At 44.3% G+C, this 144179-nt stretch overlaps 1 long non-coding RNA gene across 1 annotated transcript; it reads right to left on the bottom strand.

The window, feature by feature from the left end:
* Positions 1-37751: 37751 nt before the first annotated feature.
* Positions 37752-86142, bottom strand: LOC117735645. The gene is made up of 4 exons (XR_004609905.1): positions 85435-86142; positions 52398-52463; positions 40391-40455; positions 37752-38542 (listed from the first exon to the last, which is right to left on the bottom strand). It is a non-coding gene; the product is annotated as an uncharacterized LOC117735645 (long non-coding RNA).
* Between the last annotated feature and the right edge of the window lie 58037 nt (positions 86143-144179).

Below are 144179 nucleotides of genomic sequence, written 5' to 3' on the forward strand. Positions count from 1 at the left end.
ATCATTTAGCACAGCCCCAGCTCACATAAGTTAAGATGAAACTCTGCCTTTTTCTGACAGCTGTATTTCTAACAAAAACTTTCATCTTTTTCATCTCCTTTTTTTTTTTTTCTACCAGTGACTTAAACAACATGGAATTACCATCGTGTCCCAGAGTGCCTTGCAGCAACAGCTGTTGGGAACAGGTGTGTGTCATGAGCACATGGTGATGGTGATGAAGTCTGCCACATGTTAAATGCATAAAACCCAACAAGTACAGAGAGAGAGAGAGAGAGAGAGAGAGAGAGAGACCGAAAGAGATGCGTCCATTTATTGGACCAATGTTGTTCTCTATAGATTATGAAAGTAGAGGAAAGTAGCCAACACATTAGGAAAACACTTTGAAAAGACGTCTTTTTGATGTGGGCTTGATAAGGGAGGAATTTGAATCTCTCACTTTGGGGCAGGATGGTCACAAAGTGGGATTTAAATAAATGAGTGAGTGCAGACGTCTCTCTCTCTCTCTCTCTCTCTCTCTCTCTCTAAAGTCACTTTCTGTAACTTGCTGTGAAATTCCGAGGAGACGTCAGGAGGAGGCAGACATTTGGTTTCCATGTGCCCTAAAAAAAAAGCCAACTTCTCCAATGCGAGACTGTATGTTTTACAGATTATTTTATTGTTGCGTCTGTTGCACTTTGACGCTTCAGTTGTCTCCCTACCTGGTAAATGTTATCATCGTTAAGTGTAAACCCAAGCAGGTGAGAGGGAGAGGCCCTTGGTATCAAACTGCAGAAGAGCACACACTAGTTGCCACGGTAATGAAGCCTGTTGCCGTTTGTGGGCCTTCGATGGCCCATTGGCACCGGCCAATGGCATACGAGATGAAGCTCCTAAGCCTGGGAAAAAGCATGCCCTCTCCTGATTTATGATAGCTGTGAAAACTTCAAAATTCTCTCCCAGACGTGTCAACAAACATCACAGCGCAGGTTCAGCTATGCGTGTGCTCATGTGCAAAGATCCAAAGAGCCTGTTTGACACCTTGTTAAGCTTTTCCTCTCCTTCCTCCTGCTTTATCTAGCCTTGCACATCCATGCCTCTCTGGCCCTTTGGACTTTGGGCACTGACCCCGATACTCAAAGAAGCCTCCTAATCACCACAACATTTGGCTTCCAGATTTCTTCCCCTGATGTTTCCCCAATGAACCTCCTTTTAGAGCTTCTCTGTAGTGTTGTACAGACAAATTGGTATGTTTCTTTCAAATGTATATGTTGTTCTGCTATTATTGTAGTAATGATAGACACCAAACACAACTTTATGATCACAAAATCACCGATCCGTAAGATTGTGCTCCAACTGAGAAACAAAACAGATTTCTCTATAGTTGCAATTCCTTTTACAATTTCCATTCAGTTCTACATCTGATAACTCAAGGGTCTGTTAACCTCTACATTACAGGTTCATGTCCATACCTCGACCGTGACAAAAGTCCAATGGACCTGTGTCCCTGTCTCTAATTTGCCAAAGTACTCCACATTATCCATTAGAACAGGCTCTCCTGTAAGATCCAGGAATGCACTGTTGCATATCAATGACCCACATCAACAGAGAAAGACAGAGAGAGACAACACAAAGAGAGGATGAAAGGGCCCCTTTCTAACACAGTCACACACAAATACACTACGAACACACAGAGGCAGGCAACTCCGTGAAATATGACAGCCCCACGGTGAAGAAGGTGGGGTGGGGGGGGGGGCGGGGGAGCCATATTGTAACAATCTTATTCTGTGGTCATTAATCGTATCCTGCTGTTCCAGCCTCCCCGACCGTGTGCACTGAGCGTATGTCAAACACATTTCCCCCTCGCTCTCGGTGGGCACACTCCCAGCCAGCTCCAACGCTGCACAAAGACACAAACCCTGAGAGCTCCTGAAGGCAGACGGGCCAGATATTCTTCCCCCCTCGGACTCCAGCGCCAAGTCCAGGAGCCAGCCGTGAAAGACGCGGAGCGACGAGGCCCACAGGGATCGCGCTCTGGCCCCAGGCCGCTGCTGATGCTACCACGCCACATTCACAACTAATGCCCCGACAAATCAACATGTTGCGAATGAAAAATAAATAGTTTACGACAAACCGCTTCATCTGCGTCGTGAGTAACAGTTGTGAAGTGCTACTGTTTAAATGTTCATTGAGTCACTGTTGCTTTTTTATTTATTTTTTTACCACATGGCTTTCCATAAGTGGCTTCCAAATAACAGATGGCTCAGCTCAAATATCTGTCCTAGGTAGGCTTATTTGATCTGTGTGCAGGGACACTTTAATGTGACATTTGGTTGGAATCGAGAGCAAAAGTAATCATTTGAGATACGCTTTTTGTTATGTAACTGATTACAGTTTCTCCGCAGCAATCCTGAAATCTGTTTATTGATAAATACAGACAATTTCTGGGCAGCCAAGGGTATTTGGCAACAGCAAAGTGGTCTTCCCTTTCTTCCTTTTTTTATCCATCTCTCCCTCCATACTGCCCGTCTTGCTCCCTCTTTCCCCCTCCTGCTGTGAGCCGCCTCATTAGGGAAGTGATAATTTAACCCCTCCGTTTCATCAAGCGCTGCCATTTGTCATTATGACTGACAAGTGCCGAGGTGGGCCAACTGAGTGACAAGAAGAAAGTCCTCCCATTGGCCCATAGTGGTATCTATCTTTCCACCCTTCTTTTCTTTTTAAACAAATATCAAGACACAGACTTACAAATTATAAAATTCCACTATGCTGCTCTCACTATGACTGCTATCGAATATGAATACATAACAAATATTGTTATCATCGATAACTCTGTGCATTTACATGTTGTCTACGTCTCAAACTGCGACTGAGAATTATTGCGTATAGAGTCTCCAGAGCGATGGAACCCATCAATCACAGCACAGGAGGTGAAAGAGCTGCTTTTCACTCACAGCCCGGTCTGAGATCCTGACAAGATAATAGATTGTGAAGCTGTCACAATGGCTTGATCAAGGAGACGTATTGATCGTAGATCAAAGAGTTTTCAGAGTGCAGTGATATATTGGTATGTTAGGAGAAAAACACTTTGTATGGCTTCCATTAGAGCTGTGGAATGGATCAATATGCAGTTTGAAGCGCAGGGTATTATATCTTATCAGACAACCAGGCCTTATGCGACATTTTACACTTACACCACTGCTTCTCTTTTTTTTCCAGAGCGGCCAAAATAAAGTGACACAGAAAAGCTTTACACAGCACAATCGTAGCGAAGGTAAAATGCTAATCTGAATGCGACTGCAACAAATAGATGGACAATGAACACTCCGAGCATAAAGACACTCAAAGTGGTCAAATAAGTTCTCCTATATGGTCAAGGGACGAGTGTGAGGAGCTGAAGATGCCTGGACAGAACCCTTGACCTGTGGGTCTTAGTTTGGGTGGGTGCCCGTCAGTGGGGGGCAGGAGGCGGGAGTGATTGATTGGGTCCCTGTCAGCAAGCTCAGCTGGACATCCTAGAAAGATCTCCCCATCCATCAGAGTGTCCAGACCCAGAAGGAGCTGCTTCCAGATGGGCAGCATTGTTCCAGGGCCACCCTGGCAGACGTCTGGAAGACTCTGCAAGACCCAAAATGCTACTGACGGCAGCCACAGACGACCCACGTCTTCTGCATCTGTGCCTGTCTGTCTGCACGGGAGTCGGAGCACACGCACGACCTAATCAATAGCATACACCAGGATAGGACTTAAACAAAAGCTGTCATTACAATCAAGAGCTGTAGCTCAGTGATCATCCGCACAGCGGAGATAAGAGGTCGCAGTGATGGTGTGATGGTGTGCTGGCAGCGATCACTGCGTCTAGTGCCTAGTGAGGCGTAACTTGGAGACTTAATTGTGGTGCAAGGCCTAATTGCATGGTCAGGACAGGGGGTAATGAGTTAATCCCAAGCCAGTCATCCATGATGAGAAGAAGTCCTCAGCACAGTAATTACACTGCTGATCATTAACCTCTAAGCTTCAGGACACAGCAGAGCGAGCCGCGTTAGGTTTTGATGTTCTTTCACATATTTGATTAGTGGTCCACCAGCCAAGCCAGGAAGGCCCGGAGCTCAGTCAGCGATTTGCCCTGTTGACAGATTCAAAAGTATTTTCTAGCGAGGGCTATTTCGGAGAAGAAGAGCGGGGGAGATATCTAGGGGAATGGGTGGGGATATGTGTGATCCCATGGCCCCGCTATGACAGGCGTCACACCACCCTCTACGTAATGATCTCTTCCATATGGACCGAGGCACGGCCAGTCTGAGTTTACATGAGCCGATACCCAAAAAACGTGTCTCGAAAACTCTGCGGCCCGGGAAGAGAGTAGACGAAAGGCGTTGGGCAATCAGGACACCCCCCCCGACTGAAGGTCCATTAACGCACACTGCACAGTGGCACCAAGCAGAGCAGCACCCCCCCCCACACACAGTTCCACCTACACTTATACACAAAGATTACAGCCATCATATTTTCATAATTGTTGGAGGCACCTGAAGTCAAGGCCAAGTCAACACATTTTGCCTGGCAGCCTGTGAAAAGGGCCATTGATGTGAAATCCATTTCAAATGCATTTCATCTGTGTTTGCTTCGGAAAAATTGAAGAAAAATATCAGGTTGTCACACTCAGGTCACATCCTTAAAGAATCTGTGCCTCTTTGTCAACCTCGGAATGAAGAAAGTGTTAAAATAATTTTAACACGGTGGAAGTCTAAAGTATCTTAAGTTTCACTGCCAAACCAAATCCCGGCAGCTGGACGTGAGACTGGTTCAACCCGTGGAAAAGTTTAAACTGTTTGGCCATCTGCTGCCAGTATACCAAGAAAGGTACATTAGGATTTCTGGGAGATTCATCTTGGTGCAATAAGACGATCTCACAGCGACAGAGAAGTCTGCAACACTGAACATAAATGAGACAGTGATCATTTCTGTGGTGTAAGAAAAGAAAAAAAAGTCTCCGTGATGGCCTCTCCTCTATTAAAAACACCAATTCACTCTCACTCCCCTGTGTGGATGTTTGGAGAAGGGGGCTCTCCCCATAGTCTACTTAAATAACCACTTCCCGTGGAATGAAAACAGATCCATTATAGGACCCTGGTATCTCCTCTCCTACTGGGCCACCTCTCTCAGCCCTGACTGAGTTCAGGGACGGAGCTTAGCGATGGGCGCTGTGATGGTGGAAAGCTGCCCCTTCTCTGTTGACTCAGAGCTGGAAGTGAGTAAGCTGAACTCGGGCCGTGTCTCACTACGGACCGGCCGCACCCCGCTAATGACATCCAGCCCTTGACATTCTTAAAAAAAGTCTCTGGTTATTAAGGAAAACAAACAAGGACATCAGACTCACTCACTCTCAGTGCTAACAAATACCGTCCCCAGGCAATCGGCTAGATTGCTGGTGCAACTCAATATTCCCTCGTTGAAAATCAAATCAGGTTATGGTGATTTGGAATGCACAGCGAGTGTAGCCCGGCATTTATCCTGTAAAGTGAATGAGACATCTGTGGATTTGATAACGCACGTGCAGGAAAGGAGTTCTCAAGTTTTCCAGCTACTACACTGGGAGGAGCAAAGGAGAAAATACACACACACACACACACACACACACACACACACACACACACACACATTTCCTGCTAGCGTAATGTGTCCTCACTGCAAAGGGGTTTTGTGGGATGTGGTTCTCATCCCATTGGAGGGAGCTCTCCCACCCACTCCACCTGCCCCCAAATCCCCCTCCCTCCCCCATCTTGCCACACATCATTGCCCTGCTAAACGCTGACAATTGGTGACAAATGGACTGCACTGCACACTGTGCGTCAGTTGCCCCGGGAGACGGTGGCGGACCTCGGGCAGGGAAGGAGAGCAGAGGAGGAAGGGAGCGGGGAGTCCTTGCAGCAGCAAGACTGCTGGCACAGGTGGCTGAAAATCAATACAGATCCGGCCAATGATTGGGCCTGACAGCACAAGAGCAGTGGAGTGTGGGAATCCACTGAGTGCCACACACAGCTAAATTGGATGATGGAGGGGTAAGAGAGCACTTGAAGTGCAGGAGGGGGAGGGGCATATACACGTTATTCCACATTATCACAATGACATTTTGACAGACTGACAAGGGCACGCTCCGAACGCATGCACACATAACACAAGATAAACGAGAAAGACACTTTAACAGATGGCATCCGAGCACTTGCGCACAATTCATATTTTGCATGTTTGTGCGGCTTGTTTAATGACACTCAAAGTCCCGCGGCTATTGTACTGTTCAGGGTTCACAATGCAGCTGCTGACAGTGACATGTTGAGCTATTAGGAGACTAAATGCTCTGGTTTAGTGCAAATATGCGTGCGTGTATGTACACTTGCTTTCTGTCTTGCACAAACGAACACTTGCTCGGAGACTCACTCATTTCCCCCACGGCTGAGTGCATAAAGCGTAGCACCATGGCTGCTGCTTGGCCTGAACATGTGAACAGCCATTCCTGCAGGAGAGGTGCAGCACAATTATATAGGGAAATAAAAGTCACTGAACAAATAAATAAAAAAATAAACATCAAGAACAAGAAAAGAGTATAACAACACCACAAAACATTTGTTTAGTAGATCATCATTAACACACATGTTCTAATACAGTCCAGGTGACAGGTGATATTTCGTGCAGCGTACACACTGTTTCTCACAGAGAATACAAGATAAGTAACACAAGGAAAGATTTGTGTGCTCACATTCTGATGCGTGTTCACCATGACTAAATATACCATATCACATTAATCTACAGACTGTACTTTCTGGCTGTGGATAAGTCATTCGTGCACATTTGAATCAATACTGATTAACTGAGGCATCAGCCAAAAGTCTTTGAATCAGAGAGTTGGAATCCACTCATGGAGACCTTTACTGTCAGTCTATCTGACAGGGAGGAACCTCGAGTAAGTGACATTCCCACCCTGCACCCCCGGATGAAAGACCCCTCCCACATATGACAGTACAAATTAATCAAGATCCCAGACAAACCCTCACCCTCTATGCAACAAAAGGATTTCCCAAGGCCCTCTATGGGCTCACCAGGCAATTAAAACTACATGTGCGAGTGTATATGTGCATGTGTGCCCGCTCATATGCAGCCATGTCAACACTGCATCCCATGTCCTGGATTCTTATTCATGCATTAAAGATGAGCAAATATTTGTGTCGGAACCAGCAATGCATATTTATGTGCGTGTTTGCTTTGTAAGTGTGTGTGTGTGTGTTTGTACATGCATGTGGAGGAAAGTGTGTTTTGTGTGAAAAGGGGGGGGGGCGCCACAATCAGCTGTGTGCAGGTTGCCGTCTTTGAGGGGTGGCTGGGTGGGGGTTTGAGGACATGTCGGCCCTGTGTGTGGGAACCCCGCGCTCCTCACTTCTCATACATTGTTCTCCTGCTCCTACAAACCGTTAATGCCACAAAAGATGCTCAGCCTATTGTGGCCCAGGACAGCTGAGGGGGGAGGGCAATGGGGCGGAGGCAAGCAAGGGAGGAGGGGTCTGGCCTAGACTGAGCCTAGCATGGCTGCCTAGGATGCTTCCTCTCCTCTCCTCTCCTCTCTCCTCTCTGCTCCCCTATCCTCTCCTCTTCGTTCCTCTTCTCTCTTCACTCAGCTCTGCCACTTAGCCCCTCTCAAGAGGATTTGGTAGGGCCGGATTTAGGGGGCCGATGCTTATCATACAAAAGAATTAAACCAACTCAAGGTCCGAGCTTTCTCTTCTAGTCCGCTATTGCTAATCTGAGAATCTGTGAAGGAGGGCTTAGGTGATGTTACATTTTCATTAGACTTCTGATGGCAAACGGGCCACTAATGGTAAGAGCCCTGGGTGCCATTGTGATGCAAATCCTGATTATTTCTTTAATTAAAGCATCAGAGGGGGGCCAGAGGGGAGAAGGGGCGGAGTTGACACTGACAGAACTGCATGTCCTCACCCCTTCTAGACAAGGATTCTCACGTCCGTCCCAGACTGGAGATCTGGGGCTCTGGGGGATTTGGCTGGTTTTTGAAAGGCTGGTTGGGTTAGGGGATTGAGGCTGAGCCTTTGAAACTGTGACACAGGTCGCCTCTATTGCATGAGAGGCTAAAATTGTATCTAAGCCCCAAACAAGTTACAAGATCTTTCTTGCAGTTACTGCAAAGAAAGCTGGCTTACAGCAATCTCCATTGAAGTGTTCACATATATTAAATGAGGCTCACGCAATTGTTATGATCAATGCCTTGAGGTTTCCACATGTGGGCTCTTTCTATCATACCTTTACGCGTGAGGTCACGTTACCTCACAAGGAAAACATGTTCCTCACCACCGTTTAAACCGTATCATGTTGATCATTGCGATGTTAATTCTCAGGAAAAAACCTAAACCTCAGAGAAGATGGATTCAGGGGGACAGCTGTGAGTTGACCTGGAACCGTTCACAACATAACAGCTAACGATTGATAGTTGCAATGACCGTCTGTTACTGCAGGGTAAAAAATAAATAAATATGAAGGCAGTTGTTGCTTGTCCTGTTCCCTTGAGATGATGTGCTCCACAAAGGAGGAAGACATAACAACATCGAATGTTGGGGTAGATGAGCGATTCACCCTCAGGATCTTTATTGTTTGTCCTCGCCACGGTTTTGGGATTCATAGGAAGGCTGTGTACCCTGTGCGGCTGTGGACCAGATGTGGTCCTGAGCTGAGGAGCAGGACAGGGACCACTGTCGGCACTGGAGACCAAGGGAGAGAAAGAGGGAGAGGGAGAGAAGAATAGAAAAAGATTGGTCGAATGTGTGCAAGACACCTCCCAAAACACCCCCCCTCCAGTAGCGGGTGAGAACTATGTGCTTGTGCATTTGTGTGTGTGCACACGTGTGTCATGGTTGGCGGTGAGCGCGCACTGATGGCGATGACTGTTGGCGGTGGAGGGATGTCGGGAGGGAGGGGGGGGGAGTGGAAGGCGGGAGAGGAAAAGGGGTGTGCGTGGAAACCCTGAGAACTTTTTTTTTTTCTCTCTCTCGCCCCGTATAGCTGCGCCGCTCTCCAGGACCACGGAGTGTTGCCCCCCTGCAGTTTAAGCCTCTGTCTCTTTTTGTCCCCAGCACAACAGCCTGTGGCATTCCATGGCAGCAAATCTGGCTGTGCTGTCACATGGGGGAGATTAGCCAAACTAAGACCTCAATAGAATGCTCACTTTACTCACCCATTCCAGCAGTGGCCGCCCCCCCGCGCCCAAACACCCTCACACACCCAATTTAACCGTTCTTCGTCTAGACAGAGTGCAAAGCGATTATTATTGGCATTATTAAGACTTATAAGCAATGCTCTTTTTTCCTCATTGTCACATTCCCAGCGGTACACATGAGCTGCCAAGCAATGAACCCTATTTCCCACTGTGAAGGGCACTTCCTGGTCGGGCCTGTGCAGCGCTCCACCCGGCTAAGACGTAGCGTCTAAGACGAGACGCAACATATCTTGTGGATTGACATCTATTTCCTATCCTTTTTTTTTTTAGAGACTGTGGTTTCTCCTGCCTTCTGGCCCCTCCGGTCCACCTCCCCTTTGATAATGCAGTTATTCTGGGCTTGGTCACAGATATTTAGAGGTATCCTAGCCACACTGCCACTACCCACATGCACAATCCTTATCTGGCAGAGGGACACACGGAGGAGGATCTTCCAGGAAATAAAGCTCCAGCAGGCTGCAGAGGTCTGCGGCTGCCTGGAGGGACTTAGGATGAACTGGGAAGAGGACAGGAGGAAACAGTGGAGATCTGGGTTGAACAGAACCGTCTCCTAGGGTGTACTGCAAGAACAAAGCCATCTGACTGCATTCATAGACAAAGAGAGAAACACATATGGTTCATGTTTGTAGCATGTCCGACTTACACCATTTGCCCTGTTTACGCAACCCCTCCAGCCTCATTTACATATGTATTCAAGCTCAAAAGGGAATTATTAGATTAAGATTTAGCAGATATATTCCCTGGGTACATTTTTTTCAAACCTGTTTACATCAGGTTGGAGTTAATGCACTGACAGTGTAAAGGTCACAGATTGTAATAGTAAACACAATCTGATGATGGTTATGATTTAAGAGTTAAGACCATTGTTCTAGTTATTGGTTAAGTGAATCAATATTACTCTTTGGTTTAGCTTTACAGTTTGAGGGAGGGCTGAGGTTTGCGAGGCCCAGGAGCTGAGGCCGGAGCAATAGTCTGAGTTTGCAGCTGGAGTCTGGGGGCCACAGTTGCCGCGGCACTGAAAATAATTAGGTTTATTTTCACGTAATGGTCTACTGCCCAGAGCAGCAGCATTGCTAAGCATAGGCAAAAAGCTATTTAATCGCTGCCACATAAAAGGACCTCTCTTACCGCCTCCCAAAATGGATGTCATTAATGGACCAGGTCTGGCTGAAAAAGGGGTGAGGGTGGGGACATCGCAGACGGGGGGGGGGGGGGGGGGGGAGGGTTGATGCATTAAGGAAGGATATATGGGCACGAGCTGCCCAATCCAAACCGGGCCGCTCCTCAGTGGCACTGCCTCCCTCACCTGTTTTGCATTACGGAGCAGAAAAGGCAACGCAAAAGCAACAGTAAAGTGTGAACCGGGACGTTTCATCATTAAATATAATTGCGGTATATTTGTTCTGAAGTCACATACTTGACACACATATTGCTGAACATGAACATCCAGAGTCTGAGCTGCAGACAGACCACGAGGGAGAATACTCAAACCTACACTACAATATGATGTGTTCACCATATTCTGCCAGTACAGGGACACTGCAAGGCATCTGTCTGGATAGCTATAAGCACATCATTCAATGAAATCAGACATCGCAATAACAATGATTTACTCTCATCATTGCAGAGATATCAAATTCGGATAGAAATCAACATATCTTACTTTCTTATGAGGGGCCGTTTAGGACATAACTATTGAGACACTCTCACACACATACTACTGAGACACTCGTACACTCACTACTGAAACACTCGTACACTCACTACTGAAACACTCGTACACTCACTACTGAAACACTCGTACACTCACTAGTGAAACACTCGTACACTCACTACTGAAACACTCGTACACTCACTAGTGAAACACTCGTACACTCACTACTGAAACACTTACACACATACTACTGAAACACTCGTACATTCACTACTGAAACACTTACACACACACTACTGAAACACTCGTACACTCACTACTGAAACACTTACACACATACTACTGAAACACTCGTACATTCACTACTGAAACACTTACACACATACTACTGAAACACTCGTACATTCACTACTGAAACACTTACACACATACTAATGAAACACTCGTACATTCACGATTGAAACATTCGTACATTCACTACTGAAACACTCGTACATTCACTAGTGAAACACTTACACACATACTACTGAAACACTCGTACACTCACTACTGAAACACTCGTACATTCACTACTGAAACACTCGTACATTCACTACTGAAACACTCGTACATTCACTAGTGAAACACTTACACACATACTACTGAAACACTCGTACACTCACTACTGAAACACACACATACTACTGAAACACTCGTACATTCACTACTGAAACACTTACACACATACTAATGAAACACTCGTACACTCACTACTGAAACACTCGTACACTCACTACTGAAACACTCGTACATTCACTACTGAAACACTTACACACATACTACTGAAACACTCGTACATTCACTACTGAAACACTTACACACATACTAATGAAACACTCGTACACTCACTACTGAAACATTCGTACATTCACTATTGAAACACTTACACACATACTACTGAAACACTTACACACATACTACTGAAACACTCGTACACTCACTACTGAAACACTCGTACACTCACTACTGAAACACTGGTACATTCACTACTGAAACACTTACACACATACTACTGAAACACATACACACATACTAATGAAACACTCGTACACTCACTACTGAAACACTTACACACATACTACTGAAACACTCGTACACTCACTACTGAAACACTTACACACATACTAATGAAACACTCGTACATTCACTAGTGAAACACTTACACACATACTACTGAAACACTTACACACATACTAATGAAACACTCGTACACTCACTACTGAAACACTTACACACATACTACTGAAACACTCGTACATTCACTACTGAAACACTTACACACATACTAATGAAACACTCGTACATTCACTATTGAAACATTCGTACATTCACTACTGAAACACTTGTACATTCACTACTGAAACACTCGTACATTCACTAGTGAAACACTTACACACATACTACTGAAACACTTGTACACTCACTACTGAAACACTCGTACATTCACTACTGAAACACTTGTACATTCACTACTGAAACACTCGTACATTCACTAGTGAAACACTTACACACATACTACTGAAACACTTACACACATACTAATGAAACACTTGTACACTCACTACTGAAACACTCGTACATTCACTACTGAAACACTTGTACATTCACTACTGAAACACTCGTACATTCACTAGTGAAACACTTACACACATACTACTGAAACACTCGTACACTCACTACTGAAACACTTACACACATACTAATGAAACACTCGTACATTCACTATTGAAACATTCGTACATTCACTACTGAAACACTTGTACATTCACTACTGAAACACTCGTACATTCACTAGTGAAACACTTACACACATACTACTGAAACACTTGTACACATACTAATGAAACATTCGTACATTCACTACTGAAACACTTACACACATACTACTGAAACACTTTCACACATACTAATGAAACACTCGTACACTCACTACTGAAACACTTACACACATACTACTGAAACACTCGTACATTCACTACTGAAACACTTACACACATACTAATGAAACACTCGTACATTCACTATTGAAACATTCGTACATTCACTACTGAAACACTTGTACATTCACTACTGAAACACTCGTACATTCACTAGTGAAACACTTACACACATACTACTGAAACACTTGTACACTCACTACTGAAACACTCGTACATTCACTACTGAAACACTTGTACATTCACTACTGAAACACTCGTACATTCACTAGTGAAACACTTACACACATACTACTGAAACACTTACACACATACTAATGAAACACTTGTACACTCACTACTGAAACACTCGTACATTCACTACTGAAACACTTGTACATTCACTACTGAAACACTCGTACATTCACTAGTGAAACACTTACACACATACTAATGAAACATTCGTACATTCACTAGTGAAACACTTACACACACTAATGAAACACTTTCACACATACTAATGAAACACTCGTACACTCACTACTGAAACACTCGTACATTCACTAGTGAAACACTTACACACATACTACTGAAACACTCGTACACTCACTACTGAAACACACACATACTACTGAAACACTCGTACATTCACTACTGAAACACTTACACACATACTAATGAAACATTCGTACATTCACTAGTGAAACACTTACACACATACTACTGAAACACTTTCACACATACTAATGAAACACTCGTACACTCACTACTGAAACACTCGTACACTCACTACTGAAACACTTACACACATACTAATGAAACATTCGTACATTCACTAGTGAAACACTTACACACATACTACTGAAACACTTACACACATACTAATGAAACACTCGTACACTCACTACTGAAACACTCGTACACTCACTACTGAAACACTCACACACATACTAATGAAACACTCGTACACTCACTACTGAAACACTCGTACATTCACTACTGAAACACTCGTACACTCACTACTGAAACACTCGTACACTCACTACTGAAACACTCGTACATTCACTACTGAAACACTCGTACACTCACTACTGAAACACTCGTACATTCACTACTGAAACACTTACACACATACTAATGAAACACTTACACACATACTAATGAAACACTCGTACACTAACTACTGAAACACTTACACACATACTACTGAAACACTTACACACATACTACTGAAACACTCGTACACTAACTACTGAAACACTTACACACATACTAATGAAACACTCGTACACTCACTAGTGAAACACTTACACACATACTACTGAAACACTCGTACACTCACTACTGAAACACTCTCACGGTCACTACTGAAATTACTTGTATGAATACATGTGAGACGCTTGCACATCCTCATGTAGGAGCATACATACATATAACTGAAAACAGATAGATACGTATACATGTTTCACTTGTATGCATGTAAGCATTTCATATGTATGTGTATATGACACAGAAGTATATATGTATGCGTGTGTGTTTCTCATATGTATGCGTAAGAGTATTTACAGAGTATGTATGTATGTGTAAGTGTTTCAGTAGTGAGTGTACAAGCATTTCAGTAGTGAATGTACGAGTGTTTCAGTAGTATGTGTGTAAGTGTTTCAGTAGTGAATGTACGAGTGTTTCATTAGTATGTGTGTAAGTGTTTCAATAGTGAATGTACGAGTGTTTCAGTAGTGTGTGTGTAAGTGTTTCAGTAGTGAATGTACGAGTGTTTCAGTAGTGAGTGTGTAAGTGTTTCATTAGTATGTGTGTAAGTGTTTCAGTAGTATGTGTGTAAGTGTTTCAGTAGTATGTGTGTAAGTGTTTCAGTAGTATGTGTGTAAGTGTTTCAATAGTGAATGTACGAGTGTTTCATTAGTATGTGTGTAAGTGTTTCAATAGTGAATGTACGAGTGTTTCAGTAGTGTGTGTGTAAGTGTTTCACTAGTGAGTGTACGAGTGTTTCAGTAGTGTGTGTGTAAGTGTTTCACTAGTGAGTGTACGAGTGTTTCAGTAGTGTGTGTGTAAGTGTTTCACTAGTGAGTGTACGAGTGTTTCATTAGTATGTGTGTAAGTGTTTCAGTAGTGAATGTACGAGTGTTTCAGTAGTGAGTGTGTAAGTGTTTCATTAGTATGTGTGTAAGTGTTTCAGTAGTATGTGTGTAAGTGTTTCAGTAGTGAATGTACGAGTGTTTCAGTAGTGAGTGTGTAAGTGTTTCATTAGTATGTGTGTAAGTGTTTCAATAGTGAATGTACGAGTGTTTCAGTAGTGTGTGTGTAAGTGTTTCACTAGTGAGTGTACGAGTGTTTCATTAGTATGTGTGTAAGTGTTTCAGTAGTGAATGTACGAGTGTTTCAGTAGTGAGTGTGTAAGTGTTTCATTAGTATGTGTGTAAGTGTTTCAGTAGTATGTGTGTAAGTGTTTCAGTAGTGAATGTACGAGTGTTTCAGTAGTGAGTGTACGAGTGTTTCAGTAGTATGTGTGTAAGTGTTTCATTAGTATGTGTGTAAGTGTTTCATTAGTATGTGTGTAAGTGTTTCAATAGTGAATGTACGAGTGTTTCAGTAGTATGTGTGTAAGTGTTTCATTAGTATGTGTGTAAGTGTTTCATTAGTATGTGTGTAAGTGTTTCAATAGTGAATGTACGAGTGTTTCAGTAGTGTGTGTGTAAGTGTTTCAGTAGTGAATGTACGAGTGTTTCAGTAGTGAGTGTGTAAGTGTTTCATTAGTATGTGTGTAAGTGTTTCATTAGTATGTGTGTAAGTGTTTCAATAGTGAATGTACGAGTGTTTCATTAGTATGTGTGTAAGTGTTTCACTAGTGAGTGTACGAGTGTTTCAGTAGTATGTGTGTAAGTGTTTCAGTAGTGAATGTACGAGTGTTTCAGTAGTGAGTGTGTAAGTGTTTCACTAGTGAGTGTACGAGTGTTTCAGTAGTATGTGTGTAAGTGTTTCAGTAGTGAATGTACGAGTGTTTGAGTAGTGAGTGTGTAAGTGTTTCACTAGTGAGTGTACGAGTGTTTCAGTAGTATGTGTGTAAGTGTTTCACTAGTGAGTGTACACTAGTGAGTGTACGAGTGTTTCAGTAGTGAGTGTGTAAGTGTTTCAGTAGTGAATGTATGAGTGTTTCATTAGTATGTGTCTAAGTGTTTCAGTAGTATGTGTGTAAGTGTTTCATTAGTATGTGTCTAAGTGTTTCAGTAGTATGTGTGTAAGTGTTTCATTAGTATGTGTGTAAGTGTTTCATTAGTATGTGTCTAAGTGTTTCAGTAGTATGTGTGTAAGTGTTTCATTAGTATGTGTCTAAGTGTTTCAGTAGTATGTGTGTAAGTGTTTCATTAGTATGTGTGTAAGTGTTTCAGTAGTGCGTGTACGAGTGTCAATAGTGCGTGTGAGAGTGTCTCAATAGTTATGGCCTAAACGGCCCCTCATACTTTCTTGTTCCAAACACATCAGACTTATTTTGTTTATCCTCATCAGTCGGTTGCTTTCTTCTGACGTAGCTGTCTGGCAGCTGCAGCCATCTGCAGCAAACCCAGTGCACCGCAGTCCGAGCCAACCCAAGTCCGGCCTGCTGGAGTTTACTGGACACATCAAGTCATGCTTTTGGACATTGACAACCAGTGGAGGGGTTTACGCCAGTGACGTCAATAAAGCACATCATTTACCCCTGTGTCTCCAACCCACATAGAGCACTATAGAGTGCCTGGCTCACCTTGCACCCTTGACTCCAAAGCTGGAATCTAATGTACATATAAGTCGTGTTTGTCAGCGATTTTTTTTTGCAATAAAACGCTGTATGGTCAAGAAGTGGTAATAATAAAGTAAGGCAGATTGGTCCAAGATGGAAGTAATGGCTTTGGAACGCTGCTGAGCTGGAGGAAATGTGCGTGTAAGGAATCAGAGGGTGGGCCGCCCCACCCTTATGGGCTTTGGGTGGGTGCCTTCATCTTTCACCTCAATGAGAAATAAGGCGCCTGAAATAAGTTAACCTCTCTTTGTCAGGCTTTGGGTGCCTGTCAAACAGACAGACCTTAATCACCTCCACTTGGCAGTTGACCCAGTTATTAGGGGCTCGATTTTTAATATGGAAGCTGTGGGCACATCCAACATATCCATTAAGGAAGGTTTAATCCCAACTCGTTACATCCCCAGGGGCACAGGATTACCAAAACGTCGAGCAAAATAAAGAGCGGATTATTAATGGGGTAACCAGAAAATGCTTTTGTCACGGATGACCTCTTGCCATTCCTGTGACACACAAACACACACACACACACACACACACACACACACACACACACACACAGTCAGGAGCAAGAGTGGAGTCAGTGGGTAGTGTAGGTACCTGTCAAGCTCCTGGCTCCACTGATTCAGGCTGTTATTGCCCCTGCCTCCCATTCCTCCCATCCTTCCCACTTTCCACTCACAACAGCAGTGCTTTTCCAGGCGTGTCACCATCTCACACAACATTCTCACAATGGTGTATTGTCTGGAATATGCTAATATTGGTGGTAAAAGCAAGTGATTTCAGGCAAAAGTTGACTAAAGGTTTGCAATGTTGCTCAAACAATTCTCCGCCTGTTTAACAGATTCCGCTATCGGGCATTTTCCAGCTGTCTCATGTGGTAGTCTTTTGGCTAATAGCACCAAAATTAGTATTCATGAAGCGTCCCACACTTCCCTGCTTGTTTGCTCTCTGCTGTGTTCTCACCATAAATTTGGCCCCCAGAAGAGCAACTTACAATGGTTTAAATACTTCTGTATTTAAACCATGTATTCTGTGTCTGGGTGCATGTGAAAGTGTACATGTGTGCCTGTGTTGGATACACATGCATGAGGTTGTATGTGTTAATATGCTTTTAGAACTCATTGATACACGTTGTCTATAAAAAAACAAACATGCAATCTAAGATGTGAATCTGGAATTTCCATAATAACGTGTGACCTTTTAATGTTTAATTGTTTTTCAGGAAAGCTTTTTTGGAACCGTCTTTCAGTTCTGTTCTTGGTTAAATTCCCTGACCTTTTTTTTCTCGCATGAAGACACACAAACTTTTAATGCAGCTTCGACAGGCAATTGGGAATTTTCAACCCATGCTCTGGTGTGGAAAACATACAACCACGGTCGGCGGGTTGGACTTGGAAACAACGGAGTAAGCACACTCCGGCTGGGATCATGTGATCATTCGTACTCCCCGTGGTATAAAAGGGAATGCACCCCCCGGAAGCCGCAGCACACTCGAGCCCATCTCTGTAGAAAAGAGAAGCACGAACCACGGAGGTTGTCACGGACTACTACGCAGAAAGGAATCGTCACAATAACGGGAATCACTGAGAGGACACACACAGCACAACTTCCCCTTTAAAGGCTGGGTAAAAAAAAAATGAAAATGTGTCTGGGTGATATTATCAGGCAGATGTGACAAAATATGGAGAAGTGAAAGTGTTCAGTCCACAATGATGATGTCAAGCTGAGTCATGAAGATCAGACATCTGATCGCGCTGAGAATGTCTGCACCATGTGGAATTTAGACAAAAAAACATGGCCTTGGATATGAATAAGTTATTCAATTATCCTACTATTACCAACATCTGACGTAATAACGAATGAATGAGATCAGACTTTCCTTGATTTTATAATGAGGAGTGACTCCTTTTAAAAAAAAAAAATTATTGTGTAATCATCATAGTCCTATTTAAAGAGTAATTCACTGAGGTATGTGTTTCTGACATGTAATGAGTCATTATGTGCTTGTTAATGTGTCATTAAAAACGGTATAAACCCAACTGTTTTACTTGAGTTTAATCATTTAAATATAAAAATCGTATAATTATTAAAATGTATACACTTTACATGACTTTTTTATTTCATATAATTACGAGATGAATCTTTAAAGCAAAAAACGTGAAAAAGGGAATACAGTGTATTTTCTAAATTTTGACTTTGAGATCTGAAATTACAACCCAAAATAGAACTTTCACACCATTACCGCTTATTATTCTTTTCTTATTTTACACTTTAACAGAAACCTTGGACGAGCAACAGACACAGAGCAGATGGAAAAGTGCTTTCCTCAGCAAGACTTCTGAAAATGAAGCATAATTGGTGTTCTTGGACGCAGTACTCAGTGTGTGTGTGTTAACAGTATTCCCCCTCAGCGTGTCTCGAATGCTAACAGTAACAGTAACCCCGACATTGCCTGAAGCTGCTCCTGTCCCAGACTCACTCCACACCGGTGTCACCTACTCATCACGACAACTTGTGCAGCACACGTGTCACAAAGTCCACAAACAACAGCGCACGAGGGAGAAACGCAGCTACGGAACAAGGATTTTTCCAGCTTCCTCTCATGGATGCAGTGGAACTTAAGTCTCGTACGGGGGTATCACTTTCCACTTTCCAGCTCCCTATAATTGAACAAATTGCTTTGAATCAGATTTACTGGCACGGTCTGTTCTTTGTTATACGGGTTGAGAGTGATTACAGGATCACGACTGAGCTTTGCCTCAATAGATGACAAACTACACGGATTCTCCTAATGTGTTCTCCCTTGGCCAACTTGATGTTGCTATGTTGCTGGCTTGGTGACGGCGTAAAGCCACGATGGCTCGCTCGGGTCATGGAGGAAGGACGAGGATGTTTGTGTTGCTGTACGGAAAGAAAAAAAACCTCAATAATTAAAAGCGTCAACCCGCAGAGAATTCCCTTTGAAATGTCCATCGAGGTGTTACTGGCTCCAAGAAGCTGCACTTGAATTGAAAACAAATGCTTTTCATTACAAACTTATTTGGAAAATATTTTTCAAGCCAAGCTGCTAAGTAATTAATTGGCCTCTTGCTGCTTGTTACTAACCACGTTACTGAAAAAATGACTTTACAGGGATTACGAGCCAAATGCATATGACCCTGTACCTGAACTCTGCAGTTACATCCAGGTGCTGATACAGGAAAACACACACACACACACACACAGTGTCAGTGTCATTTTTACAAAGCCGATAATATGCCGCGAGGAGACTCTGGCAGACAACCATGACATCCACTTTTCACATTAAATGTCATCAGAGAACCTCAGTAACAACATTTCAATAAAAAAAAGCTCATTTTTATATCATATTACTTTATTTGAAAAGATGTATATCTTCTGTCATCCAAATGATATCATGCTCAATAGGCTTCTTCTTCTTCTTCTTCTTCCTTTCTTTCTTTCATGCCCTAACGGGTGGTGTTATTGAGGTAAATGCAGCATGACGTTTCTGGCTTCATCAATGCGTGCCATTTGAGGAGTGAGGCTTACACTTTGGATCATCGGCTGCGCTGCCCTCCAACAACAAATCTCTGCTAGCATGCGGCTATCAAAACGATTCAGCCAGTGCGGGGAGAAAGAGTTGAATAGGAAGACGAAATGACGAAAGCAAGCGATCTCAACAATCCAGAAATCCTGAGAGCAATCTTGATCAAATCATTAGACAAGGAACGCTCCAACAGGTTCCCCCTTTTCCCCAAAAGAAAACCTCTTCAACGGCGAACACACAATAATGCTGTACAATGCAATAATAGAAGTGCCTAGGGTTTCTATTCACTCGACATTCCCATGGTTTCAGCTGTCCTAGGTGCCTGCCAGGATGTTGCTGGCCCATGCAACAGACAGCCATTTCCTCCCAGGCCCAGGTGATTGACAAAGACACAACAGGCCACAGAGCCAAAGCGAGCCACTGCTCCACTGCCAAGCTCTCTGGGTTATAGTGCCATTCCCATACTGAACAAAAGCGCCAAGCAACTGGAGATAGAGAGCCATATCAATTTCAGTTTTAACGAGCGCCTTCTGTACTCAAGGTTAATAAGTGGAGTCACCAGCTATCATCTGAGTGTCGTCCTTAGAGGAACATAAAAAAATCAAATAAAACATACAATTATTTTATGATTGCAGTGTTTTTAAGGCCAGTCAACCGTTTGGCAGATATGTACTCTGATAATGACAGCAGCATGTATGGAAGTGAGTAAATCACGTCCTTCAGCTATCATATTCACTACAAAACATGTTTTGTGAAGCGAAATGTTTTTTTCCGGAAGGGAGGAAAAAAACTTCAGCGCAATGAAACGAAATGATAATAAGCCGACGCAACAGATCTGGATGCAGGGCTCTAAACGACATGCATGTTATCGAGCTCACGGCAATGAGACGTAACCGAGCCTCGCTTCCTGGTGCACATCACCCAGGATCACATCAAGGTGAGATACCATCAGACAGTGCCGATAGCATCAGATGCAGGCCCCCAAACATCCCTCCGCAAACAATATGGCTAATTTGTTCGGCTCTCACTTCCCCAGAGTTCCAGTGAGCGTACGTAAGCTTTTGTTTTGTCAAGCGGAGACAGCAAGACAGATTCCTTGTCAAAACTCTTCTCCTCCAGGCCTATTTCATGAGGAGTCTGGCTTCCAAACTGTTGACTGCACTGATGACTCCACTCATCTGTAAGGGATCTGTGTGTGTGTGTGTGTGTGTGTGTGCATGACCATACACAAGCATGCCCATTTCCTTGCAGTAGCCGTTGAGCTCATCGGGGCTTTTGAGGAGACGGCTTCTCTGACAGGTGTCGTTAAAGTATGAGTAAGTGTATCTGTGCGCAGGGACGCTCACGGGCTCACAGATGCCTATTATTAAAGAAAACACTCAGCAGTCACCATAGCGATGGCGGTGTTCTGAGATGGCTGCCGGGAGTGCTGACAGGCCTGTGTCAGAGCAGCATTTCCACCATGCCATTAAGGATCACTCCATCTCTCCACCCCTCTTGACATTTCTTTTGTCGAACCACTGAAGCTTTCTCTAATACTATATCTGCTTCCTCCCTCTACAGTGCAGTGTATTCACTCCCCTCGGTCCATATAGGCCCTCCGTGGCAGCACCCCCAGTCTCCAACACACATACGCGCTTGAATAAACACACACACCACAATTAGCTCCTGCGAGACAAGCAGCAGCAGGTAGAAGTGACTCAGTTTTCACACTCTACCGTGGGCAACTACTTCACATGTACCATACAGTTCAATTATTTCACACTAAACCGAGCTGTCATCTCCATCAGGCTCCACAGACCGGAAACAAGGGAAACAAGTCTGCGCCTGAAAAATAACACTGATGTACAACAGGGCTTATGGAACAGCATTGCGATATCGGAGATGAAATTTGAAGCATGTTATTTAAGTGTTCTTGCACCAAATGTGTGACGATCTGAGAAATTGCAGGACTGAATACAAGAGGACAAACAACGCGACAGTAAAGAGTCTGTATCTCAGTACGAAGTTATACTCAGTTAGTGACTGTGATGTTTTTCTAAGTAGACATATAGGTTGCGAAATGTACTTTGTGTGTGTGTGCGTGGAGAACGAGCAGCACATACCGGTTTATGTGTCTCACTCACCCAGCGCAGCCTACTGGGCACAAACTGTCAGCTTATGCGTTCTGCATGACTCAGATGTTCTGATTAGCGGCCTGTTTGCATAGATACAGCACAACAAGAAGCAGATGGGGCTGAAGGATATCTAATGGCGTGCACAAAACGCGAGGAATGATTTCATAAAAATGGAAGGTTCAAAGTGCGGTCGTGTGACAAGGATCTCTAATTTCCGACATCAGAACTGATTGTCATGTATGTGTGCTTTGCATGTTTAACACGTGTCTGCATGTATATGAGAGGGAGAGCAGACATGCCTGATTACATGATGTGACTGAACAGCTTCTCTGCTCATTATGCAATTCTAATGAATACCCACTGAATGGAAATAGTACTTTAGATGTATCACCTCGCAGCAGGATCGGGGCTAATGCATGTCAGTCCACATATGAGCCTTGTAATATATTGACAAACTATGCAATTATTTTCCTGCACGCTTGGTTTGGCTGAAATTGCCAGATCTTTGTAAAGTACGAAGCCGTATAATGTAATAGTTAAATGAAGCATGCGTGTATGTTGTGGCACACGTGTAATCTGTTTCCCTGGCGTTTCGTATTTCCTCGTAAATAACGTGTTCGGATGAAAAGTGGAAAAGCAACGTTACAACAATGTTTAGGGACAACACTGTCGACGCATTGTGTTGACATGTCACTTCACTGAGAGATGACGAGTCTCCACGCCGCTCGCAGGTGTGTCAAAAATGCTCAGTCTCGGTGAAGGTGGGCTCAGTATGCATTGTATCCCCCATAAAATATGCGATGCTTCAAAACATCCTTCCTTTCAACCAGACAGCGTTATGATTCTATGGGATTGATGCACATATGGGGATTAAGAGCAGAGCTTGTACCTCATTATGAACAAAACCCTGACACACAATGCATGCCCATAAGCTGCAGACTAGCACTCCGGCCGTCTGTACAACACGTCAAACCGACATCATTGGTTTGACATTTCAAGGTATTCATGGAGTTTGGAAACCTCACTCAATCTGTGGATGAGCCACAACTGTCAACATACTGGACAGGGAGCAGTTTGTCTCATATTAATATTAATGCAGGGCATCTCACACACACACACACACACACACACACACATACATTATTTCTCTCAAACGCACACCCTTGCTCTCTCACCCAGTTCACTCACATCCATGCCAATACATGCAGGTGTGCAAACACACACACAAGCACGCACACACACGCACACACATACACACGCACGTACACTTGCATGCACGCACGCACGTGCACAAGCGCACACACACACACACACACACACACCATGCACAGAGACATCCAATTGAGCTGCTGACAGCTACTTTGGACTGATACTCTCCAGCTACAGTGACAGGCCAAACAAGTCTGAGCAGTGTATATTCATCTACTTTTCATCCGGCGCAGTAGGTAGTTGCAGAAGGGTGGGGCTCGCGTACCTTTTCCTGTGGCACCAGACCTGGCAAGGCAGCACAATACGGGGGAGTCTTTCAGAATCAGAACACATATGAGTACTGTGTCAAAGGGCAGTCTTAACCGTGAATATTTTAACAGCTCTGTATTATTGTGTGCACGGAGGTTCAACTGCTTCATGCTTCATGACATAAGTACCCCTTGAAAAAAGCTTTGTTAAACACAGGAGATGTGTTATCACAAAGAACTGCACCATTCCCTCATACAGCCATACATGAAATGCCATCATTTGAATCCTGACTCATTGGCAACTGGTTGTGTATCAGCGAGACAACATCTATAAAGGCCTGTCCTCCCAGTGAACTGTGCGCTGTGGCCTGTCGAAGCGAAGGGAAACAACAGCCCTCACGGCTATGGGACAGGTAAATTGCACTGCGAGACAAGGGGCTGTTTGTGTGAGACAGAAACATGACACGTTCTGATGCAGGAAGTGAGTTTTTTTTTTTCCTCTACCACTGTAAAATAAAGAATTAAACCCTGGGAAGAGGGAGCATTATAGAAACAATACTGGCACCTTTGTGTCTGTGAAGGTGTTAGAACAAGGTGATGTATGACTGACAAGCAATACGTTCCCAAGCTGTGCATGTCTCATCATGCGCTGCATAAAAGTGCAGCAGTTTGTACAACACAGGGATATTACCATTCAACACTGTATGGTACAACAAAATTGCCCTTGGAGCTTGCCCAGGCAGTAATGGAGCTGTGGCAGTGTTACAGTCCTCTGTGTGCAAGTCACTGCAGAGCAGACATGGGAGGACATCTAAAGTTCTCCTCTTTCCTATTTACAATTGCTCGGCATGTGTTGTTGCACAGGGCAACGTCGTCGGACCAAATACAAGAAAGCGGGATCCAGCATGAATGATATCTAATTTGCAAGATACAGCTGTTTTATTGTACCTCATTGCCACTTATCAGTTTCCTCTCGTCCCCAGAGAGAAGTCCCCGTGTCTCTGAACATGTAAACCAACACCCTCACCATGCACTGTAAACCTCTGCGTCCTTATGCCTGTCTCATAAAAATAAAAACTTTATGTCCAGTTTAACAAGACAGCAATTTACGAAATGTAAGAGATATGTTGCCTTCTGAGAAAGCTAGTGTTTGGCTCAAGAGTCGATACCCTTATGTGACATGTAACAGTATCTGAATATGAAATCCTGTCGGCCTCACCGTATAGCCCTGTTTTGGCACCGCTTCTGTTACGCAAACATATCACGTCATAGAACCATCTTGTAATGCCAAGATGGAGAGACGCTAATGATTTGTGCTGTGTGGGAAAGCCAGTGCAACATTCGTGGATGGGATCTTGAGAGAGTCACGGATGAGTAATACATGACCATGATATAGATACCATATGTCCGCACATTAAAGGATGATGAGGTGCTAGGATGTCAGATCCTTGACACTCAAGCTGGGTTATAGAGGACAGGAGAGAGATGGAGGAGAGAACGAGGAGGCGATAGGAGGTACGGGTGCTGAGAGAGTTCCAAAGACAGTTCCCATGCATCATGCCAAGCATTAGGCTGGGGCATACAGTCTATGACCACATTGCTCTGCGGCTGGGTAGAGCTGCTCAGCAACCTCACTGCATTAGCCCCTCCACTTCTGTGGTTTTGTTTGGGACGGATCAAGAAAGCCCAAATGGAGCACAAGAACATGGAGGTGGGCTGGCGGCCCAAAAAGTAGCCGGAGCCAGCCAAGTGCTTGTGGTCGTCTAGTCGGGTCAACCCCGGCCAGGGCAGAACATCGCCCCATCCATCCAGCAGAGAAGGCTTGCCCCGGCCTCTGTAATGAGCGCGTCACAAGAGAGGAGCCCCTCTCTCTGACCCAGGCCCTTAGTCTGAGCAACCCCCCTTTTGGACCGGCTGCCATGCTGCCGTACTGGTGCAGATGCTGGAGCCGGAACCAGGATCGCAGCCAACTGGCAATGGGGTTGGAACCACTGCTCCAGCCTTGCACTAATGTGAAAAGTAAGGCTGTATGTGAGAGCAAGGAGAAGGACCATTTTGGGATTAGGGCACGGTACCCTTAGTGGATGAATTAAAGCTGTGACAGAATGCATCCTGCTGAGAGACAAACGGACTTGCGCTCGGGGCGTAATTTACTGTAAATTACTTTTTTTCCCAGAAGGCAGTATTAAACACCACTTTTTACAGTCCAAACGTCTAAAATAACAAAACTCCCACAGCAATGTTGTATATATGACATCAAAATATCCTCAAATTACATTATATAAAGTATCTCTGGAATTCTGCAGTCTAGAAACTCCCTTTAATTAAATTGCCTCTGAATGGTCACCATTGTGAAGTTGTTGTTGCCGTTAGATGTTAGCTGAAGCATACTATATCCCATGATGCATTGGGTTGACTGTGTATGTTGCTGACTTGGCATGTAGATGATCCTGTGTGCACTTGAATAGTATCGTAAGGTAGTAGTGCTTTATAGTGTTGAGGGTATAGATGCACCGCTCAGGGTTTTAAAACCATCATGAAGTGTCTCATTTTGGAGTCAGTATTGGAAGTGGGAATAGTGCTTGTATCTGATACACTTTGTTTTTATTAAAAATGACATGAGATTAAACAGATTAGATATTGTTTGCCCATTTGCTTTGCATTATTTTCTCACAGTGCACAGCTGTATGCAATGGACCTGCCTGGACTAAAATGTGGTTCTGAGTGCGGTGCATCTGCGCCTACTGTATACGATGGCTAGCAACACAGAGATTACGCCGCGCATGTGTGAACTGATTTGTCAATGGGATGTTTGGCAGCATTCACCTCATGCTTATATTATAAAGCCCTCTCTCTCTTCCTAATTTATATTCCTCTCCCACAGAGCTGAACTTTGTCCAGCAGCTCTATCTGGCTCAAGCCGGGATGCTAACCAGTCCCAGGTGCTGTCGGAGTTGGGCTAACACAGTAGGCCCACCTAGACTGCGAGGCCTTGCGTCTCACCTCAAACCGCAGGCAGCCCTCACCCACAGATCCAAACTATACCATAAAAGTACTGCGGCTAAACCGGGTTAGCTCTTTTGCAAGCCCGTCCCATGATGCATTATAAATCTCTTCACATTTCCATCATGCACGATGAATCTCAATCACATTTCTATGGACTAAGGTTGTTTACTTATGTTAATCTCCCTGTAAGCTTTGAACAAAAGGGATTGCTCAACGCTCCCTGTAACCCAAGCAGGCCCTTTCAAACCTAGATATAGTTGTTATCTTTTGTTAACGCTGGTCTTGCTGAACCGGCACAGAGTTTAAGGTCGTCGTCCTAAGTTCCTGTATTACCACAATACTTCCCGTTTCTTTTTGAGGTGTACTGTATGTGTTCAGCTGATAAAAATGAAGAGACAGAACTAACCTGCCCTTTTAGGTTGCGAGTGCCGTCTACATATATTGACTCTTTCAAACCTCAGAAATGTAACATGGGTCAACAAGTGACCGTGCCGTATGCTGCTGAACAGTACAGCGACGCAATGTGGCTGCTACCTTGATGCTCAGGATCCTCTACCTCTATTGTGCCTCAACAGTGCGTCAGGTGTGGGTATTCGGTCATGCAGGCAAATATGGTTGGCACATTGCCTCCGTGGCCTTTTGCCAGCAGTGTGTGAGGGTAATGTTGTTGCAGACAGAGGCAGGTGAAGGGAGGGGTGCAGTGGCTACGTGCCTGCAGAATGTTTTTTACAGGGGAGGAGGAGGAGGAGGAGAGGATGTACTATGATGAATCTCCAATACAGTGCACAAGACTCTGCCACCATTCTCTGCGTATAGAGATGCCAAATGCATTATGCACAAGTGGATACTACGAAGAAGCTACAAAAAAAACACGTAATCCATCACATCCCTCCATGTGAGCACACTCATATAAACACCTACATCCTCCCTCCGTGAGCCCCTTCCAATCTCGTATCTCTCCTTCCTTATCCGCTTTCCTCTTCTGCCCCCTTCCATGAAACCAGTGGTTCCAGATATGGCCCAATGAGCTTCATGACATCACATTATTTCCACAGCAACTATCGCCCCCATCACCCAAAATCCTGTTTGCCAGTGTCATTATCTCTGTTGCCTTTGCTCCCTGCCACACCCCGCATTGCCCCACTAAAATACACAAGCATGTACGTGCACACACACACACACACACACACACACATGCGTACACACACATTAGCACCTCAACCCTGAAGTCTTAGCCAAAGCCTGCAGCAGGCAGCGCCATAGGAACATGTCCCCGCACATCCACAACAGAGGCCATTTTAGCTTGCTTAGTTTGTCCAAGCCGGAACGGAGGCTGTAACACATTTGTCTTCATACACAACATTTTTATGTCACTTTACATCAGCAACACCATGCAATGAAATGCCCGGGGAATGGTATACATCTCCCAGACTTTAGCTTTAACATAAAAAATGATGTCACTGTGCCAAGCGGGGCCCACCCCACAGCTGCAACGCACATCGACGGTGCAAGAAAAATACTATAATTTAATCATCGCAAGAGACACTGCTCTATTCCAACATCATGAGGTAATTGCTTAATCTGTACATGGCCTCGGCTATATCGCTTCATCCTATATGTTTGATGAATATCTCTCCGTGCCTTTGGTTGCCGGGTCACCACACGGGCGAGCTGATGTCATCCGATTATGAAGGTGTTTTTTTTCTTCTTCTTCTTCTTTATTTTTCTGTAGATTCTCTATCAGTAGACATCTTATTCAGCTACTGTTTGCTTTTCAACCCTCACGGAGAGAAGATTCTTGTCAACACTCACACATGACATCATGAGTGAGAAGTAGCTCATTAGGGTGCAAGTCGGGTGTGTTGTTTTGCACGTAAGACAGAAAGAGAAGCAGAGTTACAGAGGGGGAGAAAGAGGAGTGAGATGGAGCACACAGTAGGCCGTGAGTCATGGGGAAATGAAAGAGCCCTTTTAAAGACACATCCTGTGGAGAAAGGTAGAGGCCTTTAGAGCCCTCTGTCACCTCTTTTACATCAAGCATTCACCGTATCCCTCAGCAAATACAAAGATCTGTTTACTCATGCAAATCACATGAAAAGGAATAACCGCCCAATCTCAAAACAACTTAATGAAAGTTATTTTAAGGCAACACCAACATTACAGAAAAGTACGTTACTTGTTTAAATATGGAATATGGCATAGGTGTTGAGGTTATGTTTATTTTATCAAGAAGAAAAGAAAAAAAACACTTAAAAAAAAAGTATCTTGAGATGTCCATCTTACCATTACATGTCACCTCATTGCAAATGCAGTCCGAGGTGATGAGTGAGTGATGAGTGACTGCGTGGGCGAGTAACCGAGGAGGAAGAACATGAAAAACAAGAAGTGTTACCTGTCGGTGACTGGTAAGTTTGACAAAAAAAAAAAAAAGCAAAAACAATGAAGCATTTCCGTTCATGCATTTTTGGCAAACATCCATTCATTTTACAGAAAGTGTTTGGCTATGGAGGTGATCAGAGTGTGTGTGTAACAGGGAAGGAGTAAGAGAGAAAACCAGTTTTAAATGTGACAACATACCTTGGCAGTGCTGTGGAGTGTGTGCGTGTGTGTGTGTGTGTGTGTGTGCGCGTGTGTGTTCTGTCCGACTTCTTACAGGTGTAGAGCAGAAAGTAGGGAGGGAGGAGGTGAAGCGTTGCGTGGGTGGTAGGGGTGGAAGTGCAGTGGAGATAATCCCCAGCTTTTGCCCTAAGTCCTGTGCACGCTGGGCAGATCAGGGACCGAGGGAGGAGTGGTGCTACCCCGTGGTCGTCACCCAGCCCCGAGCCGTCCACCTGACCAGCCTGGCAGCCCAGCAGCCTGCAGGCCCGGAGGCTCAGCCTTCAACTTCCATCAGTTGCGGCTATCTGGCTGAATGGATTTTGAGCCTGCTGTTGGCGTAACTGTGTCCTAAACTGCCCCTGTCCACGCAGCATTAGCATAATCTAAGCTTTTTCCAGTCACCGCAAACGGTTTATCATACCACGTATTTCAAGTTTTTATGTTATTTGCAAATGAGTGTCTTGAGGCATGAAATAATAGCTATTGTTACTACTGAGGGAGGATGCGCTGTGTATCAATAAGCAGGACAGAGGGGGGTTAGCGGGTTAATGTCTTCAGTATGGCTTTGCGTTTAGCCCTGGGGAGAGATGAAGTTGAGAGGTTAACTCAGGGGTCAAAAGGTCAGGTAACCCCAGAGCACCACTCCTGGCCAAACCCAGATTCAGCTGGACACCCCGAGGAGAGACCCCTTCAACCCACACATCACCCTGCATGCAGTTGGGAGCACCAGCTGTTAGGAGGAGCAACAGGAGGGAGAGGTAGAGAGGGAGCTCAGCTGACAGGATGTGCTCCAAGTCCCAAGACACTCTGGGTTTGTTATCAATCATGCTAAGCAGTTTCTTCAAACTATGTTCCCCATTTATATGGAGTCTATTAAAACAGTTATGAATAATGACACCAATGTCTGAGTTAGTTCTGGATGTGAAACCTGAAAACACAGTTAATGAATCCCCACCCCCCCAGTGGCAATAAAGCGTGGCTCTTCCTCAGTCGGCCGTAACCTTTTGGTACCCCCAGCACCACCACTGTCATTATGGCCATCACAAGAGCTCTTATCGTGTGGCATACCAAGCTCGGCTCCAGCTTTAAGGCCACGGCTCCACACCCCAAGTTCATCGGCTCGCTGAGCGACTCCAACCTGGTTGTCAACACACAAACCAGAGCCGAGCACATTATTGTGCTGGAGGGATTCTTCAGATAGCTGAGCTGAATATTTCCCCACAAAGTAACTGATCATTTCCCTCTCTCTGTTATACTGAATAAGTCCCTCTCTTGCAGGGTAGTTCCCAGGTGAATGATTGCAGGGAGGGGGGGGGGCCGGGTGCTTAGACGATGTATCAAAATAGGAAGGACAACTAGTAAGGGGCATTTAATGGTCTGACTCTCAGCATACGCCGAGTATGAGAACGGTGCGATCAGGTCTCTTAGGTGGAGTCTTTACGAGGTGAACAAAGGTTGTGTAACGTAACTGGGTGGGAATAGGTTACGATTGCTTCTCACAGTACAGAAAATGGATGCCAGTACCTTCATACACTAATTTTCTAATTAGACCAGAAGCTATTTGCTATATATATCTGAGACTGGGCCCGATCCCAACAGGTGCCCAATTACACTGGCCTGCAAAGATGACAATGTCATTTAAAGTGCTTGAGGAGTAGATGGGACTATTTGCTTGTGGCTGTTCTCAGGAGCATTCAGCGTGGGAATGTTTTTTTTGATCTGCCGGTGAGAACAATGAAACGGTTTCACTTTTTGCATTCACGGAAAGAGTTGAATCATACCACGCAAGACGCTGTTCAATTAAAACACACCTGACAGGAGCACACAAACAAGTTTCTGCATTTTCTCAAGCTGAACAATATACAGAAGCAAAAATAGGCAGCATTTTTTGGCATAAGCATCTGGCAACCAGATTGTCAGAGGAGGCTGGGAGGCCAGCTCTCCCACACCAACACGTAGAGAGAAGACTCACATCAGGCCGCCACCCTAAAACACCAGCGATGTGCTGCGCTCACGGAGGCTGCAGGAAATCAAAACTGGCCTGTTTTCGTGAGCGTGTAAGCAAACAAATATTCATATTCAGAGGCTGATATTCTGGTTGTGTTGCGTGGCATTTGTTTTGCCGCTGACAGACGCTGCCGCTGCACTTTACACCGGACAAAGGCCAATGCAATGCATTTCTCCATCCAAACAACATCCCCTGAAATAAGTGAATTCATGTTTGTTTCTGAGCACATGAAAGGAAACTCTGGGGAGTATAGTTCAGTTGTTGTTTTAGCAAATGGAACTGTTGAGTCGTGTCCAGACACCTTTGAACTGCTGAAATGCTTTAATTCTACAGATTTCTTATTAAACTCTCCGAGGTGACCTTTACCCAACGCAACGAATACGTCTTTCAATTCCAGTAAACGCTATTGTACTGAGGTCACTATTGCTGTGGGGCGATGTTGTGCCTGTTTCGTTGGTTCCTGTGCCTGACTTAATCCTCACCAATTAGTTTAAGCTTTTAACCACATGAAATGAAATATTACTGTTTATTCAACACATCGTTATGTCCCCTTTATATTAAACTAAGGAGCATAAATTAGCGTTAAAAACGTTAATTTAAAAGAAAACGTACGTGAGGATCTCAAAATGCGTCAATTACAAGACAACGACAACATGTGATTGTGATCATTAAGTGACGCGTTTCTCGAAAATCAATGCATTCGAAAATTCGTTCGACATGATATACTCTGAAGAATTATGAAGGGTGCTGACCCAATTTTTTTTCCGATGAAGTAGGAAGTGTTTTGAATTTCTGGCGAGGACCAGACCATCCAGGGAACTCGGCGATAAGATCACACACAACGTCGACCTTCTGGGCTGCATTTCAAGCAGGATGGACGGGAAGACGAAGCTGCCTTGGAAATACAAACACAAGTGAATACGAAACCCAGAGTCTGCAGCATTTTGATCATCCTCTGTTTCAAGATGAAAGCGATCCGTAAATTGTGTCGTGGATTCAGCCCATTTCTTCAGAATGTATGCTGGGTTTGACCTTTAACCTCTTTGGTGTCATTGTCAGCTATTAGCAGCTTAAATACAAAGTCAATCAAATCAAAGGCAGTTAGAATATTTCATTTGGCCTCTTACTCATTCACTTTTCAGCATATTGAACACTGGTGGATTTAAAAGTGTGCCATGGTTCCCGACAGAAGGAGGGAAAGGCTTGGATGGTGTCGATTTTGTCCGTATCTTTGTTATGTCCTTGACTGTGTGCAAATATGGGTGTCCGACGGTTTTTCCTGGTATATGTACATGTGGCAAGGGGGTGAAGCAACTGATTCAGAAGTGTGTGTTGGTGCTGAGGGCCTCACTGGCTGTGTAAACAGGGCCTGACTTCCCTGAGAGCTGATGGCTATCGACCATTCCAGAGCCAGGAATGACAGGTCTTATCTGGCACTGGGATTGGCTGTGTGAGATACGTGTCAGTGTGTGTGCGCGCCTATGTGTGCGTGCAATAACTACTTTTTTTAACGTACACTCAGTTCAGACTTTGTTCAGGGAGATATTAAATAAATACCCACGTTGCACACAATGCCACTACTGCGTGATTGACACACCGCCATCTTTGTCCGTGCGAGCATTGTGATAGATGTCCGTGTGAGTTACTGTTGTTCCTCACCCGTCTGCCAACTCTGCACATTGAGAAACGAAATTCAAGCGCTGCATGCAAAAAGGAACTTTGAGATTGTGGGTCAAGGGGTCACTGGTTTCTCTGACCAGAGGATTCCTGCAGTGTGGGAGGCAGAGAGAACTGCCAGATGGGTTCAGACAAAAATAATAAAATCCCGATATACAGTTAAATCACAACTCTCATACAAAAGGGGAATAGCTATAGGACTTCAGTTCAGAAATACTACTTAAAATGTCATTATAAACACTTGAAATATACCGAGCAATGAGGTACATTGGCACAGGAAGGGGTAGGGGGGGGGGGGGCGGGGAGCAAAAATAACGAGGCCAACTGATTGTCCCATTTCTTTCTGACAGCTTCACATGAAGACATAATTTATTCCTGCAGCTGACAGGTTGACACCCTCTGGCTAAATTCACCAGAGGCATAATGAGACATCTCTATCTGACTGTTTCCAAAGGTAAACTCCAGAGTACAACCAGACCTTCTAAAGAGGAAGACAAGTGCTGACCTGACCTATGACACGACCCGTCTTTCACAAAGAGAAGAAATGAGCACCTCTAAAAATGTTTGTGTCTTCCATCTAAATCTGAACCTTCCTCTTTGCCAATCAGTTAAAGGTCAGGCCACGAAAAAACTGCCGTGCGGAATCACCCTCCACTGAAAATGTCTAAAATGTTCTTATGTAAAAAAAAAAAAAAAAAAAAAAAGGGAGAAAATAACAAATCATTTGTCATAATTTCCCCCGTCGGACAGACTCGGCTCAGCGGCCAGTCGGCAGCAGTTCAAACGTGGCGTTCGACGGGCTGAGAGTGACGTTCTCACCAAGCAGGGACAACCCGAAGTGTTTGAGGTGGTCTCTCAGCTGGAATTCTGAATCCAGGAGTGAAATGGCTTGTCAGGGTGATGTATGAGGGACAGAGGGCTGGCATCCTGGACTGGAGAATGTCTACCATGCCCCTTTAGTTCCAGGCAAATAGACAGGAAGCACACACGCACAAGAATTATTTTACTGTCTCACACATCTGCATGAAAATTCGTGATGTACTCGCCTGACGAATGTGTTGTAGGAGGCCAACAATTCAAAGATAATGTTCGAAATGAAGTTTTTCAGGACTTGCTGCTATTCAGTGCTTTTTAATGAATTACAGTCAGTCATGTGTGACCTAAAACATGGAACAAAATGACTTAAATATCCACGACAACTGGCTTCACATTTGATGATGTGTTGTGCAGTTCCTCTAGCTATAAATATTTATTTTCTTGTGATCACTTTTCTAGAGACCAGACACGAAGGAAGTGGAACTGCTCCACTGACGAATGCGGCTCACTTCATCTTTGCCACAACTGAAAGTATCCCTGCATGGCTCTCCACCTCACCACGTCTCTCTTCCTCGCGCTCATTACGACCTCTTGGCTCCTCTGCTGATTGATTTCCATCTCCCCCCCCTCCCCGCCCCATCCTGCACAACCCCACCCCCAAAACTCTCCCACACCCCCTTGCCCCCGCCCCTCGCCTTGCGACTGCCTCTTTGCATTGATGCTCATAATTACGAGTGAATGGATCTGCAGATTCCCATGGATGTCAGCGGAGCCTTTGGCCTGTTCTGCTGCTCCCCTCCTCCTCTTCATCCTCTCCTGCTTCCCGAAGTCTCCCCTTCCCCTTCTCAATGGGGATTAGGAGAGAGGGAGAGGGGCGCGGGATGGAGAGGGTGAGAGAGGGTGCTTGCCCAGACTGAGGGATGGTTTCCCATGCAACTGCCTCATCTATGTCACCTTGCCAATCAAGGCAGTCACCGCCGTGATTAAACCAGAAACACTGTGTTTTATTATTTTGGGGGGAGTACATCAACCTTAATGTCACTATCAATTTGCCGTTGACGCATTGATAAGGTTCTTACTTGGGAAAATATGGTCATAATAAGCTCAAGGTAAATCCCACGACACATTAAACAGTGAAAACCTGTTGGAAAATAGGTTACCTCTGAAGAACGGTGGTGGAAAATCCAGAAAAGAGGAAAAATAGTGGATTCCCACCATTTCTCCTGTGCAAGCAGAGCCGAGTGGATCTACGTCATAGTCATGGGAGCCCACGCACCCTTAGCATGCCAGAGGTAACCGATACCCAGTCAGCGCTCATCCAAGCTCAACAACCCACTAAAGTTATGCTTCCAACAGAGTCCAAGGAGTGGCCAACCCGGCACACCACAGTTAATCACATCACACCACAAAGAACGGCAAGAAAGGGAACGCAAGCACACTGTGAAGAGGTGCACTTTAAAGTGGGTAAGAGACTTGGCATGGTGGGCTAGATAAAGACATGAAAGCTGCACGGAAGAAAAGCAAAAAGAGAAACAGAATTTCCCCCATTAAAACCAGTTTGTACCAGCACCATGCGTCATAAGTGACTCTTTAATGCAATAGTGCAACATTCAACATGAAATGTGAAAATGTTCCCAAGACCAAGTGGTAATTGTGTCAATTTTTTTTCTTTCGGACGCAGCTCCAATTTGAGGAAATGGTTTGGAGTGTGTTTAAAGTGTTTGGAACCAACAAGGTTTGGCTCAGAGCTGCATGTCAACCTCACTTCAAATTATCCTCATTTACGACATTTCCAAGGGGAAACGGCAATTTGTATGTATGCGATAGTACTGGAAGTGGCATTTATTAGTCACAGGTTGTAACCAAGCCGAGGCAGCCAATGGCAGCTCGGATGCTGTGGGAGAACCCGAGATTTGGTAGTTGACGTCATAGAGCGACAACATGTCAATTTGTCCAAATTACTGCCCTTTTAATACAACATAGCAAAAGGAAAAATAAATATCTTTGTCCGCTAAAAACAGGTCCTGCATCTTTCTTATTTCCAAACTTGGAAAGTTGAAATGAACTTCAGTCGACATACATATATATATATATATTGGTACTAAAAATCGATGAATATGGTAGAAAATAACACCCAAGCTAGGGAAGATGGAGCAGGCGTTGAATCCTCTGTCTTCATTAATTAAAGAAAATTATTGGTGACTTGTGGGCTGTGCAGGAGCCCCCCCCCCCACCCCTCCCCCTTCCTCCTTCCTCCTTCCTCCATCCAACAGACGCGCACACTCCCTCCTTGAACCTCATGAGAGAGAAAGTGAGACACAATGAAACTTGCACCAAAACCTGGCGCGGCTTCAAGTGAGAGCTCGGCGGCTGACACGAAGCTCGTGTGTGACATTAAAAGGTTTGTGACTCTTCTCGCCGGGAATACATTTATTTTTTTTGCGCTACATCAATGGTGGAATGAAGAGGCCACCATTATGTCCAAGACGGTGTTCCTCATCCCCGGTCCCTTCTTCCCAAGGCTGTTTACCACAAACACAAGAGCAACACCGCCTGAGCTCATTATGGACCGCCAAGTCCTGCCCCAAAGCCTCTGTTGTCTTGGGAACCCAGCATCCAAGAACATGGAGGGGAGGGTTGGTTGTGTGCTGGTGCTGGTTGTGCTCTATTGGGGAGGGGGGGGGGACGGGGGACGGGGGGTGCGCATGATGTCATCCTGTGGCACGGAGGGGGCCAATCAAGCCCTGAGAAAATTATGTCACCTTTTGTTGCGCTGGTCCATTCAGGGCTATAGAAGTGCAGTGAATTGAGAGCTGCAGAGAGGTCATTTTTTCCCCTGAGCTGTGTATGTGTGTGAGAAAAAGCGGGGGAGAAAAAATAAAAGAGGGGGAAGGCAGGCAAGTAGGGAAGTCCATTGTGGACATGCTAATGTTGTTGACCATAAGCAGGGCCATAAAGATGTCATGAAGCTCAACTTCCAAAACATCAGTGCCGGGGCCTTCACACCCCTTTTCTTTTGACAGATGGAGATGACCTCGTCCCCCACAAATGTGATTCTTAATATGATCTCTATGATGCTTTGAACATACTTGTGAGAACATTGTCCAGCGCTCGGATAAAAGCCCGAGCGAACTGCAATGGAGTCTAGCCCGGTCGGCTTTGTTTTATCGTAGCGAGAAAGACAACAATAAGCAAAACCCCTTGAGGAATAATTACCCCCCTTAGCAACTCTGCATTGCCGCGCTCCCGCACCCGCGTCCCATTCCCGGCAGACCTCTCCCCCCCCCCCCCCCCCCCCCCCCCGCCGAGCCAGACCTTATTGAATCACAGCTGAAAATTGACAGTGAAAGACAGTTGAATGGGAAGTCACTGCCGAATTGTTGAACTCACTTAAAATAAAGTGAAAACACGCTGGAATGTCTTTCTGCAGATGACGACGAGCTGCGGGGATTTCCATCTGCAAAAATAGTGAAAACTCCAGTTGAGTTGGACTGTGACATGAAGCACTTCTCCGTCAGCGTCACACACACACACACACACACACACACACACATGCAACGTTCACAGAAACTAAAAAAAAAAACACACATTTTTCCAAGACGTCATCCCTTTGCGATAAAAGTAAAAATAAATGATCTTCCTGCACAATAGATTGTTGTATCAAAGAATTGACCTATTGTTATCACACTAGATTTATCGGCACATTTTTTTCACTTTCACTTTATAGTTCACTTTCACTTCGCTTCTCACTGCCTGAGTGAGTGATACAACTCTCAATGAAACCAGAACAATTCATAATAATAATAATAATACTAATAATACACAAAGAGTGTGCAGCTGCAATGACAAAACAAACCGACAGCGACGTTGGACACACCTTTTGTTTTTATTTCTTCTTCACATACACACAACCAAAAATGATTACGCTGTAAATCATGATCAGAACAAACAGCATGACAAGATTATTAACCAAAACTACAGATGTGGTGTCAATAGTCGTATTCGTAAGCACCTGGATTACAATGGCTTCTTTGTGATCGCAGTTGGAAGCTGTCAGATGTCCATTGACTGAGTAATCCTTTCTGAGAAATGCGTATTAATTACATTTTTACACAACGGGAAACATTTATCGTGCCGCTCGCGAGAAAGTGCACTTTTGTACGTGACTGCATTGGTGCGAGTGCCGCTTTCAGTCCGTCGGACCTCAAAAATGAAAACAACATCTGATTATTTTCCATTTACCGTTCCAGCATTTGTTGATACTGTATCCAGAATAACACAGTATATGTCACATCTGCAGCAAATGAGCCACTGCATGAATAAACACTGATTATCAAAAGCAGATGTACATACAGGGAAATATTAATCCAGGTTCAATTTAGAAAAAGAGTCACACGATGTGTAGATCCATTGAGGTAACCACGGTGATTGGGAACTCCATAGGAGTTGACTTTCCTATCGAGTGCCTTTCCAGACGGGGTCCACTGATCTGTTCCATAATATCCGAGCAGCCGAATACACTCCGCTGTCCTGCTGAGTTTATGTCACAGCTTCTCCAAGGAGAGCCGGATTGTCAGTGATGGAGCAGACACGCCAGGAGCCAACATCTGCTGCAGGGGATGCTGGTCCACGGTCAGGACCGGGGATTTAGTGCGATCCTAGAAACAAAATACAGAAACTAATGATTGAACGAGGCCAAAGAAAACACTCGAACGTTGACACATGTTCCTCGTGCCCTTACTTTTGGGATGGGCATGAGGTTTTGATTCACTTTTAAATGTTAGAAGTAACTGTAAAGGTGAAGCTACTTAAAACAACCAGAGATTCATAAAAAAAACACCCAGAATTGATCAACTCAAAGTTCTTCCACGCTGTTGCCTTCAGCAGGTTTTGGCTACTGAAGGCAACTTTCCACACCAAAAAAAAAAAAAAAAAGGTCTCGGGGATCCAAACTGGCATAAAGAAGATGCGCATGAAGAGCCACATATTCACGTTATGAGAGAAGATAAAGATCACAGAGCTTTCTCAAGTTGGAGCTTGAATACCAGAATTAATATCCGAATATCGCCTCAGGCCCACAGAAAGAAATGTCAAATTTAAATGAATAAATTAATTAAATGAATAAAATGGCAGAAAACGTGTGTGAGAACATCCGAGGAAGAAGATGAGAAACTTGTTTCGAATCTGTTAAAACAGTGGCATAAATATGTTGTTAAGGAGAATGATGATCGGTATAAAACATCTGCTCTTTCCACGACGACGCCAGAACAGCCAGAGGGGTGAGGTAATGCACGGAGGGGTGGGGGTGGGGGGGTCTCTGGACAACCTGTAGCCTGCCTTACCCGCGCTTGTGCAACAATGACACCACGCCGTCTGGCCCGCGAGTCACTCAGTCCGGCCTGCGCCGCTTTGCTCGGGGAAGGAACGACGTGTCAGAGGACGAGTAGACACCCGGCAACGTTTCTCGTCTTCTTTCTGCACCGCCGAGCCGCTTTACCTGCGAGGAGTCGCGTTCATGCAGGACGTGGCCTTACAGGCGTAGCTCTTTCTTCATTTCCCTCCTCCTTCATCATCTCTCTCTCTCTCTCTCTCTGTGTGTCTCTAGATTGCTTATTATGTACACTCATATTTTTCAGCTCCACCACTCAACAATCATCCTTTCACCTGATTTTTCCTCCATCGCTCCCTTTGCCCTCTATTCTGGTTTTTCCCTTCCCACGTTTCTCTCCTATGCCTCACCTTGGAGCAGAGCCATGCACACAGAACCGGGTCCCAACCTGCCTGTGAGTCTCAGCCTGCCCGTGTGCGCCGGTCTGTGCCTGGGGCCTGCGACTAAGGCCGGCCCCTATCGCCCTCCCTCATCAGCACATCTACTGTACCTGTCTGCTGGCACCCTGCCATTCACACACACACACACAGTTCCCCTTCAGTCACCCAGAGAACCGGGAGTGAGAAAAAAAAAAAAAAAAAAAAAGAGATCATGCAAGCCTAAAATCTATAGAAAAAGACTACTCATGGTCAGGGTCAAGCAAGTTTGACCTCCATCGAGAACACCCACGGCGACCCTGAGAAGCACACGTATACAGTACCACGCATTGAGCCTGCTGGCTGCCCCGCGCGAGCCCGTCAACAAGTTTCTTTGAAGGGCACCGACTCAGTGGTGGGCCATCAAAGCATATCTTCATTCATGTCCACTGAAAGGATCTGAGGCTCCTGAGAGACGCCGTGTTTGAAGTGATATCTCTGTGCCACTGCATTCTTCACCGCGCTGTCATGACTCGAGTTACACAATTATAAAAAAAAATTAAAAAAAGCCAAGAACATCGGCGTAAAGCCAGTGCCACCACCCTGATCATGTCTCCCATATATGTGAACCACTGCTATCTTTGTTTGAACAGTGGACGTACCAAACGCTGCTTGTTTACAGCAGCTGCCGGTTCATAATAAGGCTGCACTGTGTGTGATCACAGATTCCACTTCAATGAAGATCAAACAGTCATCCTTACCTGATGCATCTCTTACGATCATGTTTCCATTGCTGAGCCTCTTCTCTGTGCTCACCTGAGATCATCTGAAACAGATTAAGGATAGGGAAATACAATGATTCAGAGGGGAGGTCATTCAAGAGTAAACACTTTCGACAGGAGAACCAGATGGAATTGCTCTGCCCAAACTTGCATTCAATACTCCTTTTTCTTCAGTACAATGAGTTTTCACAGGTAAGATGAGGTTACAGTGCAGTCGTTTCCAACCTTTAAGTCTGAGATGATGAACAGGATACGATAACGAGGAGAAAATGCATGCGTAAGCAGTGATGCTGGGCCACATATACACGGTGCTTTAGTTAAATGGGACATAAGACAAGAGGCTGGGGACCACTGGTCTAGAGGACCAGCTGTTGGCATAAAGACACACTGTATGGCCTAAACACGTGTCGCACCACCATCTAGAGTTATCACCCATCTGCCCCGACTACCTTCTTATCGCAATGTTTTTAGGCTCTTGGTCACACAAACCTGGTTTTATAATGACCACAAGACTCAAGACCTTCTCCGGAATCTTTACAGATCATTAAAAGCGACATATATTTACATAAAACCGATTTTGGGTGATCTAAGAATTCAGTGAAGATCTGCAGAAGCTAGCAATCAAATTGGCTTATCCAAATTACCATTTTAAATGACTTAAAATGACGATATTGGATCAAGAAACTTCTCGTGATGACTCCTCGTTTCTTCTTACGGACAAGTTTAGGACTGAAGCTGTGCTCTCTGGACCGACTGCAGCTCCAGTCCCTCTTCATCCATTCACGGACAAAAGGTGCTCTCTACTTCTGAGTTTCACTGTCCCAGAACTGTTACCTTGGCAACACATGCACTGTTTCCAAGTGACACAAAGCCTGGCCTTAAGAACCTCCTTTCAGATTGAAGGCTCCAAGACTTGAGAGGAAAACAGCAATAACAGGACGACGGGGAGAGAAACTGAATACCGGCAAATTGCTTCCCAAAGTTTCTGGAAGACATAATAAAATGATTCTTTCTTTCCTCTCCCTTTTAAAATACCTTTCCCTGGCACCAGGCACTATAGGTAGCTGTGTCCCATTTCTTTTCTATGCCTTCTTATATTTTCTTCTTTCTAGCTAAGTGAGTTATCATGTAGACCAGCAGGCCGGCGCAGCGTGTGGCTAGGCTAAGCCTCCAGATGAGGTAATGTTTAGAGGGTTGGCGAGCCAGGGGACGGGTTGGTCAGGTCTTGATTAGCTCGGGGGTGTGGGACTCTCTCGAATATTGGACACCCTTTTGTGTGGTGAGATTACCACCTTATGAAAAAATGTCCCTGCTGACACGCCTGATGGGATCAGAGCTTCCTGCCTGCTGCATCGTCCTGCTTATGAGTTCCACACACACACACACACACACACACACACCAACACACACCCCTCAGAAGAGACGTGCATGAACGCTGGGAGATCATACACACAACTCGCATGTCCCTTGCATGCTTATGTGTACAGTACAACAAGCATGAGCAAACATCACCTCCTCCCCTCTCTTCCACTTGTGTAGCCTATAATGACCACAACTAATGACCCCCAGATGGAAAACAACCTGACTTTATTAACGAGGCCAGATGACACACAAACACACGCTCACTTGCTTGTACTGTGGTCGTCTCCTCCGGCCACCCTCCAATGAAAATCACATGATGGACCACGTCCAGCAGAGAATCCTCCCCCCTCGAAAAAAAAACATCAACAAACAAAAGTGAAAAAAAAACGAGAGGATTCAGACGCAAAGCTTTCAGGGGATTTGATTCCAGCAGTCCTCTAAAGAGGGCTGAGGCTATAGGATGATTTCAATTATTTGATATAATTTGTGATGGTCCATTAGTTCAAAATAAAGCTCTGATTATGAGATGTGTATACAAAAAAGTTACAAACAAAACCCGCATCGGAGTCTGAAGCAGAGCTGTACTTTTTCCAGATGTGTAATCGACTGTTAATAAGCAGTGGTCTTACGTTTATAAAACCTTTTCCCCAAATAAAGCTAATTTAAAACGAAATAAATGCAGCATTTTGGTTTGTTAAACCGAATCGCAAAGTTCAACACCTTTCTATTTCTACTGTTTAGGAGGCTGCACAAACAACCGCTCATATGTCTGCAGTGCACTTTGTGAAGGCAAATGAATATTGCATGCAAATGCACGCACGCACGCACACACACACACACACACACACACACACAAACCAGTTAGGCGCATGGCACAACCTTGCGCCAGTGGTCCTTTAAACCAGTCATGTGAAACAACCCGTTAATTTCTGCAAATCAGATTACATCTCCAAGCTGAGGTCTGCAAGTCCACACACACACACACACATTTAAAGCTTGGGGCTCAGGTCCAAGAAGAAACACACACACACACACACACACACACACACACACCTTAAATCAGATTCTGTCACACACACTTTGTTCACGCTCACAAACTGCAAGTATCAGCCAAGGCCAGACTCAAAATGGGAACAATACTTATATATGAACTACACGCGAGTGTGTAGCTAAGGCCACAGATTCCCCACAAAACTATTTCCTTGTCAAGGCCGCTCATCGGCCGCTGTGATAAGCCTCCTTTCAGCAGTACTCGACTGCTGTTTGGCAGCTCTGCGTTGGAATGAGCACATGTGGAAACATGTTCATAGTGTGTTTGGCAGGAATGCAAATGATAGATGATTCGCAAAATGATTCGAGTCCTATTCAGGAGGTCAGAACCTTCTTTGTCATTATTCCACTGAGTTGGCAGATAAATAAGTACTTAAATCGTCGAATGAGCACAGTAATAGTGATACACATATTGAGCAAGATTTCCATAATGTCTGCTTCTACTTTTAACATCTCTTCACATTTTAGCTTCACTGATCAGATTTGCAATACGATGTAAAAGAAGCCGTTTGGCTGGATGGCTGCTGGTGGACCGGTCGGCCTAATTAAACCCAGACGGTTGGAGGAAGTACAAGTCTCTGTCCCTACAGGATCTACATTAAGTCTCCACTCTGCTAATCAGAAAGCCCTTCAACTACATCAGCATGTCCCCCTGGCCCAACAAACAACCAAATCTCATTTGTCTTTGTAACTTTTTGAGGAAGCTTGAATTACTTCTCCATCGAGTCTGGAGAATAAAAATCACGGCTGTCTCTGCGTTCATCGTAATCAGGGACATCCTAAAACAGATCAGCTGTGTAGCTCATTGTCTGAATCTTCTGGTGCCCTTGGTACCGTGGAGGTCAGAGGGTGGGAAGCTGTGGGTGGCAGGAAGTCGAGAGAGTTGCGCCTACAATGGCGTGTCGGGACTCTGTCAGTCAGCCCGACTCAAGTTCAGCTCAAGCGGGTTGATTCTATCTTCACAGTGACATCGGAGAAGTTCAGCGATGGAGACCGGCAGCGAGGCGAACGGAGGAGCAGAGGGACCGCTCCCTGGGTTAGATTGCACTGAAAGCTCCGATAAGACGACAGGAAAGGGCAGGTTGTGGGGGAGCTGGCTGGGGCCACTGTTATCCCAGGAAGCGCTCACTCATCCCTCAGATCACCTGTGGAGGTCAGGACCCGATTCAGTCATGCAGTGCCACCAGCCAGGAGCCGGACTCAATGTAAACGGGTGTGCAGTAGGGTCCCTCCCAGCCACTGTGTACAATCAGTTACTGTGCTGGTGTTTTTACATGTCTATTCAACATGGCTGGCAACCTTTTTTCAAGCTATTGGATTTGGAATATATCCATTAGTTTTCTATTAAATTCAGTGCAGAAACACAAGTGACTTGAAGCATAAATCATTGTAAATTGATGAAATGTGGGCTCTGGCAAAGATGATTATTTCCCCATTATTTTGAGCTGAACAAGTGATCAATTCATTGATAAAAAAAATAAACTGCTGGCATAGTAGGCAACCAGATATGGAAATGCTGTGATGCAATTTGAGAGACATATGGTCAGTCCTGCAGCACACATTCCTGACAACACACACACACACACACACACACACACACACACACACACACACACACACACACACACCGGTAAAATAAACCATGTATCTTCATCTGGAGTGCATTTCCTGTCCTCTGGCTTGGCATATGCAAGTGGCTCCTTTACAACATAACCTTTTCTTTTCTTTTCCTGCCTGCACAGAAACAGCTTTCCAACCATTTGAAGCAGAACTTTAGGGACAAGGACCACAACCTTAGACTTCTGTTCTGGGTGTTGAAAATGTAAAAGTGACGAGATGCACTTCCCACATCTGGAAAAATCCTACACAGTAGATTGTGTTGGTTTAGGGTATAGTTTTGACAAGCACCGTTTCCAGTTTTGCTTAATTCTCTCACCGAGAGGCAGAGAGGTGCAATCATCGGTGTCACACACTGACCCAAAACTCACTTGTGGAATGGAAATTTAAGACGATAATAAAATAACATCGAGCAGCTCTTTAATGAGACACATTTGACAGCACGACCAACCTCCCTCGGTGCACACGCTGTGGGGGAAGAAAAAAAAAAAAACTAATTTTGTGTGTCAAATTGTACAAGGTGAGAAGTGAGAAGACGCTTCAATTCAGAGGAGCAACGGTGGTGATGAAACAAACAAAAATGTCACGAAATGATATCACCCTTTTAACCCTGCAGAGGTAGTCACCAGAAGTGGTCACGGGAGCTGTGAAATGTTAGTTTTGGAGTGAAAGTAAACAGCCTCTCCCATGGTGGGCCTGTACCCAACACAGAGTAAGCACATGTTTCCCATTGTGGTTAAAAGGGAAGGGGATTAAAGTGTAGTGCAGCCGGAGCCACAGCCATACACCCCACGGTGGGATCACAGTACTCTCGGGTCTTTCAGTATTGCTGATGTAGCCCGGTTGGAAGTGGCGGGTGTGTAGGGAGAAGCAGATCTATCAGAGGAACTAGGCCGGGTCCTCTAGAGCCCAAATATGAGGCCTTTCTTTGGGGCTGAGGAGGCAGACATGCTACCATGTTGACAGAAGTGCCTGACTGAGGTTGGCAGACACTCACACAAACACAGGCAAGGTTAGGATTATGAGGAGGTGTTGAAACCGAGCGGAATTGGATTTTCAGAGGCCCTATGAAAAAAAGAGAGATCACCTTCAAAACCGTTCTTGAATACAAAAACAGGAGGTTGAGGGAAAAAAAAATAATACGTTGAGACTGAAAACTAAAAGCAGAAAAAGAATCGTGTTAACGGTCATTGGTTTTGGCTGCAAAATATGCCGTTTTCACCCCAGGGCCTCGGGGTCAAATAGGCCACATGCAGGTGCCACGGGGGACAGTTAAAGCAGGAGACTGTGACTGTGCAGCCAATTAAAGGACACTTTAAAAAAGGCAAATAGTGCAAGGGACATTGAGGAAGATATGCATAGTGGAGCATAACTGCACTTACCAAAAACTGCCAATTAACCAGCACCCCATGAAGCTCAGTTGTGACCGCTTCAGCTGGACGGCTTCCATGTGCAGCGAGAAAAAAACCACTTTCTGAGCAGCGTATGAAAGGATGTGGAGGGAGGGTCAGACACTCGGAGGGTTTACTGAGTCACACAAGTTACAACTTGACTTTGGACCTTTTAAAGACTTGAGAGTTGAAATCAAACTATTAAATCTAAAGTTTTGACCTGATAAAAAAAAGAAATTGCATAATACTTTGAAGGCCTTGCCTTAAATGCAGCGTCTTAATCGAATAGCAGAGACTATTATCTTCACGTCCATGTCTGTCATCACTTCTATTTCATCCTTTCATACATTTGTGTACATTTGTCATAATTAGCATATGGATTCTTGGGTTATGGCCAAAAAAAAAAACATTATTTTGCGAGGTCACAATGACCTTTGACCAACAATTTTATAATCAGTTAATCTTTCAGTGCAAGTAGAGATTTGTGCCAAATATGAAGAAAAAAAAAAAAAAAAAACTTGCCCAAGAGATTCCTGGGATATCACGACACTGGTGCAAAAGGTGAGGTCGCAGTGACCTTGATATTTAGCCTCTCAGGTGGATGGTTGTGCCACTTTTGAAGCAATGTGACCGAAAAAGAATGGACCGCACACAAGCGGTTACTAAACTAAACACATAGTCGAGGTCGTGTTACACCCAGACAAGTCTTCCAGAAAGTTACAAAGTGTCATCCTTAACCTCTTGGCCTCAACGCCCACGACACTTAAACAAAGATAATTACACGTCTATGTCAGTCTTGCGCTGGCGTATCTTCCTCGGTGTAGTCTGTTGGGAGGAATTGGGAAGCAGGGATCGTGTGCAGGGCCTGCAGTACGTTGTTGTGCAGATTTGCAGGACTTTTTCACCCACAAAAACCAGTACGCCGTGCGCATGGTCGTGGTTTTTTTTTGTTGAAACTGCAAACGGATTTATGTAGTGTTAGGGATCAGCTCTTTAAAAGGTCACATTGAACAAGTTAGGTCTGCTCCGTAAGCCCTGTTCCCTCTCTGATCCAGGTGACTCTGGGCCAATGGTTTCACAACAGACACGTAAGCACTCAGACCACTTCATGACATCAGTCGTTTCCGATTCCCCATGACGCCGAGCTGACGTTCAGATGTCTTTGATTGATTAGTTCCTATAGGGCGTTTTATGAGTGTCCTTTTAAAAAAAAGTACACTTTCTGAACCACATCCCTGAATTTTGAGATCCAAATACGCCTTCAACCACAAGCTCGGCTGCAAAGCAAGATGCCCTGGCGTGGGAGGAGATATCTGCTGCGGTAACAGAGTTTTCCTATCGACACTGATCACATAGCGTTACATGAGGAGGGGGTGGGGTGGGGGGTGGGGGGGGGGGGGGGTGGGGGGGGGTGGGGGGGGGTGTATCTGTCAAACTCCCTTGATTACAAACATCCTTCAGCAACACATGTGAAATGGCACGCACATTAAACACACATTCATGCATCGACGCACGACTTTGCATGCGTGTGTGTGTGTGTGTGTGTGCATATTGTCCATGTACATATTACCAAAACACACACACACACACACACACAACTCCTTGTGTAAATGCCAGGGACTGAAACGGTGGAAAAAGGTGGGACGAGGACCACATCAAGTCTAATCCAGCCGGGGATTATAGGAGCGGGCAAATATCACCAATAATAAACAAATGAGTAACATTCTGGGTCTGTGTGGTTGCAAGCCCCCCCGGGGCTCCAGCTAGAACCCGGCAGGATCTGGATCCAATCCCGGCTGTTTATCAGTCAGAGTAGAAGCGACCACTTGGCCCATAATGGCGAACAGAGCAGCGCCTCCTCCCACTTTGATTTACATCTCAGATCTGAGACTTAATATTCAGAACAAAGGGGCCATTTTGTTACCACTACATGATTCACTATGATATCGTCTTCTTGTTAGCAGTATGTTCCGTGAGGCCATTATCGGAGTTTTCCAAAAAACAATCTCCAGTGATTTAGATATGATCATATGCAGGTTTTTTTTTTTAAATTAAACATCGATGGGTTGAGGAACCTCGTTCAAACTAAAAGGTTGATATCAGAACGGTAAGAAACTGTAAAGAAAATGTTCACCTTTCTTACGTTTTACAGACTAAACAATTAAAATCGTAAAAACTGATTGGGCCAGATTAAATAATCAAATCAAATTGGTAGCCCTAGATTAATATCTTGGCCTTAATATGTTCCAATGTGACACAGCTTTTCAATATTACCACTTTGTTACAAACCAGGGAAACAGACCTTTTATGTATCACTCCATGACATTAAATATCATCATCATTTAATGTCTGGAAAGCCCTAACGCTTCATGGCAGAAGGGATTTTATGACACATGTCAACACAAGAAAGGAAGCGGAGCAGCGCACCTGTTTAGCATTATGGACAAATATTGATTACTTGTCGAGGCGTCGCCATGGAGATTATTGCAGAGGAATGTTGGACAGATAAAGTGGGCCATAAATTCCTTTAAGTAGTAACATGGTCGGTAAATTAGCAGAGTGTGATAAAACTGAGATAAAAATTAAAGAAGGGAAAGCGGTTATTAATTCAGTCAGTGCAGTTTTCTGGGACACGGAAAGAGTGTGCAGGAGGTGAGAGGGCTTCCGTTCGTGCGTGTGTGTGCGCGCGAGTGTGTGTGTGTGTGTGTGTGTGTGTTTAGAGCCATGTCTTCCCTTTGCTCTAATCCACCTATTTTGTTCCGCTCTACTGTTCAGATTCAAGGTGGAAAAGTGCCGAGGCCGCAACGTTTTGTCCTCCCAGTCTGTCGGGCCCACAGTGCTTTTACCTGCTGAGCCCCGAGACTCACCAAGCCTTTCGGGACCCCGTCCCCAAACATGTCCCCGGAAACTGCACAAAAGCCATCTGGGGTGCGGCTGAGAGCTTTGGCAACAAAATAACTCTTTCAATCTGCACTCCGCATGGTTCTGACTGCAGGGCGCTGAGGTCGCCAATACCAAGGAGACCCTCACTGGACTTCCTCCTCCTTCTCCTCCACCCCTCTAATCCTGGCCTACATGACTGACTCCAACTGAAAGCCCCACACGCCAGAGGTGGGAGCCAAAAGCACTGTGAGATTCAAAAAAAAAAAAAAAAGAGAGACCACCTGCTCAACAAACTAAATTGCACTCACTCAAGGCAATGGGGTGCAGAGGGAATGAAAAGGAGGGGAGCAAGAGAAAATAAAAAAAGAAAGACAAGTCACTGCTCTCCCTCTGTGATCTTGGCAGACAAAAGAACAAATTGCATTTCTGCGTCATGGCACCCGAGGGTCAAAATCGGCATAGGGTGCCTCTCAGTACTGTTTAAGTGCGAGCACGCTGATAACGGTTCCATCAATTCCCACAAGAGAGGCAGCGAGGTGCACAGGCCCACGTTTCAGCCTTTCATCTTGGCTTCTTTTGTATTCCGCTCCACTCTGTTGTCTCTCTCTCCTCTATTTGGGGCGGAATTGGCTGTTATTATTCCAAACAGCATTATCTTTATTAATGCCACAGGTCTCAGGACTGTGCACTCCCCGGGAGCCGGGTCCGGCGAGAGCTGCAACCAATCTCCCTAGATAAAAGCTCAGCGGAGAGCTGTATGCAAGCCAGACAGCTCCAGCAGGCCTTCATCCTCCCTCCTCATTCCCAGAGAGAGGTTTCGGCCCTACAAAGACTAAGATGTGGCTTTAATCTTAGCACTTTCAGTCAGAAACATTTGAACCGAGAGCAGCTCTCTAGGAGGCTATCAGAAGCCACCGGTCACAACAAACAAATCGTATTTGAGTAAATACATGAAATAATATTTGAAAGTTGCAAAAAGAATATTATCCATAATGGACCAAGTTTTTGAAAAACCTGGATATTGAGAGAAAGGCTCCGGAGTCATAAGCTGTAAAGTCATGGAACTTTATCTTCTGGTGCTACAGCTTATGGGCGGGCCCTCCATTTCTGTTATGGCTTATATTGTTGGTGGCTCGTATGGACTTGGAGCTGAGGCAGTTTCCCGAAGTCAGCCATGCACGACGAGTTATTCTAAAGGTGGTGTGGAGAGCTGACGTGTGGCCAGGCCGGGCCAGGGCAGCGGCTGGGGTCTCGGCTTAGTGCCTCAAGCCCCTCGCTCCAGTGGTCACACAGCATCAGCTCCCGGCCCGAGCCCGGACACTGATTTATGGGACAGGGGGATTACCATCAAACCAGCCGTGAGGACCACCCAGATGGTGGCACAGGACGACAGCCGCACAAACATGACACAGGCACACACGCATTCAAATATAGCACTAACATTGACCTTTTTACACCAGATACACCAGAGAAATCCACAGACTTAAGCAAATAGTGACTTGAACGCAAGCAAAAGCGTTGCTATATAAAAGATGTTAAAAAGTAAAACCCTCTGGAAATAAACAAGCATGAAAAAGCTGCACATGCCATTTGTAATGGCTCCGTTAACCACTCGAGTGCAGTGGGAGGGACTAGTTTGCTGAGGCTTCCTCATTACCACAAAGCGAGGGAGCCAACTTTGCTCATCAGGGTACAGATGTATCTACAGGATGTGCCTGGTTAGAAGTAATTCCTCTCAACCACGTCAGAACTTTTCTCTTTTTTTCTCACTTGGGTTTGCAAAAATGCATAATTAAAAAAAAAAAAAAAAGAGTGGCGACTGCTGTGATTTTCTATCTCAACGGACCCAGGTCCAAAACAAGAGTGTTCCACGTCGTTATGGATGCACGAGCTTCTTTCATCGAAACGTGACATTCAACTCGATGAACAATTCACTTTCCACTTTAGCTCGATAAAAAAAAAAAAAGGCCCCGCATTTAGCATCCTGATACTTTTCCACCAGATCGCATTGTCACCCGAGGACACAGGAATACACCGAGCAAGAGGGGAGAGAAAAACAAACAAGAAAAAGGAAGAAAAACACATATTTCTCACTTAACCGGGGCGCAGTGCAGCTCAACCTCAAGGCACCGGTTGGATGAGCTGAACAATAAGAGTCAATGACAAATCGGACGTGGTGCATTCCTTGGGCAAACACTCACTTCATGAAGGGAGACGGGTAGGCAAACACTCACCTGCCCTGAGCTAATAACTCTTGTGAGGGCAAACACACACACGCACAAAAACAAACACACACACACACTGGGGCAGTGATGGGAATCAAACTGCTCCAAATTGCGTATAGACAAAGTACCACATTTCATCCGAGAGCCGAAATCATAGCAATAAGAAATGCAGGAGGTCTGTACCGAGCTATACGTGAAGTGTGGAAATAGACTGGAACACATCTTGAATGTATAGGCTCGCTGAGTTTAGGGTTTCTCTTCGTCACTGCATTGCAAAAGTAACCGGAAGACGAGATATTTTAACTGGGGCCAACACAACGGCTGCAGGAGGAGAATTTAAAAATGCCGATACCATATGCATGTCATGCTAATCGTCGCATTATAAAAACACATGTCTGTGTGAAGCCTCCTTGTAGTGTTCATTTGTAATTGTGTGTTTAAAAATGTCTACATTATTGTGTGTCGGAAGCTCATCAATGACTGCAATTACTTTTTAAATGAATTACTTTAATTACTTTTTCCCCTTCGGGCATTCTTTCACAGCAGAGTAGAGCGACAGCAGCGCTTCTCTCAGTGGGATGCACCCTCAACACTTCCTCACCATGTGACTTCCTTTCAGCTGCCTTTTGATTGGACGCTCAGAGGCGACGAGGATGAAGAGAAGGGGGCGGGGGGCGCTTGTGGTGGGGAGCTGGTTGGCAGCGGACACATGAGAGAAAACAAATTCCTGCCCCGTTGCCATGGAGATGAGTCAACAGCATGTTGGGGGGGGGGGGGGGGGGGGGGGGCACAGAAAGCCGGGGGTTGTGGGGCACAGGCTGACCTGCTGTAGTTAACAATTCATCCCCGTATCCGGCTCCCAAATGATTGGGCAAACACGGAGTGCTGCGGAGTCAAAAGGACCCCGAGGGGCTGAGAGAGGGGCATCACCCTGGGGTGACATGCTGACAGGCACACACTGGTTGGTAGAGGGTGGACCAGCTGAATGAGGATAGGGGGCACCAGTGGGGAGGAAGGGGGGCTGATGGGATGTGGGAGAGGGGCTAAATACATCGAGTACTGCAGGCTCCAGCACGGCCCCAACACAGTACTGATGGCTGTGCCTTTAAGAAGCTGTGTAATTAATGGCTCGAGTTAAAAAGCCATTTTCAGGGTGAGAACAATCCCTTTGGTACAATCACAACAAACGTATTCCTCATGTGGAGCTAAATGATTCATATTTGGCTCCCAGTTGTGACAATAGTTTCGTGAGATATATTAGCCTAAGAAATAGTCCGGGAGTGAGAACATTCAACAAGAGCTGGAAGGTAAAACACAGACAATAAGAACACAACATGCAGCGTATGGCAGCTAAGCCGGGACACAGCGGGCTCGTAGTGTTTCAGTTCTCTCCTGTTAAACTTCTACTAGAGACCTATTTGCAGTCTTTAGAAAGAAAAAAAAATATAGGCTACTCACCAGAAATTCCCTGGGAAGCAATTAAAAAAAGGTTGACATCTCATTCCAAGAGTTTGGATTCCTTCACTGTGAAAAAAAAGAAAGGACAACAAAAGAGGACAAACGTCACTTCATAAAACTACAGTATTCCATTGCTATATATGCTTAACTCCATTTGTCCAGCTGGGTTCATTTAGGTACAAAACAGTGTCAGAGCACGTAATATGAGGCGCCGATGGAAAAATGGTTAAAAAGTCTCAACCCACAGGACCAGCTTCCAAAACATTGACCGCTTTACAGTGAAGCAGAGCGGCGCTTAACAATAATGGGACCGACGGGCGGATCTCATCAACGCCACATCATACAGAAGAAGAAGAAGAAGAAGCACCACAGATCTTAAATACTGTTCTTATGGGATAGATTGTGCCAGGGTTTGTTTTTTCTTCCAATTGTCCATCTTTACTTTTGAAAGTGTTGCGTGCACCAGTCCAACAGACCAGTCACTGGGCAGCGGTGGTGGGAGGGTGTGTCAGCGGAGAGGATCCGTTACTGGTTCTCCACTGCGACTCACGTCAGAGTACAGGGTGTTCGTAAACATTCCTTCAGTGGGAATTGGTATCCACTCTATAATAATAATCTACCCGACCAATCTCATAAATGAAAACCAGCACTACATCATTTATAATGTTTCTGTCAGAGAGAGAAAAAAGAGGAGCGAAAGGAACAAAAACAGGGGGGGGGGGGGGAAGTAAGATTGTGATAAAAATAGCAGATGTTGAGAGTCACTTCTCGAAAAGGTGTGTCATTCAGGGAGTTTGGGACGGGCCTCTGGCCGCGGCCGAGCTCTAAATTTAGCATATTTACTAAAATAAAATGAGAGTTCAGTCGCTGGCACTGGATGTTTCTCCTCCCCGTTTATGACCTCAGCGGTGCAGCCGGCGTCACTCATGACGAAATACAAACCATATAAAACAACAACAAAAAAAAGACCTCCTCAAATACTCAGAGCACACGAGGAAACGACCGCAATTTAATGTTCCCCCGTAAATGATCTTATTATGGCAATCCAAGTCCAGATCAACAGAAAAATATGGTTTTGCACATTCTAAATTTAGAGTTTGGGCATGAATGACCTTTTTTTCTTTCTTTCAACAGAACAGTCTCTGGTTTGACTAAACTAAACTTTCTATGACTGCACACAAATGAAGGGAATAAAGGATGTATGAGCGCGGCTACTGTGTTTGTGAACCGTCCTCGTACATGCCGGATCAGCCTGTGTGTGGCGGGCTGGGGGAGGATGCCCCTGGGCCAGGCTGAGCAGTAAGTGAAGCAGACGTCCCATCTCAGCTCGAAAGCATGCGAGTATCAGGCCTGGAACTAAAACACGCGCATAAACATAGGCGATGTCAGGGATTACACCCTGCCATACCGCCGCAGGAAACCACACACAGCACAGGTGTAACCGTCACCACGGACACATTCTTCCCCATCTCCGCTCTGGAGGTCTGACGGACAGCTCATCATTTCCCCTCGCTGGCTGTGTGTGAAACTTGTGTAAACATCTGCAGGCGTTTGTGTGTCTGGTGAGCCACAGGTGAGGAGGACACACACACACACACACACACACACACACACACCTACACAACTACACACACACACAGAAGGATTAGAATGGCCTCATGTTATGTCAAAGACAGCACAATACCACACACACACTCGGCAAATCTTTCCTTCGAGAAACTGTTTTATTGATTATATTTCCTATTAATTGTCCCACTTTCTGATACATCAATTAAAAAAAAAAACACACACACACATTTGCTACCGCAGTAGCGATAAATTAAAGAGCTGCAGAAAAAAATAGGATGTTTTGAAATGCTTTGGAGAGAATGGTTAAGATTTAGCAAGAGCAGCAGAGATGAAGGGAGACGTTTCCTCAGTAAACAGCACCCTCTAGAGCAACACCATACATGCAGCCCTGCACCGCTCTCCTATTGTTGCTGCATGTCTTTTCATAAACAGCAGAACATTAGAGTAACAATTACTTCATGTAGAAATACCCCCCCCCCCCCAAAAAAAAATGAGAAAAATCAGACAAGCTCCCACGTTCATGGTTATTTATTAGCAGGTTGTCTCCACACACATGAAGGATCACAGAGGTGAGGTCGGACCACTCATGTTCCCAGTGTGAGTTGATAATGAGGCAGGCCATTATTAAGAAGTTGGCTTTAATCGTGCGCAGGGTTATTAGGGCCGGTTTACTGTGCACGAGAGAGATTAACATGGGCCACGCATGGCGGAAAGAGCTGAGGGGGCCGACGATAAGCCAGCTACCCACAACCGTGAAGCGGGCTGAGAAACATGAGCGCACAGTAGGACATGAAACCCAGCAGGACAAACCTCTCTCTCTCTCCCTCTCTCTCTCTCGCCCTATGCCTCATTCGGCCTCACTCTCTGTTCGCGTCAAATCATGTTACACAACCACAAAGGAATGCCTCGTATATGAGAGACAGATTTAAAACAAGGGGAAAGAAAAGCAACATTAAAGAGGATCGCAGAGGGATCTATAGACGCAGTGGGTGTTGTTTGGTTCCTTTTCTGTGTGTACAGAAGCACAACATGGCAGTATTATGAAGGCACGATGCAGTGGCACGCAAGTCCAGACACATAACCACTTCACACACGCTTACATAAACTAAAAATCAGCCTGAGACACAGTTGTGTGTGCACCAACCAGGGAGCACTACACGCTTCCTCCATATTTTTCCATGCCATTAATAAAAATAGACATTGTGCCGTTTCGATACATTTGGAAATCCATAATTTTATGAGCTTTCAAACTTTCCCACAGAATCCCCACCCCTTTATTTTCCGTGCCTTAGACCCAAATACATTAAAAAGGCAGCACTAAATTAGGACGGCACACTCGTATGCTACTTATTAATGAGACCCGTGTTTAACTTTTTTTTTAAAAAGTAGATTTCCTATAATGTAGACAATGGAAAGTCCTTCATTAAATATAATTACAAGAGAAAAAGTGTTAACGTTGTGAACCGAGGCCAAAACTGAGCTGAACTCATCAGATGTGTGTCATCAACCCTCCAAAGGCTAACGCACGGACTATGCAACATTATGCTGGTCTTGGTTGCTTTATCTCATTCAGTTGCACAATGAATAAACCATAAAAACATGAGATGAAAACCAACATTTCACAAGCACGGTCTGACTGCATTAGGAGAAGGTGTGTGTGTGTGTGTGTGTGTGTGTGTGTATCAAGTTAGCAGAAGGTCATAGTGGTGAAGTATTAGAGCGCTGTTTGCCCTCCTCCATTGGGGACCAACCGGTTTGAGAGTTTGAACAGTGACGTGTGAAACCCGTAGAAACAGGACATAGCGCCGCTCTGTTTGCTTAAGAACACCCAGAGAATGGACTGCCATGACAAAACAAATCCCTCAGCCTGCATTCCTCCCGTCCAATCAAACCCTACCTGTTGAACAAGATATGAGACGGAGCGGAAAAGGTAGTTACAAGAAGTTCTTTTTGGGGGGGTTGGACTTGCATTTTGTTCAAAAGTTGTCCGCTCTCTGGTCTTCATATGCACAGGTTTCCATGAGGAGATATTGACATGCGAGTATGAACATGTGCAAACAATCACAGACATAACATCGGGTTTTTTTAAGCATCCATTAAAATCACAGAGAACTAATATCGTCAATATTTACATTGTACTTCATATATTTCATTTTGTATAAATTGTTTGACAGAAGTTACTTACAGTACATTTTGAGAGTGGCTTTTTGCATTTTGATCATTATATTAAACTACAAAATTAAAGTTGGAATTAATTACACTTTGGTGCACCAAGCCAGAGCTGCATGCAATAATTCAAACTAATAATACATACATATTATTGAATCATACAACATCTAACAGACATTATTTATGCATTGCAGGTTCTAAAATATGGATCGATTGTAAAATGAATAACTTTGGATTGTTAGTCAGATGGCGTCTGAATTTAAATGGTTTTGTCACTATATCTTATGACATTTTCCAGACTAAATAGGAAATAAATAATCAACAGATCAGGGCAAGAATTTGTGATTTTTGTTGTTGTTCTTGTTTAATCCCCCTTTTATTTATTTTTTACTTATTTTAGATGAACTGATTAATGGTAACACAATGTCCTTTACAATTCAAGGTGACTGTTTCAAATCTTTTTATGTCCGACCAACTCAATTACCACGAGATTCCCCATAAATCGCATCTCACGTCTTGAAGGCAGCCCGGCTGTCAACGGCTGCCTTCTGTCCAGTGTCTGTTACACGAAACATTTTAATGATGTTTTTTTTTTTCGGGGCACAGATGCCCAACGTGCCCTTATGTAACATGCGATTCAGCCCGTGAAAACAAACTGATGGATCCGATAGTAAAACTGGGGTGACACTGGGTGGAAATCCATCAATTCCAACGTATGAAAAGGGGGAAAGAGGCACCGCAAGACTCCAGCCCCCGCCCCTCCCTGCCATCATCCTCGTATCAGAGGAGCCATTGGGAGAACTGGATGTGATTTGTATGTGTGTTTTTGAAGAGGGGTGCTCATAAACAGCCATGAAAGGGGCCCCTCTATTCAGCCCGCGAGCAAAGATGCGCTTCATTGGGCCGGTCTTTTGTTTTCCGCTGTTCACAAAACCTTAAGCACAGAAGAAAAAAAAGGGGGTTGATTCTCTGGATGTGTGCTGGCCCAAATGATGCCATTAGATTGGTGCCCGCTTTGGGTGGAGAAAAAAAAAAAAAGGCTTCAGTAGCGCTTGAAGTGATTTAAAAAGGTGCAGGAGAGAGAGCTGCCTGCAAATCCTCTTTGGGAGTAACACTGGAGGAGAATGGGGAGGCAAAATGCCAAGCTGGTAACCATTCCACGGTATGCAAAGATGCTCTCGACGCCGTGAGTGCCGTGGATGTTAAAACAAAAGATGCGGAACATTCCTTTGTCACGTGATGAGGGTCAATGTGCTGCGGTAGTGCGTGGGGTCAGGAAGTTCACCAAAGTTCCCACGCTGCCTCACACCATAAGATTACAGTCAAAGCCTGTAACACTCTTCATTATTGGCAGGGGGAGTCGTGTTTCTGAAAAGGTCCAACGCCCAAGTACTCCGACGGGGGGATGAGCCATCATGAAATACAAAATGAAAACACACAAGACTTCCTCTTCAGCATGAGAAGAAAAGAAAAAATGTTCACATGAAACTTTGCAACTCAGGTACGCTACTGATGTAGCCAGTGAAACAATGTGCAGGTATTTCAGGTATTTAATTTATTAATACAGCACTGTAATGGACAACAAAAAAAAAAGAAGTATTGCACTCAAGCGACCAGGTGATCGTGTGACAAGGACACCCGTTCGGTGGCATTGTGCAGGGCATGTCATCACGGTGCCCGCTCGGCCCGGCAAGCAACCTAATAGGCATGAGAACCTTCGCGGTGTCAACAAAAGGGACGGCGCCAAACAAAACCACTTGTTGTGAGTGAGAGGGGGGGGCTCCTGAACAGACTCGGTCCGGTTCCACTCGGCCTTCATTCCCTTTATTTTTCCATTTTCAGCTCTCAGAATGCGCCGTTTCGTCTTCGTCTTCTTTTCACAAATGATGCGCGATTTTTATTTTTTTTTTTCCAGCAGCCAACCCACGCATTCTCTCAGATGACCTTTTCAGTGTTTTCGTGATTTGGATAAGTTGTATTTGTTTTGTAATTGTTTAGACTCTCTTTTGTTGTTGCTGTTGCCCAATAAAAAAAAAGGACTGGCAATACCATTATAACATTTAGAAATAATAAGCAGGGAGGTAAAAGTTGGTTATTATATTATTACATTAATGGTTATACGATTATTGACCTGTAATTAGTCTCGCAATTACTCGAGGGCTCGCCTCATTCCACAGGGCATGACAATAACAATCGTTTATGTAGAAAACTATTATAAATGCAAAAGTGCCAGAAAATGATCACTAGAAATTGGTCTACAGGTGAGCAGACAGGGAGTTGCTGTCTGGCCTGCAAAGACATCCGATCGCACACGACAGGGCTGTCAAATGCACTAAATGCTCACTCATCAGCGCTCGCTAGCAACACAGTTAGAGATAAAGTTTCTTTTCCGTAGACTACAGTCACATCTGGGCCGTGTGGACAGTAACTTCATGTGGACACGTCGTTTTCTCCTCCGCGGGCATTCGTATCTACAGGAAAGGATACGGGACGAACCAACTCTCGGAGTTCAAGGGAGAAACCAATGCATGGAGCAGAAAGGCTTTGGGGGGAAACGTTAACTCGACAACAGCATTATGTTTCCCCAAATACTGTATGACGAGCCTCTGTCATTGTATTTCCAATATGAATAAAATAAATCATGCATCCCGGGTTTCAGTCAGGCCGCAACCTCCGGGAAGTGTCGTAAAACTCTGCTGGCCAGCAGGGGGCGACTGTCCTGGTCGCAAAAATAAGTTCTCGCTTGCTTTATTACCTCAGCAAACATGGTAAAGATTGGTTTATGGTCTCAACGTTCCTTAAGAGGACACATTTACATGTAGTTAGTCAAATCCTAACTGATTCAAAACAATATGTGGTTTCATTATCTCACGTCTGGGGGATGGGTTATGAGTTTGGTCGTGTGTGTACAGTCAGGTGTGTGTGCACACCTGCCTGTCCGTCCACGGCTAATCTCAAATACGACTGGACCCATGGGCACTAATACTGTTTGGGGCTGATTTATGATTATATGCTCAAGGACTTCTCGTGGATGCAGACTTTTTTTGAAAAAAAAAAAAAACACATTTTATGGACTGTTTTATACCGTCATTAACTGCTGACTCAACAACTGCTTCAGTTTGGAATCGGGGTTTCCGATAGGGAATAGGAATTGTTCCAGTCCAGATTTGTACGCCCTGGTGAGTCGCAAACGTCAGTCCAGTTGTATTCCGTATCTATTTTTCCATCAACCATGATGCATGTGATTGTGTGTGTGTGTGTGTGTGTGTGTGTGTGTCAGCTGTTGGCGATCGGAGCAGAGGGAACGTTTTGCAGTGAAATTGGCAAAAGAAAAATGTGCAGTGTAGGTTACAGTTTGCTCATGAATAAACAATGCTAAAATACTCCCCGATATACCAAAGAAGTTCCCATGTCCTGCTTCCCAGCTGCCGGACGAGAGCGAAGCCCTTTTCTGGTATTGCTAACGCTCCCATGTGAAACTATAACTGGTGTAGAACCAAGAGGTCATGATGTCGGTGGAAGTCTTTACCAGGATGCTTGATATGGCTCCTGTGGGCTCCTGCTGATAAGATTGAGGAGCAGGTCATTAGGAGACCCTCAGCCAACTGCTTGTCGGCTAACAAAGCTGCCTCAGTCTCAGCTATCAGGACATCTCCCCACAGACCTCATGTGGGCTAGCCGGACAAAGGTAATCAGGACTGTCAGAGTGCAACCAGCTCTTCTTGCAGGAAACCATTAACCGCCATCTCCACCCTCTAAAGCTTTTCGTTTCACCGAACATATCGGATAGAAACTTGTGCACAAACACATTTTATTGGTCGGAAAGACACAAAATTCTGATGGTCGCTGGGAACTTCTGCAAGGACTCGCGCTGTGCTTCGTGTCAAGCCAACATTCCCCACTGGTCCTCCCTGAAGTGACCCTCCTTGCACAAGCATCGCCACGGACTCTCTGTGGAACCGGTCGGTGGAGAAATCCCTGTTCGTTGTGATGCCCGTTGTCATGGATACACCCAGGTGTTGCTCACGAGCCCAACGCAAAAGGAATCAGAAAGCCGAGGCGCGCACTAATCCTCCACCATACCAAAGTGTGTCAATAATCAGGAATGCACTGCCTAAACTAAACTATTGTTCCTCTGCCAAGAAAATCACAAATATAAGCTCTGACACTGCCTCTGGGCATTGCCGTCTCTGGGAATGGAAAAGAAATGAAGAGAAACAACAAGACGCAGAGATGGACGAGGGACACTTTGAAACCTCTCCAGACAGCTTAATACTGTCTGAATCATAAAAAAACCTTTCTACTACAGCGCATGGGGGGGGGGGGGGGGGGGGGGGGGGGGTAGTGTTGTCCTGTTGGGGATTGACTAAAGCCGAGTAGTCGCTGTTCTTTTTATACAGTCGGACAAAGTCAAGAGCTCCTGAGCAGAGCAGCCGCTGTCAACAGTTGGAAGGCTTTGAACTCGCACTAAGTCCTGAGACAGCAGGAAATATCCTCTTCACTTCTTTGAACTCGGCCCCATTAGAGATCAATTCAGAACATGAAATGGCAAAGAAAAATAATCTCACGAGGATTTATACAGACGCCCTTTTACAATAGCGTCTGATCTTTGTGGACAAAAGCCACCAAACCCGAAGCAGCGGTTACCCGCTGTTCATCGAGCGCGGAGTACATTTTTATTACTTTGCTCCTGAGAATGGTATGCGGCCTCGTTCGCAACGGCCGGGGACTCGCTCGCAGTCGATTGTCTCCGGTGTCATTACTCTTGTGCATCTTACTTTTAGGTCGGTTGAATGTTAAAGAGTCATCTTCACATAAAGCAGAAGCAGCAACAACAACAACCGTCTTACACAAAACCACAGCTCGTACTTTAAGATCAGACGTGCAGACGTGGGTATGTTCGGAGTCCATCATGTGTCAGACAAGACAATAGCTTGCCTGTTGTCTCTTCTGTGTCTCTGTGTGTGTGTGTGTGTGTGTGATTTTAAATGTTGCGGTATGACAACACGGAATCAGGCAAACGGATGCGGCCAGAGTGGCGAGACCATCGTGGAACGCCCCGGCACCGAAAAGGTCCTCCTGAGAGCTCTATTGTGTGGGGCGGGTAGCCGCAGCCAGTTCCCCGAGATGCAAGGTCTCGCTGCCAGCCTCAACAATGAGCGTCGTTGTCGTGCAGCAGCCATTATCTTCTTTTTTTTTTGCACATTACTGTAAATGACAGGAGAGGGGAGTGTGTCGAAGAGCCCATTTAATGAGCTACAGGTATGCGCTTGTCATTAAATGAGAAACTAATTCTGAGCTCATGCGCCTTTATTTTGAAAAGCTGCTTCTACAAAAAAAATTATAATAATTGTAGCCGTTTTAGCGCTGCGGAAATGTATTCAACAAAATCTGATCTCAAATATATTAACACAAAAATCTTTGGGGCCAACGTACATTTAAAACACCGTTTGTCTTTGGCCCAAATTATGAATGAAATGCCTTTTTGTTTGGTTCACAATTACAAGGGAAACAGGGCTCGAGACTAAAGGTTATATTACATGTTACTTTGAGCAGATCTTTGGTGGACTTTTTGGAAGTTTAGAGACTTTAACCATAGAAGTGGCCATGTTGTTTTTTCCACAGCTGGTGTGTTTTAAGTATCAAACCGACGACGCGCAGCACAACAAAGAAGACCGAGGCGCACGTTTTCAGGAAGTCTTAAATCAACGACATTTATCTCATCTGTACAAATGATACTCAAACGTTCCAGAGACAGATTGAATTATCTACACTTGATACAAATGCACCCTGAAGAGCTAAAATCACAGATCCTCTTGTTAAGTCAACAGGTCATAGACAATCAGACCCTCACAATCAGAAACACTTGACCCGCTCCGGTAGGTTACAGCTCAACCTGAACTTGACCCTTTTGTCACCTGGTTTAAGAGCCCGCCTTTAAGACGGAGCTGGTTGGCTGAGGATCACCTGACCTCAGACATGTAGAACTTGGCCCTCCTCTCTTGGCAAGTGCTCACTCGTCCTGATGTCATGCGTCTAATTGCTCACGGTGCGTGGGATGTGAAGTCTGATATAAGGTACATTGTTGACTGTGTGCGCGGGCTTGTGTATGTCATCAGGAGCCAAGCTAACACTCGCCTGCAGCAACACACACACACACACACACACACACACACACACACACACACACACACACACACACACACACACACACACACACACACACACACACACACACACACACACACACACACACACACACACACACACACACACACACACACACACACACACACACACACACACACACACACACACACACACACACACACACACACACACACACACACACACACACACACACACACACACACACACACACACACACACACACACACACACACACACACACACACACACACACACACACACACACACACACACACACACACACACACGTCTTCACCCGCCACAACCTATCATTACCGCTGTCACGTAGCCACCTCCGCAGCGGGCCTCACAAGCCCCAACAACCCACCGGCACACACACCTGGAGGGCCAAACACTTAGTTCCCAGCCCTGACACACACACACCTCACTTTTTTTTAGCTCCCAGACCACAAATACTTTAGTGCCATTTAATTTATTTCCTTTGTTATCATTTTCCACACTGCCGGGCTGGCAGCTGCATGCAGGCCGGTCCTGTGACTAGACAAAAAAGTTCGAGAGCAAACACGGGACGGAGAAATGGATTCGAAGAAGTTAAGCGGTGTGAAAAAAAAAGAAAAAAGAACTCTCTCGTTTCGGCCGAGCAGATGTTAATTCTACAAACCCGATGTTTAACTGCTACGTCCCCCCCCCCCCCCCCCCCCCATTGCATGTTTCTTCATCTATGTTTGCTTGAGCCAGGGAAACTTCAGAGTGTACACGGTTGACAGAACACATGAGACCACTGAGCAAACACCTGAGCACAGCCCGCCTGACACACACGCGAGACCTTTACAAAGTCAGAAAGAAGAACAACTTGGGATGATCCCAGGCTGCCAGTTGAGATCTCAGTACAAACAGACACTTGAGTTCGAATCAATTGAAAGAACAATGGGGGGGGAGGGGGGGCTGGAACGTGCTACCCCAACAGACGTCTTCTGAATCACTGTGGTGTTTGCCCCCTTTTGTCATGTTACAAGGTCGGCTTGGGCCTGTGCTTGCTCTGCACCTTTTTTTCTATTCAGAGAGGGCTTAGCATGTAGCAGGTTACTCTGAAAAGTGTGTGGAACCTGAAACCCACAGTCTTTAGAAGCAGAATGCTGAATAACAGCATGTCACATGCCGCAGGCTTAGATTTCAAGAAACCAAATGCAGATTGTCTAGAAAATTGGAGCATTTCCTTTCAAGGACCATGAGCACGAATGGGGTTTTTTTTTGCGCTTTCAAATTAGCAAGTGCAGCATGCTGTGTAATGACATGTGTGTATGACGATATACAGTGAAGAAGGACAAGAGAACCCGACACCCTCTTCATGGAAATGTGATTCTGATTTCCTAAAGCACCATGGGTATGATCTCTTAGTTTTGTGAGAAGTTCAGTTGTATTATGGGTAATGTAGGCCCTGGGTTTTTGAAAAGTAATTGTTGGAATAAAACACAATATCTCTGGTTCTGCTGCATCAGCGTTGATTCATTTCTTTGTATTTGTCCATTGTTAGTCCAATACCATATAGAGTAGGAGCGCAACACTAAATCGGTATCGTCAGGTTCCCATTAGGATGTTGCAACATACATTCATACTGGCTGTTAACATGTATTTGTATGTAGATGCATGTGCAATGTGAGGCTCACCTCTTTCTGTCTAACTTATTTCTCTGCCTACGATTGTGTGTGTTATGCGCGTTTATATGCACTTGCGTCGAATGACCTCATCGAAGCCCAGAATATACAGCAGAGGGGTCTGGGGAACATCAGGCTCGAGATACGCCACGGAGCGCTGATGCCCCCCTCCCCCCCCCCACTCCCCCCGCCTGCTTCATTTACATACAACAATATACAGCTCCACAGCCCACTCCCAAACACACATACACAAACCATTCACGGCACGCTAAACTCAATCTCACTCAGAGAGCGTCCGCGCACCAGTGTGTGTGCATGTGTACTGAAGAAAAAAAAAAAGGGGCACGGTTCCCAAAAAACATGTCATCTGAAAAAAATCAGTTAAGCGCGTCTATATTTCCCTTTGTTTCTCTAACCGGCATGCACGGGACAAACTATTGTGCTAGAGGCACCGTTGGAGGCACCGTGGTTTCCATACTCGCCAACCTTGAGACCTAAAACATGGGGATGAGTTCAAAACCACAGAGAGGGCTCTGGGGATGTTTCCTGTATCGTGGTGACTTCTAAAACGCTGCAGATTTGACCAAATGTTTGCCCATTTCCTTTAAAAAAAAAAAAAATGTCCTTGATGAGGAGGTGCGATCTGAATTAAAAGAAGACTTTAAGAGTCGTGGGGCTTATTGCACACAGAGACCGGAAACTGGACGTGGGCAACACACACAGGAGTCTCCCTGTGAGAAGTATGCAGAGCTGTCTCCTGTGAGAGAGCTTGGGGAATGATCTAGCCTTAGGATGTGTGTGTCAGGCAGAGTGCTCAGGCATGATCAAACAAAGCACATCCAGGTACAGTATGCCATCTGTACTCACCCCCCCCCCCCCCCCCCCCACAATGCACACTCCTCCTGCCCATTCTCCATCTCCATGCAGAGTCCTCCCAGTACAGAGTGTCACAATGAAAGAGGCCTTGTCTCAGAGGTCAATCGTTGGGCGATTAGTCAACGCGTCTCGATTAAAAGCTGGCAACGCTGACACGCCCCCCCCCCCCCCCCAGTGGAAATGGCAGCCCACAGGTGTCCATACAATGCGTCTCATTAGAACAGAATGGATGGCAGGAGGTGAGTAGGGGGACATGAGGAACGAGGCAGGAGCATGCAGGGCCTCAACAATCCCTCAAACTACTTGGCAGCAGATGCAGGAACGCCAACACTATTTTTATTAGTTTTTTTTTTTTTTCCGACAACGCATCGCTCCCGTGCCGCGGTTATTTAGGAACCAAGAAAAGAGAGTGAGAGAGAACGGACTGAGAAATCAAAGAAGTGGCACGTATACTTTCGACAGATTATCCCCTAATCAGTCGGTGTTTTCTGTAAACAGACGCTTTGAAGTGGGAGGATTGAGAGCAGAGACAGGTATTTCACCTAATCAGCCTCATACGCCGTCGATTTCCATCAACACAAACACCTCATCTTCGGGGTATTCCCATGCCAGGACAATGACTTTGACGACACTGTGACTATTTGTGTGTTCCAGTGTGTGTACAAAGTGACAAACGTACATATGTTTGTGTTGAAAGAAAAGTCTGATGCAAAGAGTTGTTTAAAAAATTTTTTTTTTTTAAAAAAAGGTGATAATAATCACATTATGTGCGTATTAAGAGTGAGGAGTGATGCATTTGAAAGGGAAGGCCAAAATAAGGGCTTATGGCCCTTATTTTCAACACGAAAGGGTATTCAAAATCAATAAATAATGAATTAAACATAAATCGTAATGACGTTTCCCACCGGCTTAGAACTAGTCAGAAATACTGATAAGTTTAGGTGATTACTTTAAAATTGCGTAACTATCAGTGGCCTAATTCCTCCATTGTCATTGTGAGTTTAAGCTATTTGTCTTAATCTGCTCCTAGCTAACCTGTGGCAGCTTGAGTATCAGGAAATGACCTTTGGCCCTGGGGACAGACTACTGTACTTCCCCAATCACATCCATCGTGTGCCTAAACCGCAATGAAAGCTCCAAGCGGGAGGGAGGGGTGCGCCTTTGGAGACCGGACACAGAGAGGAATCGCTTACCACTTTCCCCACGAGACCCCAATGGAGTTACACAGAGGGGGGATTCAAATAACAATGCCAAGAGGGAGGGACTGTACGCTTCCTGAGATCACGTGTTGTCAGGAAGACCACATCACTTGCCAACCAGTCAGCCAGGCCGGCTGTATGCAGAGGTCCACAGGGTGAGAACACACATGGTTTGAGTTTGGCTCTGTGTAGGACCGGGAGGAAAGAAGGGCGCCTGGTAAGAGGAACCCTCCAATTCTCACTTCCTGCTTCTGCTGGAAACGCGATATGCGTGCCCGTCGTCCCCATCAACACAGGCCACAGTGTTCACCCGGCAGCCGAGGGGATGGCATGTTCACCCACGGGGCGCCCCATCACACCGAATCAGCCTGTCGGCACCCTGAAACCCCGGGCTGGTGTTCCCCTAACGAGCTGGTGGCGGGACAAAGACAATCCCATTCAATCATGCTGTCAACCCTCTTGCGCCTCAAAAAGGCAGGTTGGGTGACATTTCTCTCTGTGCGGTAACGATGTTATAAACAGAGGTTGATTGTGAAATCCGTCAAAGTTAAATGCACAGTTTGAGAAGAAGAAGCAGTACTTTGTCAGCAGCAACACTAGAACAAAACAATATCTTGAGTACCATAAGTAGAGCACTAACCATACAGTAGATAGATATTTACAGCTGATAATGAGGGTAGAAAGAGTGACGCATGGGGAGAGGCTATAATTATAGGCTTTTGCAACCGTCTTGATTACCTACACTACCTGAAAGCCAAATCAGTGTCACTTAATTGCTCCCACAGGAAAGAACTCCAGATGACCTCGCCGTCCCTACTTGACAGCGGAGGATGACTCAACTCAGGACACATCGGGTGACATTTGATCGCGGTAAACACGCCACACACTCAGAAAACCAATGGAAAAAAGGGCCCACGCGTGTGCGCGCCGAGGATCCACGTTTGAACTAATGACCACGAAACAGATAGACGGTGGGAAAACACCAGAGCTACTCGGGACAAATCCTGTAGGACGCGAAGCAGCTTTCGGGCAACAACAATAGTTGTGTGAAGCAGAGTGTGTGCTGTTGTGTGTCCATGCGTGTTTGCCAAGGCCCTGTGCTCCATTGTTTATGCTCTGCTGTGTCTGGGTCAGCAGGGCTCTCGACTGAATTCTTGCCCCAGCATGCAGAAAGTTTTAACGGTGTTGTTGCAAGAGGAGGAATGATTACATTATAAAAATACACCGCGCCATATGTTCTGGTGAGAGCCCCAAACCGCACGATGACACGCTGTAGAATCCTTTAACCCCGAGATGACACAGTCCGACCACGTCTCTGGGCGATGCGCTCACCTGAAGTTATTCTCGGAAGAAAAAAAAGAAAGAAAAAAAAAGTCCCAAAAGTTGGTGGAAGAATGGGAATGAAAGACATCACAAGGGAGAATGTGTGCATGAGAACGGCTTCGGTTAGCTAATCTCTGCTTCTTTTTATCATCCTCTGTCATGACCCCAGAATTGGCACGTTTATAATCTCACCAAACGCATTAGCAGCGGATTTTTAAGGATGTCCACGCTTCTCCTTCCTTTTTCTGGAAGTGCAATTAGCTGAGGTGCATGGCGTGGTCGGGGAAGGGGGAACACATGCTCCTTGGTCTCGATGACACTATTCAGCTACACACAGTGAGCCAACTGTGGGAACGACGCCAGCAGAGGAGACTAAATGCAAACTGTGGTGCTCAGCGCTGCTTCACGCACGCACAAACACGGCCTGACCGACTCGAGAGGGCTCCGCAGCGTTTGCATACAAGGCTGCTCCTTCTGTGTGAACCTTTCCCACACAAGCGTACCCTGGTTAGGAGCCAGTCGGTTACCTCGATCAGAACCTCGCCCTGTTCCTGCCCGTCTCCATTTCACTCTCTCTGTACTCCCCTTGTGTCTCATAACAAGACGGAGCATGCTCACCGTCAACCTCTTGGGGGGTGAAAGGGATTGGGAGATTAAATTTATTTTGAATTCCTTCCCCTAATGTGGCAATTAAACCCCCCCCCCCCCCCCTCACCTCTCCTCCCCAGCAGCAACAGCACAGAGCCTGTTTTCCAAAAGCACATCTCGTTAATGTTTTGTACACAGAAAGCATTTCTTTTCACCCCCAGACGACTCTCAAACTTCACAGCAGGAACTGGATTAGGTGTCCATCTATTGCTGCACAAATGTGAGCCTGTGAACCTCAGTTTGAGAAGGATAAGAAAAGATCCGACCGAAATCATTGCAAGTTCATTCGTCACTTAATGTTGGATGACACACGCAGAACTATCGACTCTTTAAAGTGTCTTTAATTATTAATGTCATGTAATGACATCCTTGTTTGTTGCTAATAGATTTCCTGAAGTGAGAGCCAAACACCTTTCATGACTACATGTATTACACGTATTGTTCCTTTAACTTGAAGCACTAGTGAAAACTCTGTGGGCTTCCAGTTGAACGAGTGCTTTTCTTAATGAGACAAAAGTAGATGGCTGAAAGCTTTAAACCCATCTTAATCACACATTTTTGCTGCGTCATAAGCCAGGTCATTTGTGTCTAATCTTCGTAAGCAGATCAAAAACTGTGTGTGTGTGTGTGTGTGTGTGTGTGTGTGTGTGTGTGTGTGTGTGCACGATGCTGCTGTGCCATGTGTTTTCTGCATCCGAGACAAAGGTCAGAAATGCCAAATTCGCCAATGCCGCGGTTACAAAAGAGTCCGATTGTGACGTCTGAAATCCGTGATCCAAACCACTTGTGTAACAAACCCAGCCGGCGATGTGAGATTCCTCCACTCAACACTCGGAGGAAACACAGACTCTCACTTTGGTAAATGAATCCCACCAAAAGGCTCCATTTCCCTCTTTTCTTTGGTTGGAGGGCCAGTACCAACCCCCCCCCCCCCCCTTTTCACTTCCATTTCACACATTCAATGCATCCAAAATGGTCTCGTTTTCTATCAACTAAGCTTCTTAATTGACCGTTCCATATATAAGGGATTAGCAGATAAGAGGGGGTGAAGAAAGAGAGAAACCAAAACAAAAAGAGGAAGTAAACGGTCATTTGGAGAGAGGGGGGGGGTGGAAGGACACCAAAGGATTACCACCGCCGTCTGTTCTGTGATCAAAATACATCTTCAGATGTGTGGGGAGCTGCAGCAAAGACTTTGTGAGGCATCCAAGAAAAACGTGCGCTATCAGGCACTTCGGAGGCACCCTCTCTCCAGGAGAGAGCGGAGGAAGGCCCCTGCAGTGACGAGTCAGTGTTTCCTCCACCAAGTAGCGACAGTTAAGACACTCTGAGGACCTGGAACTCTTTCCAAAAAAAGGCAGGCCTCTCGATCTGCTCTCACAACGTTTTGGCCCGTATCGCTCCTGCTCTCGGTTCCTTTATGTTACTTTACACAGCTGCCCAGGGCCCACTCGTGTACTAAATGTCCACGTCATGCTGCAAGGTTCTTTCCATTGTCTGCAGAGTCGCCAGCATGTTCTATGATTTTAAACAAGGAAAGCCGGGTTGTAAAAAGAAGGTTTCCGTGCTGCTGCGAGATCTCAAAACTCTTTAGAGCAAAGCTGGTGAATGACTAAGTGCAACAGGGACTGATATAGTCTATAACCTGTGAGTACACACACACACACACACAGTTAGAAAGTCACAAACTGCCAGCTGTAAGGTAGGTGGGGTCCGAGTATCAGGCCAACACAGGCCTTTATAATCGTGCTAGATTTATAGGTGTGGCGCCTTGTGTTATATATCTAATTACAGATTTCTAGCATGATAGCATGTTAAGTGAAATGAAATACACGAGCGCCAGCACCACTGCTCTGACCTAGACTCAGCAGCCCATGAAGCCCTACACCTTTTAACTTCACCATATAAAGTTTCAGCGAAAAAAGGGTGGATGTGCTTCCTCCTCGGGGCCGAAGCGCTAACGTCACCGGGGGAACGTGTTTCTTTTCTTTCACTCGGTAATCTTTCATTCCGTCGAAGCTCGCTCGCTCTTCCCCCTGTTCCCTCGTTCTCTTAGAAAAGGAGGTGCGCTTTTATCTTGTATTTGACAAACAAAAAATAGGTGCCATTAAGTGGCATACCGTCTACCGATATTTCATTAAACAAGTATTAAGTGGCCAAGTATGACTCCAGGGAAATTCCAGCGGGGCAGTGGGAGGGGTTTTGGCGGCGGTGAAGCGAGAGGATGAAAGTCGAGCTCCATCTCTTTTTAAAAAAAAAAAAAAAAGATTTGGGACAGACACGGGGAAACTTCATTTGACCATGCTTTCCGTATGCACATATCATATTTTAAAAAAAAGTGTCAGGAGAAAGGGCTCTTTCCTGTATTCAACAATACCTGAGCTGTTGGTGCAGAGTTGGAGAAAAATATACTCGGCAACAGTCTGCAATGCCACTGATGATCTGCCATGTACACAGAATGACACGTTGGCATTTATACACACACACACACACACACACACACACGCAAGCAAATCCTGGTGATGTTGACACCCTGGTAACAAGGCGGCGGGATGAGACATGTTTTCTAAAAAAAAATTCTAACTCATCTGTGTATCAAGCTTATTCAAAAGAGGCGTGTCATTTACTCTTGGACAGTAAATGTAGCACACGCATTCATTTATTTTTTCTTCTTTTTACATCCGCAATGAAATTCTCACAAACAAAAACGTGCCGTTGTATTTTTCAGCAGTATTGAACATCATGAATGTGTTTCATAGTCTCCGACAACAAGGGAGACGAGACAAGGGACGTGGAAATGTGCAATGTGTTCAACACTAATACAGCGTCCTGGTGAGTCGACGCATAGGACGTCCGGTTGCACATTAAATAAAATATTGGATTCAGTCCAAGATGATTAGCCCCAAAAAAAAAAGAAGCAAAGCCCACCCCCGTGTTTGCTCGTATAAAGAAATGTGCCTGCTCATGTCCAATCACGTCTCATAGATCAGACTGTTTATGAGACAACCTGTAAAGACCAGAGGCAACGGCTCAGCCACATGTTTGACTGCTCTGTTTGAATAATCAGGTACAAGTCAAACAAACAGCTTCAGAAGGGATGTTTAGCAAGGAGCTCAGGATCCAACTCGGGTTAATAAGTGTTCATTAGTTTAAATAGCCTGGCTCCTGGACTAAATGAAATGAAGACCATGAGACCACATCCAGCTAATGTCAATAAACAAAAAAAAAAAAATCTATGACAAATTTTCTTTCTCTTTCTGTACAGATTGCGTAAGAGCAAAAGCAGGAACTGGAAGATTTTACCACCCTGACCAAAAGGTACAGTTTGTATTCTGGATGAAAATATGTTTAAAATAATTGAGCATTAAATAACTACAGAATTAATAACTACAAGACGACAGCTACTCCGAACGTCCACTTGGATTTGCACCTTTTTTTTTTTTTCCCTTTTTCTTCCGGACTGTTTTTAAGTGCTGTGGTGGCACTAAAAAAAAAGTGTTAAAACAAAAAAGTCAAGGATTGTTTAAACTTCAATAACAGTTTTAAAGAAGAAAAAAAAAAAACATATCTCCAGTGATCCGATGGTTATGTCTTAAGCCCATGTTAGTCCATTAAGCAGACGCTGGTGTTTGGTGGCACATCTTGATTCCACCTGAGCCCGGAGAGAGGCGGTGAGGCCCGGCCCCGTGGTCCAGATGGCCCCCCCCCAACACAGGCCTGAACATAAACATGGCTTGGGTCTGGTTGAGGAGAGGGAGACCCCGTTTATTTATGGACATGTCTGGGTCTGGGACGCAATTATAGATAGAAGAGGCGAGGAACAAAAGGAAAAGGGCAGGAGGCGTCCAAACTTACACATGTGGACGGCTTCCAGTATGGTCAGACAGTAGATCTGGCCCACCTACACAGTAGTAGCTGAATGTGTGTGTGTGTGTGTGTGTGTGTGTGTGTGTGTGTGTGTGTGTGTGTGTGTGTGTGTGTGTGTGTGTGCCAGATTATGGCCAGATGCTCGTTCTTATCCACAGATCCAGTCCAATGTACAAACCACAAAAATGTATTTCTCAACTGGGAGGGGGAAGGCAACAAGTCGCTCGATTTGAGGAACTAATCGACGTCAAACCAGCGCCTCAAACCAGCGCCCCCAAACCAGCGCCCCAAACCAGCGCCCCAAACCAGCGCCCCAAACCAGCGCCCCCAACCAGCGCCCCAAACCAGCGCCCCAAACCAGCGCCCCCAAACCAGCGCCCCAAACCAGCACCCCCAAACCAGCGCCCGGGTAGCCGGAGGTTCTGGCTGCAGGACGGCAAAAGTAGAGCGAGGGTGCGAGGCCGGGGAATTCAAAGAATTTCCCTGTGTGCTTACCGGTAAAAAAAAATAAACCAAGCCCACTGTAGGTTTATGAAAGTATGGCTGAGCGAGGCCCTTTTCATCTTCGCTGCGCTCGCCTCACCTATATCGGTCCAATCTCGATTTTTACAATAGGGCTTTACAGCTTAATAGCCTGGCTACAGAAACCCAGACGTCGTAAGGTGATTTTATGGCTCTTGTAGCTCCTTTATGACTGGGCCAAATGTCATTTATTTACTGTACAGCAGGTAGTTCTACAATACTACGGAACTAGACAGTTATTTCATGTTCATAATCACTGTTGGATCACACACACAGACACACACACACACACACACGCACAAAGACCGCAGATGAACCTAAGCTACATTGCGTCATAAACTCTGCAAGCTCATATGTTTTCTGTTGCCTTTCACGAAACATCCATCTAATATGAAAACAAAAGTTACATTGATCCATCCCTCATGGGAGCCTCTGGAAATCTGCAAGATGTTTGCTCGTGACGAAAGGCAATTCGGCGTCTCGCATCACTCCCCCGTCCAACATGTTGGTGTGAGGTTGAGGTATAAGCATAATGTTGCACAAACTAAGATAAGGTACATAAAAAAAAGGGGGAAAAGACCCGACACCCGCACTTGTTCTGGGTGACATTTCCAGTTATCAGTCTTCAATGTCTCTGTGGCAGCGTCTGTCGAACTTCAGCGTCGTTACAACATAACGGCAATAAAAACACATGCTAGGTGATTAGCATGGTGGCTCGACACACACACACACACACACACACACAGAAGTATAAACATTACACAATCACACCAAACATAAGAGCAGCTTCTGCTAATTAAGACCACGCTGCCTTTTAATGCCTGTTTATATCTGACTCTTAAATGAATGCGGCCCCCGGAGCTGCTTCCAAAACAGCTCAGTCGAAGAGCTGGGAGGAGACGAGAGGCGAGGTGGGATGAACATTACAGTCGGGAGGGGACTGGCAAGTCGTCTCGCCCTGCAGCGCCCCGCGGTAAACGTTGGAGGATTAAGAAATTGTTGATCGGAAAAACAGTTTTAGCAGGAGGATGGTGTTTATATTATTTTTAGCAAACCTGGCCATTAAGATGATTAAAAGCGATCTAAAACGAGGCAATTCGAGAAAGCGAGATTATGAAACGTGCCGGGCTGCTCCAATTTCTTTGATCTTCGTGAACTCGAGCAAAGAAAAAAGGGAACTTTAATACCTCTCAATCAGTACCATGTGGGGCTTTATTGGTGTGCTGCTGCCATTCTCGCTGGCTTGGCGGGCACGAAGGACACAGAGACCCAGGGGGCAGAGGGACTGGCCATCGCTCGCTCACGTCGTTAAAGTCGATAAGCTGGCGGCTGGCAAGAGGGAAACCTGCCACCAGTAACCACCAGGTCCCTGACCACTTCACTCATATTTTCCTAAAACCTTTTCGCAATCTTCCCTGCGCCTTTTCTCCCCGAGTCGACTGGACTCGGCCCACCAGTCGCTCTGAAGCACGGAGCAGCGCTTCTTAAAAAGGGGATGGAAAAGTCCAACCTCACCCTGAGCGACCTTTGACCTGTCCTCAGTACGACCGGGCTCTCCATCAAACCTCCGAGTAACACTAAACCAGCTACTTAAACATACCTCCCTGCCTTTACAGGCCACACCGTGTAAATAACGCACAATTAACACGTGAATTACCCATTTTTAATACGTGCAGATTTTTGGGACGCATGGGTTTGGATTTCAAGTTGCAGCTTGTATGGACTTGGGGATTAATTGAGAGTGTGTGTGTGTGTGTGTGTGTGTGTGTGTGTGTGTGTGTGTGTGGAGGAGACAGATGTCTGGAAGAGGCTAGGTTGGCAAAGTTTACAGTGGAGTGGTGCAGGCTTTGTAAACGAATGGAAGAACACACACAAACATACGTACCCACCTCACACACACACTCCCCTCTTTACGCCACACTGAAACCCAAGCTTACAACAGCCGTGCACCGCTGCTAATGTCATCCTCGTGTTTATAAGTTGATGTTTGCGTGCGCCTGCACATGTGCGTACTCCAGCTATGCTACTAGTCGAGCTCCAGACTCCCTATTCTGCAGCTGTCCACGCCACAACGCACGTGCACCCCATGTAGGCCGCTGCTGATTGAGAGCTGCAGCCCCAGCAGCAGCATTCAGGGGAAGACCGAGTCATTGCTCCAGGATTTCCCCTGGTTTCTAATTGAGGTGTTGCCAATGTTACCCACGGAGGCCCCGTGTCACAGTGGAGGGGTGGGGGCTCCGCATACGTTAAAAGGCCTGTGAGGGAGCCACTAACTGCACCCCAAGGCTCCAAGGCTCACCATGTAATGCTCTATTGCACCGCGGACAAAAATGTGGTCAACACAACAGCCAGCATGTGCATTCTGTGGTTCCACGTGTGAAACATGCAGCTCATGAACAAGCGGTTTCCTAAAGCCTTGCGTGAGCTGAAAAGTACAGAAAGCCAGAGTGGATGATTAACCTGGGACAGGAGACAGACGTTTACCCGAGCCATCGACTCGACTGATAAAACACTCAGACTTCCTCCTCCGTATCTCCACCGAGCTCCACCTTGACTTGACCGCTCTGCGATGCCTCAACGTACTGTCTGCAATAAACTCCACGGACATCCTCCCTGAAGAAGAGTGAGCTCACACAGCACCGGCCCGCCCGCCTTGGACACGGCCGGTCGGGTTCTGAGCTCGTTATCAAAAAAGCTGGATTTAGATGATCGGTTATTACGAAGAGATGAGTAAATCTGGAGAATTTAGAAGAGACTGAGAAGATAAGCAGAAAAAATCTCTGAAAAATGAATGAGATTTGACGCAGGTGCTAAATGTCAACAAGCTCTCCACAAAAAAAGGGGAAGCTTGCACTTTCACTCAGAATAAATAGAAAAGAAATAAAAAAGGCGAGTAGTGGCCAACAGTTGATAAGCTCACAGTTGGGAATTTGATTTTAGTAAGAAAGGAAGGTAGATAAGAGGGATCCTGAGGAACTGCACAGCGTGTATGAGATACTACAAAGGTTACGCAGAAGTGTGTGTGTGTGTGTGTGTGTGTGTGTGTGTGTGTGTGTGTACAACTTGGTAGCGACGCTCTTCAAGGTGGCTAAAGTCCCCTCAGTGACAAACCCAAAAGGAGAGATCTGATTAGCTGTAGATTACGGACAAGTCGACATACACTTGACCCGGAGCGAGGGGTGTGGCTATGTGTGTAAAGTACACAGACAGCGAGCCGACGCACCAATGCACTAAACCTATATCATAAACCGCCCATCTGTACGTGCACACACACACACACACACACACACACACACACACACATGAAATAGTTGAATGCACGGCCGCGTGTGAGGTCAAACTATTTTTAATCAAACAGGTTCCACATACGATCACTTCTTCCCATGGCACCGCTTCCCATGATCTCCAACCGACAGCAACCAGAATAACCACATGACCTGAACATCGGATTTGTCAACGTTCAAAAAGACGCCGTCGCTCCCAAAGGTCACGTTTCATCAGCGGCTTCTTAGAATTTGAGTTTTGCAATGCGTGGAAACAATAACGAAACAAAAACATTGAGGAATTTCCTGAACAGGAATGCGCTCGAGATATATATATACACCTGAAATATTAGGACGCGCATACACCTGTGGGAACTAAACTGCGAGTGGCATTATCCTCGTGCTATTACTGTCACCCAATCACCAGCTGCCCCACCCGATCAGCATGTCACGGGGATCTTTCCTTTTCCTGTCCTGTAATGCTGCAACACAACAAAGAGCCAAAAAGGACTTATTGACACGTTTTCTGTATCACGATTCAAACCGCCGGACAGTTTGCATGAACAACATTCATATTTAGCTCTTCTGTTGTTTCTTGCACTTAAAATCGTGACTCTGCTGAAATTATTCTGAAATCTCGTACTGCTCCACAACAGTTGACTGCTGGTTCAGCAGCCATTCAACTCGGAAGGCCCGAAGACAGACGGACGTGAACAGTGAACAGTTGGCTTTATTGGAGTTCACGCCGGGCTTATCAGCATCGGTGCGCACAGAGGTTCACGGCCACTTTGATCTTCAAAGGGAGATGAGCTGGACGGGGGAGCAATAAGGAGATGATAATGCCAATCTGCACCCATTACTCCGTAGATCACAGGGCTACCCCTCCGACATGCAGAGGAGCTTTTACTTTTCAGAAGGGTAGAGCCATGTTTCATGTGACCACATTGCCATCTAGTGATGCGACTTGAGACCGACCTTTAGTCCACTAGAGAGACTTACAGATGTGCCGAGTGTTCCCTACGCATGTAGATTTTAAACAGTAACACGTGTAAGACATGTACATGTGCTTATCAAATAATATTACATGTGATCATCACTGAGGATATCTGAGGAAACCAAAAAGTAGAGGACTGCTCATTGTACCGTAGGAGAGGACAATCGTGGACCCATTCATGGGCTTTTATGCAAGAGCGACACCTTGTGGCTGATGGACTCAACTGCAGCAGCAATCTATTGGTTTCCCAATAGAACCCATGTCCCAACCGTGAACATCTCCACAGGATTACATCATCCACCAGTTGTAAACTATCACAAGGAAGTTTTTAACAGAGGTATTCACCACAATGGGTCCTTTCGCTTTTTGGGGATGATCCAGTTCTTTGACCTCTGACATCTTTTCGAATGGTTTCAAGCGTGCACTCATTCAAATGCTAATGAACATTTAACAAAAATTATCCCTTTCTTCTGGTGCCGGAGACAGTCATTTCAACCCAATTAATCTATTCTATGAATAGCGATAATGTTTTCTTTGTCATCTTTAACTGTCTTTGAAACAGCCCGCGTGAAGGTCAGACTTTTTACAGATTTGAGGGCCGCGTTCAACACAATCGATCACCGTCCTGCTGCACCGTCTGCAAACCTGCGTTGTTCTAAAAAAGGGAACCCGGAACGTTCTCACCTCTCCAATAGAAAATGTCCTTTCCTCTGTTGCTCATTTGAAAATCGTGTGGTTCCTCAAGAGTCCATTTATTATTCTATACGCATGCTTCCTCTCATCCGGATCATTCAGAACCGCTGCTATGCGCATGACACACAGCTTTATGTCCGACTGTGATGCACCTTATGGGGGCCACAGCGCCTTCCACTCCAGCACCAGATTTGACCACACGACTTACACTGGCTGCCTGTTATGTACCTTATTAATGTATTAATTACCTTATTACTTTACCTGTGTGTCTGGGCATTCCTTAGATGGTGGATGTTTGTTGTTTCGTTACTCTGATCCCTCTGTTTTGTTTACTATAACTATGTTAAGAAAAAAGCTATATAAATAAAGTGATTACTATTATATTATTATTATTATTGTGTACACACCAAGAAAAGAATGAAGCTCTGTCATTTTACAGAGAGCAGATCAAGTAAGTGGGGAAAAATCAGCATTAAAAATGAACATGATTTGACCCAGTGATATATCATAAGTATATATATATATATATATATATATATATATATATATATATATATATATATATATATATATATATATATATATGGTAAGTAAGCCAGCAGTAGAGTCCTTCTGCATGTTTCCAAACGAGGATCAAAACACTGCCCTCTAGTGGTTATTGATGATCCGGACATGCCTCTGTGGATGTGTGTGGAAAGGATATCGAAATGTTGATACAATAACATAAAAACATCCATCCATCTACCTAAACATGAAAAAAAATGCCAGGTATTTCATGAACTAACCCAAACTATAACTTTTTTTTTTTTAATGAAACGTGTAGTTCATATTACAGGGTTAGATTCATGAAATCTGAATACAAATGTGATACACAAGCTGCTGCCAAGTGGCCTACATGTGTTACACTGTATCAAGAGATACTCACCACGGCGTGATGGGTTGTACACGTAGTACACGTAGTACACGTCGTACACGTCGTACACGTTGTACACGTTGTACACGTCGTACACGTCGTATACGTTGTACACATTGTACAGGTTGTACACGTTGTACACGTTGTACACGTTGTACACGTTGTACACATTGTACACATTGTACACGTCGTACACGTTGTACACGTAGTACACGTCGTACACGTAGTACACGTCGTACACGTCGTACATGTTGTACACGTCGTACACGTTGTACAAGTCGTACATGTTGTACACGTCGTACACGTTGTACATGTTGTACAGGTCGTACATGTCGTACACGTCGTACAGGTTGTACACGTCGTACACGTCGTACACGTCGTACACGTCGTACAGGTTGTACACGTCGTACACGTTGTACACGTCGTACACGTCGTACATGTTGTACACGTCGTACACGTCGTACACGTCGTACAGGTCGTACACGTCGTACAGGTCGTACACGTCGTACAGGTTGTACACGTTGTACAGGTTGTACACGTCGTACACGTCGTACACGTCGTACACGTCGTACACGTCGTACAGGTCGTACACGTCGTACATGTTGTACACGTCGTACACGTCGTACATGTTGTACACGTCGTACACGTCGTACATGTTGTACACGTCGTACAGGTCGTACACGTCGTACAGGTCGTACACGTCGTACAGGTCGTACACGTCGTACACGTCGTACACGTCGTACAGGTCGTACACGTCGTACACGTCGTACACGTCGTACACGTCGTACACGTCGTACACGTCGTACAGGTCGTACACGTCGTACACGTCGTACACGTCGTACACGTCGTACAGGTTGTACACGTCGTACACGTCGTACACGTCGTACACGTCGTACAGGTTGTACACGTCGTACACGTCGTACACGTCGTACACGTCGTACAGGTCGTACACGTCGTACACGTCGTACACGTCGTACACGTCGTACACGTCGTACACGTCGTACACGTCGTACACGTCGTACACGTCGTACAGGTCGTACACGTCGTACACGTCGTACACGGTATAGGAGTATTCTTCATCTTAGTTTGTGTGACAGTGTTTAGAGAAGGTTATATAGAGACGGCAACAATAACTAAATACACCTTTTCTAATGTTTTCAAATACAATCAACACATTGGACGTGGTCTGTGAGTGATTCAATCAGCACATTTCCCATTAAAAGTGATTAGACTTCCATTTTATATTGAAATTGTTAGTCATTGCTCACTCTATTAATATCATATATTTTTAGTTATTTTTTTTAGCTTTTAGGATGTTATAATTATGTTATGTAAAGTGTCTTTGAGTACCACGAAAAGCGCTATATACATTAAATGCATTATTATTATTATGTGCATTGTACATTTAGTACAAAATAGGAATGTTGATTATATTCTGAGTACTTTAGGTAACACGTTTATTTTCTATATGACTATGCAGCATGGAATCTGAACAGTTTCACAGTTCTTTTCGTAAACACAAAGAGCTTCCTGAAAATGCTCTGTGTCCTGACTGAGGTGTCCACTTGGCACCACAGATCTGCAGTGGCCAGCACAGAAAACGCAGCCCATTAAACTGTCATTCTGGTACTGCCTACATTGGCCACAAGGGGGCAGCAGAGCCTAACAAATGCACAATGGCCACTGAACACATGAACCAGGGACTGTCACTGCACTATAATATCGCCGGCCGTTCTCAAAGAAAGATTCTACAGGGAGAAAATATAAGTCAATTATTAATAAAAAACCACGTGTATGTAGTCCATTAGCTCGTCCTCAGCCCATTGAAGAGCAGGAATGTCTCTTTTCCAGCGCCTGTTGCATGAGTGATGCCTCGTGATGACAGCCTGATGTCTGGACAACCTCCAGGCGTTTCAGCTGTCAGCACTTTGGCTCTGCATGCTTATCCGTTCCTCTGGTCGGGGACACTGACGGACACTTCCACAGCATGTCAGTCAGAAGCTCAGGGATCACTGGGAGCTTGACCACCTGACGCACAGGCCTACTGGGAGAGCCTCGGACCTCACAGTCCTCGGGGGGGGCCCACTGATTTGATCTGAAAGGATCCTGTGCACACTTAATCCAACGTAATTACACCTTTTTTTTTCTTCGTGGAAAGCAGTGCAAGTCCACCTTATTCAATCTCCCTTAAACGAAGCAAATAAAAACCGACACAAATTAAAATCAGTCAGCGGGCTTTACGCGGATCTTCCACACAAGCACGGGATTTAACTCGCACACAGGCAGTCGTTTGAGGAGCCTGGTGGTCTGCCGTGTCCCGGGGAGGTCACAGAGGACATTTCACGCCCCTCTTCACACTGAAAATGTCTCCTTTATCCTTCCCACTGAGAGCGAAAAGAAAGAGTGAAAGAGTGGATCGAAAGGGAGAGGGGGGAGGGGGAAAAAAAAGGACCCAACTCCTGAATGAGGATGGCCAACTTGTGTAGGTGTGACACGTTGCCGTGGCGACCCACGCCCCAGCAAAAGTAAAGGACGTAGATGGTCACAGGTTTGGTGGAATGTGACATTTGTGAGAGGGGAACACAGAGAAAGGAATGTTCTTGAGTTTGAGAGAAAACAAGAGGAGGAAACGTTTCGGTATTTAAGAACACGATCAATGAAGATGGCAGGTCAAGAAGACACATGAAGATCACCCACAATGCACCTGGGGGTGCACATGCTAACGATTAAAAATTACTGTTTCACAACGGCGAAGAAGTCGGCCATTGTGACCGGATCCCCTTATTCCACTAGCGTGTTTTTAGCTTCCCTTACTCACTACTCTTCTACAGACTCAGTGTGCTCGTAGCGAGGCGAGCAGCCTTCCTGTGGCTGAGCAACGTTTGAATGGAGGGCTGTCTGTCTGCAGCCGGGCCGACAGAGATGCCCCTGTGCCGCACTGTGTGTCTTCACTGTTTGCTGTGTGTGTGTGTGTGTGTGTGTCGAGGTGTGTGTTAGGGGGGGGAGAGCCTGTCCTCCAGCCATCCTCCCTTCACCTTTCAGTGCTCTCCATCTCTCCACTGCTCTCTCTCTCTCTTCTGTTTTGCAGCATGGCTGTGCGGCTTACATGGGAGGTCAAGGACAGAAGGGGGGAGAGGGGAGGGGGGGGGGGGGGGGTGACAGGATTTAAATGACAGTCAGAGGGAAGTGTGTCAGATGGTATCGCTCAGGGGAGTTCAAGTTGAGAAAAAGGTCCGAACGCCAGGTGCAGAGGGAGGGTCATCAAAGACGGCACGCTTCAAGTGCCAGACCCAGAGGCGTCGCTGTGAAGAATCCCCACTCATGTTCACCACTTCCTCTAAAGCACCCGACCTCACTCTCACTCTCACTCGAGCACAAGCTGTCTGTCTCTCTCAGCCTCCCACTTCCTGATAACTCCCAAAGCAGGATAAACAACCTCCTTCACACACACACACACACACACACACACACACACACACACACTAAGTCGTGGTTTCCCTGTAGGAAATCAGCAATCTGCTGCCATCACCCCCCCAGCATTTAACCCCCCCTGTTTAAACTGAACATATCTAGACATCATTACAGTGAGAAAGCCCCACACAGACTGTGGCAACAGGCCAGAGGAGAATAGCTAATTAATTTGAAGGGGCGGTCTAGTGTTGGAGCATCAGAGGTCTCTAGCTTTGTGTGGCATGACAGATGATGCTTCTCTGTGTTACTGAAGGCACCTCTGCTCAGTACGAGGTCCTAAAGTCTGTCGTATTCAAAACACTGCATTGCATTAAGGCTTTATGCATTCTGAGGGGATGTCATGACGTAGTCACGTGCCAGATAACGAGTTAGTTGGCCCCCCACTTGTGACACATGCTCCTTCTAATCTATCACAGAGCACCATCACAAATGGAGGGAAAGCTCTGAGAGAAATAAACCACTTTACACAGTGCTCCCAGCTTTTAAAAACCTCTCTCCTTCTCCCTCAGACACACACACTCACACACACATAGGCAGAAACACATACACCTCGAAACAAAGGTGCCATTTTACTCAGGAAGGGTCAGCAGTTCTCTCCATCAGACAGAGGCTTGTTCTTGGTCAGAGGCTGCTGCCCAATCTCAGGCCACCCTCCCCTGGCTCCACCGGCCCCCTCTGGCCCCCCACTGGCCCCCACCACCCTGGAGACAAGCTCCCCATTGTTCCTGCACTACTAATAAATGACAGTTCTCCTGTTCAGACCAACTTTAGAGCCCATTCTAAACACACACACTAACTGTGTGTATATATGAAAGGATACACAGCAGCTTTTTTTTTTTTAACAGCGGTATTTCTCATGGAGCTCAATAAAAGGTTATCTGATACTAATGATTGAAGGATATTTTTCCTGCGATTCGAGTCCCGTGCCCCCGCAGACCCGATGAGGTAATGCTTCCGGGCACATTGGCTACAAAAACAGGGTGTAATGAATGCGTGATAAAAGCCTCTATTGCTTTCCACTTGCCTTAAGCAGCACACGGTATCGGGACACGGTTCACAGGAGGTCACCCTGCTCGGTCAGTGTTGTCACCTGCATGCAATGTCACACACACACACACACACACACACACACACACACACACACTCGCACACACTCGCACACACTCCAGATACCGAGCCAGATCAAGGCCAAGGACCCGAGGTGAGCCTTGAGTTTAGACATGATAAATCACCACTCAACTTAAGCCCATAAACACACCATTAACACGCTCGACCACAGCAACTCGATCTGTTTACCTTAACCACCGTGTGGGGACCACCTCTCTAGGCCTGCATTAGCATGCCCGGGGGCCCGATGCCCATCCGGCATTAGCTCTGGGGCACAACTCAGTGATGCTGCTTCAGCGCCGTCTCAACGCTGCAGACTAGGTTATAACTTCAAGGAGCAGCCTATCGAGCTCCATGGAATTACTGCATTACACCACTGGTGTGGAAAGAGTGTGTGTCCGTTTAGTCTTCAGTGTGTGTGTGTGTTACTGGATTTGTTCATGTAACATTTTTTTTTTTTGAAAAAGGTAATGTAAACTTATGTTAATCCTCCAAACGCTTGGTCAAACTGAAGGCACGAGGAGCTCATTATATTTGAATTGAAGTCTGGAACAGAAGACCATACAGATGAATCTGAACGCAACAGAATTGAAAGTGATGAGAAAGTTCCTTGGAAATGTTGAGTGGAGTAAATACAGGGTTGTTAAGTGACTCTGACCCTGGTGTGTACATGGCTCTCCACTGCGGTTCACCACAAGCATATCATATGACAGCTCAGCCAGCACACTCAGCCCTGTGAGAAAGCAAATTCCTGCTTTGCTATTCTCAGCCATGCACCAAGACATAAACAAAAGTATCCAAAGAGGGGGGAGAAAAGAAAAAAAATGTACATTTACTGAAATATCCTGGCTGCTTTGATGTCTAAGAGTCTGGAGTGGGAGAAGCGGGTGTATGCGAGTGGGCGTGCACGGGTGCATCCGTGTTTGTGTGTGGTGCTTCCACGGCAAAGGGGTGATGCCGGCGCTGTGCAGGACAGACACTGGGCGAGCGGGGGTCACGTCAACAGACGTGCTCCCGCTCCGCCGTTCAAAACGACAAACAGGAGGAGGAGGAGGAGGAAGAAGAGGCAGAAGTTGTGAGAAGAGGAGTAAAATAAAAAATAAAAAGCCCCAGTGTTTAGTCAAGGCCCGCTCACTGACACAAAGTCTGTCTTTGTCTGCCTCCCAGGGTGCCAGATAAAGGAATTCTTGTGTGTCGGGGGCTCTGACCGAGTTTATTTGACACTTCAGCTCCTTTTGTGAAGCAAGTGTCCCACCGTCAATGCTGGCCATGAGAGTCACTTGGCATTAGACAGAGGGTCCCTCTTCAGTGGAGAAAGGGGGTCTTGTTTGGAGAAGATTTTTAATGGAGGGGGTGTGTGGGGGGGGTGCACTGAGTTGGAGGGGAGGGGTTGGGGGGGGGGGATGCTCGGTCTGTGCTCTGCGCTGTATACAGACATATAGTGGGGCTCTGTCCCCTTCCCCAACAATAGATGGAATTCTTCATCGCTAAGGAAGTGGACGGTGTTGGGGAGTGAGAGCTGAAGGGCGAGGGAGGAGGAAGAGGGAGCTTGAAGCTTCATCCGATAACTTCACCTGCTACGGCTGCAATGCCGTGATGTCACCACGCGCTCATTGAAGAAGATGGAAACGCCAACAAGCCGACACTTCTTCTCTCACATGAATACGCCCACGCGTCGGTTTACCATCCCAGTGAGATCACGTGCACCTGCAGGTTCCACTCGAAACGAAGCACGCCCATCCAAATATGTCGGTGCGTTAACGTGATGCACGCCATGTGTCAGGCAGCAGCAGCTCGCGCCTCTGACAGCTGCTTCACATGGCAGGCGGAGCTGCGGGCAACGCTTCTGGAGACAGATGTACTCCCACCTGAATGGAGACACTGTGGGAGAGGTGGGTGGACTACAACGTCGCTCTCTATGGTCGCTGTATCCACACTGTTCATTTGCTTCACTGCACCTGGTCTTTCCCCGACGTGTGACAAGTCTGCGGACGCATTGGCACTGCAGGTGTATATGGTGACGTCCGGAGTGACAATAAAATGAGGAGATTCAAGTCATGCTTCGGAAACACAGTGTCACATCAGGGCGAGTCGGTTTTGAGGGTGCAGAGAGAGAGAGCGATGAGCCAGGGGAATAACGGAGCTGTGCTCTCAGGTGAAACCTAAATGTGTGGAGCGGATCAGGGGTTTGACAACCAAACACACACACACACACACTAACTTGATAAGAGATGCCTTAAGGAATCCCATAAGAGAGAAGTTTGAATGATTGGGGGAGGGGAGGGGGGGGGGAGGGGGTGTCAGGTAGTGAAGATAGTGAAGATGAAGGCCGGATGGGTGTGTGGGGGAGATGAAGACAGAACCTGAGCTCAAACAGAAGAACGTTGTCATCTGTCTTGAAGTAACTTAGTTGTTCCTAATTGGGACCACTTTGGAACACCACTGATTGGTGGTTCACTTTTTTTTTAATTTTTTTTTTTATTTCTTCACAACTACAAATAAAATGACACAATGAACTGCTGACAGTCGTTAAGTCGTTAACACAGAACATGTCTCTGACAAAAAGGTATGAGGTCACATGCTCTGTTCTCGCCTACCTGCTGGATGAGGACACGCGTTCGGGTCAGTATCCAAACAGCTGGCTCCTCTGCGGAGCACTCTCGAGTTATATTCCAGGATATTCCTTTCCAAAAATCCAGCGCGACGAATATCGATTTTTCCCAAAACCACATCGCGGCGCTGACCATCCGTGACACGGGGCCACGCGCGTCAAGTATCCCACGAGACTCGCCTGTCCGACACGCCGCTCGTCCCGCAGAAGAACCGGACAGCATCCATACCGTGAGGGAGCCCGTGTGTCCTCGTGTCCCGCAGGACCACGCACAGCTGGAGTGTTGAATCCATCAGCTGTTGTCATCACAAAAGCCTTACCAATAAGCGTTAATAATACTAATAACTCCTCCACGTGAGTCGATGCCGGATTTTAATCCGTTTAATGCTTCCAAAGAATCCGTGAGCAACGTCGACTGCTGCTTTTTGAGGCAAATCAAGCAGATCGATCGGAGTGATTATCCCCCGCAGTCAGCAGCGCAAGTAGCCGGTTCCTCCTTGCGGTCCAGCGGGGTGATGGTCTGTCTTCCGCCGCAGCTCCGGCGACACGTTGCGCTCCCGTGAAGAGCCTGAGCCGCACTGAGCCATCGCCGGAGCGCCGCAGCGCAGCACACGCTGCCCCCTCAGCACGACGTGTGCGCGCAAAGCATGACGGGACGTGGAGTTTTAGTGGCGCTGCTGCCAAATATGTTAGATTAAAACCTTTAAAAAAAAGGTTTATATTAGAACACTCAACAGTATACGGAATGATATTATAGCATAACATATAGTGTCAGTAAAGTGTAATTGAAAGTAATGCGTTAAACATTGTGTTTGGACATTCAATCAACGCTGTTAATTATTAACCCCGCTATAGGCAGTATCATCTGAGTTTTGAGGATATGTTTATGATATTAAAATTATTATTATTACTATTATTATTAGCAGACGGTATTATGTCATAAATATAGGCTGTTATATTATTGTTACTACACATCTGTCACTTTGATCTCAGGTGTGCGTGTGAGCACCGAGTGAGTAATAATGATCTTCTGTCGCTGTGCACAGATACAGGGATGTCGGTACCTTGAATCACCTTCCCATGAATGAATCTCTTGTCTTTCTTACCTCACTTTCATGTTCTAACCACCTCCAGGCTTGCTTGTATTTCTGGGATCGCAGCGTCTCTTAAACCTCAAAACCAGGACTGGATTCCTGGGAACGAAGTGCAGTCTGAAAAGGCTAAAATTAGAACTGAACTGAACCTTCAGTATATTAAAGATGGTTGAATGAAACCCAAGTGGTTTTAAAATGGTACCCGTTGAATGTGCATCGGAGCAAAAACAACTTTAATGTGACACTTCCTTATGGGTTTGTCATTTGTTAGAAACAAGGGATCATTTAATTGAACGTCAATAGAAACTCCTCTATGATAAAAAGCAATGTGAACATCCAGTACTGTGTACGGCCGTGTGGATGATGACATTCACGTTGAAAGTGATCAAAAAGAAGATCCGATACAAGTTGAATAAGAGAGTCAACTGTGACTTAAGGGATCAAGAAATATCCATGAACCAAATGTTCCCTTTAAAAAGGATTCTTGTCATCCTCCTCTATGATACATCAATGCATTTTAAAGTGTCTTTACCCCTCCACTCCACTACTGTAACTGATCTCTTCACAGCACAGTGTCTATTACACCCTCGGCAGGTGAAGCTCCACTCCACCTTTTGCTTTACTCCCCATTTGGCCTCGATCCAGTGCAATCCTGGAGTACCTGGATTGCACGCGATTCTGTCAATTGCAGGTACTTGATGGCTTTCTTGTGTGCTGGGGTTGAAAAGTTGCTGGAGGTTTGTGCACACAGCATTGCGTGACTAGAGCTGGGAATGAAAACACAAAGACATTGTTAGCGGTGATCAAACCCCCTTTATAGTAACTCAACAGCATTCCTGTCTGGCATTCCGATGCCACCACTGCTGTGTGAAGGTTTTTGTTTTTTTCCTCTTCCTTTTAAGAAAAAAGAAAGAAAAGGGAAGGTTACACATTTGTATCTGGTTCACTGTGTTAACCTCCCTTCTTGCACGAAATAGATTGTGCTCCCTTGATCAGTGTTCATTAATCATCAATCAGGGCTGCATTAAAGTATTAGTATAGAGGTAAACATCTTGGAGAGGTAATTAGGAGATAATGATCCCTTATCCAAAACAATGGAATGAATGTTAACAATAGAGCCAGCAGTCCCCCCTGCTTTCATGCTTAGCAATCACTCCACCTTACAACAGCGCCAAATGAGATGCAAATACATTATTTCTATAATGCTATGTCTGTATTTGCTGCATAATGTGTGTGCGTGTTCCTACTTTGTGTATCCTCCTCCTCCATGTCCCTATACTCACGCCAGCGTGTGTTCGTAGGTATGTGCTAATGTGCACACAAATGTTTTCCAGATTGGTGTGACAGGGATAATCATATCCAGAGAGCACAAAACCGTTCTGAACGCTGCTCACACAGATGGGAGGAAAAGGAGGAATGCGTCGGACGATCCAGGGGAAATGAGGCCGACGGAGCGAAGAGAGGAATCAGACGTTCTCAGGCAGCGTGGAAGCAAACAGCTCACAGTGCACATATCAAGACGCTCAACGTTTGGGATGCAGCCGGAATTTTAAAAAACAATCACTGGAGATACAAAAGAGCCTGCGAGCGGCACGGTGATCACCGGGTGGCGGTGAAACAAATCTAATATTTACTGGTATAGCAGTGACCTCTACGCCTTCTGCTTTCAACATAGAAAACATAGAGAGGAGGACAATGGAGTCAGTCATATCTCCAGTGTGTACTCTGAGAGTGATTAAGACTAGAGGACATTCATTACTGGCCCGGCTCAGACAGAGAGGGGCTTCAGAGCAGAGCTCTTGTGTTGGACTGTTTGGATGTCCTATCCCCTTGTATCTCTTTGACTACCTCCAACACAAGGCTCTATTCAACCAGACTGGGAACAAATGTTTCCTTATGTGGCTCTGAGTGCCCGAGCTCCAGCGACAGGATAGAGAGCAAGAGCCTATGAGGCCGAGAGACTGAGAAGGTTACTAATGCTGACCACACCATGCTATTTAACTACTCAGCCTATCTTGTAGAATGATGTGAGCTGCGTTATTAGGTGTGTGTGTGTGTGTTGGGGCGACGTCATAGAAACCAAGATGAAAAATGACAAGTATTTCCCAAAAGCAGCGTGCCCTTTCACTGGCACGGCCCCCCCCCACCGCAGGCTCACTAGCCTGACACACTCGGTTTCCCCTCCTTCTTTCCCCACTCGCCCACTTTTCGTGGGTGTTATTATTTTTACATCCGCCTGGGAATTAATTCAGTAAAATATCAGCCAGGAAACCTGTGGTTGGGTTCCAGGTTGGCAGCTCACGTCATTCCATGTAAAGCGAATATTCCAATTTCTGTCCGTTTTCTTTTGGCCTCTCCGTGGGAACGAGCAAAGTGAAGCGAAACAGAGGTCACGGCAAGGTTTCAGTGTGACTTGGGTGATGATTACTCATCTGAAAAGTGTTTAAAAAGGCTTGTGCCTGCTCTATATAATAAGACATAATGCAGCGTGTACCTCTTTTCTATAGAATCACCCAGGATAAAGAGCTAATCCTCTTGTGCTATGAGACTGATAGTGTTGGACTACTTTCAGCACCTCAGGGAGTCAGATCTGTGGACGGGAGGCTCTTTCAAAAGGGAGCCCACCCACCCCCGTCTACTTTATTTTTCTTAACATTGGACAGAAATGTTACGATTTTGGTAAAAATCCCTTCTTTTATTCTGAGTGCTCGTCAAAACTTTATCCCTTGCTCCCTTCAGGCCTTCCCTCTCTCGCCTCGCATTAAGATGTCAAACTGTAACAGTAATGTTTATTTAAACATGTTTTCCCACTTAGGCAGAAATTAAATGAACTTTTGGCCTGAACTGGCTGCGCAGTACCACTGACATGTGCATGACTCATTCCTCCTTCCTCCCTAATACACACTCTTTCTTTGGACAAACACACTCTTCCTGGAGCCTTACTATAGTGTGACCATGGGAGTTTCTTTTTAACCTGCAGGTGCCTCGGTTTATTGGGCGTCTGTGTCAAAGAGTACACATTGTACTAATTTTATAGCAGAATGCACCTAACTGGTCTGCACATTTTGTCTTTTATTTCCAAAAAGGTACCACATTCATTTACAACTCCCCCAAAGGGCCCACGAGGTCAAAGTTTGAATAAGAAAAAAGGTGAATAAAATGAGTATCTGTAGTCAGCGGGTAAGGTATACGCTAGTTTCTGTCTGTAGATGCTCTTCTGGGTGTGCGTGTGCGTGATCTCAGTGGCAGGCTGTGTGTAGGCAGCTGGGAGTGTGGCAGGGCTGTGCGTGACTAGGAGAAATACACCTGTCTCTGTGCTCAGGTACGGAGGGGGAGCCGGCACGCAGGGGCCTGCCAGCCGAACAATGCTCCCTATTGTACCTGCGCTCTGACTGCAGACGCTCACAGGAGAGGAAGCCCTGAGCACAGTGTGTGTGTAGTCTCTCTCTCTTTCTCTCTCTCTCTCTCTCTCTCTCTCTCTCTCTGCACACAAATCACAAGACATACAAAGTCAAATTATTTATAGTACACATATAGTGCTGACCGCAGACGCCCTGGGCTGAATCCCAAAAAACTCTGCCTCTTAACACGCAAGCTGCCAATCAGAGCTGTGACTGACAGATTGTTCATCCAATCAAAGAAAAGAGACAAAGTACTAGCAGGCTGGCAAAAGTTGTGCTTGGTTGTATGTGTATATTGTCTGGAAAACATTTTGCATGCACGTCATTATTTGGTTAAATTCAACATGATATGGCTGGTTAAACAAATGCTAAAACGTTGAATATTTTTCTACGCAACTCTGGTCTGCATTTAGAAGTTTATCACGACGAATAATATTACCATAGCTACTGTATACACACAGAGATAACCAAGAGGTGTTACTGTAAAGGTCTGGAGCGTTCAAGACAAACCCATGTTGTGACTATTGTTAAGTAATCTATTATCAGTCTCACACCAGCCCAGCTTTTGCCAGGCTTTCTGTTCTCGGTGCAGATAAAGCAACCTTGAGATGGAGAGCCAAGATAGTGTAGATGTAGAGACAGCGGGAGACAGACAGTCCGACAGAGAGCCCAAGAGAAAGCAAGAGAGAGGCCGCCTGTCTGTAAATCACTTGGGGCTCTCTGTGGTTCCTACAACAAAGGCAGACTCTCATTTTGTCTTGATTTGTTGGCCAATTATGACAAAAAATGAGCAGGGCGACCGCAGAGAGGGTCGCTGATGAGAGGGAATGTCGAACATCTGCTTTGAGAAGTTCGGGGTTCGGGGGTTGAGCTTGAATGGACACAAGTACCTCTTCTGTCAAACAGAAACTCCAGCTGTTCAACAGATGGGGTCAGCTATTTGGTCCCATTTGGTGTGTAATGTGTGTCCACAAAGGAGTCCCAGCCTCTTTGATCCCATTATCTGGAAGTCACGGAAGCCTTCCACACTTCTTTCTCAGGGCTTCACGTGGGTAGCTGCAGTGAAGGTGCCTTCGCTACATGTGTGTGTGTTAACACCAGCGGTATCACACGTGAATAAGTGTGTGTGCTCACAGACTAACGCAATACAGTCTTCATAAAGGTAGTATTGTTAAGTTGCGTGCGAAGCTCATGCTTTAGGCTTTTGGGTCCCCGCCCACCCGTGTAAACCGCGGCCTTTTTTTCCTCTCCTTTTTTTTCCCCCTCGCACACCTTCCCCTTTCTTTTTGTTACAGGTAAACATTTGATGTCCGCACGCAATCCCCAGAGTCTCCTCCCCTTGGCTTCCACTCGGCGTTACTCACACACACACACACACACACACACACACACTCAGACACGCTACCCTTCCCTCCCCATTCTTCTGACATTCCTCCCCCCACTGACTCAGCACCTGTTTCCTTTAGAGGTTGTGCAGTTTCTTTCTCTGTTGCTTAGTGAATTAGTTGTACACACTCCTCCACTCTCTGGGTCAACCAGCATCCTCTACGCGTTGCTTGTTACTGTCTTCGTGACCTCAAAAGTGCTCGGCCTCTGTTGCACTGTTGGACATATTTCTAATGTACATTGAGCTGCAAGAGCAGGACATAACAAATAAATGCCTTCATTGTGTAAGAAGAGAGGGTGTTTCATTTAATTAAGTAAAGTAATGTGACCTAACCAAACCAGCTCAGAACTGTTGCCCCCGGACAATTCTCTAAAAGTCACAAACGCTTCATACGCATTTGTAGTCCATTTTTGAATTTACAAAAAAAACATACTTTTTTTGTAAGATATGCTGCAAAAATCTTTGTATGAATCCTTATTCGTGGGGAGATGTGGCCTTCATTCAGCCTTTTCATGGTTTCATGTCACACGACAACAAGCAGAGCACGTTGCAGCCACTTCTGTGATCTTTAGTTTGCATGTGTTGTTGCTACACGGGACCTGGATACTATTCAGACAATATGTCCACAATATTTATTGGTGCGTGTGAATGATTGGCATGCAACAGATGTGGAACACTGAGGGAAGGTAATAAAACAAGTCCAAATATGGTCTGTGAACTCCAGCTCTGTTACCAATGCCAATCTCAGTCACGCACATCCCTCAAGCTGCACTCTGGCACTGGGAGGCTGGGACTGAGGGAAGATCTGACTGGTTCTGACACATCATCATGTCCAAGCAGAGAAAAACACAAACCTCTCTGCCAATGTTACCAGCAGCACATATGACTTCAATCAGCCTCTAATGAGTGCATGGGGTCGTGTGGATCTTTTTGAGCTTGTTAGCGATATCAAACACACACACATGGATGCATGTCTACACACATGCTCACGTGTTGCTATGGACAAACCCAGACATGGGGGTGAAGTTAGTTTGTGGGCATTTCAGACCAATTAAGATTGCCAGTGGTTACCCAAGAAATTGCGTTGTTCCTATATATAATGTGTTAAGATTCAGTCATATATTCAGTAGGCATAGATTTAAAGAAGAAGATACATTTCACGTTCTCTCAATGTGGAAATGTCAGACTGTCAGAGAGTCTCATGCAGGCATAAAAGAAATTATTTCAATCCCTACATTGTTGTGTCTCCTATGATAATTGTGGCCGCTGCCCTCTTTCATCACAGGCTGTTGGCTCCATCCAAGCAGCCCAATTAGCAGCCCTGCTGAGGTGGAGTGTATTATGCAAATACAAACGGTTACTGTACAAGTATGGGACGCCCCCCACGGGTGAGGCTATGTTAAATGAATATTAGTTTTGTTGTGCCTACAACAAGTTACCTATTGTTGTGCCGGCCTTCTGCTGCTCGGGAAAAGCCATTCAAACAAGATAATCTGTCTGCGTCTCGTCATTCGAACCGCTTGAGACAAAGGGGCCATTTGATTGGGAGTATGAAGCAATTGGTTTTGTGAGTATGAAGGGATACTTCTTACGGCCTCCACTGTTTGCCACTGGACTCCTTGATGCAGGCGCAACCACTCTGATCCAAATGAAGACAAGAGACGCTCTCAATATCACCCGATTTTTTTTTATAATCCCCTCCATTTCCTGTAGTTTCAAGTTTGCCGTATCTTTCCTCCATTTCCAATTTATCTTAAGCTTTCAACGCAATCTTGCCGTGTCTATTTTTTCCTGCTCAGTTAATCTCTGTTGCTCTCTGCTCTCATTGGGAACAATGGCTTTTGTCCATTCGAAGCCATTGGCTGTCCTGGGTCAGGGCTGTGAAAGAGCTGTATTGTCTTAAACACGAGGAAAGGTGTGCTTTTTTTTTTTTTTTGCCAACCAACAATGTGGCAAAATCACAATGAAATATGTGAATCTGGAATTTGTTTTTTCACATGGTTGCTAAAAGGAACCATTGTTCCTTTAAACAATTCAGTATGTATCCATAAAATACAGTAATGCATTTGATGCCTTTTGGCATTTGGCAGGTTGACGTAATGTAACATAATGCCATGCAAATTATTATAACTATCACATGTGTTATTTGTTATATTTTTTAACATATATCAATGTTTTTACGGAGGCAGACGTTGCAGGTTTGCTCCAATCGCCTTCCTCACACAATAGCTTTGTTTTGACACTTTAACTGTAGAGTAGAATAACGTCATCCAGTCACGCAGGCAGAGACAGACAGGTCGGGGGCGTGTCCTAGGCCATAGCATGTGTCACTTTCTCTCTCGTCATAGGTAGCTGTTAGTAAACAATTTACCCGTCACCAGAGCCAGCTAATGACAGGGCAGCGCTGGGATATAATGGTGGCTTCCTGGCACGCTCTAACAAAGAAAAGAACGCCGCTCACAAAGCAGCTTTGAAATGCATACGAGAGGCTCATCAACAAGACAAAAGCATGAAAAATGTCTTTCTGACGTTGGATGTATTCCGACTATTTGGAAGGAAAGATCGTGGATGTGCACGCATGCATGTAGCTCTTCACAGAAATCAGAGTGAGTGATTTGTTGATCAGTGTGGTTTTGATTTGTTTCATTAATAATAATAATAATAATAATAATAATAATAATAATAATAATAATAATAATAAACGATAAACGAAAAATAATATAAAATATATTTTTTCAATAGCGAAGCTAAGCTGAAAAATCCCCAAACTCAGTGACATTAAGGATCATCAACAGGAAATACTGTACAGGAATGAAAAAAGCTGTTCCACCCACCCACGGAACCTAGAGTTATGGTATGTGTGTGTCTGTATGCAACACATACCTCACTGCTATACATCGCTTGTTGTCAGACGCTAATGCCAGCTATTAAAGCGCACATGGTTCACCCTCCCACAAGTAACACTTCCAACAACCACTTCAAAGGAACGATAAAGACATTATCTGACTGGCAATTCCGGTATGATGAGCAATAACTCTTAAGATTGTCATTATTTCTCTTTTAGGTCGCAACAGAGTGAGGTTTGAGCTTTGTTTGTAGCAGCTCAACTGAACTGGCCAGTGGTGAATATGTGACCACTACGCCATGGAGCCTCTCTTTGGCAGGACGGGGTCCAACTCACTCAACTGGGAGTTAGCGTGACAGCCGAGAGACTGTGACAGACAGGTTAATGTGTTCTGTCTCCTGACACACACAATGAAATACGACTGACTGGCTGGCTGACGGGCGCTTTAGGGCTGGGGACATGTGTGGAGGAAAGGCGCGTCTCCGGAACACTTTGGGGTTGTTATTAGCAGGTCCTTTGCTACAAAGAGCAGTAACTACGGCGGGCTTATCTCGTCTTGCGTTTAAAGAAGTCAAGAGTGATCGCTGTGAGACGCCACGCTTGTTGCATGCACAGGGATGCACACACGAGGAATGGATCATTACAATCCCATTTGAATCCACAAGTGGATGTAAATCCATCCCGCCCCCTGGGCAGATAGTGCACTCTGAGCTCTGTCTAACATGTATGTCACCACTAGACTCGACGTGATGTGAGACTTCAGTCTCTGGCAGAGGGGAAGTTCTTTCATATCAGTAAACGGCAACTTTTAACATGCCCAATGTTGGTTTTGTGCTGCAGAGTTATTCGTTAGAACACAAGCTTCGAGCACACTACAAAGCATACGCATGTTTGAAGATAAAGCTGAGTGATGCCAGTGACAGTGGATTGTAAGAACAATATTAGAAGTCAGTGACATGGTTTGGCTCTTAAGACCAACGGCAGCTGTCTACTTTGACATTGTTGTGGATCTGCACACGTCTCAAGTCTCTCAGGTGGCTAAAGCTTTGAAAAGTTACACACTTCAAGAGAAACATCGTCTCAAAGGGTCTTACAGCAAGTATTTGATCTGGAATTTTAAAGATAAATGAACAGCTAACGCACGCGACAGAGACTTTACCACATCTTGCACATCACTGTGGACAATGTGGGTTTGAGCAAAAGCAAACCCATAAAAGGGTGGAACGTCTCTCAGAACTATATCAACATTATAATCATTATAATCACTTTGTTTATTTAGTCAGAGGTGTAAACGGTGCATAGTTCCCGTGGTGGGATCACTGAATATGTGGGGAACTCTTGAGCGAAAGCATGGTGGTCCGGCTCGATTGAAGTGAAGGAGCTAAAAGGATCTGAGGGCAAAGGGATGTGGGTGAGTTAAGTAGTACGCGGTGGTTTGTAGAGGTCGGGCGATGTGTACTAGTGTGTGTGTGTGTGTGTGTTTTGGTGTGGTTGATGGGGGCTGAATGGTGCACTTGTTTTAAAAAAAAAGGAGATCTTGCAATACATCCGCTGCTAGTGGCCCCTTCTGTCTTTTTATTGTGCAGATCACAGCATCTCTTCTCACAGGGAAGGAGAAACCCAGGTTTAGAAAAAGGTCTGTGATAAGATAGCAAAGAAAGATCCCGCCCATTCATAAGAAATAGAGAGTACCCCCCCCCCCCCCCCCACCCCACCCCCACACACATACACCTCCTAAAGACAGCATACTCACATGAGCTCTCACAAAAGGTGCTGCTGCTGAATTTGCACTCCTTCTCACCTCATTCCATTTACTGACATTTATAGCACCAACAATAGGCTGTTAACCTCCTAGTAGCTCTTTATGATGGCGAAGGATCTGTGCTTTTATTGGGGGGGGGGTGGTGACTGTGGAAATTACTGCCCATTCTTCTCCCCAGCGCCATTGTGATGTGTTTATTTCTGCCTTCGACACAAAGTCCAGAGTCTGCTGCCAACACACTGAGGATGACGCGGAGGTTCACCTCCTGGACACCAGGCAGATCTGACTGTGGGGACAGCGAGGCAGTCGGGTCACGCACGGATGCAAATGACAGATGCACATTGATTGTGATCTTAATGATCTTTTTTATTATAAAGCTGGTCTACAAGAAGCCAGTTTAAAACACCAACAATTCTAAATATTCTTCTTCACGTTGTTATAGTCACCTATGGAGTTTGTTCTTCTTCATGAAACCCAATATTCAAAAGAATGTCATGGAACAGAGCCTGAACGCATCATAATGTATAAGGGAACGTAGCCTTCGTTCGTTGGCCATTAGCAATGCTGCTAACCTTACTAGCTCTCCTCCTGTCAATTTAAACACGGATTGGTAGAATATTGGCAGATAACGAGTTAAACTTTATTTCACACTGTTCCACTGTTTAACAACGTTAAACTGTAATTAATCCTCGGTTCACATGCGTGCCGAACCTTGTCCGTTACACCACAAGTAAACAGTATTATTATGCTACAATGTCCACATTGTAGCATAATGTCCACATGGCAGCTCTGACAACAACCTCACCCTTCTCCTCCACCTGTGATCACAGCTCAACACCTCTGCCAAATCCTTGGAGAGGTGGGAGCTGGCTAATTACTGAGGTTGTGTTTAGTTACGGTCTAGACATTACCCCTATCCCCCACCTGAACAGACCCACATCGAGCACATTGTTTCCCCTCGCTAAGTGTGTTGTATACATTTTTGCCATATCAAACGTTGTTTTACCTACGATCAGTTGTGCCAGAGGTTTTACATAAGTTTTATCTTGCCGAGCAATATGTTTCTTCAGCGGGAGAAGTGGAGTTTGAGAGATAAAGGACAAAGAAAAGCTTGAGCGCGGGTTTCCTCCTGGACGGAAGTAGCCTGGACCGCAACCAGTGAACGGCGAATGAGCCAAGAGCAATTGTCAATTTAAACACGGATTGGTAGAATATTGGCAGATAACGAGTTAAACTTTATTTCACACTGTTCCACTGTTTAACAACGTTAAACTGTAATTAATCCTCGGTTCACATGCGTGCCGAACCTTGTCCGTTACACCACAAGTAAACAGTATTATTATGCTACAAATGCATTTTTATGGCTTGATAATATCACACTTGCATGTCAACAGTGGTTAACTGACTGATGCACTTGTAGTTCCTATATGTTTTACCCCCTGAAGCTGCTGCAAGTGTTGTTAAGCCTGCAGCTACTGATGAGCGAACATAAATAAAACGCTGATGATTGAATCAGTGACAAAGTATGCACAAATATAAACATTCACTTTAAAGGATTCGGAAAAAGAAATGAAAGCACCTAAATCCCCTTGACTTAACGCAGCATGCCTCCAAACAACACCTGTGCGAGTGTTTTCAAGATGTTCAGATTTCATACGTCCCAATCCGCATATCTACATGTGGATATTAGCCTAGGTGTGATGTGTGAAGCTGCATCCAGAGTCATTCCATTGTTGCGTGGAGCAGCTCTGCCCTGAGGGCTGCAGCAGCGTGAGTGCGAGTTACGTGGTGCTCTGGAAACAAGAAAAGCGGCTCTGTTTTTGGATGGCTGTCTTGGCTTTGTGTGAGCGCTTGCTGGCACGCAGTCAAGATCCTGCCCCTAGAGAGGGAAGATTAATGACAGCTAGTCACGGAAAGGCTTTACAGCAGCAGAGAGCGAAAGAGAGGAATGGAGTGGGAGAGGGGGAAAGATGGAGAGGGGGGGAGGGAGGGGAGAAAAACAAAAAAGGTGAGGAACTGTTGCGTCGAAGTGGGAGTGAGAGGGAGGAGGTATGAGTAAAAGGTGTGTGACTGTGAGGGTTCGGATCATCAAAAAACACTCTTGTAAAAACATAACGAATACAATGACTGGATGCATTATTCCTTGAATTTCATCACACTAATCCAGCTAATGTCCACATGGCAGCTCTGACAACAACCTCACCCTTCTCCTCCACCTGTGATCACAGCTCAACACCTCTGCCAAATCCTTGGAGAGGTGGGAGCTGGCTAATTACTGAGGTTGTGTTTAGTTACGGTCTAGACATTACCCCTATCCCCCACCTGAACAGACCCACATCGAGCACATTGTTTCCCCTCGCTAAGTGTGTTGTATACATTTTTGCCATATCAAACGTTGTTTTACCTACGATCAGTTGTGCCAGAGGTTTTACATAAGTTTTATCTTGCCGAGCAATATGTTTCTTCAGCGGGAGAAGTGGAGTTTGAGAGATAAAGGACAAAGAAAAGCTTGAGCGCGGGTTTCCTCCTGGACGGAAGTAGCCTGGACCGCAACCAGTGAACGGCGAATGAGCCAAGAGCCAAAGAGGGTGCTGACCTCTCTCTCCTCGTCTCACGGCACAAAACCCCAAACCAAAGTCCCGGTGCTTCGGGGCAGACCGAGGTCATGGTGAACTCACTCTCCTCATCTCCTCTTTCATTGGCTGACCCCGCAGCTGATGACTTCACTCCTTTTGCTCTGCTTAACAAACTTCAGTCTTTGTATCGCAGATGACAAATGATCCCGAGCAAAGTTTGCCTGAATGGAGCAAAGATTCCATGTGTGTGCGTGTGTGTGTGTGTGTGTGTGTGTGTGTGTGTGTGGGTGTGCTTTTCCAAGCAGTGTGCTTCATTCTGGAGCTGGATTCCTCCGTCATATTGCATCGGTAAAATGCTCCATTTCATGGCGCCAGACATTTTTTTTTTTATCACACAAATGAAGGGAACACATCCCTCAAGACGGTTTTGTTGAAATCTCAAACTAAGAGCGAGACTTTGTGGGAGTACCGTTCATATCGGACAATTCAAACACAATTCCCACCGTTTAGCGGCGACGCAGCGAGTCGTCAACTGACATTGAGGTGGCAGATTTAATGGTCGTCGACTTTTTACTTCTAACTAAAGTTATAAAGAGTTATAAAGAAGTGAGAGCATCCCACGTCTGTAGTTCGCACCTCACATATGCTTGAAACTATATAATCCTGCTGGCAGCGTAACATTAGAATATCTTTTTTTTGTTTGTATTTTTGTTCACCTATTAATGTGAGTCCAGTAGTCTCTTTACACTGAGTTTGTGGTCTCTACCAACTCCTCAGGGAATTATCTGGCTCTTTAGCTGCTAAACGCTCCACTATGTTAGTCGCTGTGTGTCCATGTGCTTTTTTTGGGTACCGAACAGGTACGTAAGTGCACGGTGGGTTTTTGTTCAAAGAAAACAGCTGCCTGAAGAAGAGCGGTGAGAGTGAACTAAAAATGGACCGCTATAGGTGACAGTGTAATCTATTACTGCCATCATCACCACGTTAGGAGTGCAGTTTTAACAAAAACTGCGTGAGAAAGACATCTTTGGTGCATCACTTACTAAATCCCTCCAATATTTCCATTGGTGCACCTGGAGGAAATTAATTTAGCTAACCAAAACAGTGAAACCCAACGGTACCTTTCAGCACTGTTTTATCTGGCACACTGAAACATGCGCTCCACAGCTGCTTGGATATATCTAACTATTGGTTATCTTCAGAAGATGTATTAGTCTATAAAGATGTTTTTCAGTACTATATCAGAACACACTTTTGAGCCAACGCCCACGTACTCCCTATAACCTTTCCAGGGCATTTTACTCAAACACCTGCACCCCCCCCCCCACCCCGATTCTGCCGACATGACTCGGGAGAGAGCAAAGTGGCGGCAGGGAGGGAGGAAAGAAGGGAGGGGTGCTATTGTTGGCACACTCCTGCAGTTATGTAGGCGGGGGAGAGGGGGATTAAAGGGAATAAATATTATTCTTCCACAGAACTGCTTTGAATCAGCATTGAACGGCATATTTAAACTGTTTGGATCTGATGAGATCATTCAGGGGAAAATGCTGCTCGGGAGACCCAGAATGTAAAAAAAAAAAAAAAAGTTCTATGGAAAGAGGAAAAGATAGAAAAGGCAACAGGAATGGAGGGAATGTGTTTTAGGCACTAGACTATTAATTTAACTATTAATATCACCGGACTCAACTGGCGTATCATTGGAGAGCCTTTAACTCCTTGAGCACCAAACTCATTCTCAGCAAAGATGGGAAATACTATCATATTGTTAATCTAAAACGGCATGAATATGATTCATCAATAACAACATCAATTCAAAATCTTTCTAGCTCCGAGACAGTAAAAGACGGTCATTTTCGACACCTCTCTTTAGCCACTTCAAACCCACCTGCCTATCAGCGACAGGCATGCTTTGCGTACCGAAAAGGAGTGAAAACTAAACAGGGAAAGAATATATGAAAGAAAGCAGGAAGACAAAATATTGTTCATGTCAGTTAAAGGTGTTTTCATTTGACAAACACAGTTAGGAGTGGACTGCATGACATTTTCATGAAAATGTGATTCTTTTGATTGATGGATCATTGTTGACTAAAGGACTATACATTCACAAGGAATGGACACATATTCAGAATGTATGAGCACTTCAAAGTAAGGGGGTCACGACCTCTTTCGGTTTCTCTGGTTTACCATCAGGGCTGTAAGTCTTTCAAAAGCAGAACGTTCACTGCGGTCAAATCGCGGTTTGCCTTCCGGCTTGCCACACACAAAGGGAGGCTCAGTCTGTATTAACGGAGTGGTCCAACAGCAATCGAATGGCACCATACATTTCATTTGTAGAACCACACTAGCAAAGAAACAACACATTTCCCCCTGTTTCCAATCAAATCATATAAATCATGGTGGTTAAGAGAGACCTGCCTTTATTTTTACACAATGTGAAACCACAACAGCGAGTCAAAGGGACTTGCTGTCTAAACGGGCCTTTTTTTAAAATTGATGTTTTGACGGGAAATGGACTTCAATAAAAGTAGCTTCATGGTGAGCAACTAAAAGGGCAAATACTGAGGCAAATACTGGCCGAAGGGATTTCTAGAGGGAAATCTGTACGGGGACTTTTAAAGTTTAGTGGCATAGTTCAGGAATATATGACCAACAAAAGAACATGTCAGTTACCATAGCTTTACCATAGCTTTATCATAGCTTTATCATAGCTTTACCATAGCTTTATCATAGCTTTATCATAGCTTTACCATAGCTTTATCATAGCTTTACCATAGCTTTATCATAGCTTTACCATATATTTATCATAGCTTTACCATAGCTTTATCATAGCTTTATCATAGCTTTATCATAGCTTTACCATAGCTTTATCATAGCTTTATCATAGCTTTATCATAGCTTTACCATAGCTTTATCATAGCTTTACCATATCTTTACCATATATTTACCATAGCTTTACCATATATTTATCATAGCTTTACCATAGCTTTATCATAGCTTTACCATAGCTTTATCATAGCTTTACCATATATTTATCATAGCTTTACCATAGCTTTATCATAGCTTTACCATAGCTTTACCATAGCTTTATCATAGCTTTACCATAGCTTTATCATAGCTTTACCATATCTTTACCATAGCTTTACCATAGCTTTATCATAGCTTTACCATAGTTTTATCATAGCTTTACCATAGCTTTATCATAGCTTTACCATAGCTTTATCATAGCTTTACCATAGTTTTATCATAGCTTTACCATAGCTTTATCATAGCTTTATCATAGCTTTACCATATATTTACCATAGCTTTATCATAGCTTTACCATATCTTTACCATAGCTTTACCATAGCTTTATCATAGCTTTACCATATCTTTACCATAGCTTTATCATAGCTTTACCATAGCTTTACCATAGCTTTATCATAGCTTTACCATATCTTTATCATAGCTTTACCATAGCTTTATCATAGCATTACCATATCTTTATCATAGTTTTATCATAGCTTTACCATAGCTTTATCATAGCTTTACCATATATTTATCATAGCTTTACCATAGCTTTATCATAGCTTTACCATAGCTTTATCATAGCTTTACCATATATTTATCATAGCTTTACCATAGCTTTATCATAGCTTTACCATAGCTTTACCATAGCTTTATCATAGCTTTACCATAGCTTTATCATAGCTTTACCATATCTTTACCATAGCTTTACCATAGCTTTATCATAGCTTTACCATAGCTTTATCATAGCTTTACCATAGTTTTATCATAGCTTTACCATAGCTTTATCATAGCTTTATCATAGCTTTACCATATATTTACCATAGCTTTATCATAGCTTTACCATATCTTTACCATAGCTTTACCATAGCTTTATCATAGCTTTACCATATCTTTACCATATCTTTACCATAGCTTTATCATAGCTTTACCATAGCTTTACCATAGCTTTATCATAGCTTTACCATAGCTTTATCATAGCTTTACCATAGCTTTATCATAGCATTACCATATCTTTATCATAGCTTTATCATAGATTTACCATAGCTTTATCATAGCTTTATCATATTTATCATAGATTTACCATAGCTTTACCATAGCTTTATCATAGCTTTACCATAGCTTTACCATAGCTTTATCATAGCTTTACCATATTTACCATAGCTTTACCATAGCTTTATCATAGCTTTATCATAGCTTTACCATAGATTTACCATATTTACCATAGCTTTACCATAGCTTTACCATAGCTTTGGATATCACCCAACAGTCTATATGGGTACATACAGTACATATGTGTACAAACAGCAGTTACGTGAATACAAGAAAGCCAAACAACCACTGCTCAGGGCGAGTATGACCCTTTAACTGTCCATAAAATAAAATCACACCATCATATCAGTACAAGTGGCTCTTAAAGCGATTGTTCACCATGCACTACATCCCCAAATCTTTCTACGAGATCAGCCATGCTGTAGCGGCCGGGCGGCGAACCCTGTTGATATTATGGGCTGTCGTGGTAATGGGGGCAATGCAGTCCCCAGAGTCCCATAGCAAGGAAGAGAGACGATGGTCGGTCCTGGGCTGCAGGGCACAGAGAGGGCAGTGTCTAGGGGAGAGAAGAACTCTGGTAGACGGGCACAAAGGGACCATTGGTTTGGCCCGAGATGCAGCGGGAATTCAGTTGGAGTTCCGTGGGAAGAGTTGGGCTCATTGAGACCGATCTCACTCCCTCACGCTCCCTTTTCTCAATGAGTTTGTAACAGAGAAGACGAGATTGAGACATCAGCAAAGCCCTCCCAGGCAGCCCTCAATAATTCAGAGCGGACATTCTTTCAATCTAAAATGAGATACGCACCATTACAATTCTGCTAGCAGGGGACCAACTCAAGGTAATAAACACACATCATTTAAAAAATAAAATGAGCAATACTTATGGAAAACATTATCTGTAATTATTACCGTGCACTATTAATTGAGTTTTGTTCATTATCTGTTTTGTTGGACGGACATAACAGAAAAGAATAAATCACCGCGGGATATAATGAGACTTTTGTTATTGATCCACCATCAATAAGATTATTTCTGCCAAATCCCAATTCAAAAAAAGAAACCTACTTCCCGTAGCCAAAATCCCCCCATTAATTGTATCTGTACCAAAACCCAAGCCAACACATGTTGCAATCCAAGGCATACACCAATTCCCATGAAATAAAAGCATCAGTCTGATCCAAAACTTCGACAGAAATCCCATTGTTCTTCGTGATACAGCGCCACTATCGAGCTCTACTGGGAAACTCTGCACTCTATTAAACTCAGTACCAAAATACACACATGTACACACTTGTGGATGTCCTAAGCAGATGTAGGGGGTGGAGGGCAATAGACATTGGGGGTAATAAACACTTGTGTGTGTGTGCATGTGATGTTAAAACTAATAGTGTTGATGAAGGCATTTTTTGGGTTGCTCAAAAAATATGGTTTTCTTTCACGGAGTATATGTTGACTTCTACAGAATTTCGTCTAATGCAAACATAATTGTACTCCTCTACACACCTCAATATTTCCTCACTAGCTTCTTCAATAGTCTCACTGGATGTCTGAATGCCATGAAGAGCTTGTCTGTTCGAGGTTGTGTGATCGCATCGCTGCGTCACACAATCCCCACTGGACTCTGCTGCCACCTGTGGCATCTAGCGTAAGGAACCACCTATGACAAGTTTTCCACTGCACATAGGGTCCCCCTCAGTGCAGGTGGGATTCCCAACTGATCGTCGTAGTGACGACGGGCAAAAAAAAAAAAGGGCCGAACATCATCTTCAACTGGAGACTCGAAGGGTTTCCCCCGGCAACCAAACAGAGAAACGTATCCACTTCGTCAACTGTACCCCGGAGTGTATGTCGTGTGTCAGGTGTAGTGTACCTTTAGTTTTACAGGCTGACATCTTTTCGTATCTGGGTCGAGAAAAAAAAAAAAAAGAAAGACAAACGCCCTCGTTTGGCTATTAAAAAAAAAAAAGTTCAATCAGTGGTCTGCAGTTGTTTGGGAATGGAGTTGTTCTATTGGTACCATCCACAACATCTGCTAATGGAAACACAAAGAAATATACATCATTCATTGGGTTCTACTGAACTGAGCTGGACTGCTTGGAAAAAACATGGCCGGGTCCAGAAGGAGCTATGACAGACACTCAATACTCTCAAACCCCAACCACCGGGTATCTAACTATCCTGTTCTGAAAACAGAGGAGAGGAATGTCAAAAAGGCGTAATCACCCAGTTCCTGAATTATTATACATAGTTATGCTTTCCACTTAAATTTGGAGTGGTTGTTTTAACCTTTTAACATTCATCCTGATTGGGACCTCTAGCCATTAAGTCACTTCTCCATCTGTGACCACTACCCAACATGTAAATGCTCAGCCGTGCAGCCTCCTGCAGCCTTTTTTTCGACCCCCTTCCCTGCTCTAATACCCCATGTCCTCCCGGACTTGCCCCTGCCTCCTGCCCCCTGCACTTCCCCACCCTCCCGTGCCCTCCCTGGCACCTTTGCCCCCACGGCCCGGTCTCATTCATCTCGCCACCCCTCTCCGGCCAGGGGAGCTGAAGGCCCTCTTTGTATGCACTCCCTGGGAGATATTAACCCCCTGTCTCCGCGCTCCCACCAAACAAAGGAAGCACTTACTAACCGCTAAAGCCTTAACAAACAGCGCCTTTCAAATGAACCCTGCTCCATGCTGTGCAGAGCGAGGGGAGCGCCCAGGACAGAAAAGCCCCAAAACATTTGCTTGTTTTTGCAGATTACAGAAAACTTGGTGGTGGCGTACTCGGATCTTGTCGAGTTGACTCGTTACATTGGTTCCTGCTCCGACTCAGATGGATGCTATTGATGCAAGCAAGGAAGGAAGGAAAGGTCCATATGCACAAATAGATATGAAACACACACAAGGGGACATCCCGTTGACACCTGTTGAGTGTATAGTAGTAGACTGCGAGGCTGCAGGGACGACGTATTTCTGGAGGCCAACACCGGTTAGCATTGCGTTGGTTCCCTCAACAAAAAGCCAATGGGATTTTTACATTGGATTTTTGGATTATTGCAGAAAAAAAGTTTATGAAGAAACTCACAGCAAGATAATCTTCACGAATGAACCAATTTCAGGAATTTTTAAGTGTGAATGCAATCGATTAAAAACGTTAGATTAGAGAACGAAGCTGTGAAAGCTGTTAAAGCTTCAAAATTCATACTGACGTATTTTGAAAGGTAAAAAGAACGTTAACATCTCTATTTCAGGCATCTTAACAAAAACCCATAAACATTGACAAATATATTAAAAGTATAGATGTCATAATACAATTATATGGAAGTTATTACTATATTATTATAGTTATTAAATGATGTGATATGTCTAATCTAACCTATTTTATTATATTCCAATTTAAATTGTGTGTTAAGCATTCATTCATTGTGCAATCCTGTATTGTTTAACAACATTAATAACACCCTACATCCTTAAATCTTGAGTACAAATCGCCCAACTTTAATACAATAAGATTCACACCTCATGAGATGAGGCATTGGACAACATGGTATTGTACTGGGAAACACAAAGCACTTCCTTTTAGACAAACAGCTGCTTGTGACCGCTTTTGTTGGTTTTGTAGATCAGGACCTGTCAAGGCAGTAAAAACACAGCCACGTCTTAAACAGACACAACGCACTTTAAAAAACACACACACACACACACTCGAGTCTCATGAGCGACTTTCTGGGCGTGTGTGTGTGTGTGTCGTGGTTGAGGTTTGCAGCACGATCCAAAATCACCCAAGCTCCCTCCCGGGTCTGAAATAAATCTTCCTATGACCTTTTATCCCCCTCAGAAAATGTGCGCTTATTATGATGGGGGGGGGGGGGGGCTAGGGGAATGACTTTATGATGAGTTTGCCCTCAAACCTTTTTGGAGAGTGGATTGCTCTCCGGTTCACAGCCAGAGAGGTGAAAAGGAGAGAGACAGAGGGAAGGAGATGGAGAGACAGAGTCCGGACGCATTGTAGACATTGAGATCAGAGTGTGTGTGAGAGAACAAAAGGCTAATAACCACACACATTATTATCCACGACGTATTTCACCAGCATACAAAGGAAATGTTTTGTCGTGTCAAGTTTTATGAGCAATGTTTGACTAAACTGAATCAATAGTGAAACTGGACACTATCAAGCATAAAGAGCTTTACAGCCATTGTTCTGGTGATGCACATTGTTTAAGCTGCAGATTATGACCTTCATTGGCCTTCATTCTACTGAGACATGTTGCTTGGCATTTCTTGCGATGTAACATCATTATATGGAGCAATATCTGTATGTGTATATCTACATGTGTGTTTTTGAAGGGCAGTTTGTAAATACGTTCCTGCATGTTTACAGTATTAGTCATAGTTATTGGAGCTGAAAGGTAAAAGTTCACCCTAACGTTGGCACCTTTTACCTCAACAGTGAGTCACGCAGAGCAGTTAAAAGGCTCGTTGGTAAACTGACATTAAAAGGTTGCCTGTCCTCTCAAGGTGTGCCATCACCTTTACGGCTGCCATGTATATATATGTGTGCAAGCCACTCACTCACGACTAGCTGGCCAAACATAACATTAACAAACAAAAAGATGAATAAAAAGGTTACCGGGAACCTGTCAGCGATCCAAAGCACACACATCTGTTTGACATGTTATTGGAAAAGAGTCATTGGAAGTACAGATAATGGAGGCAGCTAATGGCTCTCTTTAACATTAATTGTTCATTTTGAAGAATCTGGTCTTTTCCCACCTGAACATTTCTTCTTTTTTCTTTACTGAAATTGCGTAAACATTTGATATTCTCTCCCATACAAAGTCCATATGAACGTTGGCCTCATATATAACATATATAACAACTCACTGTGTACTCTCTCTTCAGACAGGAATACAGTATAGTGTGTAAATGTGCACCTTCCCTCTGTCCTATCCAACATGCCTCTTCCATCAAAACACATGTGCTACACCCCCCCCCCCCCCCCCCCCCCCCCCTTTCACAGGACAACATGAGACTCAGAAGGAGCTGACCGGCTCAGGTCCAAGTCACACAAATCGTCTTCCCACATCTGAGCTTTCTGCCAATGAATGAGGCTTTGTCTGCAGAGGAATGAGATCCATATCTCCCATTTGGCAATGCTCATGTTGTCACTAATCAGAAGCAGATGAGCAGACAAGTTGCACTCTGCGCTGACTGTGAGTGTGTGTGTGTGTGTGTGTGTGTGTGTGTGTGTGTGTGTGTGTGTGAGAGACTGTGTGTGTAGAACTTAGATGGGTTACTGCTGAGCTATGAACCATGACTGGGATCAGAACATGCAGATGTAAAACATGCACTGTGGTCTGCATCACATTTTGGGACCGCTGTCAGCTAAATTATATAGAAATCCAGGCGTATGTTATTTCTGCTTGTCTTCATCATTTCTTTTTCGAATTTAAACATACAAAATTACAACTTTTAAGAGTTTTTAAAAGGTAACATTGTGAATTAATGAGTGAGTCTGAATAACAAGTGTCATCCATAACAAATAGCTGAGCTGAAGCACTGACAGTAGAAGAGACACAGCACTATGGATTAGCTGCATGGTTTATGTATAATAATGGAACACCGTATCTCTTGTTATGATCAGCAATGCCACAAAGACAATTGTTCCATCGAATAAAAAAAAAAACTGAGCACATAAGGAAATACAATAAGATCAAGGGCATATATTGACGAGGCGTTCAGGTGCCACAATTACATACAAGCCAAGTTGTAACAAAGTCGTATAAACTCAAAACACGGGCGGTTTATATTCCAGCAGGTCCACCACTAAAGGAACAGGATGCAACAGAAGAGGTCCAAGAAAAGTGTTCAAAGAAAAAGTCCATTAATAGGTCCAGCGGGATGCATTTACAAATACACACTGACCGCCATGCAACCTGTCTGGAGTTCAAGCTGACAGCCAATCAGGCTACACCACCGTGTGCAATGAGCTGGGGAAAAGCAACGGCGTTGCTCGAGGGCACTTCAGCAGGGCAGACACATTTGAACAAAGACACGCCAGCTGAAAGACTGTTGGGACGAGAAAAGTGACAGCAAAGCTGACTTAGAGGTTCATTCATTGTTCAAAAGTGCATTTTTTTCCGGTTGAGGTCTCACACACTTGAGGGACTGACTCCGACTGGCAAAGGTGACGAACACATGGCCGACGTCAGGCTCCTATTTTGAAAGCAGATGGTCGCCGACCAATGGGGCTTTTTAAAAGCAACTTTGTGATGTTTCTCAAACCATGCCGTTCCCAAACTTCTCATGGCCACATTCATTCTGTACAAAGGATCTCTGTTCGCTCTGGCCTCTCTCAGTATCCCTTTGTGAACTTAGTCGGCAAGTCCTCTGCACTGGAATGCCTGTTTTCAGGGCTAGGAGGTACAACGCACACAGAGGGACACACAAACACACACGCACACACTTTCCCACATCTCTTTTTAAAGACACCCACATTTTGACACCACTAAAAGCCAAAGACAGGTCTCCGCGCTTCCCAAAATGGACACTATATCTTCTGTGGCACCTCGTTGTCATTCTGGTTCACAATGCTTTAATGATCACGTGAGTCTCATGGACCTGAATGGAAGAACGTTCACTCCACTGAAGACGGAGACGGAGACAGACGGAGTTCGAGAAGGGAGGGAATACATCTGCAAGAGTGACAGGAGATGGAGAAGGAGAGAGAGAGAAGGCAGAAAAGAGTGAGAGCTTGGGAGCTTCAGACGACCTCTTCACCAGTAGAGACTGTATGAGGGGGATGAATGTAGTCCTTTGTGCCGGGCAGACTGTGGGCTCCAATGTATGTGTGTGTGTGTGTGTGTGTGTGTGTGTGTGTGTGTGTGTGTGTGCGAAAAAGAAAGAGAGCTCGGCGGCCCAGGCTCAGGACCTACAGATGTCTGGAGCTACGCCGCTCACCCCCGGCCTCCACAGGCAGCAAGCAGCTGTTGTCAGAGAGAGACAGGCCGCCCCGGAGAGACTGGGAGGGGGCCAACGGGCAGAAAACAAGAAAGAGCCTCTTTCACAGCCTGGTATGTCCTTCTGGATCCCCACACAATGTATCCTTTGAGGACCCAGAAGAATAACATTTAGATTTAAAGTTTTTCTCATCCTGGGAAGTTTGGGTCAGCTCGCCCAGCCCTGCTCTCTCCACTGCTGCAGGGTTGATGCTGAGGTTGGGGCTGAGGGGAGAGTGTGGCTGGAGTTAGGGCCAGAGCTGTGGCTGCAGCCTTCGATTTAGGAACTCTGGCAAATAAAGCGAGCGCCCACAAATACTTGACTAATACAGACAATTGGCAAATATGTGGTCACAATTATGACTGGTCAAGTCAAAGTCTTTGGACCACGATATCAAGGCGTTTAGCTTGTGGCGACTCAACTGACTCACTAACTGTAACCCAGACAATCGCGGTGTTGATCCGCCAGCATCCAGAGTTCCACACACCGAGCTGTCGGCAGGTGTTTATGAAATCTGCTCCCAGCACCTGCAGAGTCGAGGGAACTGAGCCACTCTGTGTTTCCACGGCTCCCAAGTGAAACAGGGCACAACGCATGGCTTGTTGTAGTACAGAATGTGCTCTGGCAGTTTTGCGGCCAGGTTTTGTCGAGATGTTTCCACAGAGGAATTAAGGAAGTAATATACCGAGGGTTATCCAGGGGGGAAATGTTTTCACTGAGGTCTCTGTTCACAAGCTGTGTCAGCTGGAAGGAAAAAGGAAGGAAGGACATTTTTCTTCTCTCAGCTAAAAAAAAAAAAGCCAGACCCGTCATATTATCGGACCTCCTTTAAAGTACACCGATTTGACTATTAAAAATATCACACCTGTGAGAAGAAAGAGAAAAATCTCGTCTCGTAAACACCCTTAATAATAATAATAATAATAATAATAACAATAATCCCTATTCGGAGTTCTTAATCAAAAGCCAGTATCAGAGTTTGACCCCTTCTGACCTCCAATCCCACCCACTGTTACCGTTCATGTTAAGAAAAGCTTTAAACCAACTAAAGGAGGCCGCGGCTCAGGTCAAACACATTCATTATGTTCTGAAGCAATATTAATATTATTATTATTATGTATGACGGGTTGTTTTTTGTTGCCCTTATGACAGATGTGGGCTATGACTTGTGGGCAGCTGGGCATGGCTGACGTGACGTAAAAAGGGAAGGGCACAGTCAGGAAGGCTGCCTGCCATGTATGGCTGGGCCGGGCCGGGCCAGGCCGGGCCAAGGCATCGGCATGCTGAGGCAGGAATTAAACCCCACGGATTAGGGCAAACCTACTGAATCGGTCCGGCTGTAAAGGAGACAAAACTAATTAAGACTGTCAGATGGATATGGATGGTAAACTCAAATGGTTCGCTGATAACAAATCATTACAACCACTCTAGTCTTTGGGGGATAAATAACCACATAAGTCTTCCACAAGCTCATCTTGCATGAGAGCAGTGCTGTGCACTCATTGGCACCAGAGTTTATTAGTATGTTCCCGATTCAGAAAGCAGAGGCCGAAATATCTTAAAGACGATTATGCATTTTAATTAAAAGAATTCTGAATGTATTGCACAAAGTCGTGCATTAATAAAACCTCCATGACGTCAAAGTTAAACTCCTATAATTACATTATCTATCTTCTTATACTGCCGAAGTGACTTACACCACACAGTGAACAATGAGGTACAGAAATGAATGTCAGGTAAGATGAAAAGTCAGATTAAGAAAATACTGCAGGATGTGTGTGAACAATATTCAAACGAGTACTATGAGTCAGCGTATTAGTCATTTTCTGGTCAAATTTCAGGGAGCAAAAGACTTGTTCAGATCGTTTTTCAAGTAAAGGTATTACACTTTGCTAGTCTTTAAATGTTGATCCATACATATTTCATGTTTCAGTTAACTCAGGTGGGTATATAATTATATTTAATTCAATTAATTTGTATTGCCAAATATCCCAAATGTACAATTTGTACAGCATATGGCATCCTGTTTCTTTCTAAATGTCTGATTTACATTCTGGAAAATAAGTACTAACTAGCCTGCCAGATGAAACTGTATGAAATATGGATTATTTCAAGACAACTTGAATAAATGTACTTAACAATGTGGTTGATTTCCAACGATGCAATTAGATGGTGGCGATCAATAATCATCACTTTCATCATCCAACAAATCAAACTGCATGCACACATGTTGTATATGTGCCTGCACAGAAGCAGTGCATGCAATAGTTTAATCATATTAGATACAAATGTATATTCTTACTTTTGTTTGAGATTTGTTTTGCTTTTTTTTTTTTTACTTCCGTCTTGTATTTATGTAATTATGTAATTGAAGTATATTGAATAATTAAAGTTATTCAGTGGGCCACCATCACCTTGGGGCCCTGAGGAGTAGGGAGTCTTATTTCACTCCACCAATACACTTCAGGTGAACTGTGTTACATTTCAGTACGGGACAAATTTAGTTTTTAATTAATTTAACACAATGTTCTCTATATACTATTGAATATCACTTTTTTTTTTTTTTTTTTTTTTTAAAGAAAAGGCAAACACACGTTAGGGAAAAGAACGAAAGGAGGAAGAAAGTCTGGAGAATGTTTGAGAGAGACAACAGGAGAGAGTGGACCATGAGAAACGAGAAGAGCTCGACCGCAAAGAGGCTCTTTCACTGAAAGAATGTATAAACATATGATTGAGTTTCTTGGGAAGTCTGGCGACCCGATGAATGGATTGTTTGTTTGTCAGCCACTGAAACCATGCGGGGAGCAACGCACCAGACAGAGACGGTGGAAGTCCACTGATTAATTAAAGAGAAACTGATTACCCATCAGTTTAATTGATTACCCAACAGTTTAATTGATTACCCATCAGTTTAACTGCAACACGATGTCTGCAGCCCCAAGTGGTCATATTCATACGGAATGTGTCACTTAATGTACAGTATTCTTCTATTCTTTTATTCTTCTATTGAAACAAAAGGCAAAATCTTGGAAGAAGAAAGAAAGTTTAAAGAAGGCATATAAACAATGAGGCTGCAGAACATAAAAGGAGGCTCTCGGTCACTTCCTGTATCCAAAACCCACTGACCAGGGCTGTGTGTGTGCGTGTGTGTGTGTGTGTGTGTGTGTGCGTGCTCATTCTTCTGTCTTTCATGGTGTGAAACTCTAACTGACCCTTGCAGAGTGATAACGCTTGCCTGGTGTTCAGCAGGTGTTATGTTCTTCACACCTGGAACTTGAGAGTGAACAGGAAGTGACAAGCTGACAACTAGGGGCCATCTCACGTCACCTTCATTTAATATATATATTTTATTAAATGCCTGTTAAGTCACTATCTTATCTTTGAATAAGGTAACACTGGCGATTAAGCCTTTGGCCCACATATTACACAACCTCCGGTTTGGAATAAAAATCATATAATATGGCACAATGCAGCTTACTTGTGACTGAGCTCTACACAAATCATGTTTTGATCATTTCACTGAAATATTATGTTATAAATCTTATTTTGATTATTTTGTTGGCAGCTTAATTAATTTAGAATTTGCAGTAGCCACTTTATAAAATTAAAGATACTATGTATGGACTGGAATACGTTATATTGAGTGTTAAATGTTCTGTCCTCCCCTTGCATGCTTACGATCCTCTCAATATAATGTAGTCCAGTACAAAACCCCCTTTAACTATGACCTCAAGGCTAAAACATTTACTTTAATTAACACCTCTGTGACAGTAAAGAAAAAGTCTACTTTTATGAGGCCTCATAAAAGTAGACTTTATGATGAAAAAAGGAGATACAACTCAGCGAGTACCCAAATGTGTTTAGAAGTGTGTGTGCGTGTCTGTGTGTGTGTGTGTGTGTGTGTGAAAATAATGTTCCCACTAGGACCACAATTAAGATGGAATGAGGAATCCAGACGAAAGAAGGAGGAAGGAGGAAAGAAGGACCCCTCTGGGCTTACCAAACAGCCCAGGAATGCGGTGGTAAAAATGAGTTGGACTCTCTGGCACAAGATGGCCCGTGTGACTGGGTTTAGATGATGGCTGTGACAAAGACTCCTTTCTTACTGACTTTAATAACTACAATACACTGCGGAGCCACACACAAGCAACTACTTGTTATAGAAAGTACAGATACACACCGACATGCTAATACACCCCTGCAAACACGCGCACACACACACACGCGCGCGCGCGCACACAAGGTGTCCAATGTAAATCTACGTTCACCTTTTCGATGTGGAAAGCTGACAATATCTTGAGGAAGGTGGAAACACGACACAGTTCTGGAAGAGGCCTCTCCTCACAACAACTTGTACTTGTTTGAGATGTTAAAGTACATAAGAAACAAAGCTCATAAAAGAAAGAAACGAGTCATCTCAGCTCATCCCTACTAAAAAGATGCTTTCTTCCAGAGTTGTTAGTGTCAATTAGTCTAATGGACCCCGGGTGCTCATTGGTCGATCAAAAAACTTGCCCCGCCCCTCAACTGCGTTCAATTTAAAAAGAGAAGCAGGTCCCTTTGAATGTCTTTGTGCCTTCACGTCTCGTAGGGTCCATTGGACCTGGCTGTGCCTCATGCCTGGTGCCCCCCCCCCCCCCCCCCCCCCCCCCCCCCCTCTCTACCTCCTTCTGTTTCATTGTGGAGGTCCATTCATACATTCTCATATTCATGTAATGTGTTTATGTAACTCTGTTCATTCTATTGCATCTGTCCATCCGGGGGAGAGGGATCCTCCGCTGTTGCTCTCCTGAAGGGTTCTTCACTTTGTTCCCTGTCAAAGGTTATTTTCTGTTTTTGGGGAGTTTTTCCTGATCCGATGTGAGGTCAAAGGTCAGGGATGTCGTATGTGTACAGATTGTAAAGCCCTTACGAATTTGTAATTTGTGATATTTGGCTATACAACATAAACTGAATTGAATTGAACTAATGTGGATGGACAGAAATGTGGGACCTAGAGCCAGACATGATGGACAACAGTGAAACACATAATACACTCGACATGATCACTACATAGCGGAACAAGCCCAATAGTTGACGGCGTAATGTCAATAAAGGCATTTTAACTAACTCAGGGCGGACTGCACTGTCCTGGTCAATAATCTAGCCCATTATACAAATCACTTTGACATTGCACACCCCTTCCAGTACTAGACCCACCACACAGCACTATCCCACAGCCCTGGCTTTGCCACTCCACATCTGGACAGTGGTTTCCAGTGGTTTCCAGTGGTTTCCAGTGGTTTCCAGTGCATTCCGCGGGGTCTCGTGCCTCTCAATTGCTCTATTCACATCCCCTCACCGCCCTGCATGACATGTACCTTACATATGTGTGAAAGAAATTCTCCGTCCTCCAAATGTTATTCCATGTTTTGACCTTTTAAAAAAAAAAAAATATATATATATATATATATATATATATATATATATATATATTTGAAACTCCAAGCAGCTGGCACAGGGAGGGTCACAGACCTGCGATGAGGAGGTTGACATAGTTGGGTTGTACTGGACGAGGCCTTCTCCTTAATGCAGCCCATCTGGGCTGGAAATAAAGGAACGCTAGTCACTCTTCATTACGTTCCTACCTGGATCAGTTACAGCTGATTCTATGGGAACAGCTGTAAGAGCCTCGGGGCTTTAAGAAGTTTGAAGCAGTTTCTTATTTGAAAAAGATGACTGTGCAGCGATAGCGCCCTGTTTCTGAGAAGCTCTCAGATCTGAACATGTTGAAACTGAAGGCTCTCCATTTGTTCTGCCAGTTTGTTCCATTGCCGCAATACTTCTGAAAGTCTTTGAGTCTTCATACGTTTGCCTCAGGCAAAGACTCAGACACTTTATTCAAATGTTCCTGCTATTTTAATGCTAATCTGTTTTTGACTCCGATAGTATTGCGAGGAAGACTTAAAACAAGGATGATTTTGTTATTGAGCAGTTAAAAGACGTACTAGTAACAAATATAAGAAGAACTTATTATTGAAATACAGTAAATACATGAAGAAACAAACTGTAGAATTGATTGTTTTTCCTTAATGTGCCTAAACATAACTATCACCTGCTGTAACTTGGTATTATCAGCTCATTTTTCTTCCACGGCCCATTCCAAACAGTAAGATCCCGCGTTTATGGACTTTTGCCAGAATGGTTACGTTTCCCATCCCCTCCTGATCACTTTTCCCCCTCTGCTTCCAGTTCAGGTGTTACCCCCAACAATAGCCATCTTGTCCAAACTGTCACCCTTCACATTCTTAAACCCGTGTAATCCCAGCTCCACTACATCATAGTATTACCACAGGTGACGAGTATCTCCGGCAGACACAGTGGGCTCTTTGTTCCCCCGAGGTTTGGTTTTCCTTTCTTAAAAACACGGGATAGCCGAGAACGGACACCGTGCAGGCGCTGGGGAGCTGCATGGGCTGGGATTCATTAGGAATTCCTGTCAAAGACAGGTGTGCAGCTTTGAGACCGACGTCTCAAAGAAATCCATCTTGTGTGCAAGTGAATTCTAGTATTATAAATAAAAAAATAATCAAAAGGCCTGGAGATGCACGACTGAATCACATTCTACAGGGCGTGTTTTCTGCTGCACGTTATTATGCCTTTATCATAAGTCCACAGAGGCAGCTACAGAAGGGAAAGTGCTGGAAGTCCCTCCAACAATGGAACGCTTTGTCCAGTGCATCAGAGACAACCCATCTTGAGCAAATACACTGTGGCACTCTGAGGCTGAACACCCAGGCTGTAGGAGCCTCGTTGATAAGGGACACGTCCGCCATGGAGTTTTACATTCTGATCAGATGGTGTAGAACCAAGGTTTGACCAGAAGGTGGCATCACCACATAGCAGAGAAAATGTGTTTTTCTTCAAAGGAGCGGTCATACAGGAATGATGCATTTTGAGTGCTAGGAGCTCTGCTCTTACATCTGAAGAATTCCATTCGTTTACAGCATTTAAGCATCCGTGAAAATGTCTTTACCGTGGAATAAATTCAGACTAAACTATTATTATTGGTCGTAAAGTGCAGGAAGTAAACTAAATCAGAGCCATAAATCACCAGTAGTCGTTATCACTGTGCGGGGTTATCATGTCTGCCATCAAACATTGCAGATGCCGGATTGACGAAGGGGAAACATCCAATAGTCCCATCACGATGGTCTTTCACTTGGTCTGTAAATCAGGTGTCCTGATCTTCGCCTCTTCCATCTCTTTTTTTTGGACGGTGCTCTGATGATTTCTTCACTTGTGTGTCATCAGAGTCACTGTGCCATTGTACTCTGATAAATAAGCCTCCTGGCAGTGTGCGCTCTGAAGCCTCCTGCCAGCATCCTGCTTCATTCATGAGCAATCACTGTGCTTCCAGACCGTTCCCCATAACAACACGGCCTCGGCCTTCCCGAAAGACACGATAACTGTTTATGAGAAACACCGCTGCTTATGTCTGCAGCCTCGAGCAGGCTTCTGGATCCTCAATCACACCTGCATGAATGAATATAAGTTAATGTAAAAATGGTGCATGTCCTGTGTCGACTACAGTGCCCCCTGCTGTAATCTTTTAGTGGAAACTATTCATGCGACTGTAAAACATTCAGGTTGATGTCACTCTAACTGTTGTCACGTCGCTGTATTTCAAAAGCAAAAGTGAGTGCACATGAAAATCAATGTCAGCTTGAATAAAAAAAATAAAATACATTGACTCGTATCAAATAAAATACATCAACAAATAAACCTCGCCAATGTCAGCTCCACAGCCATCTGGGACTTTCTGCTGCAGGCTTGCCTGCCAACAAACCACCACATTTGCTCTGTATGTCTCTCGTTGCATATTTGGCCAGAGACAGAATGTGACTTGCAGAACAAATGTGGGAAAGCTGTCAGAATCATTCAACCTAAAATGTCCCTTTGGTTGCATGAGAAGCTGTCTGGACTGCAAGCTGCAGACTGAGGTCGAGCTGGGAGAGATCATCCCACGTAAGCAGGGCTTCACCAGGCATCCATCTCACCTTGCAAACAGCATCCAGAGCTCGGCGCCCTCAAATTAAACAAGTCTCAGAGGTAGATCTATAGGTCTCTCAGCGCTGTCCGATAGAAGAGAATAACACTGCTGGAATGAACTGGAAAGTGCTACTTCCTGAAATCAATAATGCCACATCTGGACAGGACTGAGGGCTCTTGCTGTGCTGATCATGAGTCACTCCAGCTGATCGAGGCCGTATCCAGGGAACGTTTATTTTGTCATAACCATTTATTTGCTGGTTTATCGACGGACAAAACCCGAGCACCGGCAGGTAAATGGTAGAATAAAATGCAGGAAGTTGTTGTTGTTGTTGTTGTTGTGTGGGCGCTATTCACATGTCTCTGCAGGCCCATCGTTTCTGACATCACACACTCCGAAAGTGTGAGATGAGATTATCAAAGAGAAAACTGATTGAACACCTCCGAGACGTCATTGAGGGCTGTCGGGGGTTCATAAGTCTGTTGGCTTACGAACGACGCATCGAATTCAGCAAATTGCGATGTTCTCAAGCTCACCTTTCACATACTGTACACACTTCTGACTGCACATGGCTATTCATGAGAGAAAGCTGCATATGTTAAGCAATAGCTTCAGAAGGAGCATGTAACTGATGCAGGCCTGCGCCATTAGAGCCTTCGCAATGCGAGTTCTCAGATTGATCAAAGCAGCTCTAAAAGCACCAACAATCCTCGTCTCATATGCGCTTCCTTGATTTTAACAAAGAAGCCCCGAACACCAAGGGAGCTTTGCTGATTTTCCAGCAGTCGTGTCTTTCAAATTTCTCCACACTTTCTTTTCCGTTCGCAGACTTTGATTTTTCAATACTTCAACTATGTTCAATGAAACAACAAAAGCTAATAATGAACTGCAGTCAGTCGAACGCCCTCCAAACGTCACCGACTTCTTCTGACCGCCCTGATATGTTGCTGCATGCAGTCGGATATGTTCAAGCAAGTCGGGGGAGAATTGGTGTGAATGTATGTGAACTTGGTGTTGGGGTAAAGTAGCACTGTGTATAGCCTCTCACCCAGTGTATTCTGGGATAGGCATTAATACCAGACTAATTCAGACTAAGTACAAGTACTAACTTAGAGTACTTGCCAAGACGTACTACCGATATGAGTACTTAATAATACCATTATAGTTCTAAAAATGACGGTCTGTTTTGGGCAGAAGCTGCAGTTTGCGATAAATTACGGATTTAACCTTTTTGTGAACCAGATAATTGTTATTATAGTCGGCTTGTTTGGCTCAACTGACAAGAAGTTCTCTCATCACGTAGCCACAGTGGTAGGGGGTCCGGTTGTAGTGGAGTAGTTTCACCAGCCCAGTATCAGACCAGATAACCCGGTACTGGTATCGGGGAATCCCGAAGCTCCAGCTCGTTGTACGGACATTCACGGTTTGATGTATTCGTGAGCTGTCGGGGATCCCCTGACCTTTCCTATAGCGTCAATATCATCTCAAATTCTTAATTTGTGCAAAAACACCCGCAAAAACGAATGACACTCCCACCAACCTCAGCTGTACGTTGTCTCAACTGCTAATTTGCAGATTTTATAATGCGAACGCCAAAGTGAGAAAGATGGCAACGGTCACACCGGCTAAACGTCAGCATGCTCCCATCGTCACGGGCAACACGTGTGCCATGCTGGCGTTAGCATTTAGCTCAAAACACCACTGTCCCTCAGTGCAGCCTCACAGATCTGCTTCTAGCCGGAGAATATGTCGTCTTGTTTATCATACTGAGGATGAATAAAGAGCAGCAGGTCAGGCCTGTGGTATTCAACAGAGACTAATGAGCTGTGTTCCGTTTTAATGACCTGCCTTTATATAGCCTCCCTTATGGTCTGGCATTTGAGTTTGTAGTCAGTCAGGTAATTACAAAGCTGTCTCATACCCACAGACACGGCACACATAATAATAGCTGGTCGTCAGTCTTCCCTTTTAGTGTTTTATAATTGAATACTCACAATGTATTAAAAACCATCGAGATGAGCACAAAAAGGTCAAGTCTCACGGAAATGCATCCGAAAGGAATTAATTTGTCCATATCATAGCTGAGGTGCACACAGTTGAACTATATGTGATAGTCCCCAAAACAATGCTCATTCCTTCGAAGGCGATCTGTGTTATCCACGGATTGCAGACACGATGACCTGATAACAAGACTTTATGATTAACTGCCAGTTCCCTTCTTCCGAGCGCTTTAAGAGCGCTGGCTCCTGTGACGGTTTGAGGGGAAAAAACAAGTGCATGTTTGAAAGGTCTCATTTTAAAAGAGTCATTATCAGAGAGACTTTGGAAAGGACAGTGTCTAGTGCACTAGTAACTCATTCTTTTGGAACCACAAACAGAAGGAAGCACTAAATATTTCCCAAGCCGGTGGTACGTGATGCAAGGTACAAGGCACAAGACAGGTACATGAATATCCAGCATCTGGTTATTACCAAACATATAATTATAATTGTTCAGCTAGTGAGTTAGAGGTTTACAAAATCCCGTCTACTATTGGTATATAACTCCAGTGATAGGAGAGAAGATTGTGATAAGTATTGTAAATCTGCCTCTGAGCCGGAGGATGTAACATGTAGAGGTGCTGCTGTGACTTTAATGAGAAACCAGGGCAGGAAGTCAGGATCTACCTTGGCATTTACCTGCCAACCCAAGAAGAAAAAAAAAGAAATTACTACGTTTGTCAACGGGCAATTTTATCAGCAATACGCAGTAAAAGGGTTTCAACTTCAGCAGATTGAAGGCAAACAACATTTGTCAGCGGCGAAGCTGTGCCTCGAGTGGCACTTTGTGCATTGTGGTTGTCAAATATGAAGAATTCATCAGCTTGATTAGATTTTCCTCCAGTATTGCTCTGGCTTCTGTTTGCCAATAGGGCGTAAGCGCTCTGCTGATCATTTTGACTCCATACTTGGGGCGATACAACGCAGGGGAAACGCATCTGTTTTAAAAAGCACCCGAACAGGTGGCAGCTGTCTGTCTGATGCTCCTCTGCTGGTTGTAATGAGCTCAGGTTTGACCCCATTTCACAGCAGGCGAGCATCTTCCCTAAACTACATTTGATCAGATTTATTTTTCTTCATATATATATATATATATATATATATATATAAAGGTTACAAAAGCTATGTTTTTTTTTGCACCATTATGATTTATTCTAATATGTGATGACACTTTGACATGGCCTATTAAAGTAAATAAAAGTAAATACCCAAAAAGGCACACTTAGTAGAATGAAGGGGTGTCTGCAACAGCAACTGTGCATCGGACACGGACACACACACGCACACACACACACACATTTATATATATGTAAATGAGGGATGTTAAGAAGTCACAAGACCATCAAAGTCATTCTTAATGCTACATATTGATAGACTGTCCACTAGACGAGTGTACTATGTGTCTCGATATAACGAGATGTTATACAAGAGAGATTCATGCTCACTAGCATTAGCATTAGTAGCCAGATTAGCATTCATGCGGAACCTTCTCTTGCAAATGTTTTCTTTATTTCCATCGAGTCAGCAAGCATTTCTTTTGTTTCTGCTTAGACAACATGATTTTATGACTGCTTTGGCCTTCGTAAAAACAATTACTCAAACACTGGTGTGATGGGACTTACAGTGAGGTCGGTTGGCAACGTAGCAGAGCTAAACGCAAATAACGCTACGCCCGAGAATGCATAAAGCTGCTCCCGAGGTAGCAGTCAGTGTAAGCAGAAAGGTTTTACACTCAAGTCAGCTCGTGTTTGAGATCAAACATATTAAAAAATAAAAAAAACGTTGTCCATTGTCCGCGTATTCAAATCAATAAGGACAGAAAGTTGAGAAGAGCTGGAGCAGGCAGACAGAACAACGATAATTAAGGAACGCCTTTTGATGGTTTGGTTACCCACATGCAACTATTTACAGATCGAAAAGAACATGTATCGACTAATTGGAAGGGACAGTCAATAGGAATATTATAAATAATAATTAGATGGCATTTACAGGGGACATTCGAGGAAAAGGTCACTTTTTCACATGCATTTGGGTATTTAGAGTATTGTTGCTATGGTACTAGGGTGCATAATTGACCATGAATTAACTGTGCATTGATATACATTATAATTGATAAAGTATTATACACTTTATTTTAGTCCGATATATGTATATTATAGTATCATTTTGAAGTTGGTACAATTTAAAAAAAATAGTGTTTTGATATAGTTAATAAACTACTTTTGCCAAGTTGCAGTAGCTTAGCTCGCTACATTTTTCTGCGGTCTTCAGTGTAGTAAAGTTTAATTTACTAGAACAGGTAGCTTAGCACACTTAACTGAATACAGCTATATTCAGCATGAATACTATGAGAACAAATTGAAGCATGTTCTTGTAGTATAAATCCAAAATGTATGAACCTAGAAATGAGCCCCCCCAAGTGGTATGGGTGATTCTTATGACTTATAGATGCGAAGGAATGTGATTAAAGACATGTAAGAGTGTGCATTACACGCGGACTGCAGGGCTTCGCGGTACAAGCCGCCACAGCTTGCAGCCCTGTTGCTCTATGACTGACTTGGACATCAGAGTACAGTACGTCTTCCCCGTGAGGCAGCTGGCTTGACAAGGAGAGAGGGAGGTGAGAAGTTCCTGCCGCTCACCAACTGGTCTCGTGTCTTCGTAGAAGAATCCAAGTAAGAGTGAGTCCCTGAACGATATGGAGTCGCCATGGTGATAACCCTGCGATGTCGGGAGATTTCAACCGTCTCCTGAGGACTTGGCACGCAGCAGATCACAGCGGAGGTCTGCAGTGATGCCACGTGGAGGCTGACGGGGAAGCTGGAGGAACACAACGGAGCAGCCTGGTGGCTCAGTTGGTTAAGACACAAACTCAGCAGCAGAGTTGAACTGCTGTTTTTGCTCTTCTGGTGACACACAAAAAGAAAAGAAAGAAAAGCTGAATTCAATTTAATTATGAAATGTGACTCACTCTTTGCAAATATTGATTCCTTGTTCCTTTGCTGGCTGATGGGATGGCTCACTTGCCGTCAAGCTGTCTTCCAGTCGGGGTGACTGCTGTGTGAGGAGGCCGACAGATGGATCACGTAGACTGGTTACGAAACCTAGATGGGGTCTCGGTGAGCCACCACACCTACAGACAATATCTGGTGTGAACACACACACACACACACACAGCCAGAAATCACTGGTTTCCTTTAGCATAAAAAGAAGTAAACAAACATGTAGGCACAGTTACACAAGGACAGTAACTCGATCTAAGTTAATCATTTTAAAATGAGCACCAAAGATGTGGAAAATGTATGTTGTGAAATTACACTTATGCACAACATTTATGAGGCGATAATTGGCGAAGACCCATACAGATATATAAACATGTAAAGATATTAAAATATAATATCACATCACTGAGTGCAAGGCAGAGATATCGCAGGATATTGCCAGGAAATTGCACGACAAACATCGATCTGGCTTCTGACTTTTCTCGGCGTGCATTCTTTAATCTTTCATTTCGCTGACCTGAAACACAAGTGAGGTGCATTCAGCCTCACACATGTGTGTCTCACGGGGGAAACGGATGACAAGCTGCTCAAATGGAGTCATAAAACATCGCTCTGTGATAATTACATTCCTTCATTGAGATGTAGTTTTGCATCCCCCCCCCCCCCCCCCCCCCCAACATCTGCTGAGAGGACACAGACATCGACATCGACATCGACAGCGTGTGTGTGTGTGTAAAATGACTAAATCATGTTTTGCTAATCATTTAGTATATCTATTAGAGTAGATGCTGGGACACATTATTTGTCTGAAGCCACGTAACCGTGTAAAACCTGCATGTTTTCTATCTTACATCTATGACATTGAAGACAAACGTGTCTCGTGGACATGAAGAAAGCAAAAGAAAAAGGTGTTCATGTATTTTGCACCTGACGCAGACTCTGTGTTATGCTGCAGAGAAGAAGAAAAAAGAAAATAATAAAAAATGGCACAATGCTTTTATCGTGCACTTCTCAGAATGCCGTATCTTCTGCAGCCTGCACAGCAAAGCCTTTTGTTAAACCGTTGGCTACGAACAAGATTATTGTTGTAATTCTGAGATCAGCCGATCGACTGACGCCACGATGAAAAGGATTGTCATCAAGCCGTCTTTCTGCTCTCATAATGAGAAATCGTAAAGCAACCCTTCAACTTTGGGGACAGAAGAAAAGGAAAGCGTCAAACAAAAGCTCTCTTTGTCGGGTCGATCTTGTGTTCGAACGGGACGAATGCCGCGTGGGTTTGGGCAATATCCTCTCCTTATGTTCTATGATCTTTGGCGTGTGATAACACATCAGGTGCCTGTGCTTTCAAATGGTCGGGTGTTGCTGTAGCTCGGCCAAACACAGATGGTAATCACAGACAGGAGAGCAACCAGAGGGGACAATGTGCTGATATCCACGTCACCGAAGATAAATCGACAATGTAGAACTTTAATATGGCTGCTACCGACTGCATATTACTGTAGATAATGCACGGTAATAGAAGTTCATGGTGCACGTTACGGATCCTCCATGTTGTCACGAAATAGATTGATAAGCAAGGAAAAATAACACTTCTACTGGGAGAAAGTAGGATTTATTAGCTTATCATTTAATGTAGTCTGAATATGGTCCAGTATATGTTATGAAAACAATTTCTTTCGACAAACTGAGACTCTGAAAGCTTCAATAGTTTGAACCGGAAAAGAAAAAACAAAGAAAAATGTTGAAAATCACATGAAATCAATTTCTCTTTGAGAAACGAGGCATCTTTTTAAGAAGCTCTGCGTTCAAGTATTATTGTTAAAAGCTTCGTAGATTGAAAAGCGACATAAAACCATTAAGAGGAGCGCAAGAAAGCTCATTTTGCCATCTCTAACTTATCCGTTTGACATATTGAGCGACATCTTTCTTTCCTTTAATGCCTCTTAAAGCGGTGCGGACAGCTTTCATCGAAAAAATATGGTTTTCCCCTCAAAAGTGACATTCTTTTTCGTATTATTAGTTGATTTTAACTTCATCTGGTAAACCATACATGCACAGTCATTAAATTATTAGTTTTCATGTGGATAGTTAATAGTTGACCAGCGGATCCTGAAACGCCGAAGGACCCGTAAAGAACTACAAAGCCCATGACCACCATACCAATGTCCCATTTTCGGATTCTCGTGGTTTCAATCTCTCTCTCAACAGGTGTGTTCTGGGTAAACTCCTCTGGCTCTCATCCTAAACCAAATTATTTCCGAGGAAAACCTGATATTGTGTTTAGTCACGCAGAGCGCTGCGTGAAAAAAATATCTGCATAAATTATTAGGCCATTAAAAAGATGGAAATGAGAGTCATAATGGACTCTGGTGAAGAGAACACATTTGTGTCTGAAACTGGGTTTTATGATTATTATTATTAGTTTCACAAAAGACACTTTAAGCTGCTATTTGCATGCTATTAAAATGTTCTATTGGGAAATAAGAGGGTGATCAATAACATATCTTTCTATGGTGCTCGCAGAAACTTACTGAATAGAAACAATCCCTGTGATGCGTTCGACCGCTATGCATCTCATGAGCAAGGCAGCAACACGTGTCTGCAGATATGATGAGCCATAAAAAAGGTTAAAAAAAATACATATATAAGTAAAACTTTTGTTTACAATGAAAACTCTACAAGATAAATGCAATATGTAAATATTACAAGACGATTAATTAAGTATGAACCCTGTGAATGAACACATGATTGATGATGCCACATGTTTCTCTCCCCTGAGCCTGGGCCTATTTCTTCTGACACATTAATAAACTTCAACACCAACACACAAACATGGACAAAGCGCACACACACACACACACACACACACACACACACACACACACACACGCACAGCAACAGAGATATTTGACTCTTTCTGCTCAGGGGGGATTAAAGGATTCATAGAGACGAGCTTGATTACAACACACAGCGGTGGGAAACCGAGAGCCAGAAGGATCATCTGAAGGTACACATTGAATTAATACTGTAAAGTAAATACTGTAGATATGCATTCAAGTCATTTTCAAACACGAGGAGCAGATGAGGTGCAAGTAAGTGACAACGATACACTCTTTCGGTAGCATTTTCTTCATCTGTGGTTTTGTGGTAACTAAGGGTAACAAACGTGGTTTTCACAACCTGGCAACCCACACGTTGTCTTATATCTGATGTATAAAGCATTCATAAACAGTAATAAGTCATTAGTTACAACTAAATTGCCATGTAGGTGCCTTAAGAGAATAAATAACTGTTTTTCAGTTCATAAAGAGATGAGCAGCAGGAAGCTCTTGAAGAGACAATAGTGGAAGCATAGGCAGTTTATTAAGACGTCTGTTTGTTTTGAAGATAATGAGCATGTGGATGGATAATAGACACGTTTATAACGCTGAAAGTTTCTGTGAACATTACAACAATAATGACAATAATCGTAATAAATTAATGGTATTTATTTTCTAGCGTGAAGATGTGAAAACATGCCCTCTTGAGCAGGTTATGCAACTGTTTTACAGACACATTTCAAGTCAAATTGATAACATAATCATAGCTCTGCCATTAATGTCCTCTGACTGTATTTGATTACACTTCTGACCTTAATGATGAGCCATCATGAATTGTGGACTATCAGCCACATTTTTAAAAACTGCCTCCGAAGATGCATTGTGTTAAAATATATATATTAAAATATAACTCGTGACATTGTGTTTTCCCAGAAACACCTATTAACTCATGACAAATAGCTGCATAAAGTATGAATAAAGTTTAACTAGTTTGAGATACGGTTTAACACAATATCGGCCATTACCAGTGGAGCGCATACCTACATCTGACTGGCACAAAGTCAAATTAATTGGAATAATTTCATCACGCCGCATTTCAAAAATAAAGTCCTAAGTCTTAATTGTTTGTGTCTTTCAGTCCCAGGAGCCCTTCGCCTCATCACGCTACCCTTTGTCTCTCTAAACCGACTAAAGCTGCTCATCAAACCTCGGAGACCTTCTCCACTTCAACTCTCGTGGCAATGGAACTATTTAAATTCCATGCTGTGACATCAAAATACCAATATCGATGTTTTATCTTCAGCAGATGAATCCATCCAGCTTCATGATGGACAGCCCCGTCCGACACTAGTGGACCCTGTTTACAGGTCTTCTGCCCCGTGGCGGGCCTAATGAGTGTAACGCAGTCGTGTCCGTTGTATTCTTCTCTCAATTTGCTCTCCTTAAGGCCCATCCATCCACATCAGTTCACCTCAACGGAGACGGGTAGCAAGTGTCGCCCAGAGTGATGTGAACGTGAGCAACGAGCTGAGGGTCCTCTGGCTCTCCGCAGCCCAACGTGAGGGTGATTTGAACGGATGGTTCTCAGGCAGAGAGGTGCAACGGGTCATAAAGCCCACGGTTCGGATCGGATCGCCGAATCGGTCACGGATCGGGACAAAAGAAGAAGGAAAAAAAGGAGAAAATATATTAAGTAGCTAATTAAAGATGAAAACAGACTCCCTGCCAGCGCAGCATTAGGTAAGACATGGCTGCTTCCCTCTTCCTCTTATGTATTGTATGGATCATGAACCAAAACAAACAACAATAAACAGACCGGCATCCAGTGGCGCTCGGCAGAACATCTGGAGGTCCTCGACTTTTACAGATGCAGGACAAGTCATAGCCATTCGAACTGCAGCTGGAAATACATGAAGCTAAAAACATTCGGATGAACAAAAAAAGCAAAGAAGAAGGAAAAAAAACTAAGAATCAGACGATTAAAAAGGTCAATAAATGTCCTCACATCGGACTAATTATAACTGTGGATGGAGGAACAGACGAAGGCGTAACAGCAAGAATTTATGGGGAAATCCCAAAATCTTTTACACAAAAAACTCAAAGTCCAACGTTAAGACGAGCCTCATGGGGATCCACGGGCCAAACAGTCCAATACCAACCGGAGCAAACCAGAAAGGGTGGAGATGGAAACCCGAAGACGAAGATCTCTCCACGATGAGATGTAAGGTGATATATATAAAGCTGATTTGCTTGAAAAAAAGGCAGTAAACTCTGGATAAATAAATGCTCAACCTAGTCGTGGTGTTTCGGTGGCTTGAATACACATTATTCATGTTATAATCTGAGGTTTTTTGCATGTGTGTGTTTGAGAGACTCAAGGCGGTAGCATTTAAGCAGGATAAATATGCACATCCATGGCACCGGAGATAATCCCCACAGGGCCAACGGGGTGCACATCGTAGGCATGAATAAAGCCAGAGCTGAAAACAACTCATCCCAGACACGCAGACGGAGAGGAGGACGCATATTCAGCCGGTTGCTTTCCATCGACTTCACTGAACTGGACATTCAAATGAGCCTTTTGTTGTGCTAACCAACTCTACTCATGCTGTGGATGTGTGTAAATCAAACATGAGTTAATAAATGCATCTGTTAAATATGTAATGTCAAAGATGACAACTGGCCATAGAACATACAGACAAGGCTTTGAAACACTGACAACGTCAAATTATAGGTTTAAAAATAACAGTTTCCGGGTATTCATAATAAATCAAATGTGTCAAATGCCTGGTGAGTTCACACCACAGGACGCACATGAAATGGACTTGGATTACGAGTCAAATAAAGGTCTGTTTAGATTTACAGGGAAGACTAACAGTTAGAAGCTTTTAATATAATTGGGAAAATAAAGAATGCATGCAAAATGTAAGAAAACGACGTCCGTCACACGTGGCTCATGAAGCCAGCCTACTGATGCCGTGTCCGGCCCGTTAAAGTGTCCATAGGCAGGGCTGCACCACGAGTCCAAAGGGGCTCACCATCAACGGAAGAGAGGCGAGGACACAAAGATGATGATCATCTGAATTCGATCACCGCAGGTGCTTTCCGCTCATGCAGGTTGAACAGCTTCTTAAACACGGTGATCGGATTTCACCGGGTCGCACGGAGAAGCTTTTCGAAAAAAAGCACGAAGGCTTTCAATGTCTGCATGTTGTGCAAGATACAGAGAGTATAAGATGCAGCAAATCAGAGCATAAATGTCTGACTTAGGTTTCATGAAGCCTGGAAGCATGAGCCTCCACATAAACTGAGTCTGCTACTGATATCTAGAAGAAGAGTTGCACCTCTTTGCCAGCCGTGTTCGCGGTGTCTGAATATGAATGTTGATTTAAAACGCTCCGTTAAGTCCTATTCATGTTCTTACTGTCTAAGCAGGTTACTTAAGCTCGGACATGTTGAGTACATACAACTAACACACGAGAAGGAAATGCCACATTGCTATTGGTCAGATAAGCCGAATGTATTTATTAGTTCCGAGAAGAAATGCTTTAACCTTTTGGATACAATAAAAACATCATGTGGCCTACAAGCATGAGTACATATTGTGTTTCAACAACATAACAAAGGCTTGCATTTACTTAAGCCCTGGCAAAATTCATCATGCAAACACGTCTTCATTGAACATATCAGGTGAATTCGGAGAGCCGCGTTGCCTCGAAGCCGCTTTAGGTTCTAATTTACTAGTTCAAGCCAGCTGAGGGACGGCGGCTGCTCCAGCTGCTGGTTGAGAGGTCGGCGTTGTGCAGATGGCCGTGCATTCTGTTTACGCCTCTCCTCGGGGAGCTGTGCAGCCAGACCTTTATGGTTACATTAATAATACTGTGCACTATGTAAATATCATGCCGTCTTCAATGACATTTTAAAGGTGTAACGACTATTATTGATTAATCTACGTGTGATTATTTTTGAAGTATTGTCATAACTCGTGTTGTTCTTTTGAAAGTGAAGGCTGAAAACAAATTACACATAGTTAAATAAGTCTGTTGTCTTCAAGTAAAGTGTTATCAAATTGGACTAGAAGTAATAACATATTTATATATATATATATATACATATATTAAAAGCATCTTAACTCAGTGGCTGCTAAATAGTTTTGACTTCCATTGCATGCTTGGCAGGGATGATATTTATGACCAATATTGATAAAATAACACTTGTCTCCAGATTCAGAAGGTGTAAAAGCAACTAATTATGGATTTATCTGAACATTGAACATTTATCGTTCCTCTGTGTGATTTATTTCTTCATAAGTTTAGGTAAAATATGTATTAACAACAACATTAGCAGTCTGGAACTTTATCATAATGTTAAGCTCTTATTCACCAGGTTTGAATCCATGAAAGCAGCGGGGGGGGGGGGGGGGGGGGGGGGGGGGGGGGGTAACACTGTATACTTTAGTTTTGAATTATTCACTCACATTGTAAATGAGAGTCAATCAGTCCAAGCAAAGAGGAGGATGAATAAGAGATAAGAGGCATGTGAGGTGACTGGAAAGCAACTTTCCAAAGTGCACTGACAGAATTGTCATTTACCAGTCTAGGAGAAGTGTTGCTGAGAGGTATTCTTTGAATGAAGCTCTGCACATCCCATAATGTGAAGATTGGACTCAGTGGAGCTGGAAATCAGAAATGACAAGTGAAAAAAAAAGGAGTGTTGATCCAAAGATTATAACTCCTGGGGGGGGGGGGGGGTCAAGCAAGGTGGTCGGCTCAGTCGGCCAGAGCCCACCGGAGAAATCGGAGCTGACGCCTGCCTCCCTCCATGAGCTACAGGATCCATCATCTCCTGGCTCTGAAAAGAAGAGTGGAAACCAGTTCTGGCTCCATGAGATTAGAAAGCTGCTCTGCACACAATGACCATGAGTCCACGAAGCTGGCGCTCTCACGTGGGGTAGCGCTGCATTCTGGGTAGAGAAAAAGATCATCGCCTATAGAATGAAAAACTCACAACAACAACAACATCCTAATGTATACACACATGTATTTGGATGACCGTTCGCATGTTTATATATACATATATATATATATATATATATATGTATATATATATATATATATATATATATATATACACATACATATATATATATTTATATAAATATATATATATATATATATATATATATATATATATATATATATATATATAATATATAGCAATTGTGTAAAAGGTACATTATTTGCATATAAACTGTGTGGAGTGGAGAAGAAAAGAAAAAAAGAACACTGCTTATGCCATCTTGTTTTTAATGTCACCTTCTAAAATAAAGAGTACAATTAACTTTCATGAACTGAAAAACACAACGTGAAAGACCATTGAAACCAGTCAAAAGCTGAGTCAACTGTATATCTATATGTTCATCTTGAAAAATACTTCTTCCCATTTTAATAACCCATCCCACAGATTCCCAATGTCCACTGATTTGGATCCACAGCCCCCAAGAAGACTCGGCCGGCGGCCGTTGAAAAGGGGAAAGCGAGTCAGACAATGTCACAGATGTGAAGAGGAAATTCATAAATCTCTGTCAGACGGTTGGCATGAAAAGCGAATGGAAACAAGGTGGGGGGAACTTGGAGGAGAAATCGGTTTGTTGTAGCCAACTCGCCCATAGTGTCACCGACATGGACGACGTGGAGACGGCAACGCATGCATGAAAAGGCTGTGAGCTGATGTTGAAGTCTGAAAATAGTATTGAGGATTCAGAGGCTTCATTTACATTTTAATGACTCGGTTCCACGGGAGATAAAAACACGTGTGTGTGCATAACCAAAAGGAAAAATGAAATTAAACAGAAGAGAAATTAAACAGAATGAGCAGGAAAAAAAGACAAAGTGGGGAATCCACAAGGCACCAAAACAGTCAAGGAATCAAAGTATTGTGTCTTTACTGGTAAAATGTCTTTCCTTTGATCGTTGATGCTGTGAGAGCGACTGCGACGAGAGAAAAAGAAAAATAAATTGACTGCGATTGTTACAATAGAGGGAATTGTTTTTTTTTTATTGAACCCGAGAGTCTGAAGACGATTTGTGGTTTTTAGCAAACACAATCGATCACAATTAACAGCCTTAAAAAAAGGAGTTTTTCTCTGCTCCGCCTGCCCGATAACAGGCTGCAACAAGCCTCCGAGGATCTGAGGGCGCAATTACAGACGCAACAGGAAGTGGCCAGCTGTCCTCAATCGGACGGAGCGGACGACAAACGGTGCTGCGAGATCCAAATCTCTTCACTTACTCAATTACTAAACGCAGACGACACTGTGGTATATATATATATATATATATATATATATATATATATATATATATATATATATATATATATATATGCTTCCTCCTACACCATCATCATCATCATCTCAATTTTACCCACAAATTAAATTAAATCACAAACTCGTTCGTAATCCAATTTCAAATGAAGCCGCACAACCATTCCGATTAATATGAAATTAATTTTGGATTTGACATGCAGATTTGTCCAATGTTGTGGATTTAGTTTGTGTGTGCAGTCAATCTAAATTATAATTATAACTATTGTTATTATTCGGATGCTCTAACTCAGACTGTTTGGTTCCAGCGTGTTCTCACGTTTGCTCGGTGGAGATGGCTCAATCAATCAATCAATCAATCAATCAATCAATCAATCAATCAATCAAACTTTTACGACAGTTGTCATCTGTCACATGTCGTATATGAGGGGCAGATGATGACTGCTGCTCGTGTTGAACGTCGAATGTGAATGTGAGTGAACGCTGATGAAGTCCGTGAGAAGAAGAAAGTAACGAGTCGATAATGGACTTTAAAACTCAAGTCAGCCGACGTGATTGGACACGGAAAGTAGAATATTTACCAAACTCATAATATGACGGAAAGATCTTCTTCTTTTTTTTGAATACATATAATATCCATTATGAAGCAAACTGACACAAACTGACCCATCGCTACAACCTTTCACCAAGGTCCATGAAATCGAGCTGGTAGCGCTGACGAAAAAGAAGAAAAACGAAGGCACGACCTCCGGGGTGGAGGTAATAACAACAGGTCTCTCAAAATTAAAAACAAATACAGCCGGGGCAACATTGTGGAGGATTATGGAGGATTTAGAAGGATTTCTTTCGAAGAAAAACAGAGTATTTTATACAAGACACTTAGGACAATGTTTCAGGGGCAGAAACATGTGCAATGAACATATTTACCATAAGACTACGAGGCACATGTCTTCCTCTCTCAGTGCTCGTTCACCCCCTCCAGAATCACCAGGTCACCACACTAGTGTCTCCAAGGAGCTGGAGTTCACTTCAGCTCCATCACAGCAGCCAGACTCATTATATGTAAATAAAGAGCAACGAGTACAGAGGAGCAGACTGTACGAGGGCGAAGGCTGAAGGCCGAGGAGGCTGAAGGCCGAGGAGGCTGAAGGCCGAGGAGGCTGAAGGCCGAGGAGGCTGAAGGCCGAGGAGGCTGATGGCCGAGGAGGCTTTGTTTCGTAACGCTCACAGTGAGAGAAAAGCTCTTTTTGTAATTCTGTGGCCACAGAAGTTAACTTGCTGACAAATTCATTTCAAATATTAGAACGCCTCAGACATATTTCTGGTAAACAACTTATAAAAGTTATAAAGTTACTTTTAGAAATCAGTGCGACGTGCAGCCAGTTTGCCTGCTACTCTTTGTTCAAGCTAATGCTAATGCTAACAGATAAACCTTCCCTCATAGGTTGTAACGTTCCTTTTTTTTGGTGTGTTTTATAGATTAACACAATATTATTCAACGGCACCAGAAACTGCTTTCTCCCAAATGACCGTGAACACGTCTGTTGCAACTACATTTACCTGAAGGTAAGCAGAGCAGCAACATTACCAACAGGAGCTGACTGCCTTTTCCATAAAAGCATAATCATACATTTACTTCCTGGGTTTAGACAATTAGTTGGTCAATCATCAAATGTGAGGTTTTCCTGCTGCTCTTTGACGTGTATGATAGTGAGCTAAATATAGTTGGGTTTCGAACTGTGGGTTGCACAAAACAAGCTACATGAGATATTATAACGACCATTTGGCAACATTAACGAGCCGATTAACCGAGACAGCAACTAAACACATAAAGAAAATCATTAGTCTAAAATAAGTTGTCAATTACATCCATGCTTACAGACGGCTAAGTTTCCATTTCCATGTATGATGACAATAACATTACAACATAATGGTTGAAAAAAGAGAATTGAATTTAACCCTTTGAAGGGTCACAGTGTCAGTAGCTTAGTGTGTCAGATGGGAGGAGAACACCGTGAGGTTGTAGATGGTTAACATTGTGATGAACATTAATTTCATCACAATAAACTGGACAGAGATATAAATGTACGAAGTGACCCCCTCGACCGTATGATCACACGAAGTGGATGGAGGGAGCGCTGACTTGAGAAAGACGTGAATATGTAGCAAAAGAAGGACAACCAGTAGATGCACAGCCGCGTGGGACACACATTATGACCTATATGTATCCATGACGGCACACACACACACGGCTTCGGCCCATTCAAAACATAATCCAACGACTCCAAGTCGTATCCCTCTCTTATTGAATCTGAAAATGAGGAGAAAAAAAAAGAAAAGTTGACTGCCTTTTGTTCTGTGGAAAAAAAGAAAAAGAAAAGATTGCAGCAATCCCTCTCAGAGCGCCCGGCTAATGTGTTTCAGAGTCATTACGAAAGATGCCAAAAGCATCTGTGGCATGCATTGAATATTTTAGGGCTGCTAATTGGCGGGCTCTATAATCAGTGCTTTCAATTTCAGGGTCCGAGGTGATTGGCTAGGCCTCAGTAATTAGGAGTGAATGTAGACCTGAGCTTCGAGCTCCTGCATTACATCAGCGCTCTCAGTCAAAGTGAGACAGACAGTACATCAAAACAAAGTTGTGTTTTTAACACATGTTAAAGTTTCACAGCATCATATCTTTTTTTATATGGCTTTAGTTTACCCACTAAATCAAGTTAATGGACCATTGTTCCATGAGAAGATTTTAATAAATGAATGCTTCCCCTCCATAATCTGTTTAATTTCCCCTGTGAGCATTACATCTGCAGCGTGCAGGTCCATGTCAACACACAGAGAGGGAGAGAAACCACACTGGTGTCCTCCAACAGTTAAGATTTGCTCTTTTTAAAGCTCTCACTTAATTACATTTTGGGCAAAGAGTTTAGTGCGCTCGGGGGAATTGTAAAGACAAGAGGAAGTAACAGATCTATGAGCACCTTCAGCCTCAAACAACAATGTAATTGCTCGGCTGACGTGTGTGTTTCGCATCTTCAGGGCTGAAGAGTGACTGCAAGATGGCGATACTGTGAGAGTATTCGGAGGCAGACTTCCATTTTGAGCTCATTATCGCCGCTCACACGCGTCTGCTAATCAACGCAGTCCATTACTTGAATGACTTTCATAAGAATCTGCAGATCAGGGATAACGCAGACTTCAAAAGGAGCCGCTACACCACCGTCTCCTCGACGGTGGAGGCTTCTTAGAGGCACTGTTGGGAGGATGAGTTATTTGAAGGACCTTTTTCACTTTTGAGTTTGCAGTGACAGCTAGATGAGACTTCCAGCTCAAAATCTGACATTTAGTCATGAGGTGACACGAAAAGGCCACCGCAGACAGTTGAGATCTGGAACGAGCTGTAGTTCCAATATTGTTTAGCTCAACTTACACATGTGAGTCATTCATTCATTCATCCTCACGCTGCACAACTAAAAACATGTGCTCGTGGAGAGCTTACGAATACAGTTGTATTCCAATTCTAAAACGATCTCTTCATTGAACAACCTCCTGACTAGCCGCTCAAACACACTCTTGCATGCACACACACACGCACGCACACATGCACACACACACACACACGCACACACACACACACACGCACACACACACACACGCACGCACACATGCACACACACACACACACGCACACACACACACACGCACGCACACATGCACACACACACACACACACACGCTCAACAGATGCCAACACTGTGAAGCCTTCATTAACACTGACTGTGAAGCCTTCATTAACACTGACTGTGAAGCCTTCATTAACACTGTGAAGCCTTCATTAACACTGACTGTGAAGCCTTCATTAACACTTACTGTGAAGGCTTCATGAACACTGACTGTGAAGCCTTCATTAACACTGACTGTGAAGCCTTCATTAACACTTACTGTGAAGGCTTCATGAACACTGACTGTGAAGCCTTCATTAACACTGACTGTGAAGCCTTCATTAACACTGACTGTGAAGCCTTCATTAACACTGACTGTGAAGCCTTCATTAACACTGTGAAGCCTTCATGAACACTGACTGTGAAGCCTTCATTAACACTTACTGTGAAGCCTTCATTAACACTGACTGTGAAGCCTTCATTAACACTGACTGTGAAGCCTTCATTAACACTGTGAAGCCTTCATGAACACTGACTGTGAAGCCTTTATTAACACTGACTGTGAAGCCTTCATTAACACTGACTGTGAAGCCTTCATTAACACTGACTGTGAAGCCTTCATGAACACTGTGAAGCCTTCATGAACACTGACTGTGAAGCCTTTATTAACACTGACTGTGAAGCCTTCATGAACACTGTGAAGGCTTCATTAACACTGACTGTGAAGCCTTCATTAACACTGACTGTGAAGCCTTTATTAACACTGTGAAGCCTTCATTAACACTGACTGTGAAGCCTTCATTAACACTGACTGTGAAGCCTTCATGAACACTGACTGTGAAGCCTTCATTAACACTGACTGTGAAGCCTTCATGAACACTGTGAAGCCTTCATGAACACTGACTGTGAAGCCTTCATTAACACTGACTGTGAAGCCTTCATGAACACTGACTGTGAAGCCTTCATGAACACTGACTGTGAAGCCTTCATGAACACTGACTGTGAAGCCTTCATTAACACTGACTGTGAAGCCTTCATGAACACTGTGAAGCCTTCATGAACACTGACTGTGAAGCCTTCATTAACACTGACTGTGAAGCCTTCATGAACACTGACTGTGAAGGCTTAATGAACACTGACTGTGAAGCCTTTATTAACACTGTGAAGCCTTCATTAACACTGACTGTGAAGCCTTCATTAACACTGACTGTGAAGCCTTCATGAACACTGACTGTGAAGCCTCCATGAACACTGACTGTGAAGCCTCCATGAACACTGACTGTGAAGCCTTCATTAACACTGTGAAGCCTTCATTAACACTGACTGTGAAGCCTTCATTAACACTGACTGTGAAGCCTCCATGAACACTGACTGTGAAGCCTTCATTAACACTGACTGTGAAGCCTTCATTAACACTGACTGTGAAGCCTTCATTAACACTGACTGTGAAGCCTTCATTAACACTGACTGTGAAGCCTTCATTAACACTGACTGTGAAGCCTTCATGAACACTGACTGTGAAGCCTTCATTAACACTGACTGTGAAGCCTTCATTAACACTGACTGTGAAGCCTTCATTAACACTGACTGTGAAGCCTTCATGAACACTGACTGTGAAGCCTTCATTAACACTGACTGTGAAGCCTTCATTAACACTGACTGTGAAGCCTTCATGAACACTGTGAAGCCTGTATTAACACTGTGAAGCCTTCATGAACACTGTGAAGCCTGTATTAACACTGTGAAGCCTTCATGAACACTGACTGTGAAGCCTTCATTAACACTGACTGTGAAGCCTTCATTAACACTGACTGTGAAGCCTCCATGAACACTGACTGTGAAGCCTTCATTAACACTGTGAAGCCTTCATGAACACTGACTGTGAAGCCTTCATTAACACTGACTGTGAAGCCTTCATTAACACTGACTGTGAAGCCTTCATTAACACTGACTGTGAAGCCTTCATTAACACTGACTGTGAAGCCTTCATGAACACTGTGAAGCCTTCATGAACACTGACTGTGAAGCCTTTATTAACACTGACTGTGAAGCCTTCATGAACACTGTGAAGGCTTCATTAACACTGACTGTGAAGCCTTCATTAACACTGACTGTGAAGCCTTTATTAACACTGTGAAGCCTTCATTAACACTGACTGTGAAGCCTTCATTAACACTGACTGTGAAGCCTTCATGAACACTGACTGTGAAGCCTTCATTAACACTGACTGTGAAGCCTTCATGAACACTTTGAAGCCTTCATGAACACTGACTGTGAAGCCTTCATGAACACTGACTGTGAAGCCTTCATGAACACTGACTGTGAAGCCTTAATGAACACTGACTGTGAAGCCTTTATTAACACTGTGAAGCCTTCATTAACACTGACTGTGAAGCCTTCATTAACACTGACTGTGAAGCCTTCATTAACACTGACTGTGAAGCCTTCATTAACACTGACTGTGAAGCCTTCATGAACACTGACTGTGAAGCCTTCATTAACACTGACTGTGAAGCCTTCATTAACACTGACTGTGAAGCCTCCATGAACACTGACTGTGAAGCCTTCATTAACACTGACTGTGAAGCCTTCATTAACACTGACTGTGAAGCCTTCATTAACACTGACTGTGAAGCCTTCATTAACACTGACTGTGAAGCCTTCATTAACACTGACTGTGAAGCCTTCATGAACACTGACTGTGAAGCCTTCATTAACACTGACTGTGAAGCCTTCATTAACACTGACTGTGAAGCCTTCATTAACACTGACTGTGAAGCCTTCATGAACACTGTGAAGCCTGTATTAACACTGTGAAGCCTTCATGAACACTGTGAAGCCTGTATTAACACTGTGAAGCCTGTATTAACACTGTGAAGCCTTCATGAACACTGACTGTCAAGCCTTCATTAACACTGACTGTGAAGCCTTCATTAACACTGACTGTGAAGCCTTCATTAACACTGACTGTCAAGCCTTCATGAACACTGACTGTGAAGCCTTCATTAACACTGTGAAGCCTTCATGAACACTGACTGTGAAGCCTTCATTAACACTGACTGTGAAGCCTTCATTAACACTGACTGTGAAGCCTCCATGAACACTGACTGTGAAGCCTTCATTAACACTGTGAAGCCTTCATTAACACTGACTGTGAAGCCTTCATTAACACTGACTGTGAAGCCTTCATTAACACTGACTGTGAAGCCTTCATTAACACTGACTGTGAAGCCTTCATTAACACTGACTGTGAAGCCTTCATTAACACTGACTGTGAAGCCTTCATTAACACTGACTGTGAAGCCTTCATTAACACTGTGAAGCCTTCATTAACACTGACTGTGAAGCCTTCATGAACACTGACTGTGAAGCCTTCATTAACACTGACTGTGAAGCCTTCATTAACACTGACTGTGAAGCCTTCATTAACACTGTGAAGCCTTCATTAACACTGACTGTGAAGCCTTCATGAACACTGACTGTGAAGCCTTCATTAACACTGTGAAGCCTTCATGAACACTGACTGTGAAGCCTTCATTAACACTGACTGTGAAGCCTTCATGAACACTGACTGTGAAGCCTTCATGAACACTGACTGTGAAGCCTTCATGAACACTGACTGTGAAGCCTTCATTAACACTGACTGTGAAGCCTTCATGAACACTGTGAAGCCTTCATGAACACTGACTGTGAAGCCTTCATTAACACTGACTGTGAAGCCTTCATGAACACTGACTGTGAAGGCTTAATGAACACTGACTGTGAAGCCTTTATTAACACTGTGAAGCCTTCATTAACACTGACTGTGAAGCCTTCATTAACACTGACTGTGAAGCCTTCATTAACACTGACTGTGAAGCCTTCATTAACACTGACTGTGAAGCCTTCATGAACACTGACTGTGAAGCCTCCATGAACACTGACTGTGAAGCCTCCATGAACACTGACTGTGAAGCCTTCATTAACACTGTGAAGCCTTCATTAACACTGACTGTGAAGCCTTCATTAACACTGACTGTGAAGCCTCCATGAACACTGACTGTGAAGCCTTCATTAACACTGACTGTGAAGCCTTCATTAACACTGACTGTGAAGCCTTCATTAACACTGACTGTGAAGCCTTCATTAACACTGACTGTGAAGCCTCCATGAACACTGACTGTGAAGCCTTCATTAACACTGACTGTGAAGCCTTCATTAACACTGACTGTGAAGCCTTCATTAACACTGACTGTGAAGCCTTCATTAACACTGACTGTGAAGCCTTCATTAACACTGACTGTGAAGCCTTCATTAACACTGACTGTGAAGCCTTCATGAACACTGACTGTGAAGCCTTCATTAACACTGACTGTGAAGCCTTCATTAACACTGACTGTGAAGCCTTCATTAACACTGTGAAGCCTTCATTAACACTGACTGTGAAGCCTTCATGAACACTGACTGTGAAGCCTTCATTAACACTGACTGTGAAGCCTTCATTAACACTGACTGTGAAGCCTTCATTAACACTGTGAAGCCTTCATTAACACTGACTGTGAAGCCTTCATGAACACTGACTGTGAAGCCTTCATTAACACTGTGAAGCCTTCATGAACACTGACTGTGAAGCCTTCATTAACACTGACTGTGAAGCCTTCATGAACACTGACTGTGAAGCCTTCATGAACACTGACTGTGAAGCCTTCATGAACACTGACTGTGAAGCCTTCATTAACACTGACTGTGAAGCCTTCATGAACACTGTGAAGCCTTCATGAACACTGACTGTGAAGCCTTCATTAACACTGACTGTGAAGCCTTCATGAACACTGACTGTGAAGGCTTAATGAACACTGACTGTGAAGCCTTTATTAACACTGTGAAGCCTTCATTAACACTGACTGTGAAGCCTTCATTAACACTGACTGTGAAGCCTTCATTAACACTGACTGTGAAGCCTTCATTAACACTGACTGTGAAGCCTTCATGAACACTGACTGTGAAGCCTCCATGAACACTGACTGTGAAGCCTCCATGAACACTGACTGTGAAGCCTTCATTAACACTGTGAAGCCTTCATTAACACTGACTGTGAAGCCTTCATTAACACTGACTGTGAAGCCTTCATGAACACTGACTGTGAAGCCTTCATTAACACTGACTGTGAAGCCTTCATTAACACTGACTGTGAAGCCTTCATTAACACTGACTGTGAAGCCTTCATTAACACTGACTGTGAAGCCTCCATGAACACTGACTGTGAAGCCTTCATTAACACTGACTGTGAAGCCTTCATTAACACTGACTGTGAAGCCTTCATTAACACTGACTGTGAAGCCTTCATTAACACTGACTGTGAAGCCTTCATTAACACTGACTGTGAAGCCTTCATTAACACTGACTGTGAAGCCTTCATTAACACTGACTGTGAAGCCTTCATTAACACTGACTGTGAAGCCTTCATTAACACTGACTGTGAAGCCTTCATTAACACTGACTGTGAAGCCTTCATGAACACTGACTGTGAAGCCTTCATTAACACTGACTGTGAAGCCTTCATGAACACTGTGAAGCCTGTATTAACACTGTGAAGCCTTCATGAACACTGTGAAGCCTGTATTAACACTGTGAAGCCTTCATGAACACTGACTGTGAAGCCTTCATTAACACTGACTGTGAAGCCTTCATTAACACTGACTGTGAAGCCTCCATGAACACTGACTGTGAAGCCTTCATTAACACTGTGAAGCCTTCATGAACACTGACTGTGAAGCCTTCATTAACACTGACTGTGAAGCCTTCATTAACACTGACTGTGAAGCCTTCATGAACACTGACTGTGAAGCCTTTATTAACACTGACTGTGAAGCCTTTATTAACACTGTGAAGCCTTCATTAACACTGACTGTGAAGCCTTCATTAACACTGACTGTGAAGCCTTCATGAACACTGTGAAGCCTTCATGAACACTGACTGTGAAGCCTTTATTAACACTGACTGTGAAGCCTTCATGAACACTGTGAAGGCTTCATTAACACTGACTGTGAAGCCTTCATTAACACTGACTGTGAAGCCTTTATTAACACTGTGAAGCCTTCATTAACACTGACTGTGAAGCCTTCATTAACACTGACTGTGAAGCCTTCATGAACACTGACTGTGAAGCCTTCATTAACACTGACTGTGAAGCCTTCATGAACACTTTGAAGCCTTCATGAACACTGACTGTGAAGCCTTCATTAACACTGACTGTGAAGCCTTCATGAACACTGACTGTGAAGCCTTCATGAACACTGACTGTGAAGCCTTCATGAACACTGACTGTGAAGCCTTCATTAACACTGACTGTGAAGCCTTCATGAACACTGTGAAGCCTTCATGAACACTGTGAAGCCTTCATGAACACTGACTGTGAAGCCTTCATTAACACTGACTGTGAAGCCTTCATGAACACTGACTGTGAAGGCTTAATGAACACTGACTGTGAAGCCTTTATTAACACTGTGAAGCCTTCATTAACACTGACTGTGAAGCCTTCATTAACACTGACTGTGAAGCCTTCATTAACACTGACTGTGAAGCCTTCATGAACACTGACTGTGAAGCCTTCATGAACACTGACTGTGAAGCCTCCATGAACACTGACTGTGAAGCCTCCATGAACACTGACTGTGAAGCCTTCATTAACACTGTGAAGCCTTCATTAACACTGACTGTGAAGCCTTCATTAACACTGACTGTGAAGCCTCCATGAACACTGACTGTGAAGCCTTCATTAACACTGACTGTGAAGCCTTCATTAACACTGACTGTGAAGCCTTCATTAACACTGACTGTGAAGCCTTCATTAACACTGACTGTGAAGCCTTCATTAACACTGACTGTGAAGCCTTCATGAACACTGACTGTGAAGCCTTCATTAACACTGACTGTGAAGCCTTCATTAACACTGACTGTGAAGCCTTCATTAACACTGACTGTGAAGCCTTCATGAACACTGTGAAGCCTGTATTAACACTGTGAAGCCTTCATGAACACTGTGAAGCCTGTATTAACACTGTGAAGCCTTCATGAACACTGACTGTCAAGCCTTCATTAACACTGACTGTGAAGCCTTCATTAACACTGACTGTGAAGCCTTCATTAACACTGACTGTCAAGCCTTCATGAACACTGACTGTGAAGCCTTCATTAACACTGTGAAGCCTTCATGAACACTGACTGTGAAGCCTTCATTAACACTGACTGTGAAGCCTTCATTAACACTGACTGTGAAGCCTCCATGAACACTGACTGTGAAGCCTTCATTAACACTGTGAAGCCTTCATTAACACTGACTGTGAAGCCTTCATTAACACTGACTGTGAAGCCTTCATTAACACTGACTGTGAAGCCTTCATTAACACTGACTGTGAAGCCTTCATGAACACTGACTGTGAAGCCTTCATTAACACTGACTGTGAAGCCTTCATTAACACTGACTGTGAAGCCTTCATTAACACTGTGAAGCCTTCATTAACACTGACTGTGAAGCCTTCATGAACACTGACTGTGAAGCCTTCATTAACACTGACTGTGAAGCCTTCATTAACACTGACTGTGAAGCCTTCATTAACACTGTGAAGCCTTCATTAACACTGACTGTGAAGCCTTCATGAACACTGACTGTGAAGCCTTCATTAACACTGTGAAGCCTTCATGAACACTGACTGTGAAGCCTTCATTAACACTGACTGTGAAGCCTTCATGAACACTGACTGTGAAGCCTTCATGAACACTGACTGTGAAGCCTTCATGAACACTGACTGTGAAGCCTTCATTAACACTGACTGTGAAGCCTTCATGAACACTGTGAAGCCTTCATGAACACTGACTGTGAAACCTTCATTAACACTGACTGTGAAGCCTTCATGAACACTGACTGTGAAGGCTTAATGAACACTGACTGTGAAGCCTTTATTAACACTGTGAAGCCTTCATTAACACTGACTGTGAAGCCTTCATTAACACTGACTGTGAAGCCTTCATTAACACTGACTGTGAAGCCTTCATTAACACTGACTGTGAAGCCTTCATGAACACTGACTGTGAAGCCTCCATGAACACTGACTGTGAAGCCTCCATGAACACTGACTGTGAAGCCTTCATTAACACTGTGAAGCCTTCATTAACACTGACTGTGAAGCCTTCATTAACACTGACTGTGAAGCCTCCATGAACACTGACTGTGAAGCCTTCATTAACACTGACTGTGAAGCCTTCATTAACACTGACTGTGAAGCCTTCATTAACACTGACTGTGAAGCCTTCATTAACACTGACTGTGAAGCCTCCATGAACACTGACTGTGAAGCCTTCATTAACACTGACTGTGAAGCCTTCATTAACACTGACTGTGAAGCCTTCATTAACACTGACTGTGAAGCCTTCGTTAACACTGACTGTGAAGCCTTCATTAACACTGACTGTGAAGCCTTCATTAACACTGACTGTGAAGCCTTCATTAACACTGACTGTGAAGCCTTCATTAACACTGACTGTGAAGCCTTCATTAACACTGACTGTGAAGCCTTCATTAACACTGACTGTGAAGCCTTCATGAACACTGACTGTGAAGCCTTCATTAACACTGACTGTGAAGCCTTCATGAACACTGTGAAGCCTGTATTAACACTGTGAAGCCTTCATGAACACTGTGAAGCCTGTATTAACACTGTGAAGCCTTCATGAACACTGACTGTGAAGCCTTCATTAACACTG

This window comes from Cyclopterus lumpus, chromosome 8 (genome assembly GCF_009769545.1).
Source record: "Cyclopterus lumpus isolate fCycLum1 chromosome 8, fCycLum1.pri, whole genome shotgun sequence".
Lineage (NCBI taxonomy): Eukaryota > Metazoa > Chordata > Actinopteri > Perciformes > Cyclopteridae > Cyclopterus > Cyclopterus lumpus.